This window comes from Geotrypetes seraphini, chromosome 5, assembly GCF_902459505.1.
Source record: "Geotrypetes seraphini chromosome 5, aGeoSer1.1, whole genome shotgun sequence".
NCBI lineage: Eukaryota > Metazoa > Chordata > Amphibia > Gymnophiona > Dermophiidae > Geotrypetes > Geotrypetes seraphini.
Genome location: NC_047088.1, coordinates 12,717,601 through 12,861,779, shown reverse-complemented (window position 1 = coordinate 12,861,779; position 144,179 = coordinate 12,717,601). Strand labels below are relative to the sequence as shown.

General features: G+C 44.0%; 2 protein-coding genes across 7 annotated transcripts; both read right to left on the bottom strand.

The window, feature by feature from the left end:
- Positions 1–4,086: 4,086 nt before the first annotated feature.
- On the bottom strand, positions 4,087–19,643 carry AMER1 (APC membrane recruitment protein 1). 2 transcript variants are annotated; one of them, XM_033943931.1, is made up of 2 exons: positions 19,528–19,643; positions 4,087–8,078 (listed from the first exon to the last, which is right to left on the bottom strand). In XM_033943931.1, exon 2 carries the CDS (start codon positions 7,978–7,980, stop codon positions 4,639–4,641), a length of 3,342 nt encoding a protein of 1,113 aa, XP_033799822.1. In that variant the 5' UTR covers positions 7,981–8,078; positions 19,528–19,643; the 3' UTR covers positions 4,087–4,638. The 2 variants fall into 2 exon arrangements, with proteins under 2 accessions (XP_033799822.1, XP_033799823.1); XM_033943932.1 differs by having other exon boundaries at positions 19,457–19,530.
- A 17,003-nt stretch (positions 19,644–36,646) lies between these two features.
- Positions 36,647–142,479, bottom strand: MTMR8 (myotubularin related protein 8). Of its 5 annotated transcripts, XM_033944627.1 has the most exons (15): positions 142,332–142,479; positions 122,579–122,701; positions 108,863–109,025; positions 102,062–102,219; positions 99,354–99,482; positions 88,578–88,712; positions 87,106–87,238; positions 81,889–81,998; positions 81,573–81,698; positions 75,126–75,175; positions 74,284–74,484; positions 71,575–71,709; positions 62,072–62,198; positions 41,068–41,908; positions 36,647–39,173 (listed from the first exon to the last, which is right to left on the bottom strand). In XM_033944627.1, the coding sequence occupies exons 1-15, from the start codon at positions 142,353–142,355 to the stop codon at positions 39,040–39,042; spliced, it is 2,589 nt and encodes an 862-aa protein (XP_033800518.1). In that variant the 5' UTR covers positions 142,356–142,479; the 3' UTR covers positions 36,647–39,039. The 5 variants fall into 5 exon arrangements, with proteins under 5 accessions (XP_033800518.1, XP_033800519.1, XP_033800522.1 ...); XM_033944628.1 differs by lacking the exon at positions 99,354–99,482; XM_033944629.1 differs by lacking the exons at positions 36,647–39,173; positions 41,068–41,908 and adding an exon at positions 57,973–59,668.
- Between the last annotated feature and the right edge of the window lie 1,700 nt (positions 142,480–144,179).

The window sequence follows — 144,179 nt, the reverse complement described above, 5'->3', positions numbered from 1 at the left end:
CCCCAATGTGCATTACTGCATTTATTGACGTGCATTATTATAGTTCTCCCTGGAAATTGAGCTAATAACATGCATTAGCGTGCACTAGTGCACCTAGCACTGGAATCTATTAATTAATAATGCATGTTAATGTGCTGTAACCCACTAGCTAATAACATGTATTAACATGCTCTAGTGCACTTATGTTGGGCCCATTAGCTAATGAAGTGTGATAGCATGCACTAGTGCAATAATCACTGAGTTCTATTAACTGATAGCATGCATTAGTGTTCCTTATCGCTGGAACCTATAAACTAAGACCACGTTAACATGCACCAGTGCATTTATCACCAGGCCCTATTAATGTGCTCTTTATCATTAATGTGCACTAGTGCATTTATCGCTGGGCCCTATTAACTAACAGCATACATTAGCGCGCTTATCACTGGAATTTACTGGCTAACAATATGCGCTAACATGCATCAATGTTAACTACTTCCTGCAGTAGGACCTATTTACCAATGATGTGTGTTAATATGCACATTAGTAAATCTAGTCCTTTATTGTAAAACCTCACTGAGATTCTATGTAGAACGCATCAGAAAATGCATCATGTCCCAACCCGCTGAAGCTCCCAACCGTGGCTGTGTGATCAAGGTCAGAAACCAGGCTGCAGCTCCCATGGAATTAACCATCCCTCCTCCAACCGATTCACTATTTGGGAACACTCGCCAAGAAAGGCAGTTGCTTTATTTTATTCTTAAAATCATACCTGGAACCTCAGTGTTAAAGCCCCTCCTGTATAAACATTAGAGAATGACACGGGGACAAATGTGTCCTTGTCCCTGCAAGAACTCAATTTCCCTGTCCTGTCCCCGTGAGCTTTGTCACTGTCCCGGGTCCCTACTCCATTCCTGTAAGCTCTGCCTTAACTGCACAAGCCTCGAACACTTATGATTTTAAATTGTTTGAGGCTTGTTCAGATGAGGATGGAGCTTAGGCATTGGTGGAATGAGGCATTATGACATCACAATCTGAGCTCTAGAATGTTGCTACTTAGGATTTTAAAGTGTTGGAGGCTTGTGCAGATGAGGATAGAGCTTAGGCATTGGTGGAATGAGGCATTATGACATCACAATCTGGGCTCTAGAATGTTGCTACTTAGGATTTGAAAGTCTGAGGCTTGTGCAGATGAGGACGGAGCTTAGACATTAGTGGAATGAGGTATTATGACATCACAATCTGAGCTCTAGAATGTTGCTACTTAGGATTTTAAAGTGTTGGAGGCTTGTGCAGATGAGGAGAGCTTAGGCATTGGTGGAATGAGGCATTATGACATCACAATCTGAGCTCTAGAATGTTGCTACTTAGGATTTGAAAGTGTCTGAGGATTGTCACATGAGGACGGAGCTTGCAGGCATGGAGAGGAACCGGAAAAGAGCTCGCAGGGACAGGATAGGGAAAAATTTGTCCCCATGTCATTCGCTAATAAACATCTCATTTTACCCTAGTGCATCAGTCTTCCGGCAGGACAGCTGCGGGTGGTGGATGGAAGAAGGGGAGGATGACAGTTCACACACACTGCAGAGAGGCAGCGATAGCAACTTTAAATAGCACCATAAAAAAATAAAAATAAAAAACAACAGTTGTATACATAGTCCATAAATATAAAACTATAAAAAATAAGATCTCTTTTATAGAAACAGCAAAAGAAAAAAAATCCCTCCGATACAAACACACTTGAAAATCAGTCCCAAATTCAGTTTTTATAGCAATCCATAGTTATATACGGTAATTTCTAATTTGAGCAGCAAATCTGTTTTATGTCTGTTTCCAGAATAACAGAAAACAAAAAATGAAGACAGCTGAATAAAACTCTTATAAAACGTAGATGTTGGCTGCTACGGTGCATTTTCTGCCTCTTTAAAAACTGTGTTGAAACGATGCTTTTCTTTAGGCAATCAGCATATCCAAGCATGTTATTCCATTTTATTCTCCTTCTTATAAGGATGACACTAAGACATTTATCTCTGCTACAACTAAAATTCTGCAGCTGAGAGTGGTACAGTCATATTACAGAGCGACCAGAAATCAGATCCCTCTGTATTACATATTCCACCCAAGGAACAGAGTAAAGGCCTTACATGCCACACCATTACTAAGACAGCAATAAAGCTTTTCATTATGGGGTTTGTAGCAGCCAGAGTAAATCCTCTGAGCCCCATCTGTCAAAACTGGGTGACTGCGTGACTAGGAAGGAGGGGAGGGACTGCTAAGGCAACTGGCAAAATTCTAGCATAGCCAATGCAGACATGCCTCCCACTATATATAAGCAAAAGTTATTCCAATGCAACAAATCTCTGTAAAAAGAGGGCTTGCCTTTCCTACAGGACCATAACAAGATGCTTCAAGGTATTCTGGGAAAACTATGGCTTGGTTTTCCTACTGAACTTCAAAACTGGACTGCCAACGGCAAGGGTGATTTTCTAAAAACCTTAAGGGCACTGTATACCCGCTTTCAACTGAACTGAAACATTAATGCACTTCAAAATATCACCAACAAATTTTGGTCCACTGCGCCAGTCGATACTCGCCATCCATATAATGGACTTTAAGAGGAAAAATTCAACCCACCAGGATATGCAAAATTATTGTGATACGCATCAACTATTTTGATCCCTTAAAGGTCAAAACAGAAACTTCGCTTTGTACAGCTAGAAAAATCTTGCAAAAAGCATTAGGTAAGACTGGCGTGCCAGGGTTCAAGTTCTAGCCCCGGATCATATGCTGCCATATAGGTGGTACTAACCTGTACCTTCAGCTTAATGTACTAACACTGCAAATAAAGGCACAGAAAGACGTCTTTGGGGACCATGTTGCAAGCAGAAAACTTGGAAAAACAATTCTGTGCTGAAGTTAGTTTAGAATTTTGCTGTGTTTCATGCGTTCCTCTTGCCCAAGGGAGGGGGAGAAAAAATGTTCAAAGGCCTAATTTAGGCTGCTTTACAATCTGTATTCAGAATCAAAGAATACACGGTTTCGTATCATTAAAGCTTCCTTTTGAAGAAAAAAGGAACGCCATTGGCACATCTGCACAGCTATCAGTTAAAGCAGCTATGTTTGAACCCGAATCCCACACACCACAGTAAGCTCACAGGGCAGAGTTCTAAAGTTGGCATCAAAGTGCACCCAAAAGCCTGAACGTGGCTTCCTTTTTCTCCTTAGTGTAGACTAGAGCACTGATTCCCAACCCTGCCCTGGAGGACCACTAGGCCAATCTGGTTTTCAGGCTAGCCCTAATGAATATGCATGAGAGAAATTTGCATATAATGGGCTATCCTGAAAACCCGATTGATCTGGTGGTCCTCCAGGACAGGGTTGGGAACCACTGGACTAGAGGCCATGGCAGGCCCATACAAAGACTAATATGAAAACCAGAACAGGAACCAGCACATACGTCTTTTCTCAAACACATCTTAACCTGCAAATGATAAGCACTTCCTATCATTATCCCAAGCGTCTAAAAATGGTCATCAAATTGTATTTTTATATTCCTACCAAGATACATTTAAACTGGGGGGAAAAGCAGGCCCCAGAAGGGTGTGATCCCACTTCTCTGCCCCTCATGTCACTTTCCTTTCCCGTGCTCCATTTTCATTTCTGTCCCCTCCAAACTGACTTCTCCGTAACCTCTCTTCCATCACCCCTACCCCCACCCAACACCACCCCTTCGGTTCTAATCTTCCTTCCCCTTAGTAAATTATGTTATAGATTTTAGAGACCGCTCTTTGACATTGAAAAAATTGAACACAGGTAGCGAGTACTCCAGCAGGAAAGCAGCATCATAAGAAAGGGTAGTAGATGCATGGAGACAAAGACGGTGTCTGAATTCAAGAAAGCGTGGTTCAGGTACGTGGGATCTCTTAGGGAGAGGAGGAGATGGTGGATGCTGTGAATGAGCCATTTGGCCTTTATCTACCATCATGTTTCTATAATCAGAAAGTTCTATGACATCACAATGCAAGGGTTAAGAGTCTTAGCCAATAGGGAGAGGAGGAGATAGTGGATGCTGTGGATGGGCCATTTGGCCTTTATCTACCATCATGTTTCTATAATCAGAAAGTTCTATGACATCACAATGCAAGGGTTAAGAGTCTTAGCCAATAGGAAGAGGAGGAGATAGTGGACGCTGCGGATGGGCCATTTGGCCTTTATCTGCCATCTGTTCCTATATAAGATGCTAGATTTCTGTGACCCCCTATTTCTGACATCTCCTTAATTTCGGGGCTTTCCTTCCCATTTACTTACATTCCTACTACAGAAGTACATAGAGAAAAAAAAGTTCTCCAAAAGCTCTTAAGAGCTAGCATACATTGTCTTAAGTTAAAAAGATGTTGCTTCATTTCATTCCTTAGATCGCTACATTGAAGCTTGAACTGGATGTGGGGAGAAAAAAATCGGCCACTGATAATCTAAGTTTCAGATCTTATGAACAGGATTCAATTATGGCTAAATGCATCATTCGTACAAGAGTTAGTCAATTTTGGGGCTTGTTAGCATTCCTTTAGCTACATCCCCCTTCACAACTTAGAGCATTACACTCCCCAAAGCTGTTGGGCCACCTTCCTGGTAAGTTATTTCTGTGATCAAGTCATCTTTTCAGTATAGTTTTGTGAGAGCTTTCAAAGTGTCTGCATAATTTGCTGAGTGCTTTAAGGTTTCTGCATTATTTGCATTACACTGGAGCATTCCTTGAGCAACACCTATAGGCTTAAACTTCATTGAGGCTTCAGATGACTGAGAGAAACAATGTGCATGGGGCAAATTGACTCCTTTCTTTTCATCCAAAGGTAAGACAAGAGCAAGCTTTTTTTCTCCATAATGCCTATGAGTCTCCGACACCTCTTGAGACTTCCTACCATTAGTCTGAAGAGGTAAGTGGGATGGTCTTACCACTTGTCTAGGGCTCAGAGTTATTAGGTTGTCAGTTCTTGTACCTTGAGGTCTCCAGTCGAAATCATGCCTGTCGTATGTTGGTGTTGAAGACACAAGTAATGTATCTATTTCAGGCTGTACAGATCTAGGCAAATCCTTTTCTAAAACTGCAGCCCCAACATCCGAAACAATCCCTCTCCGTCCTTTCATATTTCCTGGAGGAATGTCTGAACGGTAGTAGCAAGAACCCGTCTGATCTGCTTCAGTTCTGTCGGAATAAAATGGTGGAACAGTTTCCTTGCGACCATTAAACCCGCGCCCCATGGAATCTTTTTTCTCCTCTTCTTTAGCAGGAAGTTCACAAGGCTTAAGGCCACTCTTCGACACGTACGTGTTGGCAAGTTCAAGTTCCAAGCTTTCCGTATCAAGGGACCTGCTTCGTCGATTGAGAGATAATGGTGATGGCATAGAAGGATTCAAGTGAATTAGGCTTAAGTGCCGGGGGAGACTAGCAACACCCCAGGTGAAGCTCTGGAAAGAATTCTGGGCTCCCATGGGAAACATCTGACCATCACAATCAGCCACAGACTCCTTTTGCACATAGCTATTGTCAAAGGACTCAAAGGATGCAGTAACTTCTGCATCTGCGTTCATATCCATCTGCTGGTCACACTCGGCTTCGTTTTCAACATCAACAATATCAAAAGTGACCATCGTTGGGAGAGCTTGGAGATTCTGTGCAAATGAAGAACCTGAATCTGAACCGCCAAGGCTTTCAGAGAGACTGGAGAACAGAGTCCCATTGCTGGTAAAGTCTACTAATGCTTGGGAGAAGCTAATAACCTGCTCGCATTCACCTGCCATCTTATTTTCCCCACTTCCTACTAAATCTGAACACTCATTCTTCCTACAGTTGTCATGGTCATCTAAATTTCTAAAGTTTGAGTACTTTGCGGTATTTGTTGGCCCAATGCCTCCATGTTCTTGTGTTGCTAGCCCTGTTCCATTCAAATCGGAATCAAAAGTAGAATTTGTTGTTTTGGGATTAAGGTATGTCCCTTGTGCTTTTTGGCTACAGCTTACTCCACTAAATTTTTCCAAACAGTGAACTGATTGGCAGTTTCGCCTACTGGGATTTTCAGGATCAGAAACTGACAACTCAACATCTCCACCAGTTCTATTTGAATTTTGTGAGACAACTTGTTTATTGTCAGGGTAAATCTGCTGTTTCACAACTGTGTTGGCTGATCTGTTCTTACACGCGACGCTTTGCTTCTGCCTGGCGCATTCTTGACTTGGATGTTCTAATCTTGTTAAAACGGATCCTTGTTTTAAATCCCAATATAAGAGCTGTTTTTGAATTGCTGCCAGTCTCTCTTCTTCTGTCTCCATTACTCCTGATTTATTACCACTAATCTGAATTAAATTCTTATCAAAAGAAAGGCCAAAATCTAAACACTGCTCAAAAAGCTCCGTATAAGGTGTTTTGCTATCAAAAAATACCTCCCCAATAGTATGAGGGCTTAGATTATCATCTGGCTCATAGAATTCATAAAGTGCATCACCACTGTAGCTATCTCTTGGAAGACGCTCCTTCATGTCATGGCCTACTTCATCTTCTGGCCCTGGGGTAGTAGAGTCATAATAGCCTTCATCGCTATTTGGGACAGATTCTTGCTGATCACTTTGTGGTGTTAAGTCAACGGTGACCGATACAGTTCCTTCAGCATAAGAGTATGTCATATCCTTACTCAAACTAGGCGACACAGGTTGATTAGAAACAGCTTGGACTTCACCATGATCATTCATTGCTTGCAAAGATTCCCTTTCATAGGTTATATCTGCCTCCGTTGCGCTCTCCCATAGCTGCTGAAGATACTCTTCTTCAATCTCATCAGGAGTCGCCATGTCTTCTCCACCACCTTGATAAGTGACGAGACAGGAACTCCTCTTTGTATTTTCCCTACTTCTTTCCACAGAGCTAGTGCTCTCAGTAATACAGTCAATATCCTGATCAGCAATGATGTCGCCACACCCAGTGAAGGAATCGAAACTTTTAAGCGAGGCCACATCACTAAATACCAGACTGATGTGATCTGCAGAATGAACAGAGGGGAGATCACCGTCAATCTCATCTGTGTTTTCGACACTGGCAATGCCGCTGTGTTCAGAATCCGCACAAATAAGTTCTCCAGCAATTGGCCTTCCAATTTCGCTTACATCTGAAGCTAATTCGTCTGCTTCTCTACACATTTCATTAGTTGCCTGGGACTTTAACATTTCTGCAACGTCACCCCATGTGGCATGGTCATCTCCTTTTCCATTTAAAGTGTCGGCACCCGTTGCGACTATACAAGTATTTACTAGATTCCTTTTAATGCCATCTTCTGAAACTTCAGACACTATCTCAGGCTCTTTAATGACTTGTTCAGCATTTGCCACAACTGCCACAAATTCACATGGCTCCACTTTCTCGGAATCAAGATTTTTATTTTTTTTATGACGCCGAATGCTACTCAACAGTCCCTTTAGCCCTTTCTTTGGTCTAGGGAAGGATAATGACTTGTCTTCATTATGCTTCTTGTCAAAGCCTTCTGAACTCCCCAAAGGCAAGGTCTCATTACTGCTGAAATCAAGCTTGCTTCCAGTATCAATGGCCACGTGAGCACTCTTAGAGCTCGGCAGAACTTTTGCTACAGCTGTTTCCCGCTGAAGAGACCCAGTTTCGCCAGAGGTTGAGTTAGCCCTCTCTTTCCTACCCTCATATACAACATCAATGATGCCATCGTGTGTCTTGCTCTTGCTAATGCCCTTTTTTGAAGCTCCCTTCCCAGGACCTTTACTCCTTCCACCGAAGAAGCTTGGAAGTGTGCAAATGCTTCTCCTTCCTCCAAAAAACTTAAATGGAGTTTTCTTCAGTTTCCCAAGTATCTGCGGTTCCGGTAAGGTGGTAGAAACATCGTGCTCAGGTGGCCTCTCTGCTGCGTCACTCTTCCCATCAGATTCTTTGCAGACAACAGATGAAAGCTTTCTTCTGTCCGTCTCCTTCAGGCTGCCAGATTCCATGACAATCACTAAAGGTTCAGGTGTGGTTAACTGGAAGCCAAAACAAAAGTCGTGGACAAGTCTTCTTTAGCATAAGTAGATGAGAGCAACATTATTATCTAAAGGCAAGAAAAAAAAAATCAAGGCTGTTAATATTTTTTAACACCTCTAAGACATTTCTACATGAATATCATATATACTTGAATATAAACCCAACCAAGTATAAACCAAGATATTATTTTACCCCCTTTTTGTAGGGGAAAAGCGGTAGCGCGAATATAAACCTCTCCTATATCCCCCCAGGCATTCCTACCCACCCACCCTCCTTCCTGGTAGTGTCCCTCCTCCGCCCAAAAGACACGGGCAGTTCCCCCATTGTCAGCCCCCTACCAACTCAGAAATTTCCTTGCCATAAACATGACCCTCCCTCCCTTTTCACCCCACCCCAAAGAGGCATGGCCCACTCCCCCCCAAGATCCAGCAGTGGGACCCCCAGCTCTACTGTGCTTTCCCAGTGGTCTAGCGGGACTCCTGCCCATGCTCTCTCAGCACTGAAAATGGTTGGAAGTCTGCTGTTTGGTGTTTACACAGAAGACTCTCATAAGTGTTGCCATACTAGACAGACCAAAGGTCCATCAAACCCAATATCCTGTTTTTCAATGGTGCCGATCCAGGTCCAAGTTCCTGGCAAGAAACCAAGTAAACATGGATCTTATGCTGCGCATCCTACCAATAAGCATTGAATTTCTCCAAATCCACCTTAATAATAAACTTAAGAAACTGTCCAAACCATTTTTAAACCCTGCTAAGCTTACAATGAATTCCAGAGTTTTGCACATTGCATGAAGAAAGTTTCTCCAATTTGTTTTAAATGAACTACTTAGTAGTTCATTGCATGCCCCCTAGTCCTTGTATTTTTGGAACGTAAACAAATGATTTGAGTCTACCAGTTTCACTCCACTCAGTATTTTATAGACTTCTATCGTATCTCCTCTTAGCTATCTCTTCCCCAAGATGAAGAGCCCTAGCCTTTTTAGCTTTTCCTCATAGGAAAGTTATCATTTTAACTGATCTTCTCTGTACAGGGACCGGTGCTATTTGTATAAGTAAAAAATGCACTCTCCGCCTTTCATTCTTTCCCTGCTGCCTGTTAGAAGTTAGAGAGTGGTGTGCGAGATTATGATGGACTGAATTATTTAAAACTTAGAAAAACATTAAAGGGCCCTACTTCTCATCTTTTTTTTAGCATAAGCAACAGCTTGGAGGGTTAGTGCCCAAGGAAAGGATCTGGGTGTCATTGTAGACAATATGATGAAACGTTCCGCCCAGTGTGTGGCGGCGGCCAAAAAAGCAAACAGGATGCTAGGAATTATTAAAAAAGGGAAGGTTAACAAGACTAAGAATGTCATAATGCCCCTGCATCGTTCCTTGGTGCGACCTCACCTGGAGTATTGCATTCAATTCTGGTCTCCTTATCTCAAGAAAGATAAAGTGGCGCTAGAAAAGGTTCAAAGAAGAGCGACCAAGATGGTAAAGGAACTCCTCTCGCATGAGGAAAGACTAAAACGGTTAGGGCTCTTCAGCTTGGAAAAGAGACGGCTGAGGGGAGATAGGATTGAAGTCTACAAAATCCTGAGTGGAGTAGAACGGGTGCAAGTGGATCAATTTTTCACTCCGTCAAAAATTACAAAGACTAGGGGACACTCGATGAAGTTACAGGGAAATACTTTTAAAACCAATAGGAGGACATTTTTTTCACTCAGAGAATAGTTAAGCTCTAGAACGCATTGCCAGAGGATGTGGTAAGAGCAGATAGCGTAGCTGGTTTTAATAAAGGTTTGGACAAGTTCCTGGAGGAAAAGTCTATAGTCTTGTTATTGAGAAAGACATGGGGGAAGCCACTGCTTGCCCTGGATTGTTAGCATGGAATGTTGCTACTCTTTAGGATTCTAGAATCTTGTTACTCTCTGGGATTCTAAACGAGCGAGATTTTGCAATACAAGTACGTATAGTATTTTGTATTAAAGTTCTTGGGTTGTGGAACGAATCGTCTGAGTTTCCATTATTTCCGATGGGGAAATTCGCTTTGATATACGAGTGCTTTTGATTACAAGCATGCTTCTGGAACAAATTATGCTCGCAAACCAAGGTTTTACTGTATAGATTTTCTGAAGTTACAGAGACTACCATGAGTACTATGTGTGGTGCAATGGTTAAAGCTACAGTCTCAGCACCCTGAGGTTGTGGGTTCAAACCCCCACTGCTCCTTATGACCCCGGGCAAGTCACTTAATCCCCTATTGCCCCAGGTACATTAGATAGAGTGTGAGCCCACCAGGACAGGGAAAAATGCTGAGTAGCTAAATGTAAACCACTTGGTATATATATAAATAAATAAATAAGAATTATCCAGAATTAAGATAATATGATGTAAAGCGGGTGCCTGTTCGTCAGATTCAAAATACTACCATTAAGATAACCCTCTTTTCCTTGTGTTTGCAAATAGTTCTGTATTTATGGCCGGCACGTTTTAAGATGTAAAAGGACTCTCTCCAGATTGCAGAAGGCGTTTGTTTGAAAATTGCTCCTGTTACGGGGCTGGCTTGGCCCTCTGCAATGAAATTCTTAGTTCAGTGATCTAAAATAGCTTTTTGCAGCTGGAATGGTTTAGAGAAATGGTTGCTGTATTTGATGCTTATTGGAAGCTAAAACTGTTCTCAGCGCTGCCCGTCGATAAATATACAATAGTTTCATTACTGAAACCAACTTGTAGCCTTCGAGATAGGTGGTTTGTAAAGTGGATAAGCAAAACAGTGGCGCAGAATGGGAGGAAGGCGTTTCTTCCTTATCTGCTACTGTCTAGTGTTATGTTAGCCTGGATGGTGATATGAAGGGATAACATTAACAGGTTCCTCTGTTTCAGCTGACAAGCCGCATTAAGCAGTGTGATCGAGTGCTTTTTAAGTAGGTTCTTCTAGCAGGGCCTCGAGATGGCTAGAAATGGGAATACAGAAAATTCTGTATTGGATTTTACGGTTCAGACCAAAAAAGAAGTGGTTATGAAGTCGCATTGGCTGCAAAGAGTCACTAACTCTGGCCATAATGCATCCTGCTGCCATCTCCATCTATCGGGGTAGAAACGAACATATATTGCCCAGGTTTTAAGGTAAAAGTTGAGGCCTGGCTATTTGTGCAGGTTTTTAACTGGGTTCTTTTCAGGGGAGGGGGGATATCCTGGGGATAAGGGGGTTTTTTAGGGCCTGTTTTACAAAGCCAAGCTAGCGGCTGCTGTGCAGTAACGGCCCCAAAGCCCATAGAGATTTAAAGGGCCCTTAGTGTTATGCATATATGTTTATTTCTTTTCTGGAATCCATTTTGGGCTTTCAAGGGGAAACTACAGCTACAGTTAACTTTTTTTTTGTTAAAAATTGCGGTACAATATACTCCCGCAAATTCGCGGTTCGCAGACTCTGTCGTTCGAGGTATTTTCTGACCGTCTCTTCCGGTCAGAAAATACCGACTAAACAATGGAAAAGCTCTCTACGCTCAGCCAGCCTTCCCTTCCCCAACCCGCGGTCTTCCCTGGCCGCGCGCCTCCCGTGCCCCCACCCTCAACATGTTGAGCAGAAAAAAAATCACCACCACCAATCTCCGGAAGACACCGCCGACTAAGACAACCAGGGTACCTTTGCTGGGGCTGGTCTCGGGGAAGCCTCGAGGGTCAGCACTCAGCAGCATGCTCAAGGCTTGGAGAGCAGCCCCCGAAGGAGCGAAAAGCGACGCAGGTGCAAACGAGCCGGCCCCCGAGAACAGAATGGGGTCCTGCACTCTCCTTAGCCAGGCAGCGGAGAGCCTTGGGAAACCGGGGGTCATAATCTATTCCTTTCAGCAGAGATTACAGTACTCTTCCGATATTCGCGGTTTTTCAAGATTCGTGGTCACTCCGCGAACGTAACTCCTGCGAATTTCGGGGGAGTACTATATATCAAATAAAATAAGTCAAAGCGGTTTAGAAAAAATAAAAACAATGGGCAATAGTTAAAAATCAATTAAAAAAAATAAACAAAAACCTGTGGTTGTCAGTATTATATACTAATATCCCCAAAAATACCCACGTGGGACAAACAAAATAGCAATGTGATAAATTTTATTTTTTTTTTTACTAAACTCAAATTAAATTTTCTTAAACGGAACAAAGAGCCTCAGAATATTGAGCTGATTTACCCACTTCGGGGTTAGTTTTGGAAGCAACGCTCAAAAGCTACATTCACCTCATCGGCTCAAGTTCCACCCTATCACCTCAATGTACTCTCGCTTTAAAAATACTTCATACTTTATTTAATTTATTTAATAATATCTATTTTCTTTTGATGCTTCTTTAAAAATGAAGAAAAAAAAGAAATCTCAGTTCCCCCATATATTATAGAGCAGTGGTTTCAAACTCGCGGCCCGCCAGGTCCTATTTGGAGGCCCTCGGTATGTTTTTCATAATCACAAAAGGAAAATAAAACCGTTTCTTGATCATATGTCTCTTTAGCTATAAATGGCAATATTATTATTAAGACTTGGCCAAAAGGAAAGATTTATAAACCATAAAGAGTTTCACCTCATTTCTTTAATAAGACATTAACTCTTTTTTCTGAGGCCTTTCAAGTACCGACAAATCCAAAATGTGGCCCTGCAAAGAGTTTGAGACCACTGCCAAAGGTCCGTCAAGCCCAGTATCCTGTTTCCAACAGTGGCCAACCCAGGTCCCAAGAGTAGCAACATTCCGGAGTTGAGATTGTGATGTCATAATGCCTCATTCCACCAATGCCTAAGAGCCAACCTCAGCAGTGATGTCACTGGCTTGATTATTTCTATACTTGGCTCAGATAAGAGCACAAGAGCTGCCATAGTGGGACAGACCAAAGGTCAGTGTTCTCAAACTTGCGGCCCACCAGGTCTATTTTGAGGCCCTCGGTCTGTTTATCATAATCACAAAAGGAAAATAAAACCGTTTCTTGATCATACGTCTCTTTAGCTATAAATGACAATATTATTATTAAGACTTGGCCAAAAGGAAAGATTTATAAACTATAAAGAGTTTTACCTCATGCAAAATTGTCATTTCTGTAATAAGACATTAACTAGTTTTTCTGAGGCCCTCCAAGTACCGACAAAGCCCAAATGTGGCCCTGCAAAGGGTTGGAGTTGGAGACCACTGGCATAGAGGGACTTTTCAGGTGGTGTCTAACTCACAGACTGCTTTGCACAGAATTGGGGCCACTTTCCATAAACTTTTCCACTTTCCTTGCAATAATTCCATTTTGTAATCATAAAAGGCTGCTCTTCTCTTTTAGCCGTTTCGCTTCCTTTCATGCTTATTTTTAACTGCTGCCAGAATCGGTAGATCGAGTACAATATTTCACTGCCTCTAAATCCCCGACGCAGCGGGAGCATACTTAGCCCCGCGAAACGCAGGTCTGCGTCGGCATGAGTACGTCAGGGAATTCCCCACATGCTGTTTTTGGTGTGATTTTGCTGGCAGTGGCCATCTTAGATTTTAAACAATTTTTGTTTTTTTTCTAAAAGCTTCCATTTGCCTGAAAACTCCTTGATTTTCCTCAAAATTAAACAGGGGTGGATCCCTCAGGCCTTCCTAGCCCTATATCATGCCAGGTTTTCCCTGAGGAGCGTCCATGTCTCACATGCAACAGAACATGCGGAGGAGGGGTGGAAGCCTTGGACTCGGGCTCCTCCAGGGCTGGGGATCCACTGGAGGCGCATTCCCAAGGGAAGAGACCCTTTCCAGAGCCCTTCTAAGGTGCATTGGTCAAGCGCAGAAATGCATTGGCCGTGGAGCCCAGGAGGACCAGTAGGTCCTCGAGACCCCCCCGTCCAAGGCTTCAGCCTAGATTTTATGAGCCTCATGTGGCATGCCTAGTTGAACAGCCAAGGGTTCTCAGTGTCTGCATTCAGCATGACGGAGGTGATGGCGCAGGGGATCTCCCCACAGTAAGCGCCTTGACCGGATGAGGACACAGAGCTTGACCGGGAGATTCAGTCTTACAAAGGCTGGGAGGATGGAAAGTCCAATTCCTGGCCACTATTGCCCCAGGAGGCAGTTTCTTTGGCAGAGTCTGGTTCGCTGCATGAGAGCAACGGTCAAGAAGTGGTAGTGGCCCCACTTTGCGCCTCTGGGCACTATTTCTATCTCGCTGAGAGAGCCTCCAGCCCTTTGTCTCGGTGCTCCGTTATGAGCATCTCAGTTGCTCCGACTGCGTTCTTTCCCTGGCATCCGGATATGACAAAGCTGGTCACGGATCACTGGGAGTCACCAGAAGGGTCATTGCAAGTGGCTAGGAGTATGACTGAGCTCTACCCGATGGTGCCGGATTTCCAGCAGCTGTTTGGTTCAGCCGAAGGTGAACTTGCTGGTGGTTGAGGTCACCCAGCGAACCTCCTTACCTAGTGAAGCTAGCAGCTGTTGATCAAACAATGGTAAGCGTTGCACCAAGAGAGAAGCGACTTGAGGAGGAACATAACCATGCAATGTTTTAAAAAGAACAAATCGCTTCAGTTTAACCCAGGCAGACAAGGGACATCGGTGGAAAGCAAAATAAAGGATCCTGATGGATAACCAACAATAAATAGAAAATGCCACCAGAAAAGTCTTGAAAGTCCATCACACATAAAGGTCACCTATTTCTACACAAACAAATTCTGCAATGTAAGGACTCTATTTTAGATTTCAATTCGTGGAATACAGATCTAACTTTAACTACTAATTACCAGTCTTAGATGGTTTCTAGAGTAGAGATGTTGCCAGCTAGGCTAAGAGCCTCTGATAGAAATGCACAACTTTCTGGCAATGCATCCCATGTCTGCATCTGGTAGACGTGTTCTTCCCATTGCCACCTCCCCACATGTACAAATAAACCCATGTGAAAATAAACTGTCTCCCCAGTTACATAGTGGCCAGCAGCTGTTCCTTGGGTTCGAGTGCAACAAAAGTGCTCCAAGGCCTCCACAGCTTGCAGAAGCAACAACAGTAGTGACTTTCCCTTCTGCATCAGGGAAAAACCTGACAACTTCCAGCAAAGAGAGCTAGTCCCCCTTCTCCTAAACAAACAATATTTTCTGCCCATGTGTGAGAGAGAGAGAGAGAGAGAGAAAGAAAGAGAGAAAGAGAGAGAAAGAAAGAGAAAGAGAGAAAAAAAGAAAAAGAGAGAGAAAAAAAGAGAAAAAGAGAATGAGAGAAAGAGAGAGAATGAAAGAGAGAAAGAGAGAGAAAGAAAGAACAAGAGAGAAATAGAGAAAGAGAAAGAAATAGAGAAAGAGAGAACGAGAGAGAGAGAGAAAGAGAAAAAGAGAAAGTGAGAGAGAGAAAGAGAAAGTGAGAGAGAGAGAGAGAAAGAGAGAACGAGATAGAGAGAACGAAAGAGAAAAAGAGAGATAAAAAGAGAGAGAAAGAAAGAGAAAAAGGGTGAGATAAGTCTGCCATAGTGTTGGAAGCACTATGCAGGTGAACCAACACACCATATGCAGCACTACGCATTACAGATACATGGCATGAAGGGGGGAAGGGGAAGGGGAGGGGACTTGATTTATACATAGCACCTTTCTGTGGTTACAATCAAAGCAATTTACGTATTAAATACAGGTCAAAATCTAATTCAGGATACAGTACACATTGTGAGATGGCACCGAAATACTTGATTGATTGTATTTCCTTCTATATACCATCTCGAAGTTTCTCAGTCGATTCTGGGGATTTGAATGTCCTTACTTTAAAGCAAATGAGATTGCATTTGACCAGAGCCGGCTCTTTTTCTTGTGTCTTGAATACTTTTAAGAAACTATTGAAACAGAAGCGCACAGCCAACAGTCCGGAGACACAACACGACTACAGCACTGCACAGTCGAAGGCTCTCATCCACCAAGTGTTGCAGATACATGAAATGACTACATGGCCACACACAGTAGGGGGTTCACATGGGGGCCACGGCCCAACCCAACATGACCCTATGAGGTTTGCAAACAGTAGAAACACAACACTACAAAATACACACAGACGGGGATCTCACCCACTAGTATAGAAACACAACTGTACGGATGCACAACGTGATTCTTTCCACAGTAAGAGGCTCTGGTTGTCACACAGATACACAACATGATCGCACACCCCATGCACACAAACACACTTGCACAGGATGAGGCTCTCTCTTTAATCACACACACACCCCATACACAAACACATTAGAAATACACAACCTGACACACATATGCGCACCCCATGCAGATAAACACAACATCAGAAACACACAACCTGACTGCACGCTTGCACAGGATGAGCCTCTCTCTTTAATCACACACACACCCCATACACAAACACATCAGAATTACACAACCTGACACACATATGCGCACCCCATGCAGATAAACACAACATCAGAAACACACAACCTGACTGCACGCTTGCACAGGATGAGGCTCTCTCTTTAATCACACACACATCTCATTCACACAAACACACCAGAAATACACAACCTGATTGCACGTTTGCACAGTATGAGGCGCTCTCTTTCTGCCACACACACAACAGATACACAACATGATCACACACTTGCACAGGATGAGCCTCTCTCTTTAATCACACACACACCCCATACACAAACACATCAGAATTACACAACCTGACACACATATGCGCACCCCATGCAGATAAACACAACATCAGAAACACACAACCTGACTGCACGCTTGCACAGGATGAGCCTCTCTCTTTAATCACACACACATCTCATGCACACAAACACACCAGAATTACACAACCTGACACACATATGCGCACCCCATGCAGATAAACACAACATCAGAAACACACAACCTGACTGCACGCTTGCACAGGATGAGCCTCTCTCTTTAATCACACACACATCTCATGCACACAAACACACCAGAATTACACAACCTGACACACATATGCGCACCCCATGCAGATAAACACAACATCAGAAACACACAACCTGACTGCACGCTTGCACAGGATGAGCCTCTCTCTTTAATCACACACACACCCCATACACAAACACATCAGAATTACACAACCTGACACACATATGCGCACCCCATGCAGATAAACACAACATCAGAAACACACAACCTGACTGCACGCTTGCACAGGATGAGGCTCTCTCTTTAATCACACACACATCTCATGCACACAAACACACCAGAAATACACAACCTGATTGCACGTTTGCACAGTATGAGGCGCTCTCTTTCTGCCACACACACAACAGATACACAACATGATCACACACTTGCACAGGATGAGGCTCTCTCTTTAATCACACACACACCCCATACACAAACACATCAGAATTACACAACCTGACACACATATGCGCACCCCATGCAGATAAACACAACATCAGAAACACACAACCTGACTGCACGCTTGCACAGGATGAGGCTCTCTCTTTAATCACACACACATCTCATTCACACAAACACACCAGAAATACACAACCTGATTGCACGTTTGCACAGTATGAGGCGCTCTCTTTCTGCCACACACACAACAGATACACAACATGATCACACACTTGCACAGGATGAGGCTCTCTCTTTAATCACACACACACCCCATACACAAACACATCAGAATTACACAACCTGACACACATATGCGCACCCCATGCAGATAAACACAACATCAGAAACACACAACCTGACTGCACGCTTGCACAGGATGAGCCTCTCTCTTTAATCACACACACACCCCATACACAAACACATCAGAATTACACAACCTGACACACATATGCGCACCCCATGCAGATAAACACAACATCAGAAACACACAACCTGACTGCACGCTTGCACAGGATGAGGCTCTCTCTTTAATCACACACACATCTCATGCACACAAACACACCAGAAATACACAACCTGATTGCACGTTTGCACAGTATGAGGCGCTCTCTTTCTGCCACACACACAACAGATACACAACATGATCACACACTTGCACAGGATGAGGCTCTCTCTTTAATCACACACACACCCCATACACAAACACATCAGAATTACACAACCTGACACACATATGCGCACCCCATGCAGATAAACACAACATCAGAAACACACAACCTGACTGCACGCTTGCACAGGATGAGGCTCTCTCTTTAATCACACACACATCTCATTCACACAAACACACCAGAAATACACAACCTGATTGCACGTTTGCACAGTATGAGGCGCTCTCTTTCTGCCACACACACAACAGATACACAACATGATCACACACTTGCACAGGATGAGCCTCTCTCTTTAATCACACACACACCCCATACACAAACACATCAGAATTACACAACCTGACACACATATGCGCACCCCATGCAGATAAACACAACATCAGAAACACACAACCTGACTGCACGCTTGCACAGGATGAGGCTCTCTCTTTAATCACACACACATCTCATTCACACAAACACACCAGAAATACACAACCTGATTGCACGTTTGCACAGTATGAGGCGCTCTCTTTCTGCCACACACACAACAGATACACAACATGATCACACACTTGCACAGGATGAGGCTCTCTCTTTAATCACACACACACCCCATACACAAACACATCAGAATTACACAACCTGACACACATATGCGCACCCCATGCAGATAAACACAACATCAGAAACACACAACCTGACTGCACGCTTGCACAGGATGAGGCTCTCTCTTTAATCACACACACATCTCATTCACACAAACACACCAGAAATACACAACCTGATTGCACGTTTGCACAGTATGAGGCGCTCTCTTTCTGCCACACACACAACAGATACACAACATGATCACACACTTGCACAGGATGAGCCTCTCTCTTTAATCACACACACACCCCATACACAAACACATCAGAATTACACAACCTGACACACATATGCGCACCCCATGCAGATAAACACAACATCAGAAACACACAACCTGACTGCACGCTTGCACAGGATGAGGCTCTCTCTTTAATCACACACACATCTCATTCACACAAACACACCAGAAATACACAACCTGATTGCACGTTTGCACAGTATGAGGCGCTCTCTTTCTGCCACACACACAACAGATACACAAAATGATCACACACTTGCACAGGATGAGGCTCTCTCTTTAATCACACACACACCCCATACACAAACACATTAGAAATACACAACCTGACACACATATGCGCACCCCATGCAGATAAACACAACATCAGAAACACACAACCTGACTGCATGCTTGCACAGGATGAGCCTCTCTCTTTAATCACACACACATCTCATTCACACAAACACACCAGAAATACACAACCTGATTGCACGTTTGCACAGTATGAGGCGCTCTCTTTCTGCCACACACACAACAGATACACAACATGATCACACACTTGCACAGGATGAGCCTCTCTCTTTAATCACACACACATCTCATGCACACAAACACACCAGAAATGCACAGGATGAGTCTGTCCGTCTGTCTCCCTCCACCCAGCAGCCGGTCCCCGGGCCTCGCTCACCTCCCGAGCCGGCAGCGGCCAAGTTTCCACCTCTCGGCTCCCCTCCCGCTCCGAGCGACACCGCGGCCAGCCAATCGCAGCACGCGAGGAGAAGGCGGGAGGGGAGGGCCCCCGGAAATGACGACAGAGGCGGGGGGCTGCGTCGTCAAGGAGCCCGGGGGCGGTGCGAAGGGGACGTCACGGATCTGCCGCGAAGTCGGGGCCGGCCTTCCAAATGCCCGAACCACGTGACCAGGCTAGAGATAGAGGTTAAGTGCCAGAAAGGAACGAACTAGGACGTGGCTCAGAGGGTCCCATTTGATTCATGTAAGCCAGGGGTGTCAAAGGCCCTCCTTGAGGGCCGCAATCCAGTCGGGTTTTCAGGATTTCCCCAACGAATATGCATTGAAAGCAGTGCATGCACATAGATCTCATGCATATTCATTGGGGAAATCCTGAAAACCCCACTGGATTGCGGCCGTCAGAGACCAGAGTTGCCCACCCCTGGTCTAGGTTAGCATCCGGTCACCAATCAATTGCTATATCACAGGGGTGTCAAAGTCCCTCCTTAAGGGCCGCAATCCCGTCAGGTTTTCAGGATTTCCCCAACGAATATACATTGAAAGCAGGGCATGCAAATAGTTCTCATGCATATTCGTTGGGGAAATCCTGAAAACCCGACGGGATTGCAGCCCTCCAGGAGGGACTTTGACACCCCTGATGTAAGAAGTGAGTAGCAGAAAGGAGCAACATTGGTGTGAGAGGAAGGAGGAGGATGGCGAAGTCCAAGAGCAGAAAAAGGCAGGATTGACATTTCAGGAAAAGATCCGGCAGCTTCGCCTTTAACGAACAGAGGAAACCCGCTCTGATGATGTTTCTTAAAATTGGATTAAACGCTTAACATAAACTTCCAAACAAAAACAGACTCCAGACTTCAAATTGTTCAGAAAAGAAATAAAAAAAACAAGAAATCCTTGAAGACAAACTAACATTGCAAAACTCGTCCCAATTCTCTGAAGCAACCCGCTCTACTCATCAATTCCTCTGGAAATGGCCAGATAACTCCTTTTGTAATCCGCCTTGAACCACAAGGTAATGGCGGAATAGAAATCACTAATGTAACTTGTTGGGGTGGGGGGAGGGGGAAAACAAAAAGGATAGAAGGGGGAAAATGACAATTCTTAAAAAATAAACCCCCAAACAGAGGATGTTTCAGCCACAGAGGCCTACCTCAGGAGTCTGAATACATAAAAACTGATAAGAAGAAAAGACAATTATAGATGCAATAAATGTAAAAAAAAACAAAACAGTACCTCCCTCCACCCCACCCCCCATTTTACAAAAGGGCAGAAGAAGTTTTTTGTGCTAGCCGGCCTGCTGCATGCTCTGCGCTGTTCCAATGCTCATAGACCATTCGACTCTTTCTTTTCCGCGCTTTTGTAAAATAGGTCTAAACAACGTACTAAAATCTACCAAAACATTGAGAGACGTATGGCTTCTGGCCAGTTAAATCTTCTGCTGGAATTCGGCTGCATTTGACCAAATAGTGGAAACGAATATCTCCTCCAACCGTCTTAAGCTGAAACCGGCTACGTTGTGCAAGGTCTGAGCCAGAATCAGGATAGAGTCGGCGCTTTTCTGGTTAAGTGCTAACCTAACTGCATAAGGTAACCAGACAAATCAGACTGCATAAAACAGTCCTATCATTACCCGGTTAAAAGAGCTTAATATTGACCGCTAACCTAAGTTCCAGCTGTTTGCACATATCTGGATATTCATTGTCAGTGTTCAGATATAATCCAGCAATGAATATCAAGCATCACTGAAATTAGCAGAAGCTTCTCAACATATAAATGCACTTTAAACTGGCCCATCTGCATCTTACCATGCTGGAAATACACCTTTACTATTGTGTGCAGAATAGAGTTGCAAGGGGGCCGAAATCCCACCCATCCCCGCCAGGATCCTCTCCGTCCCCACCCGTCCCTGCCAGGATCCTCTCCGTCCCCGCCAGGATCCTCTCCGTCCCCACCCGTTCCCGTCAGGATCCTCTCCGTCCCCACCCGTCCCCATCAGGATCCTCTCCGTCCCTACCTGTCCCCGTCAGGATCCTCTCCATCCCCACACGTCCCCACCAGGATTCTCTCCATCCCCATCAGGATCCTCTCCGTCCCCACCCATCCCCGCAAGGAATTACCTCCATCCCCGCCCGTCCCCATAAAAAGCAGCAATTACTTCTGACAGGATCATCAATTCCACAGTTTCTTTTGTGTTTGCACTGCTGTTTTCCTTGTGGAATCTCCTTGGTGGAACCCTTTTTTTGTTTTCTGTTCAGGAAATTAACTTATAAACCCCCTCTTTTACTAAGGCTGACGTGTCCATTATATTATATGGATGAACCCTGCTTCCAAAGCCTTCCATCCCCGTGGGAGTCCCGTTGGCTAGAAGGGGGTCACCATGGGAGTCCCGTGGGCCAGAGGGGGGTCCCCATGGGAGTCCCGTGGGTTAGGGGGGATTCCCGCAGGGGACCCGCGGGATTCCCACGATCCCCGTTCCCATGCAGACCTATAGTGCAGAACTGAAGCTAAAAAAAAAAAATTGCTCACCACTGCAGCAGGATATTTAACTCTCAGAACCTAGCTAATAAAATTCCAGATTTGCAAGCCTTCATTGCCAAGGCAGATTTAGACACTGTTACTTTAATTGTTGTGCCCCATAACATTTGTGTTCTGGGACAGTTCCTGGGATCACTAGTTGTAGGGAAGTGAATTCATTTGGGGATGAATGCTGAAAGAACACCATCTTGCAGTAAAAAGTGGTTTTAGCATATCCATACACAGGTCAAGACCACACACTAAGGCCATTTTTACTACTGGGGTAAAATGGCCAATTTTCTGTTTTAATGGCCACATGCTAGTTTTCCCATTCTGTTGCATCTCATCCGGATTCCATACGCTAGGTGTTCAATCCCAACCCGCTATCCTGGAGTTGCAGAAATCCAGCACTTTTCTGAGCACATACTCCTCCCCCTTAGGCTGAGAGCTGGAGCCATATCCCAGTTTCCATTTCTGCAAGCAATCCGTGCAGAAGTCTTTTGAATTGCTCTGCGTCTTTTTTAGCTTAAAATTAATCTTTTTCGGTGGCTTCAGTACCTTGAGACCCCTTTCCTATGGTCCCTTGTTAGAGGAAATAATCTCCATATAATAAATGTAACCCACTTTGGAAGTTTGACAGAAAGGCGATATATCAAATCCATGATCCTTTATCCTGATGTGAATCTCCATGCAGAATTGCCCCTTCTAAATTAAAATGCAGCCCACAAAATAATATATCCTTAATTTCCTAGGAATGAAATCAATCTCTTAAACCCATATATTTAGAAAAGAAAGAAAAAAAGGCAAATCCCAGATCAAATTAGCTGGCTTCAGGAGACACTCATTCATTCCCCCAAATGAAAAAAAGGGCTTACAAAAGATTGACTCAATCAAATTATTAAGCAATGACCCCCATCTGCAAAATCAGGTTACACCTTAAGTAGATTTGTCGGGGCTGGTAATATATGCACATTTTACTGACTGCAAGAACATGCATCCATCAGACTGAGCAGAGCATTAATTGTACTCAGCTAGTGTACAACTGTGACGAAATGTGTAATGATCTGCCCTCTGGTGGTAACTGGGAAATATGGCAGTGGAGAAATGATTGGAGCCTCAGCTACTTGCCAGTGGGAGGCACTCCTTGATGCTTGATGGAGGTGCTTCTCTTATACCAAGGAACCACTGCTTCTGCCCCCACTGACGCAACTTCCTGTTTCTACTTGAGTGCAGTGTGGTAGAGGAACCATGCTGAGGAAGCTGCGAGGAGCACAAGAGAATCATTGCCAAGCTGGCATCCCCCTTTACATTTTAAAAGGTGAGGGCCGACCAGCCACCATATTGTGTATCCAAGACTGACTGAAAAAATATTTTTTCAGAATAACTTTAAACCGTTGAAAGTTCTCTTCTAATCGTTGATAAGAAGGAAGCTGATTCCACAAGGATAGTACAGAAAAGCTTAAGTCCTGATTGACTCTTATCTAGCTCTTTTTAAAGAAGGAATAACTAATCTGGAATCCTGTGGTGACCTCAAGGTCCTAACGGGTGCCGTATTTTTCACTCCATAAGACGCACCTGACCATAAGACACACCCTAGATTTAGAGGAGGAAAGCAAGAAAAAAAACATTTTGAACCAAATTCTCCTTGCCAGGCTCTGTACCTTGTCCCCCTCTCTGGTGGTCTAGGGGTAGGCTGGGGCAGAGCACAGAGCAGGCAGGCCTAGTGGTAGGCAGGCCTAGTGACAGACAAGCAGGCAGGCCCCACACCCCACCCAGTACCTTAAATCATTTCCCCATACCCCCATGTGCCTCCCAGTACCTTAAATCATCCCCCATCCCCCCATATATTTGAATCATCCCCCCTTACAACCATGTGCTGGAGCTGGGGCTGAAAATAGGGGACATGTGAGGGAAGGAGGCTTTACTAGCACCCGTTAATGTAACGGGCTTAAACACTAGTCTAATATAATAAAACGCTAGGCCGCGCATGCGCACTCCCATCGCGTGCGTCCGTTTTCCGTGCGGCTGTCGGCCCGTGCTGTTTTTTGCTCTGCCCTGCTCCTTGCCTGAAGTCCTATCTCCTCCCCGAGGCGGATGTTGGATGCGGCGGCTGTCAGCTCTGCTGTTCTTCCCTCTGCCCTGCTCCTTGCCTTACTATGCTGCTCCTTGCTGTTTTTCAGTCTGGCCTGCTCCCTGCCGTATTGTATTTTTTAGTTGAAAGACGCGGCGGTGGCTCCTCTCACGATCCCCGCCTGCGTCGGACTTCCGACGCAGGTGGGGATCGTGAGAGGAGCCACCGCCGCGTCTTTCAAATAAAAAAATACAATATGGCAAGGCGGGCAGGGAGTAGGCCAGAGCAAAGCTCCAACTTGAACTGCCAGTTGGCCGGCTCCCTTACCAAAGTTATTTTTTCACTTTAAAGGTGCCGCCGCGGCTCCTGTCACCAGGGAGTCGGCCAGATCACCACGGCAGCCACTCCCCCCCTCTCTCTTGGCCTACTGGGAGCAGGCGAGTGAAGCCTGGTACTTCCGGGTAGCTAAGGGGCGGAGCGTGGCGCGTGCTCAGGGTCCGCGTGGAGAAGCCGGTGCTAGAGCCGCTCGCGCACATTAGCGTTGGCTAACACAACCCGAGTAAGGGAGGTCAAGAGGGGAATCAGTTTGGGCGGAGGATCGCTCAGAGTTGGGACCAGCGGCACCCCCGATTTCCCGAACCCCCCTTCCCCCAAGCAACAACAAAAACTCCTCCCGATGCCTGCGGCTGTGACCCCCCACCCCAAGTAAACTCCCCTGGTGCAAGATCGGATGCCCGGAAAAGGGGGGAGGGGGAGATCACTCCCAACCGTCCAAGGATCTTTTGTAATGGAGTTATGGCTGGTGGTCAGCAGCAGCTGCCACCGCAAAAGCTGACAATGGGGATGTGTAAGAGAAGGGGGCAGAAAAGGGGATATGTGTGAGAAGGAGGCTGCAAAGGGACATACTGTATAAAGGGGGCTGGGCCTGGAGGCTGAAAGGGAAAAGATGTGAGAAGGGAGCTGGGGGGGCTAAAAAGGGGTTTGGAGCTGGGGCTGTAAAAAGGGGACATGTGAGGGAAAGAGGCTTTAAAGGGGGGCTCTTGGGTAAAGTGACCTAATGTAGGAGGCTGTTAAAAGAAGACAGTTCGGAGAAGAGCGTTGGAGCTTGGGACTGCAAAAGGTGAGTTGTGAGAGAAGGGGCTGAAAAGGAATACAGGTGTGATAAGGAGACTGGGCTTAGACACAGGGGAGGTAAAAGGAAGGGATAATGGATGGGGAGCAGGCAAGGGGTGGTTGTGGACAGCCAAGGAAACCCCCCCCCCCAAAAAAAAAAACACAGAAAGCGGCTAAGGAGAGAGAAAAAGAAATAAAGACAGACACACACACACACATATATTCTAGCACCCGTTAATGTAACGGGCTATAAGACTAGTTAAATAATATTGTGATGACTCAACACAATTGTGTTTCGGCCCTAAAAGGCCTGCCTCAAGAGTCTGATTAAATTAACTGAGGAGAGAGATAGTTGAGGGTGCAGAATCATATAATGCTTTTCTTCTAGTCTTTAAAAAGACTCTTTATCTATTTGCCTGATGTCAAAAGAGAGACGGTTAAAGTGACTGTAATAATTCACTTCCCAGCTTTATAACCCGCACAAAGTGGTTGAAAGCTAAGCTGTGGTCCTCTTGGAAGAACAAAACTGGTGCCAGTTCGTTGGGGAGAGCTGTCATCAGTGACGGGGTGCTTTTTTTTTTTTTTAAAGGGACAGATATTGTGCATGTGTGACACGCACAGCATCTGTGCCCATTAAAAAAAAAAAGGTTTCCTGCCCCACAGTTGAGTGGCAGAAGGCTGCTTTTAGGGGCTTCCCTCGCCAGCTCTGTGTATGTGTGAGAGTTGCTCTCACAGCGGTCATTGGATGGCAGAGTTGGGAATTTTGACAAATATCCACGTGAATCATTTGCATGCAGACGTTTTAGTGCATCAATAGCTCTTTCTGAATCGGCCAAAAAAAATCGGATCGGTGCAGAGCCACATGGTCTTACCGATTCTCTTAGTGCATCTAGGCCTGGATCTAGCCCAGTAGCCCATCTTCACGGTGGCCAGTCCAGGTCCCAAGTACCTGGCAAAACCCCAAATAGTAGCAACCTTTAGGGGATCAGAAAATAAAATGATTGGAGAGCAATACTGAGAGGCTGATGTTTTTAAGACCTGATGGCAACTGTTTGGGAGACAGATCTCAGCTTATCTAATGTCGCTCTTTGGATCACATCAGTCATTGCTCCACATCAGGGTTATTAATAGAACTCGTTAGCTTTTCCGACATGCTGGAAATACCTCTGCCAGACACAACGGCAGCTCACGATCACACTTCCATCGACTAAAATAGACACCCTGGGACAAGGTGGCTAGAAAGGTGTCAGAAACAGAAGGCGCAGGAGAGGATAGCGTTATCATTCCCAAAAGCTGCTTTTGGCTCTTTGGGACAAGTTGATATCTAACTGCAGCTGAGATACGGTTCTTGTTGGAGGTGCAAACGTCAAAAGTGATGAAAAGTGTGCTGTGGAACTGAAAGCTTTGCATTAGAGAACAGGGAATGCAGAGCAAGTGAGAAGGATTTAAAAAGCAACAGCTCCCAAGACACATCCAAAAATCTCAGAATTTTTTTTCTCATAGTTTTGAACAGCTGCTGTGTGAGTGATCGAGGTAATGTATTAGGTTCCGATGTAACAAATGGTGCTAATCCCAGCGCAGGGGTTTATTTTGGAATTAGCGCTGATTATTTTGTGTGCTATGGTTACAAAATTAAAATGCATTACATTTCAGTGCTAAAGTGCAAATAAAGCGCTGTGCTAATCGCAGTGGAAGTCAGTGAGTTTGTTAAATCATCATGGGACCCCCAAGCCTGGCATCGTCAAGCCCCAGGTCCTATTGAACTCTTTGGCCCAGGTAACATAGAAACATAGAAACATAGAAATAGACGGCAGATAAGGGCCAAGGCCCATCCAGTCTGCCCACCCTAATGTCCCTCCCCTACCATTGCCCTGTGAATAGATCCCTCCTCTTCCTTTGCCCTGTGAATAGATCCCACGTGACAATCCCATTTGGCCTTAAAATCAGGCACGCTGCTGGCCTCGATCACATGCATTGGAAGACTATTCCAGCGATCAACCACCCTTTCTGTGAAAAAGAATTTCCTGGTGTCAGCCCGTAGTTTCCCTCCCCTAATTTTCCACGGATGCCCTCTTGTTGTCGTGGGACCCTTGAAGAGGAAGATATCTTCCTCCGTCTCTATGCGGCCCGAGAGATACTTGAACGTCTCGATCATGTCCCCCCTCTCTCTGCGCTCCTCGAGTGAGTATAGCTGCAATTTGTTTAACCGTTCCTCGTATGGGAGATCCTTGAGTCCTGAGACCATCCGAGTGGCCATTCTCTGAACCGACTCCAGTCTCAGCACATCCTTGCGATAATGCGGTCTCCAGAATTGCACACAGTATTCCAGGTGGGGCCTCACCATGGATCTATACAATGGCATAATGACTTCCGGCTTTCGGCTGACGAAGCCTCTGCGTATGCAACCTATGACTTGTCTTGCTTTGGATGAAGCTTGCTCCACTTGATTGGCAGCCTTCATGTCCTCACTGACGATCACCCCAAGCCATAACATTCCAGGCCAGAAAGCTCAGCCAAAGGGAGGACCTTGGACCATACAGTGACCAAAGAACCAGCGAGACTTGCGCGGTCCGGGGAAGGGTCCTCCCAGACTCCTGTTGCCATTTTCAGAAAGGCAGTTTGGAGGTTGCTGGTTCTTCGAGAGTGGGGGGGTGGGGGGAGCTGATTTATGACTTGGTCTGAGGGTCTGCCCATGGCAAGGGACCCTGCAAGTGGAGCCTTTCGTGGAAGCTGCCCGGGTGGGGCGGGTGTCCCGGGGCAGGTAGTCTCTGAACCAGAAAACCTGGCTATTTATAACAGATATAAAGTTCACAGAGTTTATTTTCATTTCAGTGCTCTGGTTAACCCTTTCAGGACCAAGGGACATATTTGTCCCATACCTTTAAAATCCTACAAATTTTGATTGGGATAGTCTACAGTTCTAAATTTGATATGTACGGATTCCATAGGATACTGCCTTTATGTAAACAAACTGGTTCCGACATTCATTCATTAGCGTCGTTGCCAGATTGACGAGAAGATTCACTTGCCACACTGTCCATAAGCCAGAAGTGTGAGTTTTTAAAAAAAAAATAATGATATTTCACAAAAAAAATCAATTTTTTGGCATCTGCAAGCCCTTTTTACCATAAAAATGTCGTCAAAACCACAAAAATTGGCCTATGATCCTTATGGTCCTGAAAGGGTTAAAATGGAAGTCAAGTTTGATTCCAAAGTTTGCTTTGTTTTTATCCTATTACTTCTGCTTTATCAGATGGAGTTTATTCCCTTTCTTTATTGTTCTGTTTGAATTCCAAAAGCTCCTGTGCCACTTTTTGCATGTAATTACATACATTATTGTATGGGAAGTAAAGCTCGGCAGGAAAAGAATGAGCTTAGAAGTGTAAATGTTGATATTTAATGCAGCTTTATTACCAGTACATGTTAAACATTGACTTAAATTGCCACTAATATTTTCTGTAAACAGACTTCTGGCAAATGACTTGTGACCGAGGCCCGTCCTGAATGATAAGTTTCTTTGTAGGCTGCACAGTTATTCTGGTGCCTCTCTACTAGGGTTACCCTACGGCTCCAGAAAAAGGAAGACGGATTGAGACATCTGAGTTTTACTTCCATTGAAAGCAATAGAAATAAGGAGGACAGATAGAGGCATCTGGGTTTTTATTAAAACGTTTGTATTGTGGAATCAACGTTAAGAACATAAGAATAGCCTTAACTGGGTCAGATCAATGGTCCATCAAGCCCAGTAGCCCATTCTCACGGTGGCCAATCCAGGTCACTAGTACCTGGCCAAAACCCAAGATGTAGCAATATTCCATTCTACCGATACAGGGCAAGCAGGGCAAATGTCTTTCTCAATAACAGACTATGGACTTTTCCTCCAGGAACTTGTCCAAACCTTTCTTAAAACCAGCCACGCTATCCGCTCTTACTACATCCTCTGGCAATGCATTCCTGAGCTTAACTATTCTCTGAGTAAAAAAAAAATTTCCTCCTATTGGTTTTTAAAAGTATTTCCCTGTAACTTCATCGAGTGTCCCCTAGTCTTTGTCATTTTTGATGGAGCGAAAAATCGATCCACTTGTACCCGTTCTACTCCACTCAGGATTTTGTAGACTTCAATCCTATCTCCCCTCAGCTGTCTCTTTTCCAAGTTGAAGAGCCCTAATCTTTTTAGTCTTTCCTCATACGAGAGGAGTTCCATCCCCTTTACCATCTTGGTTGCTCTTCTTTGAACTTTTTCTAGCGCCACTATATCTTTCTTGAGATGAGGAGACCAGAATTGAATGCAATAATCCATATGAGGTCGCACCATGGAGCGATACAGGGGCATTATGACATTCTTAGTCTTGTTAACTATCCCTTTTTTAATAATTCCCAGCATCCTGTTTGCTTTTTTGGCCACCGCCACACATGGGGCGGATTTCATCATATTGTCTACAATGATGCCCAGATCCTTTTCTTGGGAGTTAACTCTCAAGGTGGACCCTAGCAACTGTGATTCAGGTTATTCTTCCCAATGGGCATCACTTTGCATTTGTCCACATTAAATTTCATCTGCCCAGTCTTCCAATTTCCTAAGGTCCGCCTGCGTTTTAAGAACTTTGAACAGTTTAGTGTCATCTGCAAATTTAATCACCTCACTCGTCATTCCAATTTGCAGATCATTTATAAATAAGTTAAAATGTATAAATAAGTCCCAATACGGACCCCTGTGGCACTCCACTGTTTACTCTCCTCCACTGAGAAAAATTACCCTTTAACCCTACCCTCTGTTTTCTATCCAATAACCAATTCCTAATCCACAGCTGAACTTTGCCACCTATCCCATGATTCTGCTTGCACCGGCGTTGGCTTTCCCTCTGATGTCACTTCCTGGCCCCGCCAACAGGAAGTCATTTCATAGTGGAGCCTGGCCGGCACGAGCAGCAGGCCAGAGAAGTTGCTCCAGCAAACATTTAAAGAGGAATGGGGGTGTGAGTATGGCAGGGGGGGACAGAGAGATGCCGGCACCCCTACCAAGGTAGCGCACAGGGTTGTCTGCCCACCCACACCCACACACCACTGTGGGTAACACTGTGAGCTCTTTTATATAGTTAATGAGTGGATTTGATAATTAGATGATTATTATATGTGGGGTGGATGCTAGAGATCTGATGGTATAATTAGTATAATAATAATTGTTGCACAGTGAGATGTTTTTAAGTTTGTAATTTGTTGTAATGAGCTGTTTTTAGAATTGTAAAATGCTACAACAGTTCGGCTTTTAGTGGTATATTAAATATTAAAATCAAATCAGATCAATGGAAGTAAAACCCAGATGTCTCAATCCGTCCTCCTTTTTCTGGAGCCATAAAGGCCATTAGTCCAATAAAAGGGATCCGTTTTTATTTGTTAAAGTAAGTATCGAGGTGGAAAGCATAAGCAGGAGATTGGCATTTGATGGTTGTAGCAGGAACATAAGAACATAAGAAGTTGCCTCCACTGGGTCAGACCAGAGGTCCATCCCGCCCAGCGGTCCGCTCCCGCGGCGGCCCATCAGGTCTGCGACCTGTGAAGTGGTTTCTGACCACTTCTATAACCTACCTCAAGTTCTATCTATACCCCTCTATCCCCTTATCCTCCAGGAACCTATCCAAACCTACCTTGAATCCCTGTACAGAGTTCTGGCTTATCACCTCCTCCGGAAGCTTGTTCCATGTGTCCACCACCCTCTGGGTAAAAAAGAACTTCCTAGCATTTGTTCTAAACCTGTCCCTTTTCAACTTCTCCGAGTGACCCCTAGTGCTTGTGGCTCCCCACAGTTTGAAGAATCTGTCCTTGTTCACTTTCTCTATGCCCTTTAGGATTTTGAAGGTTTCTATAAGGCCAGTTCAACAACTTTGTCTCTCACACTCTTGATTCGCAACCCAGAGGATGCCTGTTGTGTTACGTTCTTTCTGTCAACAGGTTCAAATTTCTGGTCATCCAAGGACTCAGTTGGGGGCTTGGAAGGGGCAGCTAAAGGGAGATGGGTTTGGATCACAGGGGATGGGGGAGACTGCAGGAAGGGGGCCCAAAAGTTTTAATTTTTTGTTATCTCCCAAGATGACAAAAAGGGGGTGGGGTAACTCCCTTACAAAATGTAAATTTCACTAAATGATACAGGAAATGACCCAAAATGAAAGTTCTCTGGCTGCCTATCCCTAGCGTATGTACAGTATCAGGCTCATTTTCAAAAGACAGCATAAACTGGCCCTTGGACGTGTTACTAAACAAAACGTCCAAGTGGGCATTTTCAACACTGACTTTCTGAACATCTGTTATTCCTCCCTCCCATCTACCGATCCCCCCAGCCCCCTTCCACAGAGAGCCACTGTCTTCCAAGTCCCACACCCCTCCTCCCAACATCCCACGACACTCCCTTACCTTAATGGGCACTCCCTGACATCATCTGACCCCCCCCAAGATCCCCGACACCCACCACCTTAATGGGCATCTTTCTGAAATCGTCTGACACCCCCATACCTTATGATGAAAGATCGGCAGGAGGGAAGCCCACTTCCTCCTGCTGATAGGGCCACCTCTTCAGAATGATGGGCCTTCCCCTCCCAATGCATCTTGGGATGCTGTGGGAGGGGCCAAGGCCCTGATTAGCTCAAAATAGAAGGATTGCTCTTCTGCACCCCCCACATCTTTCAACCTGAAACAAATGTTTTTCAATTTGAGGAATGAGAGTAAAACTGTGGTCATGATTGCAAATGTGTGTAAAAATATCTGGGTATCATCCCTCCAGGATAAGTAGGAGCTGCGAGACTGTGAAATGCAAAATGACTTGACTCTTCAAAGGTGATGTCCTTCCTGAACCCCCCCCTTCTCTCATCCTCCCCCCCCTACATTACATAGCACAGGTAAGTGCAGGGAAAAGGAATTGGGCAGGGGAGGCAGTGCCAGGAAGGGGCATTCCTCGGGTTGCATGCAAGACCAAATACAAGGGTGATTCATAAGTCATGACAACTTTTTCTTTTCTCACATAAACGCGCCTACACTGGAAATCTAATATTGTATATACTACTGAAAGTCATGTTTCTACCAGATGAATGTGTGCAGCAGCCTCTGGTAGGGGAGAAGCAAAAATCATGACATTTAAAATCATTGTATATTTGATGTAATATGATGTAGGGAAGAGGTTGAAGAGAGAATGTTTTTCTTCTATTATGAGTCTGTATGTGGATGATTATGTATGTTTTATTGTAATTTGCATAGGCATTAAGCAGAGAAGAAATTTTTAAAATAAATAAAACTAAACATTGTTTTATTAACAACCAAGTAATAATTATTAGCTGTTTCACTAAACCAAGCACAGTCAGCTTGAGAGGGAGCATGTTTAACATGACTATTTATTTTTTTCATCAAAATGGGACATCCATTAATTGTCAGTCCCGCTCCCAATTTCTTCCATTCATTTTTCATGTACACATAATATCTTATTAATTCATAATGGTAACCATAAAATAAAAATAAAAAACCCCACAAAGCACACTATACGCAGAGAAAATGTGAATTATTGATATTTGGGGGTGTTTCAAAGATGTCAAGGCAGATGACTTTAAAATATGCAATGTCACCTCAGTAACTATAGAAAAATAGACAGATATAGTACAAAATATAGACGGCAGATATAAATTCTCAAAACTGACACATTTTGATCATTAAATTGAAAATAAAATCATTTTTCCTACCTTTGCTGTCTGGTGATTTCATGAGTCTCTGGTTGCGTTTCCTTCTGACCGTGCATCCTTTCTTTCTGCACTCAGGCCCAACAATTATCCCTTTCTATTCCCTCCCTCCTTCCTTCCTATGCCCTTAGTGCCCCCAGTGCCTCCTTCCTATGCCTTTAGTGCCCCTTCCTATGTCCTTAGTGCCCCCAGATCCAGTGTCAGTTCTCCTTTGTACCTTTGTTCCAGGTCGCCCTCTCTCTCCCTCCTCTATTATGATCTTGCCTCTCTCTGCTCTTCCTCAGGGTACTGAAAGAACTAAAGGAGGAAATAGCGGAACTACTACAGCAGGTTTGTAACCTATCCCTGAAAACAGGCGTGATCCCGGAAGATTGGAAGATAGCTAATGTTACGCCCATCTTCAAAAAAGGATCAAGAGGTGACCCAGGGAACTACAGACCGGTAAGTCTGACTTCGGTTCCGGGGAAGATGGTGGAAGCGCTGATAAAAGACAGCATCGATGAGCATTTAGAAAGAAATAAACTGATGAAAACAAGCCAACATGGCTTCTGCAAGGGAAGATCATGCCTAACGAACTTATTGCACTTCGAAGGAATTAACAAACAAATGGACAAAGGGAACCCCATAGACATCGTATACTTAGACTTCCAAAAAGCCTTTGACAAGGTACCCCATGAACGCCTACTACGGAAACTGAAGAACCATGGGGTGGAAGGAGACTGATCAAGTTTATTAGGATTTTATATACCGCCTATCAAGGTTATCTAATCGGTTTTACAATCAGGTACTCAAGCATTTTCCCTATCTCTCCCGGTGGGCTCACAATCTATTTAACGTACATAGATGGATCAAAAATTGGTTGGTGGGTAGAAAGCAAAGGGTGGGAGTGAAGGGCCACTATTCATTCTGGAGGAGGGTCACGAGTGGTGTTCCGCAGGGGTCGGTATTCGGACTGCTGCTGTTCAATGTATTTATAAATGATCTAGAAACAGGGACAAAGTGCGAAGTAATAAAATTTGCAGACGACACCAAACTCTTTACTGGAGTTGGGACCAAAGAGGACTGTGAGGATTTACAAAGGGACCTGAACAAACTAGAAGAGTGGGTGACGAAATGGCAGATGAAGTTTAATGTGGAGAAATGTAAAGTCTTGCATATAGGTAAAGGAAATCTGAATTACAGCTGTACGATGGGAGGGCTGGTAATGAGTGAAAGTACCCTAGAAAAGGACTTGGGGGTGATGGTGGACAGGAAATGAAGCCGTCGGCACAGTGCGCAGCGGCCTCTAAGAAGGCGAATAGAATGCTAGGTATTATCAAGAAAGGTATTTCAACCAGAATGAAAGAAGTTATCCTGCCGTTGTATCGGGCGATGATGCACCTGCATCTGGAGTACTGCGTCCAGTATTGGTCGCCATACCTTAAGAAGGATATGGCGATACTCAAGAGGGTTCAGAAAAGAGCGACACGATTGATAAAAGGTATGGAAAACCTCTCATATGCTGAAAAATTAGAGAAACTAGAGCTTTTTTCCCTGGAAAAGCGGAAGCTTAGAGGGGACATGATAGAGACTTACAAGATCATGAAGGGCATAGAGAAAGTGGAGAGGGACAGGTTCTTCAAACTTTTGAAAACTACAAGAACGAGACGGCATTTGGAAAAATTAAGAGGGGACAGATTCAGAACCAATGCTAGGAAGTTCTTCTTCACCCAAAGGGTGGTGGACACCTGGAATGCGCTTCCAGAGGGTGTGATAGGTCAGAGTACGATATTGGGGTTCAAGAAGGGATTGGATGATTTCCTGAAGGAAAAGGGGATAGAAGGGTATAGATAGAGGATTACTATACAGGTCCTGGACCTGATGGGCTGCCGCGTGAGCGGACTGCTGGGCACGATGGACCTCTGGTCTGACCCAGCAGAGGCACTGCTTATGTTCTTCCCCTCTATCTGCACCTCCCATAGTCCTGCATCTGCCTCCTGTCTTTCCCCTTTGGTCCAGGCCTTTCTCTCTCTAGTCTTTCTTCTGCTTACAACCCCCTGCCGTGAGTGAGGAGGAGCTGAAGAATCCCTGGAACATTCTCAGATAAGACAAATCCGTAACTACGCATTTTCGGGGAATTAGTTTGCAATATTAGTCTTTGAAACTGAGGTAACTAAGATCCAGAATGTGTATCCCTGTTGTCTCTCTTTAGCAGCAATTCATAATTTGTGCTAACTGGCTTATAATATGGCAAAATAAATTGCTGATACTAGATATTGTGACCGGGCGTGACCAGGCTCAAGGCACTGACCGATGCTGACCCAGCACACAAACACTGACCGAGCAGAGTCAACATTGGAGTAGGTGGCTACATAATACAAAAGATAAGTCACTGTTTCCAAACTTGAATTCCAACAAGATTTATTAATTCAGGATTTTCACTTCAAAACAGTTCAAGGAAAAACAGCTGTTAATATTCAGTTCCGTATTTCCCTTTTGGATTTAGCAGCACCGTCACAATCAGTTTTCGTTCCCAACAGGAGCAAAAATTCAAAACCGCTTCAGCAACAGTATTAATAGACATTCTTTCAAAACCCCCTTAAGGCCTCCCTTAAGACCAGTGGTCTCAAACTCAAACCTTTGCAGGGCCACATTTTGGATTTGTTGGTACTTGGAGGGCCTCAGAAAAAATAGTTAATGTCTTATTACAGAAATGATAACTTTGCATGAGGTAAAATCTTTATAGTTTATAAATCTTTCCTTTTGGCTAAGTCTTAATAATAATATAATGTATAGCTAAAGAGACATATGATCAAGAAACTGTTTTATTTTACTTTTGTGATTATGAAAAACATACTGAGGGCCTCAAAATAGTATCTAGCGGGCCGCATGTGGCCCCCGGGCCGCGAGTTTGAGACCACTGCTTAAGACAAACTCCCCTGCTTGGCCTTCTTAGGCTGAACTAAATGCTCCGTCAGGTAAGGCGAATACTTCTCGCAGCATTTAATTATTTTTAAAGTTCACTTTCAATTGCAGTACACAACCTGATATGCCTCCTTGAGCTTTTCTAATATGGCCAAGCTCAAAGGCATAAGGGACCAAACTCTGCACAGTGGCCAGCCCATTCTCACGGTGGCCTATCCAGGTAGCTTTTCTCTGCTTCTGATTGCGGTGGCATGTTTTCGTATTCCAGAGATGCCGAGTCTCACTCATTAGGAGTCTGTCACACTCATTTCAAGGCTCGCTTATTCTCCCACTCATTAGCATCTCTGGGCCAGAGCACAGATCCAGACCTCTTATTGCTTTAGTTTAAAAAATGTATAACTGGTCTTATCTACAATTCTAGGTGCTTCATCAAGATTACATATATAATTTTGGGATGTAGCAAAATGAAAATGAACAATAGATATGAAAACCAGGCTCATAAAACAATTAAACTCCATTTAATCTAATGTGAAAACAGACCAATTTGAGATGATATTTAAAAAATAAAAAAGAGCCCTTAAGACATTTGCTTGACATTGCTTTTACGAGACAAGGGAGGTGATGCAATGTGGTCACTTATGTCTGGAATCTATATTTTACTTCCTGATTTTCTCTGCTAATAATCCTCCTTTTCTTTGTTTGTTTTCCTTTCAAATTGTGACGTTCTTTTCTTTCTTCTACGATAGTCTGTGAACCACCTTGATGCCACTGTATGAAGGTGGAATAATAAATGTTCAAATCCTATGCTTCTCCTTGTGGCCCTGGGCAAGTCACTCAATCCTTCAGTACCTCAGGTACCTTAGATTGTGAGTCCACTGGGACAGATAGGGAAAATGCTTGAGTACCTCAGTGTAAACCGCTTAGTTAATTAACCTTGATAGGCAGTATATCAATACCTAACACCCCACCCCTCCTTTTGCTAAGATGTGGTAGAAGTTTCTACCATAGCCCGGAGCACTAAATGACTTCAACGCTCATAGAATTCCTATGAGCGTCGGAGCAGCACTCTGGGCTATGGTAGAAACCTCTATCACGGCCTCGTAAAAGGGGCCCCCAAATAAATAATACACCCATTACCAAACACCATCATAATAAACCAGGATTGTGCACTCTTCTTTACCTATAACACTGGATAGGCCTGCTGGGGGGGGGGGGAAAGTATCTTTTATTGTTCATGAAATAATGCAAGGTGAGTTTACAGTCTCTGAATCAACAGGCCAAGAAATCCAGAGTACTGGACCTGCAATTCCAAAGACAAGAGCGCAGGTTTGGGCTAGTCCAGTGGTCTCCAACTCAAACTCTTTGCAGGGCCACATTTTAGATTTGTAGGTACTTGGAGGGCCTCAGAAAAAAATAGTTAATGTCTTATTAAAGAAATGACAATTTTGCATGAGGTAAAACTCTTTACAGTTTATGAACCAAACCAACACCCCGTCAAGGATTGCTAATGCACTGTTTAATGGACTTTGTCAAAAATCTTGTTTGTTCAGAGACATTGAATTGGCCTTTGTTCTTTGTGTGGTCACGAGGGCTAGGTGTTTTGGGGGCCTATGTCCTTGGTTAGCAACATTCTATGCACACTGGCCTAAAACTGGTCTGATACCATAGTCCATTCTACCTATGCCTTGTCCATTAGCTCTTCAGCCATTGCTCAGTTGTATCTGATTGGTCCCAAGGGAATTTATGCAATCAGCTCCTCCCATCATCCAATCAGAGAACTATTTTATATATGAAACAATGCCTGACATATAATCATGGACTTTTGCTGGAGAAAAGGGATCAGGGGGCTGCGGGAAGCTAAGCCAGGCTATGCCTTCCTACAAAGACATGTGGGACCAGAGAGAGGCTCTTAAGCTTAAGGTTCCTAAGCTACGCCAAATTTGTTAACCTGCTATCTTCCTCTGGTGCAGGAGAGGGAACCACACCAGATAATTTGTAGATTGAAAGGACCACAGGTAAAAAGAGTAAACTGGGAGCTAATCTCACAATTTTTGTTTCCCTTGAAGTTATGTTAAGTGACTGAAAGAAGCAGAGTTTGTTTAGAGACCAGGGATTTCCATTCTTCCGGAGGAGACTGCATCAAGGGTAGGCACCTCTCCCAAAAGTAGGGTTACCATATTTTGTGCAATAAAATCCCAGATGTATGGCCCCCTCCCCATTCTGCTACAACCCAACCCATTCTACCCTAAGCCCCACCCCAAAACCATGTCTGGGGGGCCTCCAGGGATGCGCTGATGCGTGTGATGTCATCTGTGCATGCTCAGAGGCCCTCCAGACACTGCTAGAGCTTTGCAAAACCCAGACAACTGCTGGGTCTGTTCTCAGAGGGGTCGCCCTCTTTGTCAGATTCTAGATCTCATACCATACAAATTTCAACAAGGATTCATTGTAGTTTACAATAAGATTCCTAGACACACATTTTAGTTACAGTAGGAGACCTAAACTATAAATGACTGAGGCTCTGGATTTGCTGTATTCATACCCCACCAGGTCACATGAAGCAGCAGCAGGATTCGAGCCCTGGTTTCTCCGGTTCTCAGCTCACAGCTCATGCACTCCACATTTGTAAGGTCTGAATTCTGCATGGATTGCACCAGCCTCTCCTGATCTTTTGGCCAAATAATTCAACTACATCAATCTAATCTAATCTAGGATTTATGGGTCACACTATGCCTAAGTAGCTTCAAGGCAACTTACAGTACAATTTAAGGAAGTACAATTTAGTACAGTATAAGGATGCTATAGAAGATACTAAATGATTTAATTCTGGAACATAGTTCAGTATGGGCTGTGATTTTTTTTTTTTCCTACGTAGTGTCTATTTCCTAACCCTGTGGCCCTGAAATAATTGTGTCTCCCATCTGAAGCAACCCAGGGGCTGAAGCTCCCCAATGTGCACCTTTACAGTAGCAGAGGACTTTCTCAAACAAATTGGAAACTGCAGCCAGAGGTACAGCTATAGTATAATTAGTTGCCCAGAAGGGTTTGATCCAGTTGATAGCATACTGCACTGAAGTTCCTCTGAAGCTTGCTTGCTTGTGACCTGAAGCCAGTTGGTCGCTGGAGTGAGCCCTCAGGTCTGATATTTCAAGTAATTGATCAGGAGAAGTGGAACCTTCAGCTCGTCAATGCTCTGAACTTGGTTTCCGGGTTTCAGGAACTTTCTGATGGCCAGTCGGGTCTGAGATAACAAAGACCTGGGATAAACTGCAAGAGGGAACAATTCGATCAAGTGAACAGCTTATCCCCTTCTGTCTTAGCTGAGATTATATTCCTGCACCCTCCTGACTTCACATGCAACTTTCTTAAAAATAATCCCCTTGTTTGCTAACTCCAGTTACTCTGTCTTCTCTTCAGTTTTCCACATTTGCTTACACCAGCGTATCACAAACTGTGTGCCTCCTGAGATTTCAGGTGTGCCGCGACACACTGGCGAGGAGGAGAGTCATCCACGCTGGCACGTCCTGTAGGAAGTCAGCTGGCGCAGATGACTCTCCTCCTGGCCTGTGTCTCTCCTCCTCTCCCCCTGCACCTCCTGGATCCCTCTACGGCCAGATGGGCCTCCGCACATACGCGTGATGTCATCACATCGACGTCTATGCACTTTTGGGTGCCATCTGGCCAGGGCACTGGATTTAGTGTGCCGCCAGCCAGAAAGTTTGCGAGACACTGCCTTATACCCTATGCTGTCTAGTTCAATGTTTTTGCATTTTTGTAATGTAGCCGTACTATGCACTGTTATTTGAAAATATTTTTACTGCTTTAAATGTCTATCAGTCTGTGTATGACTTATTCTTCTTTTACACCCCTTTGAATGAATGCCTTTAAAAAGGCAATAAATAAATCTTCTCGTCATCTATATCTCTGGCTTTTAGCAGCAAAGGAACACGGAAAAACTGTTTTCTCATACTGTCTGAGGCTCACACCAACAAGGACACTGAACACTGAGCTTGCAACCAGACAGGAACCCTCTCATGTCATGTCCCGAGGGCCCTTGGACTTTTCCCCTTTACTTCAGCTGGCCTCTGGGCAGTCGCATCTCTAGACAGAAGTTTTTCCTAAGGTAAACAGCATAAAATCTGTTTTTCTCCTTGGGATCTTGCCAGGCACTTGTGACCTGAGTTGGCCGCTGTAAGAAACAGTGGCGTAGCAAGGGTAGGAGGCACCTCTGTTAAAAAATCAAGTTACACAACCACCGAGGTAATCTCCACCGAGGGCTATACACTTAGTCCAGCGAGTTTCCAGTTTGTTTTGTAAACTACTTATTAAAAAAAAAAAAAAACCTAGAAACTCGCTGGATTAAGTGTATAGCCCTCGATGCATTTTTTTTTCCCCCCAAACTCTTCAAACCTCCCTCATATATGAGTTTATATATACAAAATACAATATTTTATCTATTTTAAATTGAAATTCACAGAGGGGGAAGTTATCAACATGGGCTACCATCAAGATGGAATTCAACGAACCCCAATTTATATCTAGATTATTAATACCACACAGTACTCAACGCCCACTTCGTTCATCTGGCCAAAATCTCCTCTCAGTTCCTTCTTTGAAAATTATAGGAATAAGAAGATCGGACATGTTCTCTGTGATGGGCCCTCAATGGTGGAACGCTCTGCCACAATATATTAGAAACGAAAAAGATGTCACAATATTCAAAAAAATCTTTAAAATCTTATCTGTTTAAAGATGCTTTTAATATTTAAATTTCTTAAGTGAGGTTTCAAATTGTGCTATAGTTTAACCACCCCTCACCCTCTTGTTTTTTTCCATCTTTCTATCAAAATTGAAAATTGTAACTTTTGCTTTTTCCCTCCCGACTCATGTTTGTATTTTATGAAAGTGTATTGTTAAAATGTTAGTTTCTTTGTATTATACTCTATTTTGATTTTGTTCATCGCTTAGTAATTTTAATAAGCGATTCATCAAACATATTAATAAACTTGAAACACCTGAAACTCAAGTTGTGCTGGTTTAGCAATGGGTCCCATTTCATGCAAGGAGACCTTGTACTAAAATACCATGACTTGTGGCTAAATAACTCATCTTAACGGTAGCCCACATTTGCAGACTCATAATCTACAGCATCTGAAATTACCTCTCTCTCTCATCAGTAGTTCCATGGCCTCATGGTTCGGAAAGCTCGTATCTCCCAGGTTAACTAAATACACATTGGCTCCAAATTCAAGCAGCAGTGTAACGAACTGAGTCTTGCAACCATGCTTGAGACACACTTCCAGGACAGTCTTGGGCTGCCGGATTCTCACTAGAAGCCTGCCGTCGGTGCAGTTGTAATTAGGGTCAGCGCCATACAAAAGCAGCATTCGGAAACATTCCAAGTGACCATACACAGCAGACAAGTACAAAGGACCCGTGCATCCTGAGTTATTAGAAACCCAGTCTGGCACCTTGGACCTCACGTTGACTTCAGCTCCATGCTTTAACAGCTCTCTTAAAATGTTCTCATTACCCTCTCTAGCAGCTGTCAGCACAGGGGAGCAGTTATTGTAGATGCTCCCATTGGGATTAGCACCGGCTTTCAGAAGAGCCTTAACACAATCTAGGTGCCCGGCGCTAACAGCGGTGAACAACGGAGTCTGAGCCTTTACATCTAGGCTGTCCACATCTGCTCCATGGACCAAGAGGACTTCTACGCACTGCAAGTGACCTCGTGTTGCTGCATGACGAAGAGGGGTTCCAGGGACACCCCAACCACTTCTGCTGTCAATGAAGACTTTGTATCTCTCTTGAGATAACAGTAGAGTCAGGACATTGGCATCATTGTTGGACACTGCTTGACAGAGCTCCTGCCTTTCGCCGTTCTCTTGTTCATCCTCTCTGGGCTGGAGCATGGAGAAGATCTTTCTAATATCCACTAAACTCATTTTGTTTTGTGTGGTAAGTACCATTTTCATCTGGAATTTTGTGCTACTTTCAACCTGCAGAGAAAACAGAGACTGTTATGTGAACTAATGCTCACGACTGGTCATGTGAAAACATGTATGTTTTAGTATTTGCTTGCATAACGTATGTTAATGGGCAAATTTCCTCTTTGACCTGGAGACTTGGAGAAAATTAGCCAGCTTTACCAAAGCACGGTCTGTCTGTTGGTCTGTGCCAAAGGCAGGACAAAGCAGGGAAGGTCTACGCTGGCTTCCATTCCCAGTACCAGACATTAAAGGAGCATCCTTTCAAGGTTGAAACCTGTTTCGTTGTAGTGTTTTACCATCTTAAGTACAACATAAAAGTTCTTAGAATGACATCCTACATGTTGATTGCTGATTAAGGAGATGGGATGACTCTCATATGAGGAACAGCTAAAGAGGCTGGGACTCTTCAGCTTGGAGAAAGGACAACTGAGGGGGAGATATGAGAGGTCTTCAAAATCCCGAGTAATGACAAACAGGTATCACATAAATTAATTGCTAAAAAGTACAAAGACTAGAGTACGTTCCATAAAGTCGCATAGGAATACATTTTGAACAAATCATTTTGGGATTCTACCAGGTACTTGTGACCTGGATTGACCACTGTTGGAAACAGGATACCGGGCTAGATGGACCATTGGTCTGAGCCAATATATCTAGGCTTATGTTCTTTTTTTTCGGTAGAGGAAGAAGGTTACGAGAATTTGTAAAACATAACTATATTCAGGGTCTGATTAACTTAGATGTTTTTCTTATTCTGTGTCTGTGAGAAAGATCTTGATAAATCAGGTCCTACATTTACTGGTTTGTTATATCTCAGGGGTGTCAAAGTCCCTCCTCGAGGGCCGCAATCCAGTCGGGTTTTCAGGATTTCCCCAATGAATATGCATGAGGTCTATTTGCATGCACTGCTTTCATTGGATGCTAATAGATCTCCTGCATATTCACTGGGGAAATCCTGAAAACCCGACTGGATTGCGGCCCTCGAGGAGGGACTTTGACACCCCTGTTATATCTGGACCACAGACTGACCACTAATACAGACAAGATCTATAATCAGTATGAAACAATCCATTAATTCTTCATTCAAAAGCCTGTGAAATGGACACTAACAAGTGCAAAATGTAGGTTAACCCTTTCAGGACCATAAGGATCGTAGGCCAATTTTTGTGGTTTTGACGACATTTTTATGGTAAAAAGGGCTTGCAGATGCCAAAAAATTGATTTTTTTTGTGAAATATCATTATTTTTTTTAAAAAAAATCAAACTTCTGGCTTATGGACAGTGTGGCAAGTGAATCTTCTCGTCAATCTGGCAACGACGCTAATGAATGAATGTCGGAACCAGTTTGTTTACATAAAGGCAGTATCATATGGAATCCGTACATATCAAATTTAGAACTGTAGACTATCCCAATCAAAATTTATAGGATTTTAAAGTTATGGGACAAATATGTCCCTTGGTCCTGAAAGGGTTAACACGGAAAAAGTTTGGAAGCCCTGGACAGCTATGCTGAGAGAATGCATGGTATTTAGACCTACACCCTACAGTTTCCCTTACAGAAGTTAGGATCATAATATTGTTAGATGTAAAAAAAAAAGCTCCATAGCTGGAATAAAACACCACTATACATAGTAAATAATGTGTAATTTACAAGGTTGATGTTTCAGTAAATAAACCCCCCTCTCGTGTTCCTTAATTGTCTGGTCCAAACCTTTCCATAAAGTTTATACTCACCATCTGCATTAATCAGGAAGCCAACAGTTTGGGAGATAATGCCACTGCTTTGCTGTCTTACCTCTGTGAGCTGGCTGATGACTTCACTCGCCCAGGGAGGTGAAACCCCTCCATAGGTACTGTTTATTTTCTCCTCTTTCTGAGTCTGGGGTCTTGCAGGGAGCCAAGGTTTATCTCTGGTGGACAGAAGTGTAATCCTAGGCTGGGAGAAACAAACCCACTTCAGGGCTAATTTTAGCCACCTACTTTTATCTCACCATTTCCATTCTAGGAAAGCCCAGGCAGGGAGGGAAGACAGGTGCTCAAGCTCGGAAAGAGGGAGGGAAGGCGAGGGGAATGCAGAAGGCAAAACTGGGGGTTTGATCTGGAGGAATGTGAGGAGAGGAAGAACAGAGGGGTTCGCATGGGTAAATTAAATGGCAGGCTGGGCTGTCAGAACTAGGGCCATAATGAAGGGGAATGATGACATTATGCAAGTCTCTCTCTTGTTGCTCTGGTGTGAGTTCCAGGGATAGCTTAACCTTCAGAGGGGCTGAGGCTCTGGATCAGGATGGTGTCAAACTCCCCAGCCTCTGACAGATGCAGGTACAGCAACTGGACTGGGTCACAGAGACTGCCTGGGAGAGCCCAGTGTTCACCTCACGACCAACCTTGCCCCCTCCCCCCTCCTGCATGCTGTATCTCAGCCAGAGTCCAGCCTGGATGCAAAAACCACTTTGGGACTGCTCCACCTCCTACAGCATGCAAGAAATGAGTTCCCCCCAGAATCCCCTCCTTCAAGAGGGCCTCAAACCCCTGGTGGTCCAATGGACCTGATGCCCATAGCTCCTCAGACCCTACTATTTCTCTTCCTCCTCACCCCTCATATCACCCTGACATCCCCCCCCCCCGCCTTCCCCCAGAACTCCAACTCAGCCCAGAGGTTCAAAGGATAAAAGTGAACCCCACTCGCTCTTGTCCTGACTGCTGCCTTCTTTTACATGGCACCGTCCATCCTTAGCAGCAGTCTTACCGTTCTGTCATGAAGGAGTTCAAGGGCTTTATCTCTTATATAGCAATTTAAGGAGAGAATGACATGGGGACAAATTTTTTCCCGTCCCTGCGGGAACTCATTTTCCCATCCTGTCCCTGTCCCATTCCTGCAAGCTCCGTCCTCATCTGCACAAGCCTCAAACACTTTAAAATCATAAGTGTTCAAGGCTTGTGTGTTTAAGACAGAGCTTACAGAAATGGGACGGGGAAAAATTTGTCCCCCTGTCATTCTCCAGTTGTGAGCTCTAGCCCAACCTGATCCTTGTGACTGGGCAAGTCCCCTAACCTTTCATTGTCCCAGGTAGATTGTACAGGACAGATAGGGAAAATACAATGAATAGTACAGGCACTCAGTGGTATACCAAGGGCAGGGCGGGGGAGGGGGGGGGAGGCGGACCACCCTGGGTGCACGCCCTAAGGAGGTGCACAGCCGGCCAGGTCCGGAACCTCCTGGGACCTGCACTTCAATGCGGCTATCTGTCCACCCCTGTGGCCAACAAAAAAGCAAAGAAGCTGGCAGGAGCGGCGAAAGCATCCTTTAAGGAACACCCTCCCGATCTGGCTCTTCTCGCCACCGGACAGTGTTCTCAGCCATTGGTCAACCTTGCCTGGGTGCTGTGACCCAGGCAAGGTCGACCAATGACTGAGAACACTGTCCACTGGCGTCACGAAGGGGGCGGGATAGGGCCAGATCGGGAGGGTGTTCCTTAAAGGACACATTCGCCTCTCCCGCTGGCTTCTTAGCCTTTTTCAAACTGTAGCAGTGGTGTACCGAGGGCAGGAGTGTGTGTCAAAAAATGATGGGCCCGGCGGGGGGGGGGGGTGTCAAAAAATGATGGGCCCCGGGTGTCACATACCCTAGGTACGCCGCTGCAGGTACTCAAGTATTGTAAACCACTTTAGGTGAATCTCTTTATGCAAAAGCAGTTAAATATCCAAATAAGTAAATAACAATTGAGTGGAGATGGTATTGGCACTGAAAGCGTTGTTGAAGGCATGATACCACCTTCTTTTACAGGAAGAAACAAATGTAGCACCTAATGCCATGACTGGGCTGTGGGCATTGGGGGAGGGGGAGCTCAGATGGAAATGATAAGGAGCAGGACTTGGCTCCTGTGTGAGACTAGAAATTGTGGGGTGCAGTGGTTAAAAGCTACAGCCTCAGCACCCTCAAACCCACACTTCTCCTTGCAACTCTGGGTAAGTCACTTAAACCCCTCATTGCCCCCTGTAAGTCCCCCAGGACAGACAGGGAAAAATGATCGAGTACCTGAACAAGTTTATGTAAACCATTCTGAGCTCCTCTGGGAGAACAGTATAGAAAATTGAATAAATAAATGATTACCTAAAATTTGAGAGTGAACTTGAAGGTGGTGATGGGCCCCGACTTGGAAGAGTTTATCATTCTGAGACTAGAAATTGTGGGGTGCAGTGGTTAAAGCTACAGCTTCAGCAGCCTGGCGTTGTGGGTTCAAACCCACGCTGCTCCTTGTGACCCTGGCCAGGTCACTTAATCCCCCCGTTGCCCCAGGGACATTAGGTAGATTGTGAGCCCGCTGGGACAGACAGGGGAAAATGCTTCAGTACCTGAATAAACTCATGTAAACCATTCTGAGCTCCCCTGGGAGAACAGAATAGAAAACAGAATAAATAAATTATGGTATACTCTCCCTGGCCAGGTGCAGCTTTGTACATCTTTTCTTCAGTTGACAAAAAGTTGGTTTTTTTTTAAAGTACTTGTTTACACAAGTGCTGATGTCTACTTGATGATTATTCTGGAGGAACAGAGGTAATTACTGTATGCAACTCAATAACTGAAGATTTTTAAGAATGTCGTGTCTCATTGTGGATGCCAATATGATGTATTTTGGGTTTTTTTTTATTATTGTAAACCAGTTACCTCCTGTTTTACTAAGGTGCACTATGCATTTTAGCATGCGCTGCTAGTGCGACCATAGACTAATGTGTACACGCTAATTTTGTGTGTGGTTAGCGCGTGCTAAAATGCTTAGCGCACCTCAGTAAAAGGAGCCCTTAGTTGTAGGAGGGTTATAAATTTAAAAAAAAAATAAAGTTCTCTCTTAGCACTTTGCAGTATTTCTTGACATTGCTGTTTTCCGTCATCACCTTTCACACACTTCTGATGCAATATATGAAGTCTTCCAGCCCTTTAAGCTGTGTTTGGTCTTGGCCAAATGCTTCCCTAAAACATTCCTCCAAAAAAAAAAAAGAGCATTCCACATGGGGGAGGGGGAAATTCATCCTCCGTCATGCAGTCTAGTGCTTCTTTTTTTAAACACTGGCAATACAGAATTTACACTTGAGCAGCTGAAGAATGTGACAAGCCCCTAAAGAAGGGATGCTGTCTGGTCATGGCCAGGCCCGATTCAAGCCTTCAGTTGCTCTGATCCACTTTAGTATAAACTCACTACATTGCAGAGATGGTGTCTTTCCAGGGCCACACATATTAAAGAAAACAAACCGAGCAGCTTCGGGTAACTCCAAAATCAACACCATGAAGCCTGAGCTCCAGGGCTGCAACTAGTCACAAATCAGACTTGCTATCTCCTCCTCCTTTTCTTCCACCCTAAGGGGCAACACCCTCTTTCTCTGCTCCCTTTGCCCACAATTACCCTTCAACCTGCTTCTTTGGCTTGTGGGCAAATCTCATGAAATAGAAGTATCTGAAGCAGGGATCCTGAAGCTCCAAATACTCTTCCATTGAGAGCCACATCCTCATATATGAGCTTTCAATGTGCTTTGGAACATGTCTTGATTAGGGTTCAAGACTAGTTGTACCCAATGTGCTTTATCCCATGCATAACTTACAGAATCTGCCTTGAATTGCACTTGTAGACTAATTAAATATGGACATTTATAAACTATATAACTAAGATCATCCAATTTTTACCTGGAGGATCAACTCTTGAAAGCATGTAAAGCAAGCGACATTTCAAATATGGTTTATTCCATTTCTTGTGCATCTAGCAAGACTGATTTTCCTTCTAATTCCACATTTTAACCGAGTGCAAGAATCTTAACATTCAGGTTAAGAGACAGTCACACACACGTTTACTTTAAAAAATGAGTTTATTCTCCTCCCCACCCTTTAGCAATAGAAAATCAAATCGGAGCATGAACATACAGCATCAAGACTTGAAACAAGTTTAGCAAAAATAGCGCAGGAAGAATCTTACATTGTACAAATATAATGACAACAGCGTCACACTGACACATGACAAATGTACGAGAAAATCAAATGAAATAAGTGTGCTTTGGTTATACCCAACAACACAACCAATCTTCCAACATAGTACACAAACATACAAAAAATCAACACCAAGATTCTTTTGCTCATGTAACATCGACTTATGGAAAAAAAATGCTTCTGATCTTGTGCTGTTAAATACAAACAGATCCAGTGGCTGAACAATCAGCAGAAGGAAATCTCGTCAGTGTTATCAGAGTTAAAAAAAAAAAAAAAAAAAAGTGTACGTAACGTCATGGTGGGTACACTATAATTAAGCAAAAGTATAAATTATTCCCTTTAACCTATGTTGCTTTGAAAGGTTTCACAGAAGCTCAGAATAACAGTCACCTCCAACTGTCTCGGTGGAGTTGAAAGCCAACATTTTGACAGCTACCACAATCAAGGCTAGGGAACTGCAGCACCAAAATAATTTAGCAAGGGAGGAGTGACGTCCAGACCATTCGCCTGTTATCATCTGTGTACTAGAGCAGGGGAGGACAGCCAGTCCTCAAGGTTTCCACAATGAATATGCAGGAGATTGATTTGCATGTGCCGCTTCCACTCTTTGCAAATTGATCTCATGCAAAATTCATTTTCTAAGTTTTTAAAATCGGACTGTGGTTGCCCATCCTCGCACTAGATGAGCCATTCTTTCACCAGTAGGAATCCCCTGCCCTTTCTGTGGTTACAGTCAAAGTGGTTTACATGTTTTGTACCTGGGGCAATGGAGTGTAGAGGTCTGCACGGGAACGGGGATCATGGAAATCCCACAGGGGTCCCACGGGAATCCTCCCCCAACCCACGGGGACCCCCCTCTGGCCCACGGGACTCCCACGGGGACCCCCCCTCTGGCCAGTGGACTCCCACGGGAATGGAAGGCTTTGGAAGCAGGGTTCGTCCATAGAATATAATGGACATGTCAGCCTTAGTAAAAGAGGGGATTTATAAGTTAATTACCTGAACAGAAAACAGAAAAAGGGTTCCACCAAAGAGATTCCACAAGGAAAACAGCAAAAGAAACTGTGGAATTGATGATCCTGTCAGAAGTAATTGCTGCTTTTTATGGGGACGGGCAGGGATGCAGGTAATTCCTTGCAGGAACAGGTGGGGAAGGAGAGGATCCTGGCGGGGACGGGCGAGGATGGGTGAGATTTCTGTCCCCGTGCAACTCTCTAATGGAGTGTTAAGTATCTTACCCAGTGACCCAAAATAAATGAAAAAGGAACTGAACTCGGTTCTTAGGCTGATGCATTAACCACTAGGTTACGCCTCCATTATTGAGAAACACACTAACTCCCATTTTTACTAAGGTACGTTAATCGAATTAGCGCACACTAAATGCTAATGCGTCCATTGACTAACATGCACGCGTTAGCGTGCACTAAAAATCAGTTAGCGCACCTTAGTAAAAGAGGACTTAAGTGTACCCACAGCGGTTAACAATCGAAAAGCCTAATTTTGCAGGTGCACCCAAACAACTTTAAAAATATACTCCAGAATAGAGTTTGCCATCTGCGTCACACAGTGTTATCTAGCCACACTGGAAACACCGCCGCACTTTAAGTGGAATACACTCTCACCCCCCACCCCCAGCTCTGCAGACTGAGGGCAGCCAGAACATAATCCTTGGAAAATGCAGGACTAAAAGAATCATTTTATTAAGAATAATTTACCATCTAATTTACAGAAATAGGGCAATAAAGTTTTGTCTTCTTAAAGGGATACTGTCATGTAACCATTGATTAGTCAATCCAGTCAGCTGTTTGCTATTTCCCCAAGTCACATTATTTTCATTCCTTTTGTTTTTGCACATACAATTGGGGGAAGAGGGGAAAAAGAAACCAAGGCATGCAGTTCATGAGTGTTTTTTCACCTGTACATCATATATTATATAAAATTAGAAAGCCCCGCACTATTATCACTCCCTCCCACCCCTTCACTTCTTTGGTAACAAGAGGCGTTAGAACTTGATTGGAAGACAGCAATGCCTGGGCCATACTGCTGCAGAAGTAGCAGTTTCACTGCCAAGGACACTTGTGGTACCTTCCTTAGCAAATCTTTTTGACTCATGCACTTCATGAACTATTTGCATATAAACTACTACACATAATGTACAAAATGTTTTGCCCACTGAGGAAATAAAAATAAAAAGGGTTTTTATAAACAACTTTTCCTTTAAAAACTCAAATCTTATGCAATACAAATCTGCAGTCCTCATTGTGGCCACAAGATGGCACTCTTGTTCTAGTCAAGCCTAATGTAACCTTAGGCAGCGTGTCTCAAGAGCTTGATTCTCCAGCTTCTATCACATCTGGCTCTTGAAAGATTAGCTGGTAGGATTTACTAGGGCCTACCAGCAGAAGAACTGGCCAGCAGAAGATAAAAATGGCAAAAATGTACAGCGGTGACTGCATAAGGGGGGAACGGTGAGGAAGGCGAAGATGACGTGAGCCACATGTACACACACATCCTGTAGAGCTCAGGAAGGTGATGCAAGGGAAGACAAGATACCTGGCAAAGTTACCCAGCTCCAAGCTATCTAGCAATATGAATACTGAGACTGTCTGCCCTCAGCACCTTGCCTTTCCCCTCTAAAATGTCTCATCAAAATTTCCAGCGTCTCTCCCCACTGGGCAATGGAGGGGGCCTCCCATGAGTGATCTGAATTGTGCTAAGTGGCCCTCCATGTGAAACATTCCTATTTGAAGAAATAGAAAGTCTGTTGTCATTTTGTCCTCAATATGTGCGCCTGTGTTCATATACCCAGCTTCTCTGAGGCAATAAAATGAATTAGTGGCCCAACTTACAGAAAAACAAATAGTAAGTATGAGATTGTCTCATTATATTAAAATATGGATGTGCCCTGCCCACTCAATCGGATGATGGAAAGAAGACAGGATGGGGGGGGTTCATTTTTCAAAGCACTTAGATTTACAAAGTTCCATAGGTTAGAATATAACCAAATCTCCAATCTACTGACAACAACCCCAGACTACAAGATGTTCAGAAAAGAAATAAAAACCATAGTCTTCAAGAAATCCTCGTCGAGGTAGGGAAACACCTGAAGACCATGGTTCCTGAGTGCAGCGGCCACTACAACCAGGCACTTGGTGAAGACTCTGGGTGACGAGGCCAGGCCAAAAGGAAGCACTCGGTATTGAAGATGAAGATGTCCCACCCGAAATCTGAGGTATTGACGGGAGGCCGGATGGATGGGAATATGAGTGTTGGCCTCCTTGAGATCAAGAGAACATAACCAGTCGTTCTGCTCAAGGAGGGGATACAGAGATGCTAGGGTCAGCATGTGAAACTTTTCTTTGACCAAATATTTGTTGAGCACTCTGAGATCCAGAATAGGACGCAGATTGCCCGTCTTCTTCAGAACAAGAAAGTACCGGGAGTAAAAACCCTTGTTCAGTTGGTCCACAGGGACCGGCTCGACGGCACAAAGCCAGAGCAAAGCCCGAGCTTCCTGAAGAAGAAGGGCAGTCTGGGTCAAGTTGGAAGGATACTCTCTTGGAGGAATTTGATGGAACTGAAGAGAGTATCCCTCTCTTACGATGGAAAGGACCCAGAGGTCGGTGGTAATAGCCATCCATCGATGGTAAAAGTGACGGGGACGACCTCCGATGGGAAAAAACGGGGAGGGTAGAACGATGGAAGTTATGCTCCCTACGAGACAGTCAAAAAGGCTGGGGAGCCTTGGGAACAGCAGAAGGTTGAGGCTTTTGTTGGGGCTTCTGCTGGTGCTGCCTCTTCACAGGCGGACGGATGGCGGGGGCTTGCTTCGGCGGGTAGCGCCTCTGATAGATCATAGTAAATTTTTTTTTTTTTTTTAAAACAAGAAAACACAACGTGAGCCAACGATAATGAGCTAAAAAAAACTCAAAACCGCGGGCACAGAAGGCACAAGTGAAGGAACTTCACGCAGAGAATCGAAGACAGACTTCTCAGCTCCACGGAAGAGAAAGAACTGAGGAGACGCACACGGTGTATCGGGCGGGAAGGCACTCGTGCATGCGCGGTGCGGGCGACTGGAAACTTCTAAAGTTTCTACAAGCAAGTATGCTTGTGAGACGTCCGCATCGGGGCTCTGTTGGATGATGTCACCCACTAGTGAGAATACCTGCCTGCTTGTCCTGGGATAAAAAGTCTTATCATCACCAATATCTTTCCTCTTCCTGATCTATTTGTTACCTTCACTAGACATGACCAATGACCCTCTTTTGTAACACACCTATTATAAATCTTTTGTAATTCGCCTTGAACCACAAGGTAATGGCGAAATAGAAATCTCTAATGTAATGTAATGTAATAATGGAACTTTGTAAGTCTAAGTGCTTTGAAACTTTGCCTCTGTTGATCTTATTTGTGCGTTTTGCTTGCAAGCCATACTGAACTGCAGATATAACATTTAAAAAAAAAAAAAGATCTGAACTGCAGGTGAATCAAAGCAGGGCTCAATCTGACAGCAAACACATCAAGACACACATCTGATATTAATGCTGTTTTCCTGTCAATATAGATTCCTGAGATGATTCAAAGCTTGTTGAACTGGTGGATGCTTATTCTTTGCTGTCAGGACATTGTTTGCCTGACGCTGGGCCTTGTTTTTCCTTCTAACCTTGCCTGTCTGTTCTATTTAATAGCCGACGTTTTGTTTCCTTAAAATTAGTCTTTAAACCACTTTATGTTCATTTAATGGCTGGTATAACAAATACTGAAATAAACAAACATGACAAACTGAAGAAGGGCTGAATCTGACAGCAATAGCAGGAACACAAACAGAACAATGTCGAGTAAAGCAGAGAAGCAAATTCGGTTCAAGGAAGTGCATTGGGGATGTTTCCTTAGATACAAATTAATATTCAAACACTCTCACATTCACTGAAGGATCTATCGTGCAGGTTATGTGTTCTAGGTGCCTTGAAAACATCAGTTTAAGAAAATGAAAATTAATATTTATAAAAAAATTTTAAAAAAGTAACAGTCTACATGAAACCAATGATTTTAAAACATGAAACGTGCAAAGTTTGATATGTTTCAGATTAAACAGTCCCGAGTTCCTTAATTGATGGCGGTATATTTTTTGCACCGCTAACTGCATCAGGGAAAGGTTTAATTCCTTCAAACAGCACCTTCAAGCAAAAACCTTCACAGTCTTGTTACATTCCACGCACACCGAGGAGGCTTCAAAATTATTTACAAGTGAAAAGAATCTTCCTGTGTTAATTAACAGTTAGAAAATGTTCCTCTCTCAAAGCAGCTAAAGGTTTGTGCATTTAACATGGTCGGGGAGAGGTTGATTCTACAAAGGAGGGCTTATACCAGGGATCTCAAAGTCCCTCCTTGAGGGCCGCAATCCAGTCGAGTTTTCAGGATTTCCCCAATGAATACGCATTGAAAGCAGTGCATGCACATAGATCTCATGCATATTCATTGGGGAAATCCTGAAAACCCAACTGGATTGCGGCCCTCAAGGAGGGACTTTGAGACCCCTGGCTTATACTGTACCTCTGTGGAACATGTTCTATAAAGCAAAGCAGGTGCTACATGTAAAAGCTCTGGCCATGTGAATATCCACCTTGAAAGCATGCTCCATCATATTTAAGTGCTCTTTTACATTTAAAATGCTGGCATTCTAATTATTTACACACATTTTTACATAGTACACGATAGAAGATAAAAGACCAGCATTGCATATCTAGTCCGCCCAGTAAGGTGGATCGAGGTTTAACGGCAGTTTGAAGAGTGAAAATAATTTTCACTTTTGATTCTATGCATTTGCTAACTAGGGATCCTCTTTTGAATCCCATGTGTTTATCCTGACCACTTCTAACAGACACACATTCTAAGCTTCCACCACCTTTTCTGTGCAAAAACAATGGGTTTGGTTTTAAATTTTCCTTCTTTTGGCTTTAATGTGCTCTGGTTTCACATTTTGTTAGTTAATACCTTTCCAATATTTAAATGTCTGCATCCTATTTCCCCATTCTCTTCTCATATGTCTTCTAGCACACACTCCATAGCTTTTTGCCTGAATTCTTGTGAACTGCTACAAATCTTTATATACTCTCTACGAGATACCTGGAGTATGAATTCAGTTTTGGAGGCTGTGAGGCTTCGCCACCAACATGTACAGGGGAATAATGACCTCCTTCTCCCTAGGCACACATGTACCCTGGCTTCTCGCATTGTTTCTCATCTTGACACTCTCAGACCCAAGGGGGGAGGGCAGCTCCATAAGTGGATGACTCCTTATAGATGCCCCAATATCACACAGTGACAGCCTATTCCGTTATAGATGACTAGTGCAATTCAGCATCAGCATTGCCTAAAGCGAAGCAAGCTCCTTGTAGAATTACCCTCCTGGAAGACATTTTGAAATCTTCATCTATACTTCTGCAAAAATCTACTACTACTTATCCATTTCTATAGCTCGACTAGGCATATGCAGCATATGCAAGTATTCTTTCTGTCCCTAGCAGGCTCATAATATAAAGGGCTTTTTGTAGCTGGGGCAATGGAGGCTTAAGTGACTTGCCCAAAGAAAATGCAAGACCCACTGCAAGCTTCAAAGCAAATGTGTAAATCTGTTCATTTAGTCTGGCCCCAACTTTGCTACTCCTTCCAATTGATTTCCCAATCGAATGCACATATTCCATGCTGAACTGATGATTTTTCATGGGAACTGGCTTTGTTGTACTGGGCTGAGAAGCAGAAAACTGAAGATTCGACAGTGCATTTTCTTGTAAGAATACTAAAGCTTGATCTACTTTTCCTGCAGATTTTCATCGAGCTTAATTCTGCGCCTGCTTTATCATTTCATGCTACTCACCTGATCGCATTACCCATGAGGGAGCCTGCCCAAAATGCTGCTGCCATCTCTGGAGGATGCCAGTCATTGACTACAACAGCTTGCTATGAGGCTAAAAGTCCAATTTTGCATGGATAAGTCCTTGAGTATGTACAAGGACATGGAGAAACAAGTAATTTGCAGCATGTCCACCAGGAATAACTACGTACATAGTTGAATATAAACCTAGATTTTGGGGCCCAAAAATGGGGGACTGTTTATATTCAATTCTTACTACTATTACTAATTTCTATGGCACTGCTAGACGTACACAGCACTGTACATTAAAACATCCCATACAGAATCTCAAAGAATAGCAAGATTCCGGAATCCCAAAGAGTAACAAAAGATTCCAGAACCCCAAAGAGTAGCAACATTCCATGCTACCGATCCAGGGCAAGCAGTGGCTTCCCCCATGTCTTTCTCAATAACAGACTATGGACTTTTCCTCCAGGAACTTGTCCAAACCTTTCTTAAAACCAGATCTAGCCCTTAAAATTGTAAGCTACGTAAAGCAGAAAAATACTAACTGCACTAAACTTGAGGCTAGTGATCAAATTTAAAAATCTAAATCTCAGTTACAGAGTATAAAATGTAGAAAGTCGTTCAGCACAAATCTATTCCAAACTTAAAAGCCATTTTCTTTGGACTACATGATTCTATAAAGACTGCTTAAAGTTAGGCGCCAATATTTAATTGAGCAACAGGCTTAATCAGCTTTAATTGGACTTAATTGAAAGTTAGGCACCCAACTTGAAAACCTTGATTTTATAAAAACTAGGTGTCTAGCCAAAGCACCTACACTACAAGTGGGCGTGGTTAAAGGGTGTGTTTTTGAGTTAGGTGTCTCTCTGTGAATCAGGTGCTGTTAGGCTCTGATACTGGCGCCTAACTTTAGGCCCAGAAAATCCTGGCATAAATTGGAAACGCCTAAATGAGTGCTGCTTAAGCACGCTTAGGCAAAGTTAAGCACAATTCTGTGATAGGCACCAAAGTTTTAAAGGACTGGTGCCGACATCGGGGCCTAACTTTAGGTGGACTTTATCGAATCAGGCATGATCATAACATCCCTCTCTTCTTCCCTTTGAGAGTTCATACACAGATGAACAGCACAACCGGTAGCCAGACATCTTCCCCACCCCCACCTGCAAATATGTTAGGCTTTTCTGGATGAATAAGACCAAATTATTTACCTGTAGCAAGAACTTTCTATGGCTGGCAGGATACGAGCCCTCACTGCATGGGTATGTCACTGACGGAGCTTGTGCAAGAAAGTACTAGAAGCTTTTTTAGTCACTTTATCACCTTGGTCTTGTTACGCAGCTTGAGTAGAAATACAACTCCTTGGAGATGTGGCTGGGTACGTGAAGATGTCAGGTGACGTGATGAACTTCAATTAAAATTTCTGGATTTTCACACAGAAATGTTGCGTTTTTAAGGTCTGCTATTGAACCTCCCTTGGTGTTAGATTTTTCCCCTCTACCTTTTTCCATTACCAGGAAGGATTTGAAAACATATCTGATCAAAATGTTATGACATTTTTTAATGGCTTAACTAAAGGAAGGGCTGGGGATTGAAATGTTCTGGCTTTTAGTCTTTCTTCTATTGTATTTTGTTAACAATGTAAACCACTTTGAATGGGTTTTACCCATACAACTGGTATATAAATCCTTAGGATGATGATACTGACTTTCTCAACATAGGGGTTATGACCCCGTTCCTCCCTGTTGATGTAATACATTGCCCCTTGATTGTCCATTTGCATAAAGACATCTCTTGGACCTCTATAAATAGAATTTATCACAAGAAAGATAATGGTCAGGCCCCAAGCATTATAAATGCCAGCTAGAGATATCCATAACAGTATAGTCCTTTTCCACTGGGTGCACATTATGTTACTGTTTTTCTGGGACATGTAATTAAACTCTAGAATTCGTTGCCAGAGAATGTAGTAAAATCAGTTAGCTGAGCAGGGTTTAAAAAAAGGTTTGGATAATTTCCTAAAAGAGAAGTCAATAGGCCATTATTGAGATGGCTTGGGGAAATCCACTGCTTATTCCTAGGATAAGCAGAATAAAATCTGCTTTACTCCTTGGGATCCAGCTAGGTATTTGGGCCCTGGGGTGGTCACTGTTGGATACAGGATACTGGGTTTGATGGACCTTTGGTCTGTCCAAGTATGGCAACTCTTATGCTCTTATCTTGTCCAGAAAAATTGCTGCTGGGAAAACAAACAACTATTTTAAAATAAGTACCCTGACCAGGAGCCCAAAGTCTTCATTGAGGCCTATACTGGGCTAGGCAGAAAAAAGTAATATAGGAAATTTGAACATGACTAAAAATCTAAGATACTAATGAGGAACAATTGCAGGAAAGAACACGAAAAAAAAGCAACTCTGAGCAAGAAAATGTTTTAAGATAAACTCCAGTGATGCACATCCAACCAGCTCAGTGAAAGTTCAAGATTACAGTCATTCTGCACAAAAGCAACTGGAACACAAGTGTCATGAAGTGACTCAAAAGCTTTTGTAGATCCAAACCATTCTTGGAGGATGCAATGTCCTGCTTGTTCTCAAGAAAAGGCTTATATACATGGCAATTATGACCATTAAAAATAGGTAAAAAAGGAAAGAAACTGAATCAACTAGTGATGTATAAGAATACAAGAACATATGTTTCTTTAAAAAAGAAAGAAAAGTGGCAAGGAGAGGACTCTGGGTAACTGAGTTTTGAGGAGAACTGCATTTGTGACCAACCTACTGAAAACTTCCTGCAATCGGTTAAGGAGGAGAACAAATGAGGCTGGCTGTGATGAATGATCCAAAGTATTTCATCTTTGGAGGCTCAGTCATAAACGGCAGTGAGAACGGGCTAGCATATATACACAGACCTCACCAGGCCACCTCTTGCCTGGCTTTTAAGATTATTCACGGCATCCTTCCTTCCCTAATCCCACTTTCTTTTAACTCCTCGTGCCCTGACTCCACCAGGACCGCCCATAAATTAAAACTATCCTTCCCCTCCCTACATGGTATTCTCCACGCAGGTAAACTGGGAAAATCACTTCTTTTCAAAATCACAGGTCTCTGGAATGACCTTACTATCCCACTGCGGAACCTGAGCTCCATCCATTTATTCCGCAAGCAACTAAAAACCTGGCTCTTCTCTAACATGTAATTTCTTTTCCCTTACTTTTCCACTCGATTTATAAACTTATGTAAACCTTTTCCTACCCTTTCTCATTTTTAAGCTCTTGTAAACCGTGCCGAGCTCTACTTCCGTGGAGATGATGCAGTATATAAACTTAAGGTTTAGTTTAGATAATAACATTTCCCAGCTGGCTTGCAGCATTTCGTTACACCCTACACACAGCTCAAAGAACAAGACCAGAAATGGCTGCCTTTTCTCTCGTGAATGGTAGGAGCTGCAGATCTCATATCAATGTCTTTCACCTTTATTTATGGTGCAAACGGCCATTTTGGGGTCAGGAGTCATCTCGGATATTCAACTTCCACTGCCTCGTTTTCTTCACCTCCTGACCCAGAAACATTATCCCTGGAGAAAATACGAAATGTGCTCTTAAATAGCAGATATGACTAATGAGTTCAAAAGAAAGTGTTGGGCCAACCTGACTAAAGAGAGATGGGCACCCAAAACTTCTTCCCATGCGCACACTGGCACCAAACCATTCAAAGGCGGGGTTTTCAAGTCAGATTACCACTCATCCTATTTCTTATGCAAGTGGGTAAAATATGGAATAGTCCAGGTGGGTTCCCAGACCTTCTCCTTTTTTGGCAGTGCACTGTGATTGGCCCTAGAAGGCAGGGGAAGGAAATGGGCAGCAGCACTCACGAGGATACCTGGAAGCAGCAGAAGGGAATAACAGCACCTTTAGACACTGCAATCAAGGCTCTCTTTCCTCCATCCTTCTTAATGCCAGTCAGTCTATGGACTGAGGACAGTGGGGCAGGGACAATCTGCTTTAAAAGCAGCAATTACAGAGCATTGTGCAGTATTAAAAATGTATCCAGATTAAAGTGCTGATGTGAGATGCTCTCCTGGCTCCTTGATGGGACCAAAGCCTCTGCTTAGGTATGTACATAGTCGTACATTTGGGAATAAAGAGGGCAGCGGACCTCTGTGGCAGGGTACAAGAGCATTAAAAAAAACCACATTTCTACATTAAGCACTGTTAAAAAGTTGCTATCTTTTGCATGTTGCAAACCAAAAAAAAAAATAAATTTGGGGAGAAAGATTCATACTTACAGCTCCCAGTGTATATTAAAAACCTTGCCATTTCACCATTAAAGCCTGCTCAGGCAATAAGAAAAGCCATGAAGATAATACACACTGAGAATATACTGTGGCCATCTCTCAGCAGTCTCTTCTTGTCCGTACATTTTTCTCTGTGTGTGTATTCCCTTTTATCAGATCCAACACAGACAACCCTGTGTCCCTGCTGCTGAATCTGTCAGCTTTCGAATGGTTTTAAGCCTTGCACACCCGGGCTGGCCAGCCACTTGACAGCTGAGAAGCAAGCAAGCTAGCTTGGTGCTCCAGCCCGACATACATCCCTTGTCGTGAATTCTCACACCACAAACTACTGCATGGTGATGGTACCGTTAGTTTCTCCCATTTTGGTATCAGACATTGTCATGTGAAGAGCTGAGATGTCCTCAGTGGGAGTCTCAAGGTTCCTCGTGTGCCTCTTTGTTGACTTGAGATGGTTCAAGTCTTCTTTTGCGACGGTGCCATTTGGAAATGAAGCAAGAGGCTTCCCTTCAATTTGTAGCACAGGGTTTAGTATGGCTCCTGGCTTGGGCTCCAGCACACTGCTTAGACAGTTTGGCATCTGGTAAGTGGCATCTGGTGCAGATCCATCAGAGAGAAGAAGTTTCTGTATTAGATCAAAACAGTGAAGGTCAGTCTTCTCTCCACATAGTTGGGTGGAAGACAGAAGGCAGTGTTTAAAAGAAAGCTGAAATGCAGAATGGCTCCTATTAGGCCATTATAATAAAACTGTATCCTCACTGTGTACATTCATAGAGGGGGAGGAAAAGACTTCAGCTGCTCAGAGGCATATAACCGGCCTAGATGTATGCGCCTGTATAAGCTAGAGAATGACACAGGGACAAATTTTTGTCCATCCCCTGCAGGAACTCGATTTCCTCATCCCGTCCCCGTGAGTTCTGTCACTGTCCCATCCCTGTAAGCTCTGCCTTAACCACACAAGCCTCTGACACTTATGATTTTAATGTGTTTGAGGCTTGTGCAGATGAGGACGGAGCTTAGGGATTGGTGGAATGAGGCATTATGACATCACAATCTGAGCTCTAGAATGTTGCTACTTAGGATTTCAAAGTGTTTGAGGCTTGTGAAGATGAGGACGGAGCTTAGGCATTGGTGGAATGAGGCATTATGACATCACAATCTGAGCTCTAGAATGTTGCTACTTAGGATTTGAAAGTGTTCGAGGCTTGTGCAGATGAGGACGGAGCTTGCAGGAATGGGGCAGGGGCAGGAAAAGAACTCACCAGGACAGGACAGGAAAATGAGTTCATGCAGGGACGGGGAAAATTTTGCCCCTGTGTCATTCTCTAGTATAAGCCTGCCACATGCAGAACTTCACCATCAGTCATAAAAACCTCCCCCGTTCTGTAATAGCTTTTTAACTTTTGATAGAGCTCAATAACTTAATACTGTACCTCAATTTATTAACCAATTATATGCAGCGGCAACTTGGCTGAAATGGCCTTGTACTGAAAGGAACATTTGCACTCCTTCCTTAGCCTACTGTCATATTATTGTAAACATCAAAAGGATGACGCTGAAATTAAGATATTGCCATCACAGAATAATTTTTCTTTACTCAAGTATGTGCTTCAAAAGAGAGCCTCCCAGGATTTCCATCCTGCAGCAACTTGCACATCATGAATGGAGAGAGTGCTACACCTGAACTGTGCCATCTTCATCTCCTATTTTATTCTGTCCAACTGAATGGAAAATTGGAAAAACTATAAAGACTGTAAAAGGTAAAATAACTCCATGAAAATTTAACATAATGAGACCAAATTTGCAATGGAGAGAAGGCTGGTGAAAAGATATCGGGTTTGAAAATGAGCCTAATAGGGACCTTTTATTACATTAAAACCTCTCCAAAAATGTGGCCCAATGTCTTTCTATGGGATCAGTATACAGACAATTAGGAAACTGCCCTCCTCTCAGCTCCTCTCTTCCCTAGATCACAGACACACACATATTCAAAAGGACTGAAAACAATTCCAAAAGCCACAATCCACATGATTTCTCCACTTGTTAATGCACTAAAATTTTTAAATCTTTGAAAGAAAGGATCAGGACTAGCTGTTTGAACATACGGGGAAGATAACCATGAAAGGGACCATCACTAACAAGTGCACCATGGAGAGATTTGGAATACTATGCCCAAAACGTCAACCAGACCCAGCCATATTTTATAATTCAGTGCCCAATTGCATCAATATGAGCAACAGACAGGGAAAAATGATTGAGCCCTGAATAAATTAATGTAAACTGTTCTGAGCTCTCCTGGGAGAACAGTATAGAAAATTGAACAAATGAATAAATAAAATAAAGAAATAAAACATTAAATCATAAGAACATAAGAATAGCCTTACTGGGTCAGACCAAAGGTCCATCAAGCCCAGTAGCCCGTTCTCACAGTGGCCAATCCAGATCACTAGTACCTGGCCAAAACCCAAAGAGTAGCAACATTCCATGCTACTGATCCAGGGCAAGCAGACTATGGACTTTTCCTCCAGGAACTTAACTATTCTCCGAGTGAAAAAATATTTCCTCCTATTGGTTTTAAAAGTATTTCCCTGTAACTTCATTGAGTGCCCCCTAATCTGATCTAATCATCAAATACCATATGAAAGTCCCAAATCATTTGCTCCAATTTTTTGGACTAATGCCTGGCCCCTGGCACACAACTCAAAGCTTAGTAGTGAAATACATCATATTTGTGATTGCTGGCTTTGCCGATGCAATTTTAGGACATTTCATTTGAGCATTTTGCATATTATTGCTTATATAAATGCAACTGGATACTGGACAACTGTGGCTGGAACTGTGACATTTTGGGCTCATTATATTGGCTTTATTGATGTCTTTGTTGTTCTAATGGCCCCATTCATGATTAACTATACGAGAGAAATTCCTTTAAATCATTTGGTCACTTTTGTTGTCATTATTTGAAGGAGTTTCTCATTACTGGGTTACTAGATGTTCTTCTTTTCGGTGGTTTCTACCAGTAACTCACATTTTCCAGATCATTCTCGTTCACCTCCAGGATTCTCCTTTGCCTCATGCCTTCAAGGAGACGGTCAAGCACAGACTGCTTAGGATGCATCCCTCTGTCAAAGCGATTATACATTCCACACCAGAACCTCAGAGGAAACAGCAGAAAAAGCATGTAGCAACCCATGGGTGAACTCATTTTCTCCTCCTGCACCGCATCCAGAATTTTATTAACATGAAGTAACAGATACCTATATGCACACATAAAGGCATCTCTTTGTGCACGTGGACTGCAATTCACTTGTGCTCCCAGTGACAAGTGTTTACACTAGACAGAAGTGTGAACTCCGAGTATTAAGAAATAAAGCCCAGTCCTTACTATGTGCTACAGTATAATCTCGCTTATGACGGAATATCGTTTATAGCGGACAAGGTCCATTGGTCCCGGCTGTGCGCCTTTATGAACATGCAGAAAATCACTGCATATAGTGGACTCGCATATAACGGACACACAATTTGGTCCCCAGAGCCACTTTTAGCTATAGTTTACGACATAATGCTTTAGAATATCTTTTAGTGTTCTGGTTTTGCAATCATTTCGTGCCATACCAATGTTTTGCTGAGTTTTGTTATTGATGTTGCTGATATGCTTGTTAAGTGACTGTTGTTCATTGATTGTACGTTGTTTCAAGCTGACCTAAATAAAGTTTTAAAAGAATGCAACTCTGGATATAACAGACTCTGGATATAACGGGCTGTTTTTCCAGGTCCCTTGAAGTCCGTTATAACGAGATTATACTGTATTGCCAATTAGCATAGAGGTCACCTTTATTATTACACTCTTGATAGTCTAGAAAGCAAAGAAAATAAGTCCAACGGGTCTGCAGTGATGATTGAACAGCAACAAACAAAAAAAACTGCAGAAACGGTGTACAAGATGTTAAGACTTTATTGAGGTCAATAAAAACGTTATAGCCCAAAGAGTGGTTCACTTAAGTTAAAAAATACTAAATACAAGCTGAATATATAGAAAATTCACTTCACCACACAAAATATATTCAGAAAATCCCACTGTACCAGAGGTAAAAGAGAATCATTGAAGCGGCAGCTCGATTATTCAATAATTTCCCCTGATGCAGCAAGAAGTGCGAAACGGGACCTGTCGGGAATTCTATATTTTTTCTCCCAGGCAATAAAGTGACAGCAGTACTGGGAGAATAACGTGGACTGCTAAGATTTAAACCACGTCCGGAGGCTAGAGTACCTTTGAAGATACGTTTTCCTATGAACTGTTATTGAGTTTTTTAATGAGAATACTATCTAAAGAATATATTAACCTTTCATATGGAGTTTTTGCAGACCAAGGATGTTTTTTTTCCTATGTAGCTATATAGTACAGCTAACATAGTTTTTCCAGGTGACAATAATCCCTGGAAAGAACTAAGGTCTTTTCTCCGTTAAATAACAGGAAACTGTCTCGGATTACCTCTGGTATAGTGGGGTTTTCTGAATATATTTTGTGTGGTGAAGACACTTAAGTTAAAACCATGGACCCGACCTAGTCTGTGTTTCGAAAAACACTCCTTCCTCAGGGGTCCAAGATCTTGTATTAAGAAGAAAATCTTCCACAGTATGGCTGAATAAAGTCCCACTGTTGCATCTGTTTTCAGAGTGGGAACCCCTTTACAGGTCAGACATGCAGGCGACGCCTGTGAGACAGGTTTGAAGAAAATTGGTCGTGGAATTTATGGGATAATTTTCGTTGTCGTGAGAATCCAAGTTTTCATAGCCAAGGAGCTCTATAGCTAAACCTCAAGGAAATGGCAAAAGAATGAACGATGTGCATGCCTGGCAAGCGATGATGTAGCATATCTTAACCTCCCCTTATACTCGTTCACAAGGGATGAGGATGGGTAGCTGTAATTTGGGTCTCTCTCGGTCAGGATTAAGTTTTAGTTTGGGACTTGTATACTGTACACTCAAAGCAGTTTACAAACAGTATGATGCAGGAAAATGGAGAAATTAGGTTCTTACCTGCTAATTTACTTTCTTTTAGCTTCTCCAGACCAGTAGAGGTTAACTTTACGATTGGGTATATATCTAATCATGACCAGCAGGTGGAGACTGAAAACAAAACTTTGGGACAGTATATCCTAGCCCCTCCTCTCTATTTCCCTCAGTCTGCCGAATAGCCAAGCAGAACCAAGAACTGGAAAACAACAGAGAGAAAAAACAATACTCCGAAAGGAGTAACAAATAACATACCCAAAAATGCTGTTGGAAAATGCAGAGGAGAAATTCCCGAAGGAAGAAGGTCCCCACAGCTCGCCAGCTAAGCCAGCCGAGCCACAGCCGCTGTTCTTTAATTCTCCCCGGCCCTAGAAAAATACTAGAACCCGCAGCAAAAACCAAAAACTGCCCGCGCAACAGCCCCAACAACAACAACAACAGACAGGGTGGGGACCTCTACTGGTCTGGAGAAGCTAAAAGAAAGTAAATTAGCAGGTAAGAACCTAATTTCTCCTTCTTTAGCACTCTCCAGACCAGTAGAGGTTAACTTTACGATTGGGACGTACCAAAGCAGTCCCTCTCACGGGCGGGACCCCCGAAGGGCCGATACCAGAACACGCTCACCGAACACCGCGTCCCGACGCGCCTGAACATCTACCCGATAATGCCGAACAAATGAATGCAAGGAGGACCAAACCGCAGCCTTACAAATATCCACCGGAGGCACGAGCGACGACTCAGCCCAAGAAGCCGCCTGACCCCTAGTGGAATGAGCCTTGAGAAACTCCGGAACCGGCTTCTGACTCAGAAGATAAGCGGAAGCAATCATCTCCTTGATCCAACGCGCAATAGTAGCCTTAGAAGCGCCAGCCCCCCGACGAGGACCCGCCAGAAGCACAAAGAGATGATCGGAGCTCCAAAAATCCCGGGTCCGCTGCACATAAGCATGGAGGACCCGACCGACATCCAACTTGCGCAGCTGTCGTTGCTCAGAAGAACCCTCCCGACTACCCAAGACCGGGAGGACCACCGATTGATTGACATGAAAAGGAGAAACTACCTTCGGCAGAAAGGAAGGAACAGGCCGCAAAACAACCCGCTCCTTCGAAAACTCCAAGAAGGGAGCCCTACAAGAGAAAGCCTGTAGCTCAGACACCCGTCTAGCAGAAGTAATGGCCACCAAAAAGACCGACTTCAGCGTAAGGTCCTTCAACGAACAGCCATCCAACGGCTCGAAAGGAGGGCGCACTAGAACAGAGAGAACCAGATTGAGATCCCAAGAGGGAATCGAGGGCCTTATGGGAGGCCTGATCAACTTGGCCGCCCTAAGAAAGCGAATCACATCAGGAATGGCTGACTAACGCTGACCTGTCACCAGCCCCCGAAAAGCCGACAGGGCCGCCAGATGAACCCGAAGAGAAGACCAGGCCAGGCCCCTATCCAGGCCATCCTGCAAAAACTCTAGAATGTTAGGCAGAGAAGCGCGAAAGGAGACCACTCCCCGCGCTCGGCACCATTCCTCAAAAAGACGCCAAACCCGTACATAAGCCCGAGAGGTAGAAAGCCTCCGGGACCCCAAAAGTGTAGAGATCACCTTGTCGGAATATCCCTTCTTACTCAGGCGGCCCCTTTCAAGAGCCAAGCCGTAAGACAAAAGGGAGACGGGTCGAACATGGGAATGGGACCCTGCGTCAGAAGATCGCACTCGAGAGGCAGAGGAAGAGGATCCGCCACCAGATGCCTCACCAGATCCGCATACCACGGACGACGAGGCCAATCCGGAGCCACCAAGACCACCAGCCCCGGATGGCGAACAATGCGAAGCAGTACTCTGCCCACTAATGGCCAAGGAGGGAACACATACAACAGCCCCTCCGTTGGCCACGGTTGGACCAGAGCATCCAGACCCTCGGCCAGACCGTCCCTGCGACGACTGAAGAAGCGGGGTACTTTGGCGTTGCCACTTGTAGCCATCAGATCCATCAGGGGCTGCCCCCAAGCACGCACTAGCAACTGAAACGCCTCGGCGCCGAGACACCACTCTCCCGGATCCAAGAAGTGACGACTGAGGAAGTCCGCCTGAACGTTTTCTACCCCGGCAATGTGAGAGGCCGAGAGGTCCAGAAGATGCGACTCCGCCCAAACCATGAGCCGAGCCGCCTCCTGCGCCACCAGAGTGCTCTTGGTGCCCCCCTGACGATTGACATAAGCCACCGCCGTGGCATTGTCCGACAGGACTCTGACCGACTTGCCCAACAAAAGGGAGTGGAAAGCCAACAGCGCCAGCCGGACCGCCCTGGTCTCCAACACGTTGATCGACCAGGAGGCCTCCTCCGTGGACCAGGTTCCCTGAGCTGAGTGACCCAGACACTGGGCCCCCCAACCCAGGAGACTCGCATCCGTAATGAGCACCGTCCACTGCGGAAGATCCAGACCCACCCCCTGAACTAGGTGAGGTGTCCGGAGCCACCAACGCAGACTGCAGCGCGCCAAGCCTCGCAGGGGAACCGGAACATCCATCCCGTGCCTCTGGGGAGACCACCTCCGGAGCAGAGCATACTGGAGAGGACGCATGGGGGCCCGCGCCCACCTCACCACGTCCAGGGACGCCGCCATCGACCCCAGGACCTGGAGGAAATCTCGCGCCCGAGGACACCGGGACGCCAAAAGCAGGCGAATCTGAGACTGCAATTTGCTCACCCGGGCCTCTGGGAGGAAGACCTTCCCCAAGGAGGTGTCGAACAGCACCCCGAGGTACTCCAGACGCTGAGCCGGAACCAACCGACTCTTGGAAAGGTTGACCACCCAGCCCAGCGACCGGAGAAACTCCACCACCCGAGCCGTAACCCGGGAGCTTTCCTGCAACGACTTGGCCCGAATTAACCAGTCGTCCAGGTAAGGGAGTACCAGGATGCCCTCCGACCGCAAGGCTGCCGCGACGACCACCATCACCTTGGTGAACGTCCGGGGAGCCGTGGCCAGCCCAAAGGGAAGCGCACAGAACTGATAGTGCCGACCCAAGATCGCAAAGCGCAGGAAACGCTGATGAGAGGTCCGAATAGGAACATGCAAGTAGGCCTCCGTCAGATCGAGAGAAGTGAGAAACTCCCCCGGCTGAACCGCCAGAATGACCGACCGCAGCGTTTCCATACGGAAAGAGGGAACCTTGAGAGCCCTGTTGACCCCTTTCAAATCGAGGATGGGCCGAAAAGTCCCCTCCTTCTTGGGCACCACAAAGTAAATGGAGTACCTGCCCGTGCCCCACTCCGGGGGGGGCACTGGAACTACTGCCCTGAGATCTAGCAAGCGCTGAAGGGTCTGGCGAAACGCCAGCGTCTTCCCAGGAGTCTGACACGGAGAAGCGAGGAAAAAATCCGGCAGAGAGCGGGCGAACTCCAGGGCATAACCGTCCCGCACCACCTCCAGGACCCACTGATCGGACGTGATCTCGGCCCATTTGGGAAAAAAGTCGCGCAGCCGGGCCCCCACCGGAACCAAGGGGGGCGCCGGCAAGGCGTCATTGTGCAGGACGGGAAGCGGGGGAACCGGCGGAGGGATTCCCTGCCCCCCGACGGGCCCCCCGAAAGGGCTGCATGCGCTGGAAGAACCGACCCCGGGAAAACCCCGGAGACTGGAAAGAAGCAGCCCCACGCCCAGGGCGATACTTGCGAAATTCCCGCAAACGCCCCCGGGCCGCACCACCCCGAGACGCCGGGCGGGCACGGTCCTCCGGCAAACGGGGAACTTTCGAGTCCGACAGAGTCTGAATCAACTTATCCAAGTCCTCTCCAAATAAAAACGACCCCCGAAAGGGAAATTTAGTAAGCTTAGCTTTGGACGCAGCATCCGCCGCCCAAGCGCGCAGCCACAACACACGCCTTGCGGCCACGCCAAAAGCCATGGACTTAGCCGAGATCCGCACCAAGTCATACAGAGCATCCGAGAGGAATGAGGCAGCCATCTCAATCTTCGCTACCTCCTGATCCACCAGAGACCAGTCGTCAGACTCTCGATCCAAGACCCGCTCCGCCCACCGAAACACGGCGCGAGCGACCAGTCCCCCACAAATAGCCGCCTGGACCCCAAAGGCAGAGACTTGAAAATTTTGCTTAAGGATGGTCTCCAATTTGCGCTCCTCAGAGTCCCGCAAGGCAGAACCGCCCTCAACAGGCACGGTATGCCGCTTGGAAATAGCCGAGACCACCGCATCCACGACTGGCGAAGCTAACGTAGCCCGATCCCCTTCAGGAATGGGATACAGGCGAGCCATGCTGCGCGCCAGCCGAAACGGCGTCTCCGGCGTTTTCCACTGCTCAAGAATAATATCCCGAATATCCTGATGCATAGGAAAAGAGCGGGAAACGGAACGGATCCCTCGTAACAGAGGGTCCCCCACACGCGGAGTCTCCGGCGGCGCGTCCTCAAAACGCAAAGCCGAAGAAACCTGTTGAATAAGGTCAGGCAGCTCATCTCTCTGAAAAAGGCGCACCACGGACGCCTCGTCACTGGAGAACGGGAAACCCGACAACCCGCCGCCAGCTTCCGTCCCCTCCAGAGGGTCCTGGAATTCCTCAGAAGGGTCCAGGTCCTCCTCCAGACCGACACGTTCCTCCGACCACAAATCCTCGTCCCACGACACCCGCGGACGCTTGGACAAGAGAGGCGGCGGAGGGGACGTCACGTCAGACGAGAGAGGCAAAGCCGCAGGGAGCGCGGAGGAAACCCCACCCCCCGAGACCCCCTGGGCGCAACCGGGACCCCCAGCCGCCTGAAAATAGGCTTTGCATAATGAAAAGAAAAAATCAGGGGAAAAACCCCCCGAGGGTCCCAAGGGACTCCCTGCCACAGCAGGGGACCCAGCAGAAACCTGCCCCTGCTTAGCCAAAACAGGGGGAAGGTCACCTGAGGTGGAAGACAAAATGGAGGGGCCAGACAGAGAAGATGGCGGTTTTCCCGCCAAAAAAGCTCCCTCCATAGCCTGAAGCGGCTGAGAAACCTGAATAGTCTCAGCCGCTAAAGCAGGCAAGCCGGCATCAGCTGTCAAAAAATCAGCTGAGAGGGAATCCTTCGGGGAATCCCTCCGTGGGCGGTTGTGGAAGACCGGGCTTCCCCACTGCTCCAAGCCGACTCGCGAGGCACCATCGGCGGGGAGCTCTGGGCGCCTGCAGCCGCTGCCGACGGAGCTCCACCACCTCACCGACCCAAACCGCCGAGTTCAGGCCGGCCGCGAGTGCCTCGCGGCTGGACTAAAATTGTGGCCTACTCCCCCGGAGAAGGGCACAATTGCTCCATACGCGACCTAGCTATAAAAAAGTGCTGGTTACATGAAAAAATACAGTAAAATACAGTTTTCTTAAAGGGAAACAACCCTCCAGACCAGCACTACCTCAGGATTTTTTTTTTTTTTTTTTTTTTACAGAACAGACTCCACAGGCTCTCAAAGCAATATGCCTTGCTTGATTTAGGGGGCAAGGCTTACTGCTGAGGCTCCTCTAAAAAAATGTGGGGAGGTGGAGGAAGTGGGGGGAGGGACCCCGCTCGTGACCCGCCGGGTTTAACACCCCCGAGGTCGGACGAACCCCCAAACAGAGTCCGCCCAAGCTCCGTCCGGCTAAAAACAGGGACAATAAACCCCCTAAACAAATTCCAACAGCCCTACCAAGGGAGATGGGTACAGATCACTCAACACCTGCTGGAGACTGAAAGAAGACTGAGGGAAATAGAGAGGAGGGGCTAGGATATACTGTCCCAAAGTTTTGTTTTCAGTCTCCACCTGCTGGTCATGATTAGATATATACCCAATCGTAAAGTTAACCTCTACTGGTCTGGAGAGTGCTAAAGAAAAAGGGGTTCCCACTCTGAAAATTGAGGGCAGAGTGCAGAACAGATGCAACGGTGGGACTTTATCCAGCCATTCCGAGTAAGATTTTCTTCATAATACAAGATCTTGGACCTCTGAGGAAGGAGTGTTTTTTGAAGCACAGACTGTGTCTGGTCCATGGTTTTTTAATTAAGTGAACCACTCTTTGGGCTACAATGTTTTTATTGACCTCAATAAGGTCAACATCTTGTAATCGTTTCTGCAGTTTTGGGTTTTTTTTTTGGTTTGTTACTCTTGATAGTCTGCCTTTCTGTGGTAAACCAAAGCAGATTACATATTACATAGAGGTACTTTCCCTGTCCCTAATGGGCTCACAATCTTAAATTGTACCTTGGGGTAATGGAGTGTTAAGCTTCTTGCCCAGGGTCACAACTGTACCCTGTTTCCTGTTCTTAGACTAGAATAATTCACCATTAGGCTACTTCCTCCGCTACCTGGACAAACTCCATTGCCAGCTTTTCCTAAGCACACAATCTCCCTTCACCTCTTCCCTTAGGTCTACTTGCTGTAACCCAAGACAAGAACATCTCAGGGGAGGAGACATAGGCATCCTGGGACTGTCGGCCAAGTCTCTTCCCTGAAGAAGCCCTTTCTGGAAACGTCAATCGCTCCTCCTACACTTACTTGCTCCACTTCATCACTTCATCATGCTTCTATTCCTTTCTCTCCTCTCTTCTACCTTCCAAAGTATTTAGATCAATGCTGTCTTGTTAAAATGTTTATTTTATTTTTATTTTTCCTCTAACTCTACTTTTCACTTCTCTATTACCCTCCAGGTACTTTAGGTTAGATTGTGAGCCTTCGGGACAGTAAGGGAATTTTTCAAGTACCTTTCTTATTTCTAATCTTAATGTATATTTTCTGTAAACCGCTTAGAACCTAACGGATGTAGCGGTATATAAGAAATAAATTACATTACATTACATTACAAGCTAACCTATTCAAAGGAAACGCAGAAAAGAAAAGTAAGCTGATATTCAAACACAATTGTGGTCATTGGCAGCTGGTGAACATATAATTGAAAGAGTGGTGGACCATTGGAACGAGCTCCCGGAACAGGTGATCGTAGCCAGCAGCATACAAGATTTTAAGAATAAATGGGATGCCCACGTCGGATCCCTACGAGGGTAGCGTAGAGGAGGGCAGCTTGGGGAGGATTGATAGAGTTTAGCTTGGGGGGAGGGTTGTTAGAGTGGGCAGACTTGATGGGCTATGGCCCTTTTCTGCCGTCATTTTCTATGTTTAGATGAAGAGTATATTTTAGAATTAAATGGATAGTATTAGTCCATTTCAAATAAATGCTTATCAACCATCTTGTGAGAGTGTGCCAGAGTGGTTAAAGCTACTGCCTCAGCACCCTGAGGTTGTGGGTTCAAACCCATGCTGCTCCTTGAAGTCCCAACTATCTGTATAGATTGCTTTGATAATTTTCCTTCCCATTTACACTAGGCACTCATATTTATAATTAAAAGGGATACTGAAAACGGGATGAAGTGCACAATGCTGAAGATATTAAAATTATTTCAAAATTTGTATTTCACGGCATTTATCAAGTTTTAATATACTGCCTTATATGCAAGAGAATGTCAAAATATAAGTTGTATACAATTTCTCAAAAAAATGTTGAAACTTACTTAAAACTGAAAGGTAGAGTGTTAGGCTGAAGTACACCATAGGCAGAAGGCAAGAAGCCAGTATAAAGGGGATTCAGGAACTCCTCTTTTCTCTTAAGTAGGAAAGGCCACAAGGAATACGTCTTTTCAAAGACACTGTAGAAAATAATAATGTTATTTTGTATGAATCACAGAAACAGAGTCTATATTGGCAGGCAGAAACAGACTGGCTGATTTAGTCTCGGCCTGATGCAATATTTCAAACCTCACAAGTGACGTCTTTCCTATCACACCTCACAACCTGGATACTTTCTGTGCTTATCTTATGCTTTTATGAATTCTCTAGGACGCTGCAACGTGCATCCACTACCCCTTTTTTCAAGTTTAAAAAAAAAAAAAAATTCCTGATGCTACTCCCATGTTTACTCCCTTTTGTGCTACAAATTTTCCACTGAAAAAAGTTTATTTCTTATGCACTGCATTATACATAGTAACATAGTAGATTAAGGCAGATAAAGACCCGAATGGCCCATCTAGTCTGCCCAACTTGATTCAATCCAAAAATTTGTTAAGGTTTTTTTTTTTCTTCTTCTTAGCTATTTCTGGGCAAGAATCCAAAGTTCTGCCCGGTATTGTTCTTAGGTTCTAACTACTGAAGTCTCCGTCAAAGCTCACTCCAATCCATCTACTCCCTCCCAGCCATCGAAGCCTTCCCTAGTCCATCTTCCACCAAACAGTCATATACAGACACAGACCATGCAAGTCTGCCCAGTACTGGCCTTAGTTCTTCAATATTTACTATTATTTTCTGATTCTAGATCCTCTGTGTTCATCCCATGCTTTTTTGAACTCCATCACCATTTTCATCTTCGCCACCTCTCTCAGGAGTGCATTCCAGGCATCCACCACCCTCTCCGTAAAGAATAATTTCCTTACTTTGTTCTTGAGTCTACCACCCCTCAACCTCAAATTATGTCCTCTGGTTTTACCATTTTCCTTTCTCTGGAAAAGATTTTGTTCTACTTTAATACCAGTATTTGAATGTCTGAATCATATCTTCCCTGTCCCTCCTTTCCTCTAAGGCAGTGGTCAGCAAACCGCGGCTCTTTAGCCACTTGAGTGCGGCTCGCGGCTCAGCTAGCTAGAGCAGGGCTGCCCAACCTGCTTCCCTTCCTCGTAAAGAGGATGCTGAAGTGCCGGGCCGACCAACCTTCGCCACCCATCGGAGAGGAAGTTCTGGGCCAGCCAATCGCTGCGGGGAAGGGAAGTAGGGAGAGCTCAGAACTCAGCAGCGGCCTGTTTCTCAATGGCGGCAGCGGCAGACTATTCCCCAGCAGCGGTGGCTTGGGGGAGGGCAGGGAGAAAGAAATTAAGGGGGGGGGCAGGGAGACATAAAGAAAGAAGGGCGACGGGAGACAGAAAGACAGGGAGACAGACAGAAAGGGGGCATGGAGAGAGAAAGAAAGAAGGGGCAGGGTGAAAGAAAGAAAAAGTTGGGGGAAGGAATGAGGTCTGGAGGAGAGGAAGCATACAGTAGGCTGAAAGAAGGGAAGAAATATTGGATGCACAGTAAGAAGAATAAAGTGCAACCAGAGACTGATGAAATTACCAGACAACAAAGGTAGGAAAAATGATTTTATTTTCAATTTAGTAATCAAAATGTGTCCATTTTGAGAATTTATATCTGCTGTCTATATTTTGCACTATGGTTTCCTTGTACTAAACTGCAATAGCGTTTTTTAGCACAGGAAGCCTATGAGTATCGAGAGCAGTGCAGGGCATTCAGCTATCACAGTTTAGTAAAAAGGGAGGGGGTATTTTTGTATAGTTGTTACTGAGGTGACATTGCATAAAGTCATCTGCCTTGACCTCTTTGACAAACCCCCAGAATATAAATAATTAACATTTTCTCTGCGTACAGTGTGCTTTGTGTTTTTTAAAATTTTATTGTTGGTAGATCATTTTGACTTGGCCACGAAAGTAAGAGGGAGGGAGGGGAGCCGCTGAAAGACATCTAGTAAATCTTGTTGGCTTAACTGTGCAGGGAATTATTTTTGTAAAATCATGTTTTGCTATGTGACTGGCATTATTTAGACTTTAATTTCTATGAATGAATAGAATGAAAATGATATAAAATTGCTTGCTTGTTTTTATGTGCGTGCACTGAAGGGAAGTGCAGAGAGAGTGGGCTGAGGACGCTGAAGGAAAATGGGGAAGAGAGAGTGGGGAGAAGACACTGATTTATAAATTGACAATTGTACAGAATATTGTTTCAGTATAAAACTATTCGAGGCTTGTGTGGATGGAATCAGATGGTTTGAGGGGTCGGGGACCGACACAAATTTTTTCCACATGTCATTCTCTAAGTTCTGCCATGAATCGATTTTGATTACGTGCAGGCGAGCGGGGTGTCAGTCGGGTTGACGTAGCCGTCGTAGCATAAGCAGGTTATGGCTCTCAAAAGAAATCTTAATCGTTGTACTGCTGATGTTTGGCTCTTTTGACTGATGAGTTTGCCTACCACTGCTCTAAGGTATACATATGGCATACATATTGAGGGCTTCCAGTCTCTCCTCCCATCAAGTCTCCCTGCCTTAATATTTCAGAGTCCAATAATTAAACAGAACTTTTCAGGTTATGGATGAGGAAATACTATTATGGGAGTCATAAAGCAAGTTTTAAGCATTAAGACAAAGGTTTAAGGAAACTTGTGGTAGAACCTGGACTTACCCTAGATCCTCTCGCTCTTTGTGAGAGTTTCCAATGAAGTTCCCAAACTGGCAAGAGAAAACGTGATCATGGATCTCGAGCAGGAAGCGCTCATTGAACTCAAATGCACAAGGAAATTGTTCCATGAGCTGCCAGACACATTCCACAAACTGTGTGAAGACGGGGGACACCTCCTTTGGGTCACCATCCAGGTGGCCACATCTGCAGAGATATAAAACAGTTCATAATATAAATGCAGGGTAGGAAAGCTGCACTGTGCTAGCTGTGCACATCTGCCATAGAACCTGAGGTTTGCGGGCAATTGCTCTCTCCCAGGGTGCTAAAAAATGTATGCTGGAAATCCTACAAGGAAGGGCAGGACAGCTCATCTTGTGAGTCTCAGAAGACACATAGGAGGGTAAACTACTGTTTTGCCAGGTCTTACCAAACTTAATTCCCAGTTTTAGCCTGAGTAGGTTCAACTGGGAAAAACCTTAGAAAATGAGACAGTGAGATATGAAGTCAGAAAAGCTCTTGGGACTCTTGAATTCTAACCTTCATGCTGTATGATCCTTTGCTACAGCGATGCATACGTCTGGCAGCGCTATAGAAATTAGTAGTAGTCGTCTTCTTTTCCCCTAATCTCATCCTTTTTTCATATATACACAAATAAAGCAAAAAAAAACAAACCAAAACCCCTATATGAAGGGAAAGTGTAAATTATGTCTGCGAGTGCCAGTTTCATTCACTTATTGGTCAAGGTTCAACAAGAGAAGTTAATTCTGTATGCTGACTTGCTCCCTACTGGATCCATGTCCCCCTCCCTCAATCATCATAAACTCAGGACCAATTTGATGACATACCTATGTGAGAACTTGTGGCCCACCGAGATCCATTCTTTTTCAATTAAAACCTTAATGTCCATTGAGAGACAAAAACAAAACAGGATAAGTAGCATGCACTTGTGTTTCTATTTCATTTCACAACAAAGAGAAACTGGATGACTAGCCGTGATCAGTCTCAAAATGAGCTATATTTATTTCACTACTTGCTATACGACCTTTAAATAAATATAAGGAGGTTTACAGACTAATTTTAAGAAAAAGAATGCCTGATAATTGATAGAACATATAGTAAAAAATTAAAAAAGCAAAGAAAAAAAAAATCAGATCTTACCAGCTAATTATTTTTTTCCCCGTTTTGTCCCACCAGACTAGTCCAGAATCCTTGGGATGTGTCCAACCAGTGGATGGAGACAGAAATAATAGCTATGTGTGATTTGCTCCTTAATAGCACTGTATAGCCTTAGCTACTCAATATTTCAGCTGGCAAAACAAAGATTACATGTTATCCCTTTTACTTGGAGTCATACTTTATATACCCATATTGATATATTGTACTCAAATTGGAAAGGGTAACTTGCTGGAGAAAGAACTCGAAAGAAACTTGATGGTATATAACAAGAATAGTATTAGGGAAAGTAGAGTAGGGTGGACATATAGACTAGCCATTTTTCATAGGCTCAACTCTAGTTTCTCAACTGGCTTAGGATCCTATGCCATTGACCAGCCTGGGAACTGCATGGTCTGCCTGCCATTCATCCACTGGAGACGGATAAATACTAAGTAGCTAAGGCTGCACCATGCCCTTAAAGAGCAAATCACAAAGAACTCTAGTTCTGTTTCCATCCATTCGTCAACAGACAAAACCCACAAGCTCTGGACTGATCTGGTGAGGAAACAAGGTTCAAAATAGCATCAAGTTCAAGTTTATTAGTATTTAATGGATCGCTTAATCAGTTTGCTAAGTGATATACAAAATTATAAAAGAAAGTAAAATTACAAAAAGACAAACCAAATGACTAAATTCTTAGACAAGACAAACTTGAGTTGGGAGGGAAGGGGGGGGAAGTTACAACTCTTTTTAGAAGGAAGACAAAAAAGGGAGAGAACAAAAGGAAACGGGATAGTTAAAAATCTGAGAATGTTAAACGAATCTAAAATTTAAGTATTAAATGCATCTTCAAAATGATAAGATTTTAAGGATTTTTTAAAGGAGGTAAGGTCTTTTTCATTTTTAATGTATTGTGGTAATGAGTTCCACCATTGGGGGCCCATTACAGAGAACATATCGGATCTTCTCGTGCCCACTATTTTCAGAGAGGGTACAGATAAGAGATTTTGGAAGGATGATCTGAGTGGTCGTATAGTGTTATGGGGTATTAACATTCTGGCTATAAATTGAGGTTCATTATAGGTTAGGGTTTTAAATATTAACAGCATGATCTTAAAGAAAATGCGATGACTGATAGGGAGCCAGTGAGAATCGATCAATAGTGGTGTAACATGGTCATATTTCTTGGCGTTGTGGATTAATTTAATAGCTGTATTTTGGATAAGTTGGAGTCTTCTTTCCCAATAAACAAGAATCCATCATATGGTCACCTCTTGCAAGCTTTGAATCTCAGTAATCCATCTAAACATCAAAATAGAGATTTCAAATATATCAGGGTTAGCCCCCAAAAGAGCCTGGAGCTTGGCTCATTAGAGGTGTTTGCAGAAAAAGGGATTGCCTGGCAAGCTGGGTTCCTATGCTCCAAGATGGAAACCGATATTATGTCAAACACACAATAATAATAATAAAGCTTTATTTATATCCAGTCAGACCTGTTCAGTTCAAAACAATATACAATAGTGGAAAAGTACAAAGTACATGATGAACCTTTTCAGTTCTAGACAGTATACAATAGTAGATACAGAAGTGGGATTGTGGGGATAATTAACAATATAAGTAAGGAGATAGGGGGAATAGGAAAGAGACAGGTGGAAGTAGAGGGGGGGAAGGGGAAGGGAGGGGAAGAGAGGGGTGGTTTTTCAATCCCTGCTGGAACTCTCAAGATTAATAAGAGTAGCTTTGACATTTAGGACAGACACCAAAGTGCCTGGTCAGGTCACAATACTGGCATAATTTGAGGCTGAGGGGTGGGAGACTCACGAGCAATGTAAGGAAATTATTCTTTATGGAGAGGGTGGTGGATGCCTGGAATGTGCTCCCGAGGGAGGTGGTGGAGAGGAAAACGGTGATGGAGTTCAAAGAAGTGTGGGATGAACACAGAGGATCTAGAATCAGAAAATAGTAGTAAATATTAAAGAACTAAGGCCAGTACCGGGCAGACTTGAACGGTCTGTGTCTGTATATGGATATTTGGTGGAGGATGGGCTGGGGAGGGCTTCAATAGCTGGGAGAGTGTAGAAGGGCTGGAGTGAGCTTTGATGGAGACTTCAGTAGTTGGAACCTAAGAACAGTACTGGGCAGAGCTTTGGATTCTTACCCAGAAATAGATAAGAAGAAAAAAAAATTAAAATGGAATCAGGTTGGGCAGACTGGATGGACCATTCGGGTCTTTATCTGCCGTCATCTACTATGTTACTTCCAAGTGGCTTGTGAGGTGAAACCCCATAAGAGAAATGCAGAACAAAATGAGAAGATGATCAAGATGTAGTGTTCTCTTTAAAAAATATTTTAACACGTCAATAGCATCCAATAGCTGGTTTCATGCTCTGATGGGCCTCTTGATTTAGGGACAGCTAAAAACTAAGAAGAGAGTTTAAAAAGTAGGTTTTTCCTGTACTAATTTTCATTCCTTTAGTCCCATCAGACTAGTCCAAAATCTGTGGGTTATGTTCATTGACCAGCAGATGTGAAACAGAATTTTAAAAAAATGTTCTGCATGCTTCACCCTGTTAAGGGTACCACTCAGCATGCTACAGACCGAATACCTGGCAAGATCCCAAGAAGTAAAACAGATTTTATGCTGCTTATTTTAGGAATAAGCAGTGGATTTCCCCAAGTCATCTCAATAATTATATTACATTAGAGATTTCTATTCTGCCATTGCCTTGCGGTTCAAGGCGGATTACAAAAAACGTATTACAAGAAGATATCTGGTAATTTCTAGAGGAGATAAAGAGTAGGTGAGGTTGCTTTGGGGAATTGGGAAGGTATTGGGAAGTGGTATTGAGAAGTGGGAAGGAGCTAGCGGTATTAAGTTGTTTGAAGGAATTTCTTGAAGAGTAGAGTCTATTTCTTTTCTTAATGTTTTGTAGTCTGGGGGGTCATAATTAGTAGATTGGAGATTTGGTTGTTGAGTTTTGCTGCTTGTGTGGCTAAGAGGCCGTCATATAGTTTTTTTTCCATTTGACTTCTTTGATTGGAGGGCATGTGAATGGAGTGTGGGTTTTCCTATGTCTAGTTGATGTAGTTTGGATGAGGCAGTTGTTCAGGTAGGTTGGGCTGTCGCCGTTTATGGTTTTAAATAGTAGACAGTAGAATTTGATTGCTATATATAATGGCCTATGGACTTCTCTTTTTGAAATTATCCAAACCTGTTTTAAATCCTGCTAAGGGAGATAGGTTCAGAACAAATGCTAGGAAGTTCTTCTTCACGCAGAGGGTGGTGAACGCCTGGCATACGCTTCCAGAGGAGGTAGTAGAGCAGAGTACGACTTTGGGGTTCAAAAGGGGATTGGACGAGTTCATGAAGGAAAAGGGGATCCATGGGTACAATTAGAGGGTTACTATACAGTACAGAAGGCTGTAAAGTAATAGAGTAGTAGAGTAATAGATCACTACAGGTCATTGACCTGGGGGGCCACCGCGGGAGCGGACTGCTGGGCGTGATGGACCTATGGTCTGACTCAGCAGAGGCAATGCTTATGTGCTTAAGCTGATTTCACCACATTCTCCAGCAACAAACTCCAGAGTTTAATTATATGCTGACTGAAGAAATATTTTCTCTGGTTTGTTTTAAATCTACTACTTAGTAGTTTCATTGCATGCCCCCTAGTCCTAGTTCTAATATTTTTGGAAAGAGTAAACAAGTGATTCACATCTACCCTTTCCACTCCACTCAGTATTTTATAGACCTCTATCATATCTCCCCCGAGCCGTCTCTTTTCCGGGCTGGAGAGCCTTAGCCGCTTTAGCCTTTCCTACTAGCAAAGTCGTCCCATCCCTTTTCTCATTTTTGTCACCTTTCTCTATACCTTTTCTAATTGCACTATATCTTTTTTGAGATACAGTGACTAGAATTGCACACAGTATTCAAGGTGCAGCCATACCATGTAGTGATACAAGGGAATTATAACATTTTTCCATTTTGATGGAATGGAACAAAATGATTAGCTTAGTAAATTGTTGTACCAATAGCATACATCTTCAGCCCCGGGAAAATCCTAACAAGGAGATAAGAGAGAAGGGATTTGGACTCCTCTTAAGCATTCCTTAACACAGCCCTGCACAACATGCGGCCCAGCTCCGCGCTCCTGCTCTTCCCCCCTAGTCTCACCTTTAAAAGCGCTGCCACCACTTATCGAGGACCAACAAGCTAATTACGGCAGCATGCAGAGCACACCTCTGCACATGTTCCCTCTGCATTTTCAGGGGAGGGGCGGGACCACGGCAGAGGGAAAGATTAGAAAAAGATTAGAGAAATTGGGCCTCTTCTCCCTCGAACAGAGGAGACTGAGAAGGGACATGATCGAAACATTGAAGGTACTGAAGGGGACAGACTTAGTAGATAAGGACAGGTTGTTCACCCTCTCCAAGGTAGGGAGAACGAGAGGGCACTCTCTAAAGTTGAAAGGGGGTAGATTCTGTACAAACGTAAGGAAGTTCTTCTTCACCCAGAGAGTGGTGGAAAACTGAAACGCACTTCCAGAGTCTGTCATAGGGGAAAACACCCTCCAGGGATTCAAGACAAAGTTAGACAAGTTCCTGCTGAACAAGGACATATGCTAGTAGGGGTAGTCTCAGTTAGGGCGCTGGTCTTTGACCAGAGGGCCGCCGTGTGAGCAGACTGCTGGGCATGATGGACCACTGGTCTGACCCAGCAGGGCAATTCTTATGTTTTTATGTCCTCCCCAAGATCCAAGTCCTCATCCGGAGAAAACTAATCAGTCAAAAAAAGAATCCTCGTTCCAAGGCACCCATGGCCACTTGGACAATGGCTGAGGGGACTGGACAGAGGTCGCTGTAGCAGAAGAATGCCTGGAATGACAGTAGAACCTCAAACATTTTCTTTCGTTGTATATCCTTAGTTCAATGATAAGTAAATGAGTTCTGGACTCTCCTTGATCTAGTCATGTTTTTCAGGATGAAGCACTCATTCAAGTAGGTTAGAGAAAAACCATTCAGGACTTTAAATAATAGGCAATAAAACAAATAAAATTCATGCCTGTACCAGAAGCCAGTATGTGTCCAAGCTAAGGATATATGGTCATATTTTTTCATAGAGAAGAACAATCTGAAAGCTGTGTTTTGTATGGTTTGTAGCTGTTTTATTATTACAGTGGGGCAAGGCAGATATAAGATGTTGTAATAGTCTAGCAATCCCCAAACTAAAGATTGGACCAGAAGGCAGAATTGTGCCCTTTCAAAACATTTTTTAATATATCGCAAGTTTTGCATTACTGTGAAGGATTTCTGCACAACTTTGTTGATTTGTAATTGAAGCATACAAATAGAAACATGATGGCAGATAAAGGCCAAATGGCCTATCCGCAGCGCCCACTATCTCCTCCTCTCCCTATTGGCTAAGGCTCTTAACATTTGCATCTCCTCTTCCTATAGGCTAAGGCTCTTAACACCTGCATTGTGATGTCAGAGAACTTTCTGATTATAGAAATATAGAAACGTGACGGCAGATAAAGGCCAAATAGTCCATCCGCAGCATCCACTATCTCCTCCTCTCCCTATTGGCTAAGGCTCTTAACACTTGCATTGTGATGTCAGGGAACTTTCTGATTATAGAAACATGATGGCAGATAAAGGCCAAATGGCCCTTCCGCAGTGTCCACTATCTCCTTCTCTCCCTATTGGCTAAGACTCTTAACATTTGCATCTCCTCTTCCTATAGGCTAAGGCTCTTAACACTTGCATTGTGATGTCATAGAACTTTCCGATTATAAAAACATAGAAACATGATGGCAGATAAAGGCTAAATGGCCCATCCAGTCTGCCCATCTGCAGCATACACTATCTCCTCCTCTCCCTAAGAGATCCCACGCACTTGCCCCAAGCTTTCTTGAATTCAGACAGTCTTTGTCTCCACCACCTCTACTGGGAGCCTATTCCACGCATCTACCACCCTGTCGGTGAAAAAGTACTCACTTAGATTATGACAACTGACTGTAATACATAAAACCCTCCCTTGCTGGCTCACAGAGACAGGCTGTTTTCCACATAAATATGCAGATGCCCCTGGGATGTTTTATTTTATGACATGAACTCTTTGAAAGTTCATTCCTTACCATTAGCCCTTTAACAGTCCTATAATATGGATCGAGGAGAACACTTGCAACGGAGCAAACCTGTGCTGTGCGATCCCATCCGTCTGAGCAGTGGACTAACACACTGGCCTTTTCATCTTTCACTGCCTGCCAGGATAAGAAAACACAAGAAGATAGCTATGCTTTTTATTTTGCTTCTATTCTATTTTCTTGAACAGCACGACTAAAAATTTGTTAAACACATGTTCAGTTCTTGCTCACTGGCATTTCTGTCCCATTTTCTAGCTTCAACTAAAAATAGAAAAGCATGGTTGTCTTCATTAGGTCCGTGGCTCACCTTTGCTAGAAAGACTCCTGCATCCATGACAGCTTTAATATGCCTTAACCAGCCAGAGTTCTCCAAGCCTGTCAGAAAGTCACTCATGGATAGAGATTTTGTTTCACACACTAAGAGAAATGACAGCATGAAATGGAGAAAGAGTTCAGTCAAAAACATCCCATCTTATAATTACAAAGTGTTTCTGCTCGAACAGTGCATCTTCACCGCGCTAGCCCATTACAGCTTCAGTTTTTCTACCTTTGGGATCATCCTAAATCACAGAGTCCAACAATACCTCGCTGCCCCATCTCCCAATTCACAAAGCACTTGCCTTTCACGCCTAGGAAATATCAGGGACGAGACACAGCTACTTCTGATATTAAACTGAGAACAGAAGTTTTACATTTATTTTAGAACTCTTTGAAAATACGTAATCTGTTAAGACTATTCTGCCTTTTTCTCCCCCACTCAGGAGGGATGAAGTTAGAACAGGAAAAATCCAGTCTCCTCGTAATTGCACATGCTTAGCCCGGTCCTTACAATGGTCTGCAGAATCAACAGGCAGTAAAGAGGGGAGAGGGGAAAAGGGGAATGGGGACGTGCATACCGCCTTTTTGTGGCTTTGGTATTTCAAAGTAGAGAATGGGGAGTGTGTGGCACAGTGGTTAAAGCTACAGCCTCAGCACCCTGAGGTTTTAGGTTCAAACCCACGCTGCTCCTTGTGACTCTGGGCAAGTCACTTAATCCCCCCATTGCCCCAGGCATATTAGACAGATTGTGAGCCTGCCAGGACAGATAAGGAAAAAAGCTTGAGTACCTGAATAAATTTATGTAAACCGTTCTGAGCTCCCTTGGGAGAACGGTATAGAAAAAATTGAATTTTTTTTAAAAAAAGAAAAAGAATAACACGGGGATGGTTTACCACAATAAACCTTGGTCACCGCAGTAAATCCGCAGGAAGGGAGACATTTGAAAATGGTTTACCGCAAGAATGGGGACAAGTCCTTTCACCGCCCTGCAGGAGCGGTGAAAAGTCTGCTCCTATGATAAAAAAAATTGCACCCATGTCAGACACGGTATCTCCTCCCCAGTTCCTCTTGCGCCTATTTTACCTTCAGGAGCCAGCCAGCCATGCCACGATGAAGACAGAAGGAACCCAAACCCAAAGCCTGAGACCAATGTGATTTGAAGAATAAAATTACCAGACAACAAAAGGTAAAAAAAATAAATTTTATATTTTGTGATTTCAATATTTCAGATTTGAAATGTGTATCCTGCTAGAGCTGGTATTAGACATAACTGGGAACCGCAAAGCCCAGGCAGTGCTTCTTTAGCTTCCAGGTGGCTTAGGGCTCTCTCTCTGACCAGGGGGTAGTTGCCTTAGTTGCTCTCCCATAACACTATTCCTGCCATGTGTGACTGAAGTATTCTGTTAGCTTGATTTTTCTATGTAGCAGCATTCTGTAGTAATTTGGATTGTTCAGTTTTCACAATAGTGGAGGGGATATTTGTGAAAGGGAGGGGAGACAGGGGTTTTGTTGATCCTTGTTCTGTATTATTTGTGTTTATAAAATGACAATTGTACAGAATATTATCTCTTTTTATACTTTAATAAAATAAGTTCAGTGTAAAATCATAAGTATTCGAGGCTTTTGCAGATGGGATCTGACAGTTTGCAGGGCAGGGACAGGGACCAAGCTTGCGGGGTGGGGACGGGGACCAAGCTCATGGGGATGGGGCAGAGAACGGGACTGAGCTCGCAGGGACAGGGCAGAGACGGAGACTGACCTCGCGGGGACGGGGCAAGAATGGTGATAAATATTTTTCCCCATGTTATTCTCTATTTCAAAGCACTGGAGGACTAAGTGACTTGCCCAGGGACACAAGGAGCAGCACTGGGATTTGATCTCACAACCTCTGGGTGCAGAAGCAGCAGCTCTATCAGTGAGCCATACCTTCCCCCAGTTTTTCATAGCCTGCAATCTTTGTGGCACACATAGCATTACTTAGCACATTTAGACTTACTTTCTAGACTCACATTTGAAACGGAAACAATGAATAGTGCTTTCCTTTGAAAGTTCGCAGTCATGTCTGCATGCTAAAGAGTCTATATACCAACGTTCTCAAACTCAAACTCTTTGCAGGGCCACATTTTGGATTTGTAGGTACTTGGAGGGCTGCAGAAAAAATAGTTAATGTCTTATTAAAGAAATGACAATTTTGCATGAGATAAAACTCATTAGTTTATAAATCTTTCCTTAATTGCTTCTGATCATTTCAGCTATACACAGCGCAACATGCAGAAAGTGAAGTTTAGATAGTTTTTCACTTTCTGCATGTTGCACTGCTTTCAGCTGTGTATAGCTGAAATGATCAAAAGCAATTAAAGAAAGATTTATAAACTACAAAGAGTTTTTTCTCATGCAAAATTGAGATTTAGATTCTAAAGTATCAACTGCAAGAGACAAGATTTTGGTGTAGTCCTCTAGGCTTTTTTTGTCGAAGGGATAATCAATATCCGACTTGTGCCTTAAGTGTGCGGTGGTTGTGTCCGCAACCGCCTTCAGCTCTTGCCTCCTCCAGCACCGGACACAACCGCCATCTTACATCAAGCAGTCACTGCCAGATGTGCCAAATTTCACGAGAATTCACAAGATTACATACACACACACAAGCTGCATTGCTTCCAATGGTTACCTTACGTTCTGGAACGTTGCCCGCCTCACTGCTGTAACCTCACGCAAGCGTTTTCCAGCATCTGTACACAATTGTCCTCTCCACTCCACAATCACGTATAAAACGCAGGAATGCACTTGCATGAGGTTACAGCAGTGAGGTGGGCAACGTTCCTGAACAATGGTAACTATCGAGGGCTTCAAACAGTACCTGGCGGGCCGCGAGTTTGAGACCACTGCTATAGGCTATTTGTGTGAGTGGCTGAGATAAACATATCTTGCATACATCTGAAAAGCCCACATACAGAATTCTGTTTTATTCCCCTGACCTAAATGTGCCCATGGGTATGTCATGCTGTGGAGGATAGCCAGTGCTGTTAGCCTGGCAGAGGCTAATTTTCAACCCAGCTGGGGAAATGGCTTTGAAAACTGGCCTGCTAGCCTGAGTGGAATACCACTGTTCACAGGTTACAGAGATAAAATGCACACAAAGGAAAAGACATGTCAATGCTGCAAAACTCAAAAATTAAACCAAATCCGCTGGGTACTTGCATGTAATACAACTGCAGACTGAAAATTTTGCAAATATCCCTCTCCATAGCTGCAATATTTTTTATTAACCATTTATCTGTTTCATCTTACCAGCTCTGTTTTTCCCTCGTCTCTCTCTGATTCATTAAGTGCTATAAAAAATAGTTTCAGACAACCCCCCCACCCCGATTTACACTGTTGTGTAAGAAGCTCCCTTCAAAGTTCCAGTTCTGTTTGTTAGTGCTGCCCGATTCGAATCGATTCACTTTGGGTGAATCGATATGATTTGTTTTGGCAAAAAAATCGAACTTACCGATTTGTCGGTCCCCTTGCTAGAGATCTATTCGGGCTTTCCCTCTACCACCGGAGTCCTTCTATCTAATGTAACTTTCGGGTTTTGCGAAACCAGAAGTTACAGCAGAAGCAAGGACTCCAGTGGCAGAGGGAAAGCCTGAATAAGTCTCTGCGAGCAGATCGGCGGCAGCAAGGCTCTCTCCTCCTCGGGTGGAAGTATTTCTCCTCTCCTCCCCGGCCAGGAGATTCACTACCCTGCCACTACTCTGGGCATCTTCCCTCCATTCGGCCGCCCAAGTGGAAACAGGAAGTTTTCACTAAGGGCAGGCTGCAGTGGAGAGAAGACACAAGGAGTGGCGGCAGCAGTGGATCGCTAAATCACTACCGCCACTGGCAACAAGTTGCAATGTCAAAATAAAGGTAGATGGGGGATATGGACTTGGGGGAGTTGGTGGATTGGAGGAAAGATGGGGAGAAGATGGATGGGAGAGATGAACTTGGTGGAGAGGGGAAGATGGACTGTGGAGGGGGGAGATGTACTTGAGGGAGGGTGAGATGAACTTGGGGGAGATCATGAAGAGGGGAGATGGGGGAGGGATAGAAAATAATGGATCTAAAAACAGGAGAGGGAGAGAGATGGTGGACAATGGGATTTAGGGAGGGAAGTTGGACACAAGGGACGGTGTAGGGGATTTACAGATACTGGATAGGAGGGTAGTTAGAAAGAGAAAGGGAGAGCTGGTAGGGAAGGAGGGAGAGGTGCTGGATGAAAGGGTAGTTGAGAAAAGGAGAGATGTGAATCTGGGTATGGTGGGGTCCATCGCAGCAGCTAAGGGAATAGAGACAAAAAAAGGAAAGATGCCAGACCTCCAAGGGAGAGAAGGGAAACAGAAGGGGAGGACAGAGATGGATGGTTAGCACGGAGAAAGAAGAAAAAGACAAATGGGCAAGAGACCCCATCAAGCGAGTTATCAGAAGATGTTTGTCACAGAGCCTGGGACCAAAATGATTTGAATAATAACCAGACAACAAAAGGTAGAACAAATAATTTTATTTTCTGTTTTGTGATTACAATATATCAGATTTGAAATGTGTATCCTGCCAGAGCTGGTGTTAGACAGCAAGCATGAACTAGGACCTAAAAGAGAGAGGAAAAGTCTTTTTTATTTATTTGTTTAGACCACAGTGCCAGTGTGGATAGGAGAGGGCAAAGGGGGTGGAGTGTGTGAAGAGGCTATAAAATAAACCCACCAGGATGTTTCGAAAAAAACACCCAATAGCGCAGGAAAATCAAATCGAAAAATCGATTCAATAGGCTGAATCGAATCTTCCTGAATCGGGCAGCACTACTGTTTGTTGAACAGAACAGCTGCTCCGGACCTGACCAGCCTAAGAATGGGCAGGATTTCAAGCCAGGTCTTGTGTGCTGTAAAGCACAAACACATTTATTCTGATTACATCTTTTCAAAAGATCAGTGATATTATTAGTAAAGCTCTGCAGATCTATCATCATCTTACTCTTCATTCCTGTAAAAATAGTAACATTAGTTTATTATGTGCAGTGTCACCAACCCAAAGCGTTCCCAAAACTCTCCCTTCAGTTTAGAGGACACTCCTGGATCACAGCCTCTCCCCCCAACCTGCGTCCTGTACTGCTGTATTTGCACACCCCAGGTATGAGCTCCTCCACATGCTGGCTGCTGTAGCTGTGAAACCAAGCCAAGCTTCATCCTACCTTCCAGGAGTTTCTGCAGACTATTCCGCATCACATGAATGTTTTCGATACCGATGAACTGAAAGCGAATGTTGATGTAATTATCTTCATTCTCATATCCTTTGCCAGCAGCTCGATTTGCCATAGCATTTAACTGCATTTCACAAAAGAGAAAAGGTGACGCTCTAGTAGTTGGATTTGGTCCTAGAGAAAAACATGTCTGAGTAGCTCATGATAGTGAAAGCAGCAGCTAAAGAATGGATCCATGTGGTCTGGGAAGTTTCTGTTGGCTCTTTAAAAACATAACCACAGCCTACTCTGACAAATGAGAGACAGCAAACCCCGTAGCATTCTAAAACCATTAGTTGGATGCCATAGTTTGCTTTGATTCCAAAAGGGATCTATTTACTAAGTGCTGGAGTAGCCTAATGGTTCGTGCAGTGGCCTAAGAACCCGAGGAACTGGGTTTGATTTATCCAATCAATAACAAATGGAACCCAATGCATACACTAAATTCTATAAATAATTAGACACAAATCACCTCTCCAAATTTTTTTTATGGTAAATCAACTAAATAAAGATAAACAGGGGAAAAGCCTCAGATAAAGGTTCTGGACTACAGCGTCCTCACAAACCCCCCTTTAGTGCTCAATTTTTCAATGTTACTCTCTGAATCAATACAACTTCAAAGTATCTTTAGAGGCAGAAAACTTGTCTTCTTCACCCAATCTTCTATTTTAAATATGTAGTTTATAAATGCAGAGCCCCGTTGTAAGGAAACAAACTTTCCTGTGCCAACGACAGCCAGCATTTTGCTAAAAAAAATGCTGCTTCAGGCAACAAGAAATTGGCATACAAGGTTAGTGTGTTTTACGCAGAAATTACATTTTTTCCTTTTGGATTTTTTCTCTCTTTTAATATTTTTGATCAAATTTTGCACTTTCATTATCTGTTAAATTCAACATCAGGCCATTTTTTGGGGGTATATTGAAGGCTTTTTTTGTCTCTGTGTTTAACAAGTTTCCTTCTTTTTCATTGCATTATATTCTAGGGCAGTGCTTTGCAATCTTCACCTGGGTCCTGAAGCCAGTTGGGTTTCCAAGTTCATCACACTTTCAGGAGATGAAGCTGCATAATAGACAAGTTACTGTTCACAGTTCTACTGTCTGCCTTCACACTGAGTAAGCAGAATGAACTGGAACAAAAGATATAGAACCAGAGCTTGCCCTATTATAATAGGACATGTGCCAATGCCAAGAGATGCTGACGGTGTCAATGCCAGGATCTGCTGCAACCATCCATCTAAGCTGTATCTTTCCGCCCAGGTATATTCATTTCAGATTTACAATCACCTTATTTTCTGCTTTTTCCCTATGGCAGTACAGTGTCCTGTGCAATGACATCATTTAGGGAAAACAACTATCCTTACTCAAAGTAAGTTTCGGACTTGCACTGCTCACTTACAAGTATAAATCAATATCATTCAATAATACCTTTGGCCTTGTGTCAACAACATACATAAAGGGACTTCCTGGATTAGCATCGCTGATTGCCTGCAGCATCTGTTCATCCTCCACACAGCGAGCGTTGAACCCCGAGAGAGGCTGGCTACACCGACAGATAGCAGTCTGAAAAACAATACTTCATAATGGAAAGGCAGCTCATGGAAAGAACCATCTTATTGTTTCCTTCCTGGTATCTCTTCTAAGTCGTCACTTCCTATGATCTACAAGAAAGAGTCTGATATTCAGGGTAACCAAGCTAAGCAACTTAACCTGCTTCACAGACCAAATCCATAGATCTCTCTCTCATGGAGAGTCTTAAACAGCCTGAAAAACAAACCTCTTTGTGCTCCCTGAAAAACTGGAATGTTGACATCCTCATTCTAGAACAGGGCTTGGAAATGCCAGTCCTTGAGTGCTGCAAGCTGGTCAGCTTTTCAGGATAGCCACAATAGGAGCAATTCTATAACACAGGCAATAACATTTAAGAGCTCCTTACACACATAAATGCTTAAAATACTATTTTCATAGGTATGTGTGGGTGTGCAAATTCCACTTAAGTGGATAATTGCTCAATTTACAAAGATCACATGGGCCGAGCACAGACCCCCAAACAACAGTCAAGTAGCTGGTCATAAGTAGAACTTCTCTACTGTAGACTTAACATGTTAGAAGGCAAATATTAGTTGAGGATGCACATTAATGCCAAATTGTGGACTTTGATAGATTGACAGCATGATTGGAAAAAAAGTTAGTATATCTTGAGATAAGTAGATTGGAGGGTTGTGGATGCCTGGAATGCCCTTCCTATAGTGGTGGTGGAGGCAAAAACAATGACGGAGCTTAAAAATGTGTGGGACAGACACAAAGGATCTCTAAATAGAAAGAGGATCATATAGACACAAACTTGCTACAGCGAAGGAGGGCCTGCCGGCCGGACACACCAGTGGCAGCCGTTACTTCTGGGGGGTTCCCGGAGGAAGGCTGTGTGACTGAGGGCTCTCTAAAAATTCACTTTATTATCTACTTTCATTTGAGTGGTAGCAGCATTCTCCCTTTACAGGTGGTTTCTCCCTCTCATCTAGTTCCTTTTCTTGGGGCTTGGGAGACTATTTTCGTTTGAGTTTTGCTTCATCTCCCATTTTTTGTGTTTTGCTTGTATTCGGCCGGACACACAAAGCACCCAGCCAGCCAGCCATCTAAAAAAAGGTTTGGGAGGGTCTTGGTGGGCTACCTTTGGGGGGTGTCCAGCAGGAGAGACTGGGCATCCCTCCTGCCAGTGAACTTTCGGGGGGAGGGGGGGGGTCCGGCAGGAGAGATTGGGTATCTCTCCTGCTGGAGAACTATAGGGGTCACGATGGGTGCCGGGCAGGCAGGACTATGCATCCCTCCTGCCGTGATCATTCGGGGGGCAAGGGGGGGGGCACGGCGGGTGTTAGCAGGACAGATTGGGCATCTCTCCTGCTGCAATCATTGGGGGGGGGGGGGGGGGTGAGGGCCATGGTTGCATGATTCTCTAACCGGCGCTTATGGCAGATACCGGTTAGAGAATTGTGCTTTTAGGCGAAGGACTGGTCCGTCCCATGCCTAAAGGTCTTGTTTTGGGCGTTTGGGACTTGGGCGATATTTTTTTGAGAATAGGGCTTAAAGGTAGACATAGTGGCAGTCTGGGCAATTAAACACCTGAATGTGCAGGTAGGCCATTCTTGAAAACAAAACACAAAAAAAAACCAACCCCAAAACAAAACTTATTTTGGATGGTTTTTTCCCCCCAAGAATGGACATTTCCCTGCTGCCTACTTTGGGTGCTTAAAGCTTTAGGCCAAAAAGGGACTTAAACCTTTTTTTAATGCCCCTCCATATGTTTTGTGTATTATGTTGTGAGCTGCCTAAAAGTAAGACAATTTGTGGATTATAAATATAATAAAATGAAATGTGAAAGTAGATTATTTGCCCTGCCACTGAGTTTGTCCCATTATTGAGCATATTTAAGGCACATTTACAGTTCAAAGGAAACATGAGCAAGAATGGAAAGTTATGTGGGTTGATATTTAAGTGATGTGATATAAGCTTGACCTGAGTGACCCTATAATTACAAACATGGAAGAAGTCCAAAAGGAGAAGAAATATGAAACTTCTTTGTATGGATTCATAGGCCAATAATTGTAACTGAACTGCAGAGATGTGAAACTTGAAGCTTGAACCAAATAGAATAATCTTGGTGTGCAGCAATATAGTGACATCTTAAAGTTTGTCATGTTTTTACCTTAGTTTTGATTTTTACCTGCAATGTTTAAGCAGAAGATTAACCCCACACCTCTTCAGATGCTGGGGGACAGTCTTCGTTCAGGATCAACTAACGCTTTTCTATGCCACTGCAGAGGAGCTGCCTCAGCACCCTGAGGTTGTGAGTTCAATTCCCACAGCAGCTCCTTGTGACTCTTGCTCCAAGTACAAAATAAGTAAACCGCTATGACTGTAACCACACAGAGAAAGTGGCATATTAGGTACCGTCTCCTTTACTATCTGAGAGGATTCAGCTCCTGGGAGCTCAGGAAATGGAAAAACAACTTGAAACAACTTTTAGCCCGAGGAGCAGAGATGGCTTCCTGATCCTGCAGTTGCATTTTTGATACAGTATGTGCAGAGGTTTTGTGTGGTTAGGTTAAAGATTTTGTTTTATGAGTGTTTTCTTTTGGAACTTCATTTTCTACTAATTTTATTTATGATACTGCTGGTTGTTTGGAAATATGTTTAGTATTTCTGTGGTATAAAATATCAGTACTTGGATTTAAATTACATTAATGTGAGTATAACAGGTAATAAAAGTACATCTGAAATATAAAGTTTATAAAAAGAAAAAAAAATGACAGACAAAGCTGACCACTATAAACACAGAAGTCATTCAAAACAGGAGTACCCTGAACTACTCAGATTCCTCCGAACATCATGACGTCCGTTTCCTCTTGAAATTTATTAAGTCTCCTTGCTTTTGCTTCATGCTTTCCAACTGTGTTGGAATAAAGTACACTGCTTCATTAGCATTTTTGTAAGAACCTATTTTCCTGAGCTCATTTTCCAGATGTTTAATCATATTTCACGGGCATCGGTGTAACTCCAGATACAGTCAGGTTCAAAACAATGACAGCAGCTGGGCTTCAACAGCTTTCAGAAATGTTCAATATTAAATATCTTTTCAAGCATTAAAACATTTTACAAATGACTTCCCCGGCATCTGAATTATCCAAAAACATGTTAAGATCCTTTTTCCAGCACTGCTGTTTTAATTGAGTCTTGCAAGAAAGACTTGAAAAATCAACTTAATGGGCTGGCACCTGGGTAAATGAGTCAGCCCCAGCAATGACTGTGCTGCCGTAGCAGACTTGCACTGAAGTGCATACTTCAGAAGACCAAGCTTTAGTCTTTGCAACTTAGAGAACTCAAATTATTCTGTTTGTTCACTTGATAACATTTAAAAAGCCTTTGATGCAAGACGTATGTTAATGATTACATAACACACATTACAGCAGTTTCCAGAATTTAAACACGTTCATTTGTAAGTAACTCCAGAAATGGCCTCTGCTGTCCATCAGCCTAAATTGATAAGCTCAGGAGAAATGTAAGGAAATTTGTTTAGTTATTTTAACGGAAAGAGTGGTGGATGGAAAAATTATGTTCTTACCTGTTAATTTTCTTTCCCTTAGACGCAGCAGATGAATCCAGAGACCAATGGGATAGCTCACATCTACCAGCAGGCGGAGATAGAGAAACTGATTAACAGGTGGTCCTATTGGCTGGCACTCCTCCTGTCTCATCAGTATAGCTCCTTGCCCAAGCACACGTAACCAGCAATAGGCATAGCATGTAAAAAACTTCTTTCCCATAACAAATCTCAAAATGCAATAATACAGAAAACAACCTGCCATAATAACAAACTGCGAAAGTTGCAAAAGAAAAAACCGAGAGACAATATCCAGAAAGGGTGGGGCTCTGGATTCATCTGCTGCATCTAAGGGAAAGAAAATTAACAGGTAAGAACATAATTTTTCCTTCCCTAGCAACAGCAGCAGATGAATCCAGAGACCAATGGGATGTAGCAAAGCAATCCTCAATCTGGGTGGGAAGCAAACGCCGCCTCCGCAACAACCGAAGCACAAAACACCCCTACCGCATGCGCCCCCACATCCAAGCAGAAATGGGGAGAGAAAGCACGCTCGGAAGACCAATTAGCCGCGAGACAAATCTCCTCCAAGGAAAAAACCTCTGGGCCGAGTCCAAGAAGTAGCCATCGCTCCAGTGGAATGGCCAACCGCTTCCCTGCCAACAAGCAAGCATAAAGAATGTCCTCCTGGACCCATTGAGCGATGGAGGCTTCGGACGCCACCAAACGTTTGAGGCGTCCCTTGAAGAATGCAAAAAAGGAGATATAAACAACTAAAAGTAGTAAGAAACCGAGCTCACAGAGAACGCTACGTACATATCAAAAAATGCAGTGAATAAAAGCACTGCTCCCAATTTCCCCTCCCAGGAAGAAGGAAGGAAAAGCGAGCATGACATAAAAGAAAGGATGACACCCCCCTAGAAAGAAATAATGGTACCATCCAAACTGATACCCCATATTTCGGAAATCAGAAATAGGAATCCCCGTTGAACAAGGCCTGCAACATAGAAAACTGCAGAGCTGAAGCCATGGCCACAAGAAACCCCATGTTCAACGGCACAGCTCTTTAGAGTCCCAAAAGACAAGGATGAAATGAAGCCTTCGGTATACTGAGAAGAAGTACGTGAAGATTGTACTCCAAACCGGGCTTTCTAAGAGGCGCATGAATATACCGCACTCTGTTTAGGACCTGAACTACATGAAGCTGAGAAGTAAGCGAAGAGCAATATACTTAGCCCTTGTAACAAGCCAAGAATGGCACTAGAAGCTGAAGGGAATTGAACGCTAAGCCCTCGGCAATACACCTGTGCCAAAAAGGAACTCTGGAGTGGTTCAAACGTTAAGAAGCACCCAAGAAAGGAAAAACCTCCAAAAGGAAGCAGAAGCCACAGGAGAAGATGTCCGTAGCACCTGGATAAGAGAAGAAACAACCTGCTTCGCATAATCCTTACACGTCAGCCAAGATTTTTCAAAAAACTAGGTCGTAATACTAAAGTAGTACAAATATCCATGTTGAACGGACCCTAGGCGAGCAAAGCCGGAGATACCAGGAAACTTCTTAGTCCGGCTGTCGAAAAACTCATCAAATCCGCAAAGTAAGGATGGCGCCGCCAATCCAGAGATTCTACAAATACTGTGCCCGGAAAGCGCGCTCGAGGTGGCAAATCCAAGCCATCATCAGCCAGCGGAAAACACTGAAAAAGAGAAGGCAGAAGCGAGAAAGGAGCCATGCAGCTACCCCCTCTAACTCCCACTCCCTGGGCCCGCCGAAGAAGCTAGGAAGCTTAGAATTGAGAGACGAGGCCATGAGGTCTAGGTCAAGCAGATCTCACTTCCATAAAAAGAGCTAGAACGCTTGAGCCACAAATCTCAATATCCAGGATGCAGAAGATTACACTATTACTAACATGCACACTTTCCAGAGCGTACACAGCGCTGTACACTGTAACATACAAGAAATGGGCCATGCTCAGATTCCGCAGAGAGAAAGTCTATCCAAACTCTTATCCTGATCCATAAAAGGATCTGCCAACAGAAGACGAAGATGAGAGTCCACCCATTGAAGCAGAACAACTTCACCTACCAATGAGTACAACACTTACTGCCCAAGCAGTAGAGAAATACCCCCATCCTAATACTGACCAAAAGGACCCTCACAGGCAATCCGGAAGAATGATCTGAAGCTCCAGAAAGGTAGCCTGACCTTGCTCAAGAGCAGAAGAATGAACAAGTACTGAGTCGCCTCTGAAGACCAGACTCCAGGAGCTGAGGATGGAAGCCACGGAGCCTACCAACCCGACAGCCCGGGATGGTCGGTGGTCATGAGCTAGTCCAGCAAAGACCGAGGCATGCCTTGAAAAGAGAAATCGCGCTGAGCCACCAAATCATACAGAGTGATGCAGGAAGAGCATACCAAATAATTGGTGCCCTGAGATACCGGGAACCACCGGAACAAAAGCGACTGCTGTAGCGTAAGAAGGGGAAAGCAAGCCGAAGTCCCCAGTGGAGTCAGCAATATGGATCCCAGAAACTTTACAGAATCCCATACTCTTGGTCATGGTAAGCGAAGAAGAATACCAATCTGAGACCGAGACCCTACGCCCAAGTCTCCGGAAAGAAACACATGTCTCTCCTATATGAATAAAAACATCACCCCGATATACCTATAAATAGTACAGGAGAAAAGAGTGCTGTGCAAATTCAAAGATGCACGTGTAAAGAACTGAGGAAAAGATATCACCCTTTTCGTGTCAGTCAAAAGGCCCGACTGGAAGTCGTCCGAATCAAGCAGGCAGTCAAGAAGAAATTAGATGAATCGCCTGGTAGCGCCAAAACGGTACCACCGCCCACATCACCTAAAACGTTCGTGAAGCCTTGGGTAGGCAAAATGGCATGTGCCAAAACCGAAAGCACCGCTCCAAGAGAGTCAGGCAAACCAAGTGCCGATTCGGAGTCCATAGAGAAAATGTAAATATACTCCCAGGTTGTCTGCAGAAATGTGTAACCCCGAGAAACTAATTTAGCAGAATGGGATCCAGCCTGCCCAATGCCCCCTATCTCGGGCACCATGCAGTAAGTGGAACAACGTCCCTTAGTGCAGTAAGTGGAACAACGTCCCTTAGTTCCCGAAGAACTACAAGAACCGTCCTGAGGACCAGTAACACTGAAAAGGAAAACACAAAACATAGAGACTCCAAGAACGAACTGGAAAACCTGAGGAGAATGTAAAGATGCAAGCATCCTGAAAAATCTTCACAGCCCTCTGACCTGACATTATAGTGTCTTCTCCCTCATGAGAAAGCCTGAAGAGTCATTGGAAGAAGTCAAGATCCCCTCAGAATGAAGTGCAGAAGGTCAGGGAATGGCAGAATGAGACTGTAGGATCTGCAAGAAGATTCTCCTAGGAAAAATCAAGGTTCACAATGTAAAGAGGAATATACTGGAACCATGAAAACAGTACTAACCCCTTGCAACATGAGCGAAATATGTATGTCCTTTAAAGTGAATACGTACTAGACTCAATCAAGATGCTGCATTTACTGCCCCGTGGAAAACAACAGCATCCTTACAGGTATCAGACAAAGCTCACATCGTTAATGAGAGCTTCAGGGATGAGGCTAACAGCCACATAGTGCGTGATCCTCCGTGGGTTTGATAGAATAGGTAACTGGCTCCTGGTTAAAAGGAGCTGTACAGCCCTTTCTGTCTGGTCGGGGGGCCCGTCTAGCATGTGTCATGAGAAAATGGTGACAGGAGAAACCAGCGTGATAAGCATGGAAAATGAAGTCCAGGCCCCCTCAGAAATAGAGAAGAGAGTCCTGGCCGCAGGAATATGCGCAGTGTCATTATGCCCATAGAGACAGCCCGAACTTGGAAACTGCTTGTACTACCTTTAGGCATAAATATCCTGTGCCACTACTAGACACATGCAGCTCAGCACAGAGGACCAAATAAGGACAGTTACCAATAGACAAAGGCTCAATCTGCAGGGACCCCAAGAGAGACAATGAGATACCTGTGTGAAATACAGGGCACTATCTTACTGCTGATCTCACTGTGCCGTGAGTTGCCGTATGTCGCCCCAGTCTGGAGACAAACCGAGACTGGGTGACCTAGCACAGGTCAGAGTCTCTCTGGTAAACCCCTTGAGTGCTAACCCCAGAGTCCGATTAAACAAGCAGCTTCCTTCAAGGGAGTACAGCAGGAACACAGACATAGACATATAAAGCTGCCCAAGCTTGTCCCAAAGCTGGTGAAACACATACAACTTGTCTGAACCGGAAAGGAGAGAAGCCCCAGCATACCCTGACCAAAGTCAGCTGGAAACAAACTACCGGAACGCTGCAGCTCTCCCGCCATCGCCGGAGACCCATGCGCACGCCTGATTCTTGCTGACACGTGGCCGCTGCATCAACGCTCCTAGAAACCTAGTTGGATTCGAGCCCCGCAAAATTTACCCTGCCGCGGCTTGCATAGAAAGAAAATCAGACTCGGGGAATAACCAGAAGAACGGCCCACAGCGCCGGAAAAAACATATCCCATCTCATGCGCGCTGCTATAAACCGGCACCTGTACAATCAGCTGCACATGGCCGTGACAAACACTGATGAAAGAGAGCCTCAGAATAAACAGGAACACTGCTGCACTGAAACCCAACAATGAGAACAAGTACGAGCATGAAATCGCATCGCTACTGCTGCGCTGTAACCAACAAGGAAACAAAGCGCGTGCATGCAAAGGGCGGGAAGTCCCGGCTCCCTCCATGGATTTCTAGTCATAAAACTTAGCCTCAATAAAATATCCATACCTTAAATGTATGATGATCGAACCCACAGTACTAAGACTCCCAAACAGAACCTGAAGTTCAAACAACCGTAAAAGCCAGACATACTCTCAAGCTAGTTGTTAGGGCCAGTTGAAGCCAGTTTGCAGCAAAAGCATGGCAGAATGTAACAACTGTGGTCTCTTTTTTTTTTTTTTTTTTTAACAGAGAAGGGAAAGAAGAAAAAAATTGAGACCCAGTCAGACCCTCTAGCAATGGAGGGAGAGTGAGGCAGGGACAAGGGGGGGCCCAAGTATAACCTCTAAAGCCGGCACCGTTCAGCCGGACACCCCTGTCTCACTGAAGAGAAAATCTCAACAGGAGAAACAGAATGGCAGTCTCACTGAAGAGAAAATCTCAACAGGAGAAACAGAATGGCAGTCTCACTGAAGAGAAAATCTCAACAGGAGAAACAGAATGGCAGTCTCACTGAAGAGAAACCTCAACAGGAGAAACAGAATGGCAGTCTCACTGAAGAGAAACCTCAACAGGAGAAACAGAATGGCAGTCTCACTGAAGAGAAACCTCAACAGGAGAAACAGAATGGCAGTCTCACTGAAGAGAAACCTCAACAGGAGAAACAGAATGGCAGTCTCACTGAAGAGAAACCTCAACAGGAGAAACAGAATGGCAGTCTCACTGAAGAGAAACCTCAACAGGAGAAACAGAATGGCAGTCTCACTGAAGAGAAACCTCAACAGGAGAAACAGAATGGCAGTCTCACTGAAGAGAAACCTCAACAGGAGAAAATAAAGTTCCAGCCACAGCCAGAATTCAGGAGCTAGTTGAATAGCGACCTTTTCCTGCTGGGAGATAGAGAATACTGATGAGACAGGAGGAGTGCCAGCCAATAGGACCACCTGTTAATCAGTTTCTCTATCTCCGCCTGCTGGTAGATGTGAGCTATCCCATTGGTCTCTGGATTCATCTGCTGCTGTTGCTAGGGAAACAAGGTTGAGCTAAAGACTGTCTGAATTCAAGAAAACACAGGACAAACACAGCATTTAAATGAGAGGAAGACAGCAGATGGTATGGATGGCCAGACTGTGTAGGCTATATCGTCTTTTATCTGCCACCATTTTCTACATTTCTATGATCTAATAGAAACCATAGAAACATGACGGCAGATAAAGGCCAAATGGCCCATCTAGTCTGCCCTAGTCTGCCCATCCGCAGTAACTATAAAATATGTCTTTCAGTTTGTCTGATACACTTAAGAGTTCAAACTTATTTTCTTATATTTCTTCCCTTCTCTCATTTAAGATTTTTAAAATTTAAGTTACTTTTATGCCGTTTCTTACTCAGAACCTTTTAATAATCAACCCTCAATATCACTCATCAGTAATAGATGATGTGCAAGGATGCTGTTCTATATTATTACATCATTCTGAATATATGTTCTTATTCTCCACACTTAGGGATTCGCAGAACGCCACCCGGGTAGTTTAACACAGAGTGGCAACACTCCTCACTGACTCCTCCAATATCATGTGTGATTTATATTTAAATATATTTTTTACAATTATTTTCTTTTATAATTTTTACTTTTTTCAGAAAATTAACCCCACACCTCTTCACATGCTTTTTTGAAAAAAATTATTAACTATAAATTAAAGTAATTGGAAAAAATATATATTTAAATATAGATCACACAATATAGATCATACAATATTGGGGGAGTCAGTGAGGAGTGTTGTCACTTTGTGTTAAATTACCAGGGTGGCGTTCTGAGAATCCCTAAGGGCTCCTTTTACAAAGGTGCGCTAGTGGTTTTATTGCACGCACCAGATTAGTGCACGCTAGCCGAAAATCTACCGCCTGCTCAAAAGGAGGTGGTAGCGGCTAGCGCATGCGGCAATTTAGCACTCGTTAAGGCCCTGGCGCATCTTCGTAAAAGGAGCTCTAAGTGGACAATAAGAACGTATATTCAGAATGATGTGGTAATATAGAACAGTGATTGTGGTAACTGTGAGTGCTGCTATTTTTGATTGCAAGGATGCAAGCACTAGAAAAAAAACCAGCAAAAAAACATCCTCCTGCTCACTACGTGTTATTTTGTTTCAAATAAACATGTAAAAGCTGGGAGGGGCTGAAAATGTTTTAAGAGCTGCACAAGCTCTGGCTTTCCCCAGAACTGTTTTGGGAACACAGTTTCTGATAAGTGATGAAGCTGTCAGGAGTGCTGGAAAGCAAGAGGAAAGCGGAAGTCGCTGAGAGGATATGTGTTGCACGCTTCCTGTTCTGAAACAGCAAAACAAGGGGAAGAGATGCGTGTGCAACTCACATTGTTCTCTTTGTAGAAGTACGAAAGCACTGGAATCCGAGCCCTGCTTCTGAATTTGGCACTTCCACTCACGGTTGCACTGTTGGCTGCTTTAGGAATGACTATGATAGGAGGGTACGTGCTACAGACCTAAAATATACACAAGTGTATCAAGCACTACTTTTGTTTATTTTGAACTTTTCAGCTGCAACTATAACTTTAAACTGTTTCACTTACAAAAACTTACATTTTTATTAAACAGACTCAAAATGCTTATAGCCACAGTCCCTAGTTTCCCTTGACAGATTGTCAAGTCATGTGACTCATCCATATATTTACATACTAGTCTTATAGCCCGTTACATTAACAGGTGCTAGAATATATGTGTGTGTGTCTGTCTTTATTTCTATCTCTCTCTCTCTCTCCTTAGCCTGTTCTGTATTTCTGTCTTTCTTTTTCCTCGGCTGTCCACCACCACCCCTTGCCTGCTTCCCCTGTCCATTCTCCCTTCCTTTTACCTCCCCTGTGTCCACCACCACCCCTTCACTGCTCCCCTTATTTACCAAGCCTGAAACATCTGTATCCTGCTACCTGTCAACTTTTTTTTTTTTTTTCTCTCTCTCTCTCTATATATATATATACATGCAGTTCTTGCCAATTTTTCATTTGCAGGCTTGGCTTTTCCTTGTCCATCATTATACCCCCTTCCCTTGCAAAATGTTATTTTGCAGAGTCAATAGACAGTCCTACCTTCCAGGGTCACTTCTTTGCCGGCTTTCTTCAGCGCCTGACCAGTTTGAGAGCCAACTAAGTGGCTGCTGCTGGCGGGCTGGCATGTGCTCGTGGGCTCACCGTCTCGCGCAGAGGGCAAGGGAGCACGTGCTCGTTGGTTCTCACTCTTGCGCAGGTGCACGCTGGCAGGCTGGCGCACAGCCAACCGCTTGTTCGTTCGGACGAAACGCTGTGACTGCCAGTGCCTGTTTTTCTGTCTGGGTTGGAGCCGCGCGATCGGGATTTAATCTTATACCAGGGAGGCAAAAATTCAGGAAACACGTCTGCACAACCAGCGAACGCCGGGGCCTGGGTGCGGCGGGGAAGGGGGGGGGGTCTTGCCTGCCATTCCTATTTAAAACGGCCTGCTGAGGTTCGTGGCCGGCTGTAGCGAAACTCGCAGGCCGCTGTTCACATCAGTAGCATGTTCCCTCTGACGCGATCGCGTCAGAGGGAACGTGCTACCATGTGGAGAGCGGCCTGCGAGGTTCGCTACAGCCGGCCGCGAACCTCAGCAGGCTGTTTTAAATAGGAATGGCAGCGGTGACTAGAGGGAGGGGAAGAACAGGAGCGGTAGCGGTTGTTGCGGGAGGGGGGAGTCGGCGACGTGCAGGCTGCTGTGAACAGGAGCGGCAGCGGCGGCAGGACCATGAGTCCTCCTCCCGGCATCCGCTGCCAGAGCCGCTCCTGTCGCCCGATGCAGCTAACTGGCGCATACGCCTCAAGCCACGGTCAAGGCTGGGGACTCGCGCATGCGCACTCCTTCGGCCACAGACCTACAGCGCACGGAACACGCAAATAGAAGTGCGCATGCGCGGCTAGCTCTTTATTATATTGGATACTGTTATCTGCAAATTAAATGTTTTATTTATAATGATTAATTTATTTGCTTGTATCTTTTCTGTGTTCCAGTTAATCCAATTTTAGGGGAAAAGGATGTTAGTGACTGGCAATAGAAAAGGAAGGGGATAGAGAATAGTGAAGGGATTCCCAATGGGCGCCATATATAGAATTCAGGGGGAGGAATATGTACTAAAGCAGTGTTTTTCAACCTTTTTACATCTATGGACCAGCAGAAATAAAAGAATTATTCTGTGGACTGGCATCGGTCCGTAGAACAGCGGTTGAAGAACACTGGGCTAAGTCGTGGGCCAGACCCCGGCCATCTCTACCCAATCTCCATCCCAGACCCCACCCCCAAAATAGTACTAATTGCACTTTGCACGTCCCATGCCTCATCTGGAAGCCTTCCCTCTGACGTTGCAATGTCTTCCGGTTCAGACACAGGACACCCGTAGGAGCCACTGCCCGTGGCTTTGTGCACTGAATCAGTTAAGAAGAGGGAGATGGCTCGAAGATAACGCCGCATCAATCGCACCGTGGACCGGCGGTTGAAGAGCACTGTTTTGGGCCTGATGCACGTGCTGGCCTTGTGGACCAGAAGGAAATTTCTGTGGACCGGCACTGGTCCATGGACCGGTGTTTGAAGAACACTGTACTAAAAGCCTAACAGATCAAAAGGGTGCATGCAAAGCAAGTAGCACCATAAGAAGTGTGTGAGGGAGACATGAACTGTGTGAAAGAATGAATGTGTGTGCCCATCAGAGAATTTCCAGGAAAGTGCCATTGTTTATGATCAAAGAATGAGTGTCTTCATGACAGTAAGGGCCTCTTCTATCAAACTGCGCTAGCAGTTTGTAGCGCGGTGAGCCGTGCTGAATCTGATGCCCTAAGTGTGTAAAGAGACAGAGAATCCATTTCACTGCCCTTACTCATAGTTATGGACTAGTCACTTTTATAGTTTCCATTCAAAATAAGAATTCTTTTAGAAACCCTGGCCTGCACAAACTGATTATTAGTATGAGAAGTGTAATGGGAAGAGGAAGATCTGGCCTGGGGAGGGAACCGCCCTTGCAAAAGCTTAACCCATTGAAGACTAGTATTTAGCAGAAAGTTACCTCATAGCCTTTGTTAATGTCACTGATGTCCCAGTACTCATTAGGAATACCCATGCGATGAAAATCAACTCTTAAATCAATCATTTTCCATCCAATCTGTCTGTCTTCCTCATGCAATTTGGGATTATAAGAAAATGCATAAAGTTCTTCATGTTTTACTGAAAAATAAAAAGACACATAAATGAGAAGGTTAAGTCAGAAAGACACTCTGGTTTCAGAGGGCAAACATGTAATTGTGGGTGTCTCCTTTGGAATTTTCTGGCCTAGTCGGGAAATTGCCCAGAGATTAAAATTGTAGCAAAGTCTCCAAGCATGTGGAGATGGTTTCTTGGTATGTATCACAACACAATAATAAATCTGGTGAAATCTGTTCTTACCTGTCAATTTCCTTTTCTTGACTCATGCTAGCTCAGTCCAGACTGACTGGTTACACCACCCTATCAGCAGATGGAGGCAAAAACCTGACCTTTCCAATGACATTATCAATATGAGGCAGAGTGCAGCAGGGAACTTGCCACTATATAAATAAACCAAGCTGATACACAATACAGATGTTAGAACATCAACAAACAATCCATCTTCCTCCAAGGGAAACTTCGGTAAAAGCACATATAAACCTTAATTGCTGTAGCTGAAATGAATGCCACAGAGTAGTGAAACCTAAAAGCTGCTGTCTTCCTGAATGGATCCTGCACTGGTCTAGCAGAATTCAGGGAAAGGAAATGAGCAGCTAAGAACAAATTTCACCTTCCTTATCCCGCTAGACCAGTCCAGGCTGACTGCACCCAAGATTTAACCCTCCAGGCAAGTGATAAACCAGGCCTCTTACAAAGCTGCTTTACCAAAGGTGCTATCCTCTCTGACATCAACATCAATTCTTTAGTGCTTTCTGAACAAATACAGTAACTGGGTAAGAACATAATAGCCTTACTACTACTGTACCTTCACTGAGTGTCCCCTAGTTTTTGTAATTTTTGATGGGAGTGAAAAATCTATCCACTTGTATCTGTTCTACTCCACTCAGGATTTTGTAGACTTCAATCATATCTCCCCAAGCTGAAGAGCTCTAACCTTTTTAGTCTTTCCTCATACGAGAAGAGTTCCATCTCCTTTATCAGCTTAGTCGCTCTTCTTTGAACCTTTTCTTGAGCTAAGGAGACCAGAATTGAACGCAATACTCCAGATAAGGTTGCACCATAGAGCGATACAGAAGCATTGTAACATTCTTAGTCTTGCTAACTATCCCTTCTTTAAATAATTCCTAGCATCCTGTTTGCTTTTTTGGAACAGTCACTACACTCTTGCAGTGTCAGAGAGAGAAGAACCAATGGCTCAGTATTAATAGAAGTTTCATCAGCCGGAAGCCTGAAGTCATAATGCCATTGTACAGGGCCATGGTGAGACCTCATCTGGAATACTGTGTACAATTCTGGAGGCCACATTATCGTAAAGATGTGCGCAGAATTGAGTCGGTTCAGCGGAAGGCCACCAGGATGATTACAGGCCTCAAGGGTCTCTCGTACGAAGAGAGGCTGAATAAATTACAGCTCTACACTCTTGAAGAACGTAGGGAGAGGGGAGACATGATTGAGACATTTAAGTACATCACAGGACGTGTCGAGGTGGAAGATGGCATTTTCTTTCTCAAAGGACCCTCGGCCACAAGAGGACATCCGCTCAAACTCAAGGGCGGGAAATTTCATGGCGACTCCAGAAAGTATTTCTTCATGGAGAGAGTGGTGGATCATTGGAACAAGCTTCCAGTACAGGTGATCGAGGCAAGCAGCGTGCCAGAGTTATGTCTGATCCCTACGAAGGTTTAGTTAAAGAATTGGGTTATTAGGGCATAGACTAAGGGGGTGGGTCAGTAGGGTGGGCAGACTTGATGGGCTATAGCCCTTTTCTGCCGTCATCTTTCTATGTTTCTATGTTTCTATGATGTGACACGTGTATACTGTATGCACTCGTATTGCAAGATTTGGCTTGTTTAGAACAGTCACTACACTCTTGCAGTGTCAGAGAGAAGAACCATCGGCTCAGTTGTGATGATGTGACGCATGTTTAGAACAGTCACACCACCAGTGATCCATCGTGCCCAGCAGTTCGCTCATGCAGCGGTCCCCAGGTCAAAGACTTTTAGTGCTCTAAATGAGTCCAGTCTCACTTGCGTACGTTCCAGTTTAGCAGGAATTTGCCAACTTTGTCTTGAATCCCTGGAAGGTGTTTTCCCCTATAACAGACTCCAGAAGAGCATTCCAGTTTTGTACCACTCTCTGGGTGAAGAAGAACTTCCTTACGTTTGTACGGAATCTAATCCCTTTCAACTTTAGAGAGTGCCGTCTCGTTCTCCCTACCTTGGAGAGGGTGAACAATCTGTCTTTATCTGCTAAGTCTATTCCCTTCAGTATTTTGATTGTTTCGATCATGTCCCCTCACAGTCTCCTCTTATCAAGGGAGAAGAGACCCAGTTTCTCCAATCTCTCACTGTACAGCAACTCCTCCAGCCCCTTAACCATTTTAGTCACTCTTCTCTGGACCCTTTCGAGTAGTACCGTATCCTTCTTCATGTATGGCGACCAGTGCTGGACGCAGTACTCCAGGTGAGGGCGCATCATGGCCCAGTACAGCGGCATGATAACCTTCTCCGATCTGTTCGTGATCCCCTTCTTTATCATTCCTATCATTCTGTTCGCTCTTCTCGCCGCCGCCGTGCATTGCTCAGAGGCTTCATTGACTTGTCGATCAGAACTCCCAAGTCTCTTTCCTGGGAGGTCTCTCCAAGTACCACCCCAGACATCCTGTATTCATGCTTGAGATTTTTGTTACCGACATGCCTCACTTTACACTTATCCACGTTGAACCTCATTTGCCATGTCGATGCCCATTTCTCGAGCTTGATTATGTCACGTTACAGATCCTCGCAATCCCCGTGTCTTCACTACTCTGAATAACTTCGTATCATCCGCAAATTTAATCATCTCAATTGTCGTACTAATGTCCAGATCGTTTATAAAGATTTTGATATGGATTTAAACAGAATATTAAGTGTTATATATGATGTTACACTTATTGTAAGTTTAAAAAAAAAAAAATAATAATTGGGAGAAAAAAAAAAAAGATTTTGAAGAGCACGGGTCTTAGCACCGAGCCCTGCAGCACCCCACTGGTGATGCTCTTCCAGTCCGAGTATTGTCCATTTACTCCCACTATGTTTCCTATGCTCCAACCAGTTTTTAATCCACATGAGTATTTCACCCTCGATTCCATGGCTCGCAATTTTTTGAAGTAGTAGTTCATGTGGAACCTTGTCGAACGCCTTCTGAAAATCCAGATATACAATGTCAACCGGGTCACCCTTGTCTATCTGCCGGTTTATTCCCTCAAAGAAGTGCAGGAAGTTCATCAAACAAGATCTGCTTTTGCTGAAACCGTGTTGGCTGGTCCTCATCAGACCGTGTCCGTCCAGGTGATCAACGATGCGGTCCTTTACATAAGAACATAAGAAGTGCCATTTCCGGAACAGACCTTAGGTCCATCAAGTCCGGCGATCCGCACACGCGGAGGCCCCGCCAGGTGTACCCTGGCATAGTATTAGTCCCCACATCATTCTAAGCTTCTCATAAGAGATACGCATCTAGCTTCCCTTACCTATCAGACTGGTACTGAGGTCAGACTCACCGGTCTGTAGTTTCCTGGATCTCCCCTCAAACCTTTTTTGAAGATCGGCATAACATTTGCCACCTTCCAGTCTTCTGGAATCTTTCCCGATTTGATCGACAGATTGGCTATTAGTTGAAGCAGTTCAGCTATAGTCCCTTTCAGTTCCTTGATGACCCTCGGATGGATGCCATCCGGTCCCGAGGATTTATCGCTCTTAAGCCTATTGATCTGCCTGCATACCTCTTCTACACTGACCATCAACCCTGTCAGTTTCCCGTCTTCGTTTCCTGCTTATAGCCTGATGCTGTGTTCATCTCCTCTTCGATAAATACAGCATATAGCCTGATGCTGTGTATATCTCCTCTTTGGTAAATACAGACGCAAAAAATGTGCTCAGTTTGTCGGCGATTGCTTTGTCCTCCTTTAACACTCCCTTTATTCCATGTTCATTCAATGGTCCCACCACTTTCTTCGCGGGTCGTTTCCCCTTAATATATCAATGGAACGGCTTGAAGTTTTTCATCTCCTTGGCTATTTTTTCCTTGTAGTCTCTTTTGGCCCCTTTTTACTCCTTATGGCACCTGCATTGATGTTGTTTGTGCTTATTCCAGTTTTCATCCGTTCTTGACCTTTTCCATTCCTTAAACGACGTTTTCTCGTCTCTGATCGCTTCCTTCACCTCTACAGTGAGCCACACCGGTTCCTTGTTCTTTTTCCTTTTGGATCCCTTGTTGATACACGGTATATATAGAATTTGCGCCTTGGTTGCTGTGTCCTTAAAAAGGGACCAAGCTTGCTCTAGCGTTTTTACAGTGCTTATCCTCTACTTAACCTTCTTCCCCACTATGAGTCTCATCCCTTCGTAATTCCCTTTTCAGAAGTTCAGTGCCATGGCCGTCGTTCTGGACCTATGTTTCACCCCTATATCCAGGTCGAAGCGGATCATGTTGTGATTGCTGTTTCCCAGCGTCCCTTCTACTTCTACACCTTGTGCCAGTCCTCACAGTCTATTTAGAATTAAGTCCAGAATTGCATTTCCTCTTGTATTTTCTTTGACAAGTTGTTCCAGGAAGCAATCGCCAACAGCATCCAGGAACTTGGTCTCCCTAGCACAGCTGGAGGTGCCTAGGTTCCAGTCTATCCCCGGATAGTTGAAGTCACCCATGATAACTGCGTTGCCTCCCTTGCAGTTGCATTTAATCTCGTCCGTCATTTCTCCATCAATTTCTTCAGACTGCCTTGGGGGTCGGTAGTAGATGCCGATCTTCATTTCCAGTCCATTTGTTCTCGGAATTTTGACCCATAGAGACTCTAACTTATCCGTCTGTTGTGGCGTGTTCTCTTCAGTAGATTCAATTCCTTCTTTGACATATATGGCAATGCCCCCACCTTTCTGAGCCACTCTGTCTCTGCAGTATAGCTTGTATCCCGGTAGCAGTGTCCCAGATGTTCTCCTCAGTCAACCATGTTTCCGTGATGTCGATGACGTCCATGTTATCTTTTTGTGCCATAGCTTCTAATTCACCCATCTTATTCCTTAGGCTCCTTGCGTTCGTGTATATACACTTGAGTTTGCGGCCTGTTCCTTTCTTGCATTTCCTTTCCACTTGTGTCCCTTTCGATTTGTCTTGCCTGTGATCCAGTGAGTGCCTGTGATCTGGTGAGTCTTCCCTTCAGTTGTGATGTGACGCTTGTATACTGTATATTCTCGTATTGCAAAACTTGGCTTGTTTAGAACAGTCACTACACTCTTGCAGTGTCAGAGAGAGAAGAACCATCGGCTCAGTTGTGATGTGTGTATACCGTATGTACTTGTATTGCAAGACACTGCTTGTATATCAAGTTAAAAATTAATAAAATGTTTTGCTTATCTTGCAAAACACTTGCAAACCAAGTTACTTGCAATCCAAGGTTTGACCAAGTCACACCATTACTCAGAGCTACATTGGCTTCCGATAGAAAAACGAATAGAATTCAAGCTATGCTGTGCTATGCATTCAAAACACTATATGCTGATACGCCTAATATGTCATTTTTAAGTCCTGACGTGGAGCACGTTGCCGATGCGGGACCTTCAGGGCGTCTTTAAATTTCTCAGTCAGAGCCGGGACAGGAACCCTTTGTATCTCAGATAAGTTCTTTTTTGCTGAACATTATTTGGGTATCAATGCTCATTCTGATAAATTGAGAATATTTGAACTCATGAACTGATTGCAAGGGGATCGGATTTTGATACGCTTTTTTTCCCTTCTTCCCCTCTCAGCACTCACATTGAATGGGTGTTTCACTGACATTTTTGAATGCACTTTTTGCATTGAACTAGATGATATACGGAGCAGGACTTATTTAGGTTTATTAACCTGGTGCTAGTCACCCATAGGTTCTCTGCTTGGGGCCATAAAAGTAATTATTTATTAAACTTTTTGGCCCGTACTGATTTGTCCCATTAGTAATTGTTTGGTTAGTGCTATGTTTGTTCTGTGAGAGGATTTGAAGTTTGCCAAATTTTTTTATGTTTGTTTTGCTTTGTATTTATTTTTTGGCTATTTTTTGGTTTGTTTTTGGCCTTCAGACTAACAATGTACCACCCATAAGAGCAGCAGCAGATGGGCAGTGTTGGAGGCAGAGGATCACGTCTGATGCGACAATAGTGACAACATCAAATTTATACGAAAGGCCCAGCAATCTGCTTCTGTATTCTGCCACGAAAACTTGATGACGTTCATCAAGTCGCTAGGATTCAAATACAAGTTGATGGCACCTAACATTCACAGGTTGCGTAAATGCCAACATGTTGGAATTCTGAAATAGAATCTGGGTGCCCAGATGTTGTTAATAGAATTAACACTCAAGAGTGCTGCAACTTGGCACTTAATTTTTTTACTTCCCTTTTGTGACTGTCGTCCTAACACGGTAGTCTCTAGGAATTACAATGATGAAGTTTAAGGAATTACACTACTAAAGAACATTTTTAAAGCATGCAGAAAAATTGTTTGGCGAGTGACGTTTTCAGCTACTACACAATAGGCTGCAACCTTTCAAAAAGGAGCTTTTTTTCCCCCCTCGTCTTTCAATAAATTTTTTTTAAGAGCCATGCACCATCCCTTTCCCACCATCCTGAAAATTTCTTCTCTTTCTTACCTGGTTGTGAGAGTTTAAGCAGTGAGCTATACACATCATGACAATCCCTCTCTCGCATCAGAACAAAGTGGATCACACGGAAGTTCTTGCAGTGAATCAGCAGTGGACATCCAGAGGCATTCAGAGGCAGCTTTTCCACTGCAGCAATGTGATGGTGTGGTATCTACAAAATAATGGAAGCATGTCTATCTTCTGTCCAGTTGAAAAAAAGGCTTTAATCTAGGAATGAAAATACAGTGGTGCCTCACACAACGAACTTAATTCGTTCCAGGAGCAAGTTTGTTATGCGAAAAGTTCGTTGTGTGAAACGCGTTTTCCCATAAGAATACATGTAAAACAAAATAATTCGTTCTGCAGCCCTGTTTTCCCATAAGAATACATGTAAAACAAAATAATTCGTTCTGCAGCCCTACATTTCCCTCCCTCCACCTCACCTTATATGCAGAGTTTGCCAGCTTTCTTTTTCACCCAGCCGCACGCTTTCAAAAAGCTGTGCACGCGCAGCTGCTGGAGTTGATCAATGTTCTCCTCTCCTGCAACTTCCGGTTTCCGGTTGCGTCAGAGGAGAAGATTGAACAACAGAGCATGCGCGCATGTGCTGCTCTTTGAAAGTGTGTGGCTGGCCGAAAAAGAAAGCCGGAAAACTCGGCATCTAAGGTAAGGTGGAGGGAGATGATGGAACACTGCATTCAGACAGGAGGGTGCTGCTGTTCCCGGTTCACATTAGGAAGCGGCGAGAGTAGTTCCGCCCCCCCCCGGGCCCCTCGGGCGACTTCGTTGTGTGAAACGAAGTTCGTTATAGGGAACAAGACAAAAAGTTCGTTATGCGCAGCGTTCGCTGTGCGAGGCGTCCGTTATGCGAGGCACCACTGTAAACTTCTGGTCTGTGATATTTACACCTTTGCATATTTTTTCATACTGCTGCTTATAAAACTAGAAATTCAAAATGCACTAAAGAGTTTCACGGATTTTTATTATAATCAATACGTTCAATGTAAAAAAATTAAATACTGTATATTCAAAAACTAACACACACACATCCCTTTTACAAAACTGTAGCACGGTTTTTAGTACCGGCTGCAGTGGTAACAGTACCGATACTCATAGAATTCCTACGAGTGTCGGAGCTGTTACCGCCGGCACTAAAAACCGTGCTATAGTTTTGTAAAAGGGGAGGGGGTAAATTAAAAATAAGGAAACAAACCGTCTTGATTGCATAAGTTGTCATAAAAACTCAAATTAGCGCAGATTTTCAAAGCTGACAAAGCACTTAAATTAAACAGAATACCACGTCCAGTCCTACAGTTTATCCGATTCTAATATGCCTAGATGAAGTCATGCCATTTCTGTAGTATTACAAGCTCTAAACATATGGAACACAGAATTGCCTATTCCAAAGCTGATTTGGCAGTTCCGTGTTCAGTATGTTTAGACTACATTCATGACCTCTTTATCTCCCAGTCCCTCCACCCGCTTGCTCTAACTGAAACATGGATTTGCCCCGAGGACTCTACTGCAGCTGCTGCCCTCTCCCATGGTGGCTACCTCTTCTCCCATACGCCTCGCCCTACTGGTCGAGGCGGAGGTGTTGGGCTTCTCTCTCCTTCTTGCAGATTCCAACCTTCTCTCTCCCCCCCAAGATTATGGCTGATTACTTCCATGACAAGGTCCACAAGATGGCCCTTGAATTCAATACAAAGTCACATCCTTCTCCCCTACCCACCATCCACTCTCCTGAACTTCAACCTCGCACCTCCCCTTCATCCATCACCCAAACAGCTCAGGAAGCTTCTCTTATCTGGTCCCAGATGCATGTCCCTACGTCAACTACTGTTGATTTTTCTGTCTTCATTGATCTTCTCCCATGGTTTCCAGGATCACCTTTATTGCTGATGACTCCCAGATCCAGGGCTGTGGAGTCGGTAAATAAATCCTTCGACTCCGACTCCTCAGTTTCTGGCACCCATGACTCCGACTCCAGGTACCCAAAATTGTCTCTGACTCTTCGACTCCAACTCTACAGCCCTGCCCAGATCTACCTCTCTACACCTGAAATTTTACCTAAAGTCCAAGAAAAAGTCTCTGCTTGTTTGGCTGACATTGTTGCCTGGATGTTCTGCAGTCATCTGAAACTAAATATGTCCAAGACTGAGCTACTCCTCTTTCCTCTTAAACCCTCTGTTCCTCCTCCTCCTTTCTCCATCTCTGTAACTAATATTGTCATTGTTCCAGTCTCCTCTGCTCACAACCTTGGAGTTGTCTCGATTCTGACCTCTCATTTTCTAGGTACAGTGGTGCCTCACACAACGAACTTAATTGGTTCCAGGAGCAAGTTTGTTATGCGAAAAGTTCGTTATGTGAAACGCATTTTCCCATAACAATACGTTAAAAAAAATAATTCGTTCTGTAGCATAAAATATGCTAAGATGACATAAAAAAATATAAATTCTTGATAGTAGAGGGGATATATGTGAAGGGGAGGGGAGACAGGGGTTTTGTTGATCCTTGCTGTGTATTATAATCACCCCCCACATACTCCCCAGTACCTTTTTAATCATCCCCCCTCGGTACCTTTTTTAATTCCTCCCATCTTTCCCAGCCAGTGGCGTACAGGCCAGAAGCGCAGAGATCAGGAGCAATTCCTCTGCACGCCTGTGTGGGCCCATGCCGATCTCCGAATGGCTGCAGTTAGTTCTTGTGAGTCCCGCGAGAGCTGACTGCAGCCATTCAGAGATCAGCGCAGGCCCAGGCAGTAGCACAGAAGGCTTGCTCTTGATCTCTGCGCTTCTGGCTGGGAAATTTGCTAGACCACCAGTTACGAGTGAGCGGGTGAGATTAAAGTTGCAGCAGTGGTGGCTTTTTTAAAAAAATATGTGGCGGCGGGGGGAGGTTTAAAAATATGCGGTGGCAGCAGAGGCTTAAAAATATGCAGCAGCGGCGGCAGGGGGGTTTAAAATATGTAGCGCCACTGCACAGGGAGCCAGGCGGAGAGAGGGCAGTTAAGGATGCAGCTCGGGCGACTTCGTTGTGTGAAACGAAGTTCGTTGTGGGAAGCAAGACCTGAAGTTCGTTGTGCGCAGCGTTCGCTGTGCGAGGCGTCCGTTATGCGAGGCACCACTGTATATTCAACAAGCTGCTAAGATCTGTCGCTTCTATCTCTTTAATATCACCAATATTCGCCCTTTCCTCTCTGAGCACACTACCTGAACCCTTGTTCAAGTTCTCATAACCTCACGCTTAGATTACTGCAATCTACTCCTAACTGGTATCCCTCAGTGTCGCCTCTCCCTCTTGCAATCTGTGCAAAACTCTGCTGTGCAACTCATCTTCTACCAACCTCACTACGCTCTTGTCACCCCTCTCCTTAACCTTTTCCTATCGTAAAGCACAGTTACTTACCGTAACAGTTGTTATCCAGGGACAGCAGGCAGATATTCCCACATATGGGTGACGTCACCGACGGAGCCCCGCAGCGGACAGCCTCGAAAGCAAACTTGCTTGAAGATCTCGAACTTTCGAGTACTGCACCGCGCCTGCGCGCGTGCCTTCCCGCCCGAACTAGGGGGCGCATCTCCTGAGAGGAATCTCAGTTCAGATACCTAGCCAAGAAGCCAACCAGGGGAGGTGGGAGGGTTGTGGGAATATCTGCCTGCTGTCCCTGGATAACAACTGTTACGGTAAGTAACTGTGCTTTATCCCAGGACAAGCAGGCAGCATATTCCCACATATGGGTGACCTCCAAGCTAAGTAAAAAGGGATGGAGGGAAGTTGGCAATTTACGAAAAAAGATTTTGCAAAACAGATTGGCCAAAATGGCCATCCCTCCTGGATAGAGTATCCAGACAATAATGAGAGGTGAAAGTATGAACCGAGGACCAAGTGGCAGCCTTGCAGATTTCCTCAATAGGAGTTGATCGGAGGAAAGCTACAGATGCCGCCATAGCTCTAACTTTATGGCCCGTCACTCGACCTTGCAGAGGAAGACCAGCCTGAGCATAGCAAAAAGAAATGCAAGCAGCCATCCAGTTGGAGATGGTACGCTTTGATATAGGACGACCCAACCTGTTTGGATCAAAGGATATGAAAAGTTGAGGAGATGTTCTGTGAAGCTGAGTGCGTTGCAGGTAGAAAGCCAAAGCACGTTTACAGTCCAAGGTATGAAGAGCCGCCTCTCCTGGGTGAGAATGAGGCTTTGGAAAAAATACAGGCAGAACAATAGACTGATTGATATGAAATTCTGAAACAACTTTAGGCAAGAATTTAGGATGAGTACGGAGAACCACCTTGTCATGGTGAAAAACTGTGAAAGGTGGATCAGCCACTAGCGCTTGTAACTCACTGACACGACGAGCAGAAGTGAGGGCGATCAGAAACACAGCTTTCCAAGTGAGATACTTGAGATGAGCTTTGTCAAGTGGTTCAAAAGGAGATTTCATAAGTTGAGCTAAAACAACATTGAGATCCCAAACCACAGGAGGTGGTTTAAGAGGAGGATGGAGATTGAGAAGTCCTTTCATAAAACGAGAAATCATAGGATGTGCAGAAAGGGATTTTCCATCCAAAGGCTGATGAAAAGCAGCTATAGCACTAAGGTGGACTCGGATAGATGTAGTCTGAAGTCCAGATTGAGATAAATGAAGTAAATAGTCCAGAACTGATGTCAATGAAGCAGATCTGGGTGGTAAATTATGTGTAGAACACCAAGCAGAGAATCTTGTCCACTTTTGACCATAACATTGTCTAGTGGATGGTTTTCTGGAAGCAAGTAAAATATCTTGTACAGACGGAGAGAATTGAGAAAAGTCTGTTAAAGAGAAAGGTACCAAGCTGTCAAATGTAGAGACTGTAGATTGGGATGAAGCAAAGATCCTTGATTCTGCGTGAGTAGAGAAGGAAATATTGGTAGAAGTAGAGGCTCCCTGGTGCTGAGTTGAAGTAGAAGGGAGAACCAAGGTTGTCTGGGCCACCGAGGAGCTATCAGAATCATGGTGGCATGGTCTGACTTCAACTTGACTAGAGTCTTGAGAATCAGAGGAAACGGAGGAAAAGCATAAAGGAACTGATTCCTCCAGTCCAGTAGAAACGCATCCGCTTCGAGACGTTGAGGAGTAAAGATGCGGGAGCAAAATTGAGGCAGTTTGAAGTTGAGAGGTGACGCAAACAGATCTATCTGCGGAGTCCCCCAACGAGCAAAAATTTGGCGAAGAGTAGGAGAATTGAGTGTCCATTCGTGAGGTTGTAGAAGACGACTCAATTTGTCCGCCAAACAGTTGTGTTGACCCTGAATGTAAACTGCTCTGAGGAAGATGTTGTGGAGAATCGCCCACTGCCACAATTTGAGAGCCTCTTGACAGAGGGAGTGAGATCCCGTCCCTCCCTGTTTGTTGACATAATACATGGCTACTTGGTTGTCGGTACGTACAAGAATCACCATGTCGTGAAGAAGATGCTGAAAAGCTTTGAGAGCATAAAATATCGCTCTGAGTTCCAACAGATTTATAGGACACCTCCGGTCTGCTTGGGTCCAGAGCCCTTGAGTGCAAAGACCGTCCACATGGGCTCCCCATGCATACATTGACGAGTCGGTTGTGAGAACCTTCTGATGAGGAAGAGGGTAAAACAGTAAACCTCTTGAAAGATTCAAAGAGAGCATCCACCAACGGAGAGACTTTTTTAATGAAGGAGTGATGGAAATTAGTCGAGTTGGTGGATCCACTGATTGTTGCCATTGAGATGCCAGTGTCCATTGAGGAATGTGAAGATGAAGCCTGGCAAAAGGAACCACATGAACTGTAGAGGCCATGTGACCGAGCAGAACCATCATTTTCCTTGCTGGAATAGTGGAAAGTTGGAAGAATTGTTGAGAAATCTGAAGGAGTGCATCCTGACGTGGTTGAGGAAGGTATGCTCTCAGATTGATAGTGTCCAGAGTCGCTCCTATGAACTGGAGAGACTGAGAAGGAATTAGTTGAGATTTGGGAAAATTGATGTGAAATCCCAGACTTTGAAGAAAGAGAATAGTCTGTTGGGTCGCTACAATAACCCCTGAAAGAGAGGGAGCCTTGATGAGCCAGTCGTCTAGGTATGGAAATACTTGGAGACCCTGGTTGCGAAGAGCTGCAGCTACAACCACAAGGCATTTTGTGAAAACTCTGGGGGAAGAAGCCAGTCCGAAGGGGAGAACTCTGTACTGAAGATGAAGATTTCCTACTTGGAATCTGAGGTACTTGCGAAAAGCTGGATGAATGGGGATATGAGTATAGGCCTCTTTGAGATCGAGGGAGCACATCCAATCCCCTTGATCCATCAAGGAATATAGCGTTGGCAGAGTGAGCATTCGAAATTTCTCTTTGACTAGAAATTTGTTGAGAGCTCTGAGATCCAAAATCGGTCGCAAATCCCCCGTCTTTTTGGGAACTAGAAAATAACGGGAGTAGAATCCCGAGTTCCTTTGGGAGAGAGGAACTTCCTCCACTGCTCGCAGGAGAAGAAGAGCCCGAGCTTCTTGAAGAAGAAGAGGAAGATGCGACTGATTTGAAAGACACTCTCTTGGATGGCGATCTGGAGGCACCTGAAGGAGTCGAAGAGAGTATCCCTCTCTGATAATGGTAAGTACCCAGAGATCTGATGTTATGAGCTCCCATTGATGATAAAAATTGGACAGGCGACCCCCTATGGGGAGGGGAGAATTTGGAAACAGAGAAATTTGAATGCTCAAGTTGAGATTGTCAAAAAGACTGAGCAGGCTTAGTGTTAGCAGGGGTCTGTGACTTCTGTTGTCGTTGTTGTGGAGGAGGCCGACGAGCAGGAGGTCTAGAAAAAGCAGGAGTTGTTTTCTGTGGATAGCGACGTGGAGTTTGTTTAAAACCTCTAGTTGGTACAGGTTTAGGTTTTGGACGGATGAGGGAAGCAAAAGAGCGCTCATGTTCTGAAAGACGCTTTGTAGCTGCCTCAATAGAGTCATCAAATAATTCATTTCCTTGACAAGGAAGATTAGCCAATCTATCCTGGAGGTTAGGATCCATGTCCACTATCCGTAACCATGCTAATCTACGCATTGCTACTGCAAATGCCGAGACTCTAGACGAGAGTTCAAAGGCATCATAGGAAGCTTGTAGCATGAATAGTCTCAACTGAGAAAGAGTCTTAAGGATATTTTTAAATTCTGATAGACGATTGGTAGAGATATCCGGGTAAAAGGAAGACAAAATCTTTAAAAAATGATTGAAATAGGACGTAAAAATGTAATTATAATTTAAAACTCTATTTGCCATCATAGAATTCTGGTATAAACGTCGACCAAATTTATCCATGGTACGGCCTTCCCTACCAGGAGGAACTGAAGCATAAATTTTGGATGGATGTGCTTTCTTTAATGATGACTCTACCACTAGAGATTGATGAGAAAGTTGAGACTTTTCATATCCTTTAGATGGAACCGTTCTGTAACGAGACTCCAATTTAGATGGGATGGCAGTGATAGAATAAGGAGTCTCCATATTGCGAGTGAAGGTCTGCTGGAGGACAGGAGTCATAGGCAATCTGAGTGACTCTTTAGGAGGATGGGGAAGCTCCATATCCGCCAGGTACTCAGGAGTATATTTAGAGTCTGAATGAAGGTCTAGCTTAAGAGCTTGGCCCATATCAAAAATAAATTTGGCAAAAGAAACTGATTTTGGGTCAGATGATTCTTCAGGAGAGCCACTGCGAGATTTATGTTGTACTGAGTAGGATGGAGAATTTTCTCTAGAGTATGTGGAAATGTCCGATTCCATACGCATAGTAGGAGAAGAAGCTGTACTGTGAAGTGGAGTAAGAGAATGTTTCCTCTTCAGACTTCTGGATGGAGAAGTACCCGGTGTACGTGGTACCGAATGAGTCGAGGTGTGTGGAGAACTGTCTCGACGGACTGGCTTCGATGGGGTTCTGGATCGAGAAGGGCTTCGAGTGGAGGCTCGATGTCGAGATCCCTGCTTCGTCTTCGAAGAACGAGACAAAGAAGCCTCGGTATCCAACGGCGAAGACTCCCTCCGAAGCTTGGAGGCAACATGTCTCGAATGCTTCGATCGATGCTTTGGAGGAGGAGAGCCCGGAGACGACTCCGATGAAGAAATGTTTTTCGGTGTCCGGGATCGGCTTCGGGAGACTGGAAGCTCCGGTTGAGTAACAGGCTGGTCAGCCCGAGGCAAGGTCGAGGACGGGACCAGTTGAGCCACCAAAGAATTAATCTGAGTGGTGAGGATAGACTTTAACATGTCTTCCAGCATCGGCACCGAGACAGAAGATTCTGACCTCGTATGTGCAGCAGTACGCTCCGAAGAGGGCGACCTCGAAGGTGAGTATTCCCTTATCTTGGAGGTACGCTTTGAAAGTGGTCGCGCCGAGGACTCTGGTGGCTTCTTGGATACGGCACCTGAAAGGGAACTCGGAGACTTACCCCCAGTAGAAGGCTTCGTTGAAGACGTCGTCTTCGAGGCAACCGAAGTAGAAGAGGTCGAGGCCTTCGAGACCGAAACTCCAGCCGGAGTCTGGGTCGAGGCCTTCGAGACCACAGGTGTCGAGGTCGTCGGAGTCGAGGCCTTCGAGACCGGTGCAGCCGCCACGGTCGAGGCCGGCTCCGAAGATTGCTCCATACCGAAAAGTTGAAAAAATTGAGCACAACGCCGCCGAAAAGCTCGTGGAGTGAGGGTAAAGCAGCGATGACAATCTTCTGGGGAATGAGAGGAACCCAGGCACTGTAAACAGCGGCAGTGGGGATCGGTGACCGAAATCACCCGATTACACTGTCGACAACGTTTAAACCCGGTAAGAGGCCGGGACATGGAAAAAACAAAGTCCGTGTCGAACGAAGGAGCCTAGGCCTAGGCCCAAAGCTCGACGGCCGAACTTAAAAGAAAAAAAGAATATACTTTTTTTTTTTTTTTTTTTTTATTCGAAAAAGAAAAGAAGAAAGATAAAATTAACACAGCGACCGACTTTAAATTAAAAGAAACAGCCGCGGTGATGAGAAGGCAATGCTGCAGAGAAAGAAAACGTGTCTTCTTGTCTCCGCGGAAATAAACAAACTGAGGATCCTCTCAGGAGATGCGCCCCCTAGTTCGGGCGGGAAGGCACGCGCGCAGGCGCGGTGCAGTACTCGAAAGTTCGAGATCTTCAAGCAAGTTTGCTTTCGAGGCTGTCCGCTGCGGGGCTCCGTCGGTGACGTCACCCATATGTGGGAATATGCTGCCTGCTTGTCCTGGGATAATAAATTTTACATTACGCTGGTTCCAATCGTAATTATTTTAGCAAAGTTTTGTATTATTCACCGTTATCATTTAGGGCTATTATAAACATCATGTAAATAAGTCATAAGTCTGTAAATTCAAATATTTTGTGTTCCTGGCTCTTTATTAGTCCATACAGACTGTTTATCCACGATGGCAACGACATTTTTGGAATGTCCCGTCATCCGGGACACATGATAGGAAAAGGTTAAGTCACTTCACTGACTCCCTATCTGCCATCGTATATAGTTCAAGATCTTATTGCTGACCTACAAGTATGTTCATTCTGCTGCCCCTCAATATCTCTCCTCACGTCTCTCTCCTTATACACTTCCCAGAGAACTCTGTTCCTCAGATAAGCTGCTCTTAGCTGTACCCTGTGTCCTCCACTGCCAATTCCAGACTTTGTTCCTTTAATCTAGCTGCCCCCTATGCCTGGAATAAATTACCCAAGTTTGTCTGTCAAGTCCCTTCACTTGTTTAAAAGCAGACTGAAAACCCACCTTTCTGATATAGCTTTCAATCCTTAACCCTACTCCTCTGCCCTCCAACCCAGCCAGCAAATTAACCCTTCCCCTTAACTGTATCCATGACATCCTGTTTGTCTGTCTTGGCCGTCCCTGCTCAAAGAGCTTACAGTCTTCTTTGTGACTCTGTACAGTGCTGCGTGTATCTGGTAGCGCTATAGAAATAATTCATAGTAGTAGTGTGAAGAGTTTCAGTCAGAGCTGAGATTGTGATGTCATAATGCCTCATTCGACCAATAAGAATCAACCTCATCAGTGATGTCACAATGGCTTGATTGTCCTGTACTCCCCCTCTGCCCTCCAACCCAGCCAGAGATTAACCTTTCCCCTTAACTGTATCCATGACATCTTGTTTGTCTGTCTTGTCTGTTTAGAGTGTAAGCTCTTTCAAGCAGGATCTGTTTTCTTACTCTTTGTAACTCTGTGCAGCGCTGCGTGCGTCTGGTAGCGCTATAGAAATAATTAATAGTAGTAGTAGCAGCTTTGTTTCAAAATTCATTTTAATTACACAGAAATGACATGACTTCATCCAGGCACATTAGAATCGGCTAAACTATAGGAGTGGGCATGGTATTCTGTTTAATGTATGTGCCTTGGCAGCTTTGAAAATTTGAGCCAATTTGAGTTTTATTCCAAAGATATTCACTGTTAAAAAAAAAAAAAAAGTTTTTAACTATCCCCTGGGGAACTTAGGTCCATTAATATACACTAGAAACAGTTTAGCACAACCAGTTCACTTCCCTGATCAAAACATCCCTCCACAGTCAGCAGCCATAGGTTAACAAAACTGCTAATGGTAGTTACTATGATCCCGATGCACAACACTTCGACACCACAGTAAAAAATACTGTGGCGGGAATGGTTTCTGAGTGATGCTCTGCATGAATAGTATGCATATTATATGCACATTATTCGTTCAGATCAGCCCCGGTAAAAAGGGGAGAACCATGCCTGGTGCCTACTTAGAAACACAATCACTAGGCACAGCTCCTCCTCTCATCCCTCCTGTTAAAATTTAACATGTTTTCTTTTGTCTACCGCTACTGCTCTCCCTACCAGCTAAGCTGATTGTGGCAGGAGGAGCCCCTAACAGCTGAGCTGGCTGGCTTCAGGGCTTCCCCCGAGCTCAGCTGTTTGGGGCTTCCCCTGTCAGCTCATCAACTGAGCCAGCAGAGGACGGTAGTTGAAACAAGGACTGTATTTGAACTTAAGAAAGCAAGGGACAGGCACGTGGGATCTCTTAGGGCAGACATGTCAAAATCTGGCCCACCAGATGACCACAAAACCCCAGTCAAGCTGGCCCGCCGGTAGACAGGCACAAGCGCCGAGCGGCGGAACTACAGCCCACTGTCCCGACATTGCCAGTGGCAACAGGGTGAGCAACAGACCGCGACCTCCGCCTCCCAATGCAGGAGAGGTGCCGGTGTGCAAGGCTGCAACTGCCACCCTCCAAAGCACTCGGCTGTTTCAGAAGACCAGCCAAGAAGCATGGGAACATGCGCGAGGCACCTGAAGACATGAGCGCTTCACAATGGTGGGCTGAGAAGTGATCTACAAAAGCAGAGCAATCAGGCAGAGCCCACCATCGGCGCGCGGTGTTTAGAGGGCTGGCCCACATGCCACTCACGCATGCCATGGAAAGCCAGCAAGAGCCACGCCCGGGCCCCAACAAGTGATGAGAAAAGTCATCAAAGTGCCCCATGAACACTGATGCGGAGGCTAGGCTGCTCTCGCAGAGGAGCAGAAGGAAGCAAGATGGCTGCCTTGCAGGATAACATAGAAACATAGAAGATGACGGCAGATAAGGGCCATAGCCCATCAGGTCTGCCCACTCTACTGACCCACCCCCAAGTCTACTATCCTAGGGATCCCACTCCTGGTGACAGGTTCCCTTGGCTTAACCCTCTAAGGGATCCCACATGGGCATCCTATTTGCTCTTAAATTCTTGCACGTTGTTTGCCTCAATCACCTGCACCGGGAGCTCGTTCCAAGGATCAACCACTCTCTCGGTGAAGAAATATTTCCTGGTGTCGCTATGAAATTTCCCGCCCCTGAGTTTGAGCGGATGCCCTTTTGTGGCCGAGGGTCCCTTGAGAAAGAGAATCTCTTCTTCCATCTCGATACAGCCGGTAATATACTTAAAACATCTCGATCATGTCTCCTCTCTCCCTACGTTCCTCAAGTGAGTACAGCCGCAAATTTTTCAGCCTTTCCTCGTACGATAGATCCTTGAGCCCCGAGACCATCCTGGTGGCCATCCGTTGCACCGACTCTACTCTCAGCACATCTTTTCGGTAGTGTGGCCTCCAGAATTGCACACAGTATTCCAAATGAGGTCTCACCATGGTTCTGTATAGGAAGGACGACCGGGGCCGTGCCCGCCAGACCTCTGCAAGGCCGAGGGTCGCACAAGAGGCCAGAGCGCTCCCCCAATCCCTCATTCCCAAAAGTAAGGCCCAACTGTTTCTCACAAACAAAAGATCAGCTCCACAGGTGGTCCTCCCTTTCCTTTGTTCAAAAGATTTCCAGAGATACAAACTTCCCACAAACTATGTCAGTCATGCACGTTGGCTCATTCCACTTCTCTTCCATCCATCCATTTTGTCTACATCACAGAGCTGGCGCAGGGCTGGAGAGGCCGCAACCCCCACTTCTACCAAGACTAAGGGGTCCTTTTATTAAGTTGCACATTTAGCGCGCGCTAAATCGGTTAGCGTAGCTCAATAAAAGGACCCCTAAGTATCCCAATAAAAAATTTGGCTCGCGACCCAGCCCATGCCCCAGATTTCGGCCCCCTATGTAATTGAGTTTGACACCCCTGCCTTAGGGGGAGGGGGGTTGCAGGAATATGCACATTTGAGGGTGGTAGACCATAGAGGTATGGATGGGCCTTCCCTCTGTCTCTTCCTTCTTTTGCTCACTTACGCTGAAGCTTTCTTTCACTTCCATTGTTCCTCTTCCCCCAAGCTTTTTAACATTTCCCCGACTGGCATTTTCTGATGCTGCAGTTTAAGTGGACAGTTCTCTCTCAGTCAGCTGTCAACACTCCTCCTCGAGTATGTCATCATTAAAAGCTCACCAAAACTGAATTAAGACTTCACTATAACTGGTGCACATAACCCCTATCAATATATTTTAAACACCAATCCCTCCATACATGCAAAACCATTTATTATTAGGTTTTTCAAACAAACGGCCTCTTTTATAAAGCCGCGCTAGCAGCCCCGAAGCCCATAGAGAGTTAAAGGGCTTCGGGGCTGTTGCCGCACGGCTGCTGCTAGCACGGCTTTGTAAAAGAGGCTGTAAATTTATTATGCATTTTCAGACGGCTGTTCCACTTTGCCAAGCTATCAGGATCATAAGGTTCTTCCATGATAAAGGCTGATTCGAGAAGAACCTTATGGTTCTGATAGCTTGGAATAAAAAATTTAGATTGAACCACCTAATAATAAATGGTTTTGCATGTATGGGGGGGACTGGTGTTTAAATATCATTAAAAGCTCAACATGTCCATCATTAATGATGGACTTAGGTCTCAGCAGAAAGAAACATTTTTGGCTTTCAATCACAATGTTGCCAGGGTAAACAAAGAACATCAACATGGGCAGGCCAGAGGTGGAATAATTTTATCAATGCAAGGGGTCCAGGAAAAATGACCTCATGATCTAGTTTTAATATAGAAAAATGAAGGCAGAGAAAAAGACTGTCATGGTCCATCCGATCAGCCCAACAAGGCGACCACTCTGTGTAGGCCCGATCTACCTAGTCTGCGCCTATCTATGTCCTCCACTACCCCTTCCTCACTATTATAGATCCTGGCCCTGCAGTTCATGGTTTGGCAATCCCTGCTCTAGGTAACAGTTTACATCTATTTCTTATTGAAGAAATGGGGGGAAAAAAGCCCTGAATCTGTGGAGCTTACCCACGTCTCCTTTCTGACTTCGGCAGAGGTATCTACATAGATCAAATGTGTTGCAGTCAAATATAAGGTCCCAATGGCTGGCTTCTTGCTTGTATATCGGTCCAAAACCTTCACATTCTCAACCTAAAACATAAAAAGATACAGAGCTATTGGCACTTACTTTGTTACATTTTCTATTCACGCTCGAGAATAAACAGAACTGTAGTAGACTACTAAAAATGCAAAGTGCTGAAATCAAATAAAAATGTATGAAAAAAGGATCTGTTTGTTTTTTGCCTATGACTGATGTATGAAGAGGAGCTAGTGAAATAAGCTCTTTTCTTCACAACTACATAAGAGGAATTTCCTCATAGCTTCTGAGGGTTTTCTTCCCCCACCCCCTAATGCTGTTGCTTTAAAGTACCAAGATTTATAGCATTTTGCCTAGCATTCATTACTGGAGGTTAATTAGTGCAAAATTAGTGGTTTATTTACTCCAGTTCCTCCATCTTTTATTGTCTGAGAAAGACTAACATAAATTACAGGAGTAATTTTTAACTACTCACATTGCTTCAACATCTGCTGGACTTTTTTTTTTTAAACCCACAAACTGCTTCAATTTTCAATTTTCTAAGATAAACTTTAACCTTACGGAAATGATTTTTATCAAGCATTTTCCATATGTAAAGCATGTTTTATATGGAAAATGCATGTTACAGAATTGCACAGCCAAATACATGCTGACAAGATTGCTCACAGTGAAATGCACTCAATGTAGACATTATGGGGATACAGTATGGATAGAGTTGCAATGTACAGGGAGGAGGTACTGCCCCGGAAAAAGATCTAGGTTCATCGTTGAGGATACGTTGAAATCCTCAACTCAATGTGCGGTGGTGGCAGCTAAGAAAGCAAACAGAACATTAGGAATTATCAGGAAAGGAATGGAAAACAAAGATGAAAATGTTATAATGCCCTTGTATCGCTCTATGCCAGTGGTCTCAAACTCAAACCCTTTGCAGGGCCACATTTTGGATTTGTAGGTACTTGGAGGGTCTCAGAAAAAAGTTAATGTCTTATTAAAGAAATGACAATTTTGCATGAGGTAAAACTCTTTATAGTTTATAAATCTTTCCTTTTGGCTAAGTCTTAATAATAATATTGTAATTTATGGCTAAAGAGACATACGATCAAGAAACTCTTTTATTTTACTTTTGTGATTAAACATACCGAGGGCCTCAAAATAGTATCTGGTAGGCCGTATGTGGCCTCTGGGCCACGAGTTTCAAGACCACTGCTCTATGGTATGGCCGCACCTCGAATACCATATGCAGTTCTGGTCAACGTATCTCAAAAAAGATATAGTGAAATTAGAAAAGGTACAGAGAAGGGCAACAAAAATAATAAATGGGATGGGACGACTTCCCTTTGAGGAAAGGTTAAAGTGGCTAGGGCTCTTCAGCTTGGAGAAGAGACAGCTCAAGGGTGATGTGATCGAGGTCTATAAAATAATGAGTGGAGTGGAAAGGGTAGGTGTGAATCACTTGTTTACTCTTTCAAAAATACTAGTGAACGAGTACTATATGTTATTATATGCCCATGTAATTTGGTATATGAGAGAAGAAGTAGCCATCTGATTAAGCTGAGGCTGACAGAACATAAATCTTGAATTACTACTAAGAATACTCAGACTCCTATAGTGGCACATTGGCTTGAAAAGAATCATTGTATGGTGGATGTTAGATGGCGTATTATTGATTGCATTAAAATTGGTGGTAACAGTGAAAGATGGTTGAATTACAGAAAACAGCAATGGATATAAAAGTATACTTTGAATTCCGAGTCCCCTAGTGCAGTGTTCTTCAACCACCACATGGACCAGTGCTGGTCCACAGAAATTTCCTGCCGGTCCACAGGACCAACATGTGCATCGGGCCCAAAACAGTGTTCTTCAACCGCCACATGGACCAATGCCGGTTCACAGAATAATTCTCTTATTTCTGCCAGTCCATAGGTGTAAAAAGGTTGAAAAACACTGCCCTAGTGATCTTAATGCTGAGATAGAGTGGATGACGGAGATAGAGGGAGCGGAGTTCACTAATGGGAAAGAGGGTTTCTCTTGAGGTTGGTTGTGTTTTTTTCTCTCTAGAATCCCTTTTCTGCTGGTTTACAGAAGTCTCCGAGTATGCCTTTAAATTTCTTAATTGAGTTGAGTGCATCACAGCTTTTTTCTTTTGGTGGCATCATACAGCGGATGAAACGATAAAATGTTGCTCTAGCTGTGGTAAGTAATGAACAGTGTTGGGGGAAATGTCCGGTCATGTGATGCTGACATGACACTGAAGTATACTTGCTGTGTGATTGGTAAATATACATATTCTTTTTCTGAAAGGATATTTGTAATAGAGAAAGAGAGATTGTTATTTGAACTAATGAAGAGGCTTAATATACTGTATATTTAACCTGAAGTTAGCGGCTGAAGTCCACTGAATTGGGGGACTGGGAGAATGTGGCTGCCCCTCCCTTGCATGGGAAATCAACTGTCTGTCCTCGTAGAAAACATCCTCTACAGCAAAGTAGCCCAAAGACTCCCACCCCAGACACTGCCCTGACACTGCTCATCACTCACCATCGCAAAAGCAACATTTTACCATTTCATATGCCACCAAAAGAAAAAAAGTTGCGATGCACTCAACTCAATTAAGAAATTTAAAAGCACACTCAGAGACTTCTGTAACCAAGCAGAAAAGGGATTCGAGAGAGAGAGAGCGAAACAAAACAAAACCAGCCTCACACACACAGGAACCTCAGTTTGTGAGTGATGCAGTTTGCGAGTCTTTTACAAGACGAGCAAAACACTCGGCAAACTTTTGTCTCGCAAACCGAGCACCGTCCCGATAAACGAGCTCTCAGCAATGGTGGGTACCTGCCTGTGGGTGCTGCAGCGCTTTCAGCGTGGTGGCTTCCATTCCTCGGGGTCCCCGTGCGGCTGCCCTCCCACTTCGGCCGATGCCTCTGCTGTCCGTCAGCGCCTCCCGGCTTCCGATCCAAGCCAGCCGCCATCCTGTGCGGGGGCTTGGATCGGGAGCCGGGAGGCACTAGCTGGCTTGGCTCAGGAGAGGAGCGGATGTGCGCATGCTCGCACAGGATGGCGGCCAGCTTGGATCGGGAGCCGGGAGGCACTGACGGACGGTAGAGGCATCGGCCAAAGCGGGAGGGTAGCTGCACGGGGACCCCCAGGGTAGGAAGCCAACACGCTGAAAGCACTACAGCACCCACAGGCAGGTACCCACCCCTGGGCCACCATAGCAAACCTTGGTTGTGGAACAAATTGTTTGAGTTTACATTGTGGCCAATGGGGAACTTTGCTTTGATATACGAGTGCTTTGGCTTACGAGCATGCTTCTGGAACAAATTATGCTCGTAAACCAAGGTACCACTGTATATATATATATATATATATATATATATATATATATATATATATATTTTGGGTTTTTTAAAAGTGTGGGACAGGAGAAAATATGCACAGATAGAGGGTTTAGGATGGGGAAGGGACCTGGGGTAACCAAGTGTAGCCCCTAAAACTGGCACCACTCAGTCAGGACAACCTTTAGCTTTATTGAACTAGGAAACCCAGAACAGGATCCAAGAGGCAGAGAAACCAGGAACCTATGAAGATACGTCCATCTGCCTGCTGGAGATGAGAGAGTTCAATTTGGTGCTCTCTTTCTCCACCTGCTGGTAGATGGGCATAACCCACTAGTCTCTGAATTCATGTGCTGCAGATGCTAAGGAAACAGAATCTGGCATGGTTGGAAGAAATATGGGATGTGCAAAGAATGAGCTAAATTGAAAGGGGCTATAAAAAGGCTGCTGATGTTTATGTAAGGAAAAGTAAATAGAGGAAATACAGCCAAAGGAGAAGGAAACCTATATGGTTCACCAATGAAGTTGCTGCAAATATCAAGGCAAAAAAAGGCAGCATTTACAAAACACAGAAGAAAAACCGCAAAACGGCATAAATCTAAGAGTCCAAAAGAAATCAGGATGTCAAAATCAAGAATAGAAGTAAACGTGATTAAAGATAAAGAGAGATGAGCAGACATTTTTCAGGTATATTGTGGGGAGGAGGAAGATCAGAGATGGAATTAAAGGTGGAATCAAAGGTGCTAAGAGCCTCTTTGTGGAAAGTGGTGAGGGAAAAGCAGAAATGCTCAACAAATACTTCTGTCTGGTGTTCATAAAAGAATAACCTTGGAGAAGGTCTACAGATGATTGTCAAATCATACAGGTGAGGAAAGTACAGATATCACACTATATCCTCTGTGGTTCCTTGTGACCACAGGATAGTCACTTAGCCCAACATTGCCCCAGATAAACATACGACAGAGTCCACTAGGGACAGAGAAAATACCTGCATATAATATGAGCCACTTTGGTAGCATATCAAATCCATGACCCTTTTACTGCTTATAAATGTCTTGCAAAGTAGGCACATACATGCCTTCCTATAAAGTTACTTTCTTGTATAGTTAAGGGGTTTACTTCACAACTGCTTTTTTTTCTTAATATTGCTCGTTCTAGTCACTCTGCCTTCGTTCAACCCTAACAGATAGGGCCAAGACAATTGGAAGGATTTTCTCTGGCACTGCCCAAACAATACCATTGAAAATCCATGGAAAGTGGATTTATAGATTTAGAAGCAACCACTAAATGTATGGACATTTTCTCTAGGTGGTAAAATATATGGTCACTTGGGGTGTGTTAACCACTTATGCTCTAATGGTGTTAAGATAAATGCATAAGTGACTCTTTACATAATACCAACCAGATGAAGACTATGTGCATTGATACAATGATGTGTATTTTGCCAGCGAATGCCCACAGGGATGAAACATGGGTGGAGCACATAAGTACATGCACAGTTTATAAAATATTATAATCTGTGTGTGTACATGACATGTATTAGTGAAGAGGATAGGATTTGATAGACCATCTTTCTGTGGCTACAATCAAAGCGGTTTACATATTAAGAGGGTGGTTTGAAAAGTTTGGTAATAAAGCAAGTTAAACAACGTAGTCTCTATCGAGATCTATACACTTAGTCCAGCAAGCTTCCAGTTCTCTCGTATCATAGGAAAAATAGCTTACAAAAAAACTGAAACTCGCTGAACTATGTGTATAGCCCTCAATGGAGACTCCGTTGTTTACATAGAAAACAAAGAAACAAGGCAGCAGATAAAGGCCAAATGGCCCAACCAGTTTGCCCATTCACAGCAGTTATCTGTTATCTCCTATCTCCTTCCCTCCCTAAAACATCAGACATGCCTGACCCACACTTTCTTTAATTCAGACAGGTCTGTCTCCGCTACCTCTACCGGGAGACTGTTCCACCGATCTACCACCCTTTCTGTGAAAAACCATATTTCCTTAGATTACTCCTGACTTCACTTCATCCTATGCCATCTCATTCCAGAGCTTCCTTTCACATGAAAGACTCGCCTCATGTGCCTTTATACCATGTAGGTATTTCAATGTCTCTTATCTCTCTCTCTCTCAACCCCCACGTTCCTCCAAAGTATACATATTGAGATCTTTAAGTCTGTCCCCATTCACCTTATAACAAAGACCACAGACCAATTTAGTAGCCTTCCTCTGGACCGCTTATTTGTTTTTTTATCAAATTTTTCAAGCCACCCTTGTATGTATATAGGTACTTATTTTGTACCTGGGGCAATGGAGGATTAAGCCAGAGAGTCACAAGGAGCTGGCAGCGGAAATCAAACCAAGTTCTCAGGCCATTGCACAAAACACTAGGCTACTTCTCCACTCCTAGTGCAGGTGTAAAGGTCCATGCCTACTACATATCTAGTTTTCCATCAAAGAAGTGTGCCATCTAATTGAGCCTTTTCTATAGACAAGCCTTCTGACATCAGCACATGGCATGTGTTTTTACAGAATCTGTATTTGTTTCACTTTTTTTCTTTGCAGACTATGAACTATTTTGTCCATAGTGCACTACTCTGTGCTGCATCGACTCTCTGATCCTCCTGTTTTAAAAGTTAGAGGTTCAGATATGCCCTGGAGTCAGGCTGACTCCTGGTGACCACACAATTGGATCTTATCTGTCGTCATTTATTTTAATTCACCTGTAAACATTTAATGCACTATATATAGATAAAGAAAGCACCCTATAGCATTATGTTCCATCCTACTAGCTGACTGAACAAGGGGCATTTTAAATTAATGGCAGCCAAGTACACCTTTATTTTCCTAGATTGGAAAATATAAGAAGCTGCTCAAAAAAAGTTGGCTTGCTCAAGAAAAACATTAGGGAGCCAAGGGACCTGGGAATGCCGACAGCAAGTCTGAACTGAATGTAGATTATGGAGAATTAAAATGGTTTCTTACACTTCTACTTTTTCCCAAAACAGAACTCAGAGGTTCAGAAAGTGGAGCTGGAAAAACAGGATGAGAATCTCATAACCTAAGGTTCAGCTACCAACACAAAGAGCCATGGACTTCTATTACCGGTATATGTCAAAACAAATGTTATAAAGCACTGGAAGGCCAAGGATCACAGTCTCACATTTCTGTAAGGCAAATCTAGGGCTGATCCACCGACTTCATGACCCTACTGTGTGCAAGGCCACTGATTAATTTCCAAGTCTAAAGCTGCTTGAGAGTTTACTGATAATATTGTACAAGCAGCATTCAGTCTCCCTCTGGAAAAGTTCCAACCAGCTTGCAAAAGGGACATCTAGTGGCTGGCTGAGAATGCAGATGTGCCAGGTTCTGTAATGACTCATGTATGCCCTTTGCCAGAAGCTCGCAGTTGGGGTTGGGTGGGGGAAGAACCCAGCTTTATATAAAAGCTCATGACATTAACCGGTTCTGTTCGAGTTGGAATTCCAGAGGAGGAAGGAGAAACTACCAAATCAAAAAAGAGAGTCCAAAGAAATGTATAATTCTCAAGAAATACTGTATTCTGCATTCCACTTTTGTATCTGCAAGTCAAGGGATTAAACTCAGATTACAGGTTCTGCAGCTGAATTTATTTGAGCAGAAGAAAAAAAGTCTCTTGGCTTCTACTACCACATCTGATAAGAAGACTATGCACACCTTAAAGAAGGGTTTGGATAGGTTCCTGGAGGATAAAGGGATAGAGGGGTACAGATAGAACTTGAGGTAGGTTATAAAAGTAGTCAGAAACCACTTCACAGGTCGCAGACCTGATGGGCCGCCGCGGGAGCGGACCGCTGGGCGAGATGGACCTCGGTCTGACCCAGTGGAGGCAACTTCTTATGTTCTTAAAGTCTAAAGAAAAAACTGCAGATGTGATGTACAAGGTATAAAACTAATCTTTATTCCAAAAGATTCAATGTAGCATTCAAAAAAATAAAATCAAACCAAATATAAAAAAGGATCCTCAGGTGTACCTGACACGGTCCGTGTTTCGGAAAACACTCCTTCCTCAGGGGTCCGGAATGTGATGTGACTACCCAGAGAACCTGATGAAGCCTGTAAGGCGTGTGAATCCTCTGATCCGTCAGATGCAGTTTCGATGTCCGCCAGCACTTAGTGCATCTGCCGGATCAGAGGATTCACACGCCTTACAGGCTTCATTTGATTCATCGGGTTCTCTGGTCAGTCACATCACATTCCGGATCCCTGAGGAAGAAGTGGACTCACACCTGAGGATCCTTTTTTATATTTGTTTTTATTTTACTTTTTTGGAATGCTACATTGAATCTTTTGGAATAAAGATTAGTTGTACATCACATCTGTAGTTTTTCCTTTTGACTTTTACCTGCAGTTAGTTTGGATATCACCTTTTTGTTTTATAATAATAATATAATAATTTATTTTCTTGTATACGCCCAACCAGTAGTTCTGGGCGGTTCACAACAGAAAAATACCGAGACATTTCAGCACATGATATAGTTTCATAGAACACACTATCTATGTACGGTCTAAAATTATATAATAAAAGTTAATACAATTGTTTAAAACATTCAAGTACAATATTAAAAAGTATTAAAAAATTAAAGCATACTATGATAATAAGAATAGAAACAAAACACCTCATCTAAATATATCAAAATTAATATTCTTATTTGTCAAATAAATAGGTCTTTAATGATTTCCTAAATGTGAAGTAAGAATTAGATTGAACAATCATCGTACTTAGCCAAGAGTTCATCTTCCCAGCTTGATACTCCAAAGTCCTGTCTAAAAAGGTCTTAAAACGACAGGCCTTTGGAGTCAACACATTCAAGATTATACCTATCTGTTTCCAGCCACTTCCATGGTATATTTAAAAAAAACAAAAACCCAACAACACACCACTACTTTATGTTGTTAAATCAAACAACAAATGTCAAACTGGGTTGAAGCAGCAATTTTCTGAGATATAGTAGAGGTAGAAAACCAGGTATGACAAGATGGTGAGCAAAGCCAGAAGGAAGGTAGGCTGCACGATGGCATGACCAGCAAAATACTGCTCAGACCTCACTTGGAGCATTGTCCTAATTCTATAATCTTGTGCACCCATTTTCACGCTTAGAAAGCAAAACTGCACACACAGATTCCACATGTAGCTTAATTGTTAAATTAGGAGCTCATTGGAGTTTATTGGCACAAACTTGCAGCTATATGTGTAACAGCACTTAGGATTGATGTACCAGTACTTGATGCGGGAACTTTTAGTCAATAAAATGTTGTTTTGTAGTGGTCAGTGTTTCGATTAACACATCTTCCGCAGCTTGCACAATAAATTCAAACTTTGTGTTCACCTCAGTTCAACTTCACTCACACCCTTATCTAATAATACAGTTCTTACACTTTTGCAATTAGTAACATCATCGTATTTGACAATAGGACCTCTGAAGAAGATGTGTTAATCGAAACAGAGACCGTGTCAGGTCCAGGGCTGTGGAGTCGGTAGATAAATGTTCCGACTCCGACTCCTCAGTTTTTTGTACTTCAGACTCCGACTCAGATTCCAGGTACCCAAAATTTCCTCCGACTCCTCGACTCCGACTCCACAGCACTGGTTAATTTTCAGATCGTTAAAATGGAATGTCAATTTGAGAGAAATGAGCATTTTCGACACCACCTTCTTTTTGCTTTTAATCAAGGTTCTAAGGCCGCAGAAGCTGCTCGCAACATTTGTGCTGTGTATATAGTGGGTGCTATAGCTGAAAGAATCGCTGGTGATTGGTATGCCAAGTTCAAAAATGGAGTCGGTAGATAAATGTTCCGACTCAGACTCCTCAGTTTTTTGTACTTCTGACTCCGACTCCAGGTACCCGAAATTTCCTCTGACTCTGACTCCTCGACTCCGACTCCACAGCCCTGGTCAGGTCCTTGTTTCTAAACAAAGTGGACCACTACAAAACAATGTTTTATTGGCTAAAATAAAGTTCCTGCCTCAAGTACATCAATCCTGCAGTTTGTTTTGGATTTTGTTGTTTGACATTTACTGCACACTCATTAGATTCCTTTCTTTGCAACAGCACTTAGGGCCAGATTCTGTAATCAAGTAATCTGAGCAAAGTAGGATGGGTAAACAATGGGGGTTAAACACAGTCCTAGTTTTCCAGGATTTCCCCAATGAATATGCATGAGATCTAATTGCATACAATGGAGGCAGTACATATAACTAGATCTCATACATATTACTTCGTAAGGTGATGCATGTTGGTAACAAAAATCTTGTACACAAATACAGAATGTCTGGTGCAGTACTTGGAGAGACCCCCCTCAGGAAAGAGATTTGGGAGTACTGGTTGACAAGTCAATGAAGCCATCCGCCCAATGCGCAGCGGCAGCGAAAAAGGTGAACAGAATGCTTGGAATGATTAAGAAGGGGATCACGAAAAGATCGGAGAAGGTTATCATGCCTCTGTACTGGGCCATGGTGCGACCCCACCTGGAGTACTGCGTCCAGCACTGGTCACCGTACTTGAAGGAGGACATGGTACTACTCGAAAGGGCCCAGAGAAGAGTGACTAAGATGGTTAAGGGGCTGGAGGAGTTGCCATACAGCGAAAGATTAGAGAAACTGAGCCTCTTCTCCCTTGAAAAGAGGAGACTGAAAGGGGACATGATTGAAACGTTCAAGATAATGAAGGAAATAGACTTAGTAGATAAAGACAGGTTGTTCACCCTCTCCAAGGTAGAGAGAACGAGAGGGTACTCTCTAAAGTTAAAAGGGGATAGATTCCATACAAACGTAAGGAAGTTCTTCTTCACCCAGAGAGTGGTAGAAAACTGGAACGCTCTTCCGGAGGCTGTTAAAGGGGAAAACACCCTCCAGGGATTCAAGACAAAGTTATACGAGTTCCTGCTGAACTGGAGCGTACACAGGTAGGGCTGGTCTCGGTTGGGGCACAGGTCTTTGACCTAGGGGTTGCCACGGGAGCGGACTGCTGGGCATGATGGACCACTGGTCTGACCCAGCAGCAGCAATTCTTATGTTCTTATGTACTTTGGGAAATCCTGAAAACCAGACTGGCTTATGGCCCTTGAGGTCTAAGGTTGCCCGCCTGCTTGCCCCTGATCTGTCATATCTCCTCCCCCCTTCTCTACGTCTGGTAGCGTTATAGAAAATAATTAATAGTAGAAGTAGTAACCTGAAGAGCCCTTATCCCTTTAGTCTTTTCTCATAAGCATTGTTCCATCCTTCTTGTCAGGAAATGAAACCTTCATAAAGCTATGGTCTGGATTTCAAATCATTCTGCTGTTTTCACACATTTTCTATAGCTGTAAATTTCAAACCTCACTTTACTTTTGAACATTATGCAAACAATGTTATTTGAATATATTTAAAGCTGTTCATGTAAACAGGATGCTCTGTGTGTGCTAATGAATAGTTATAAATACCAGGTGACAAATAAGATCATTCAATACACTGTGAGCAACCTATTTACTTTAACTTCTAAGTAGTTAATGAAAAATAGCAAAATCTTGCTGGACCACCATACAGGAAATCTGAGTTCAGCACTAAGGGCTCCTTTTACTAAGCGGCGTTAGGGCATTAACGCATAGAATAGCGTGCGCTACAATGCCCCGCGCCCTAGACGCTAACACCAGCATTGAGCTGGCGTTAGTTTTAGCCGCGTAGCGCGGGGTTAGCACGTGCTAATCTGCTGCGTGCGCTAAAAACGCTAGCACACCTTAGTAAAAGGAGCCCTAAAACTCAGCTTTTAATTTGAGGCACATAAGGACTGCTGGACAGGCAGGGGAGAAAGTTACAATGTCATGACATCGTCTCAATCTCCTGTCCATGTCATTTGGCTTGCTTCTCCATTGGAATTCTCCTCTTCTGATATTTGCTTAGAACAGTCCTATCCTAAATTTCAAGCCCTTGTGAAGGCCCATCTTTTTATCCAGGAATTCCCAACTGGGGTCACGACCCAGGACTAGCAGATTCTCTTCTTTGCTTCAACTTATTATTTAGCCTGTCCTTTTTTTCTGTTGTCTCTTTCTCTCTTAATCTTTTCTTTGCCTTAGCTATTCTGAAGTTGTTATAGTTCCTTTCTTAGAAACATGATGGCCGATCCACTTTGATTTTATTTGAAAGGCAGTATATCAAGTTTTAAATTAAACAAACATATCTGACTGAGCTTTGGAAACTCAAATACTGTATTCTAGAGAGATTTTTAGTCTGTGACCCACACACACACGGTAGCTGTATATGAAGCCAAAGTAAAGATCCATTTTCAAATGAACTAAAGCTGAAAAGGACAGGAAGAACTAGCCAGAACTTTCCTTTTAACCTATTTCTATGCATCTTGGGGCTGCAGATTGTCTCTGGCAGTACAAATAAGTGTTTGGCTTTACATATCACTCAAGGCTTGCTCGTATTAAAATGAAACCCCTTAGGGAATTCTGCACCACTGCACAATGCAGAATTTCCACAGAATTACTCACATGAGAAGGCTAATGCAAAAAACTTGTATTGAAGAACCTTCCACTGTAACTATGACAGATTTTACCTGTAAACTGTATATTATGGATATTGGTATTAGATCCCTAGTATGTGTTGTAAAACTTGTACTGTAATGATGACAAATTGTAACCTGTTAACTGTATATTATGTATGTTAACCTGGAACCCATCCTGAGCTCTTTGGGGAGGATGGGATAGGAAACTAACTAACTTAATTAAAATATTGGCTCTTGTATCACCTCTCCCCCTCCCCCCCATGCAGCAAGGAGAGGAAGTGAACAGATGAACATCAACCCCCCCATACTCCTCCTAGGCCTGAATACTGATTTGAACCATGTGGCGTGCTGCTAGAAGGCAAGATGAGGATGTGGTCCTCCTTGTCATATGATAGGTGTTAAGTGACAGATTGTGGGAGGGATGCCAAGAAAATCCATAGAATCATCCAGGTGCATTTTTTTTTTTTTGCAAATGAATGACTAGCACTGATGTGCCCTATTCCCTTTCTTGACTCCACAGTAAGACCGCAGACCTTAACCGAGGCTACAAATGCCTGCAATTCTTTGGATTTTTCTTCTAGAATGTTTTCTAATGTCCCAGATGCTTTGTGGATGCACCCTTGGAGTAATTCTGGCAGCCTGGTCATTCCTAGAAAGATTCATCCCTGTTCCAAGTCTTCTCCATCTGGAGATGATGGCTCTCGTTGTGATTCATTGGAATTCCAGGGCATTAGGAATGGCTTTGTAACCCAGAAGAGATGACAATAAATTGTTGATCATGCCATTGTTTTTGTAGAAACTTTGTGGCAACTTCACTCTTATGGTTAGATTCAACAGGACTTTCAATCAGCTGAATCTATTTATCAATTATTTTGATCAACTGGTTGACTGAGAAACTAAGGGGACAATTGCTTTTTTATATTGTGATATGGTGGTAGATTACCTTATTTATTGAAGGAACCAAGTTACGGTATTTAAATTTACTCATTTTCCTGGTTACTGCGGATGGGCAGACTAGATTGGCCATTTGGCCTTTATCTGCCACCATATTTCTATGTAATATTTCATTTTGTTTAAAGATCAAAAACCATGCAATGTGACATATGCATGCTTTTCAAAAAAGATAACTAGATGTTATCGTTAAGATTACCAATGTAATAATTCTGATTTGTTTTATTTTTGACTACTGCCTTAGGTTGAACTGGGCATTATTTTTCTACCTGTTCTACAAGTATCAAGTCAAAGCCCAAGTAGTGCAAAGGAATAGAATGAGGAGAGCAGCAGGGTTATACTGTACTTATTCGGGTTGATCATTGCTAGAATTACTCAGCATGAAGACTAGAAACCCTACAGTACTTTAGTTGGATATGATGATTAATGAAAAACCTGCTGGATAAGCAATTACACTCAAACTAAACCATTCAAATTGTTTTGAGTTTGCCAAGGAATTGGTTTCTGCAGCAAAACCAACTTTTTTTTAATCTACTCTGACCCTGACATAAAACACATCATGGTTAACTTTTGTAGACTTTGAAAGCAAAACAGGCGTTCCATTATTAACTTCAAATAAAAGAGGCTCTTTTTTACATTTAGTTTCCTTTCAAGATGCTCTTTCTAGTCTCATATCATTGTGAGGCTTCAATTTTATGTACACTATAAAAAAGAAAAACTGTTACAAGAACATAAAGTATAGATATATAGATTATTTTGAAGGTTCTAATGACATTAGATAGATTGTGAGCTCACCAAGACAGATAGAGAAAATGTTTGAAATACCCATATGGAATCTGCTTTGAGTGTGGTTATATAACTACAAAAAGGCAGTACAGACAATCCCCAAGTTAAGAACCTCGTACTTATGAACCAGGGTTCTGCCTCTCCTTTCCTGTGCCAATGTGCGGCCTCTTCCTCACTTCCTGTCTCAATGCGACCCTCCTCCTTCCTTCAGAGTTCCAATGCGCACCTTGCATTCCTTCCCTCCTTCTGTTCTGCGTCCCATATTTGTGCCTCCCTCCCGCACATGTTTAGTTCCTCTGGCCGGCTCCCTCCTCCCAGCCACACTTCTCTTCACAAAGCTGCCAGCTGCGGCTCCTGCATGCAGCTAACTAGATACCTTCCCTCTGACATCAGAGAGAAGGCTTCCAGGTCAGCCACAGACTGCATGTAGGAACCATGGCCACGGCTTTGTGAAGAGAAGTGTGGCAGGGAAGAGGAAGCCATCCAGAGGAAGTAAACACCTGCGGGCGGGAGGGAGGCACAAATTTAGGATACAGAACAGAGGCCAGGAAGGACAACAAGGGGCACGTTGAGACAGAGGAGCAGGGTTGCATTGGCACGGGAAGGGAGCAGGGTCGTGTTGGAATACAGAAGGAAGGGAATAAGAACAAACTTGGGACATAGGATGGAAGAATGGAGGGAGCGAGGGAGGGGTGCATGAACTTGGGACATAGGATGGAAGAATGGAGGGAGGGGAGCATGAACTTGGGACATAAGATGGAAGAATGGAGGGAGTGAGGGAGGGAAGCATGAACTTGGGACATAGGATGGAAGAATGGAGGGAGCGATGGAGGGGAGCATGAACTTGGGACATAGGATGGAAGAATGGAGGGAGCAAGGGAGGGGAGCATGAACTTGGGACATAAGATGGAAGAATGGAGGGAACAAGGGAGGGGAGCATGAACTTGGGATATAGGATGAAAGAATGGAGGGAGCGAGGGAAAGAAGCTGGGGTGGGGGAAGGAATAAAAAGGGAGAATTATTGGGCATGGGTATCTGAGTGAGAGGGAAAGAGATGATGAACATGGAGAAATTAAGAAAGATGAGATTTGTTGGGCATATGGAAGGAGAGAGAAATATTGGACGTGGTGATGAGACAGGCATGAGGTACAAACACATGGGGTAGAGAGATGAGAGGGATAAATGTTGGATGTGGTGATGTAGAGGAACAGGATGGATGGAGAACAAACAAAAGTACCCTGAGGTTGTGGGTTCAAATCCAAACTGCTCCTTGTGACCCTGGACTTTACGTCGCCAATATTCAGGTTTTTTTCCCAGTAGAGAAAGATTTCAGTGAGGCAGTTTTGAGAATGCAGTCAGTTGTAGCTGCAATTAAGATGTGGATGGTCTGCAGCAGGCTTAAGTTAAGCATTTAGAAAATGAGGGCAATGTGTATTGGGAGGTCGTTTGGCCCAGATGTGCCAGTTTCTCTTGATTTGCTGGGTGAGACTGAGCCAGTAGTGTAGGAGGTGAAATACTTGGGTGTTCTTGTAGACTTGGGGCTTACATTAAAAGGGCAGGCACAGGCAGTAGTATGGAAAGTGTTCTTTCAACTTTGTCTGATGAATGGACTTAGGCCCTGTCAGTTCATCTGTTTAGTTCTACAAGCGACAGTTCTTGCGGTTCTTGACTACTGTAATTTGATACTCCTGGGGGTGCGGTGCCCTCCAGGTAGCCCAAACGGATCTTTGCCCCCCCTTGAACCCCTCCGAGTCATTATTCAAATCATGTGAATAATTTCCTCGGAGGGCTTCAATAGTTTAATAATTTATAAGGTGGCGTGGCTTAAGTTTTCGCCCGTGCACTTTTTGCATTAGTGGTGGCAGGGCTTAAGTTTTCGCCCGTGCACTTTTTGCATTAGTGGCGGGGCTTATCTGGAAAAGACCCGCCCAAACTTCGGTGGTCAGAACGTTGTTTATGCTGGGAAGACGTGAGTATGTGACAGAGTGCTATGTGAGCTTGTATTGGTTGAGGATGATGGATAGGGTTCACTTTAAGCTAATGCTAAATGTGTTTGCACAATCTGGCACTCTAACATCTCATCGAGAGCATTCTGCCATGGGTTCCACCACGTCCCCTCTGATCGGCAGAACAATTGGAGTTACAAATTCCATCGGTCAGGCAGCTGAAACTGACAGTGTCTAGAGACAGTATATTCCATTGTATAGGGCCTAAAGAATGGAATAAGATTCCCGAGTATATTTAACGGCAGCAGAATATACAAAACTTTAAAAAGGTGTTGAAGCAGAATCTTTTCTGCCAGATGAAAGATAAGGTTATTAATAATAAGGAGATGAAAATAAAGTGCAGGTCACCTCTGTATTTTATGGTTTGTATTTCTTATATAATGGGAGTTTTGCATAGTGATTTTGTATTATGGGGGTATGTATTGTCGATGGTGGATGTAATGTTATTGTTTTGTATGTACGTTTGTAACCCGCCCTGGGTAAGGGTGGGATATAAATGAATAAACAAACAAACAGTACTTTATTTTGAGGACCGTTTCTTTAATGTTTTTATAGACTGTGTATTATTGTACAGGATCCAAGTTACATACAAATTCAACTTAAGAATGGCTTTAAAAACTAAACTTGTTCTTAACCCGGAGACTGCCTGTATACCAGTCACAATCCTTTTCCCTAATGACCAACACAGACATACGGAAGAGGAAAAGTCTACAGTTAACTGAACAAAGGAGCAGTGACAACCCAGAGAGGAAATCTAACACCACAGGAGATCCATAAATGATAGCTTTTTAACAATCCAAATGGAGAACAAGGACTACATTGAATATGAAATGACAACCCAACAAGGTCACTTTAACCTAAACAGCCTGCCTCATCAAGTCAAAACTAAACATACAAGGTCTGACAATTAAGTTTGTGAACTCATCCTAGAAAAGTGCTACATACCTCACTGCTGAATATCACTACGGTCACCTCAGAAGTACACCCCTTGAGAAGCTATGCACCGACGCCAGCGCCTAGTCCACCCTTCAAAGCAATTTTGGAACTCTTTCTGGAATGCCAACCAGAGCGGTCATTATATTACCCTTGATGTCATTAAAATGTCTTCCTTTTAATATTTCCTTTATCTTCGGTTAAAGAAAAAAAAGTCATTGGGTGCCAGATCAGGTTAGCAGGGAGGGTGTTCCAATACAGGTGTTTATTATCTGGCTAAAAACTCCCTCACAGACAGTGCTGTATGAGCTGGTGCATTGTGGTGATTGATGCAAGAGCCATGGAGTTGTTGGCGAAAAGTTTGGGTCGTTTTCTTCTAACTTTTTCACGCAGCCTTTTCAGCATTTACAAATAGTAACTTGGTTAACTGTTTGTCCAGTTGGAACAAATTCATAATGAACAATCTCTCTGATATCAAAAAAAGGTTAGCAACATCATTTTGACTCTTGATTTGGACTGGCAGAACTTTTTTGATGGTGGGGAATTGGCCGACTTCCATTGTGCACTTTGACGCTCTGTTTCAGGGTCGTATTGGTACACCCATGTTTCATCACCAGTGATAACATGGTCCAAAACATTGTCTTGCCTCTCCAAAAGGTCTTCGCAAACTTTGACTTACCTTTGCTTTTGTTCAATGGTGAGTTCCTTTGGGACCATTTTTGCACACACCTTATGTCATGATAAGATTTTCAGTTAAGATTTTCCTGTTTCTCTAACAATGTTTACTTTGTCTGCTATGCTTCTCACAGTCAACTGGATGACTATTTTGGTGCACAATTCAACAAATTTTTACAATGTTTTCATCAGTTCTGCTCGTTACTGGCCGCCCTGACCTTTCTTCATCAGTGAAGCTTTCTCTCCGCTCAGAAAAACATTTAATCCATTTGTACACTGCTGTTTTCTTCATGGTATTATCCCCATAAACTTGGACTAACATGTCCCTGATTTCACTGCCACTCTTGCCAAGTTTAGCAAAAAATGTAATGTTTGTTCATTGCTGTAATTCAAATGCCAACTTTCTCACGACAGCGCATGTCGACACGCAACAATAATGAAAGTCGTCACTCAGCAAGTCGCCGGCACCACACGTCGACACACAATAATGAACGTCGTCATTCAGCAAGCCGCTAGCACCACACGTCGACACACAACAATAATGAACGTCGTCATTCAGCAAGCCGCCAGCACCACACGTCGACACGCAACAATAATGAACGTCACTCAGCAAGCCACCACCACACGTTGACAAGAACACAGCTGTGAGACACTGATATACCAAGATTATGAAACTTTACCAAGTTGTTTGTACAGTTCTGCCAAACGAGGCGAGTTTGCAAACTTAATTGTCAAACCTCGTATGAATTGTTACAAAACAAACAAAAAACAACCTAACCCACACTGAATTCATATATGGTTATCACCTATATGCACACACACAAAATAAAATTTCAGGAATGAAAGATTATAACAAAAACCTCTACCATAGAGCCCAAAAAATGTTGTAACTAATGTATTTTATCATTACTTATTTTTTAATATCAAAAGATATATGACAATTAAAATTAGGATACAACCTGATGCGATATCACATCCTTATTCCACTTTTAGATTTATAAAAAGCCACCCTCTTTTTGGCATCAGAGTCCTCCTCTCTGAGTTGTCACTACTCCGTTGTTTGCTTGACCCATACAGATGTTATTGAACACTATAGTTTACTACCAAAAGAAAAAGGAGCAGAGGCATCACTAAGGGCTCCTTTTACTAAGGTGTGCTAGCGTTTTTAGTGCATGCAGATTAGTGCGCGCTATGCAACTAGAACTAACGCAGCTCAATGCTGGCGTTAGCATCTAGCACGCACTATTCCATGCGTTAATGCCCTACTACAGCTTAGTAAAAGGCGTCCAAAGAGCAAAACCCTAAAAGCACCTTCAGAAGAATAAAACTACTCAAATGCTCAAAAAAGGTGTATAGCTGGGTTGGACCAATGCTGGGAGAAAAGGACAAGTGCACAAGGTGCCAAACTTTTTAGGGCAGAAAAATGACTTAAATGAAACTAGGAAGAGTAGAGTTCTTCTATTATCTGGCTGGCTGACGTCTATGGATTAAAAAATATCTCCACAAGTTCTATCAATAAACAGTTAATAAATATAAAAATATTAATATACTTTTAAGGTGCACATTTTTTCCTCACTTCGTTTGTAGTGCCCCCTTCCTGACGCCGCCGTTGCGAAACTCGAGTCGAAGGGAGGCCATTTCTACAAGAACACGGGGTTTAATAAGAGCATTTAAGAATGTATTGAAGAGATCATAGCGTTGTGTTGTGGTTTTGATCTGCCTTCGCTTCACTTTACATACATCAGATAAGTGATTTTTGATATACTATATATATATTCGTATATTTATGTTACTTATTGAAATGGAAGGCAGAATGAGGGACACTTCTGTGCAATGATGGTCCCTCAATACAACCAGCGCATGTACGTTCATTGGTACAACTGCACTTTTTGGTTGGTGTCTGAGCACTTTAAAAGCACTTTATATTAATATTTTTATATTTATTAACTTTTTATTTATAGAACTTGTGGAGATATTTTTTTAATTCTCATAGATCTAACACAAGTAATTTTGCACAATTACTCCTTATACTATTTGGAGTGACTTCTATGGATGAAATGTTGTGGATTTGTTCATGTAGAATTATCATGGAGAAGGTTACACTTTATTGTGATTTATTAACTATACCTTTCTAAGGTTACAAGTTTGTCAACAGCATAACCAAGAGTGACTTCCGTTTCCCGAGTCTGAGGAGGCGAAGTTCGCTATTTCCTTAGGTTGGCATCAATGACTACCTGAGCGTCTAAGAACGGACTTCCTCTGTGACGAAATGATGAAGAAAGCCCGCCCGCTACGTGACCACAATGGTTCCAGAACGTCAGGCAGGCTCGCGCATCCGCATCCTTCCCGCGCAAGCCGCGAGACCCAAACTCCCAGCCGCCCCCTCGCCAGCAGCGGCCAGGCCCGGCCGCGCGCTCCCCCTTCTCCCTCCCCCCTCGAGCTTGTTAGGGCTCAGCAGCAGCGTCCTACCTTGGGCGTAGAGATGTGCTCCATTCTCACCGTCCCTCCTCGCTGCGCCCGAGCGGCCACTCAGCGCCCAAAGCCCGTTCCGCGCGCCACGCCTGCCATGCTCGCTCTGCGGCCGGCGCGCCCACTGAGCCCAGCATCGCGAGATCGGGCAGCGGTAACCATGGAGACCGCTGTCGTTTCCTGCCGGGGCGGAGCCGCCTCGTCGATTGGTTGGGGGGAGGGGCCTGCAAGGAGCTCGCGCCGTACCCAGGTGACCTGGCGGCGGAAAGGGGTGGGGCCTGATGCTATTGCGCCCTCGCTGGAGCGGTGCCTCCGGGCGGAGGGGGCGCGGCATGCTGGCACGTCGCGTTAGAATGGGGCGGAGTCTGGTGGCGTGGCGTGGCGTGGAAAGGGCGGGGCCTCCCTGCCTCGCGGATAAAGTGGTGTGGTTGCTTGGGAGTTCTTTTAGTCTACTTTAAAGGTGATCTAGAGAATCTGTTTAATTCATTTATTATAATGTTATAATAATATTAAAACAAGGGGGGGTCGGAAATTGAGGGAATATATTGAGAGATGTAATAGGTAATTTGAAAGATTTATTTTGAAGGAATGATAAACATTTATTAAAAGTTTAATATGGTAAATTTAAATGTAATGACTATTTTACTGTATTATATTATGTATTTATTGCATTTCTTCAATAAAATGTTATAAATTAAAGGTGATATAGAAATTAAACAAGGAAAATGGGAGACCCTTTTTTATAACATAACTTTATTCTTCTATACCGCCATCATCAAACAATTTCTAGGCGGTTTACACAAAAGAAGGCTGGACAGGCAAATAATTAAAATATAACAAGTTTCTTAAATATGTTCAATGACAAATTTTTTTAACAGTAATATCCACATTTAGGAAATGAATTTATCAAACAATGCTGACTTTTAATTACTTTTTGAAATGCACCATAAGACAGCAGAGCTCCCCCAATACAATTACCCCACCAGGACTGCTTACTTGCTTGAAATGCAAGAGTCCTATCCAAAAAAGGATTAACTTTATGGAGAACATTTCTTTTTCAGATCAGTTTCATTTACATATATATTCACCTATTTTTAAAGGGCTAATACAAATATTTTTAGGTTCAAAATCCTCTTTTATACTGTCTCTAGAGAATCGCTTCCCCCCACCCCCTTTTGCAGAACCGTAGCGTGGTTTTTAGCACTGGCCATGGCAGTAACAGCTCCAACGCTCATAGGAATTCCCCCCCCCCCCTTTTTTTTTTTTTTTTTAACAAAACTGCGCTAGTGTATTTATCGCTGTTTGCAGCGGTAACAGCTCTTAACACTTGTAGAATTCCTATGAGCGTCAGAGCTGTTACTGCCGCAGCTGGCGCTACAGTTTTGTAAAAGGGAGGGAGGGGGTATATGTTTTATTAGTGTGTTTTGTGCATTATTTATGCAGTTTTATGTATGATCACTTTTTATGCACATTTTTAATGTAATGTTATTGTGTTATGTATTATGTTTAGACCCCTGAGGCAAGCATATTCACTGAAACGTGGCCCATGTCGGGTCCCACAGTCAGTAGGACCTTCTAGAAACGTACAGTGCATAAGACCCCAGGCAGAGCTGGAAGCTTTCTGAATGGTGGATTCACATTATTTTGTGTGTGACATCATCAGAGGGTTTTAAGTTCCTGCCTTGGGCGGGAGATTGGCTTTAGGTTATCTCCACCAATAGATCAGATTCCTACCAGCACGGAGGATCTTAAACAACAGGAGATGTACAAATACTTTACCGACTTATCAAAAGAGACTTTAGAAGGTTGTTATATTTGTTAGCAAAAGTATGGTTAAAGAAGCTCCTC

What these genes read in the sequence shown, in the direction of transcription:
- MTMR8 (XM_033944627.1), bottom strand. Translation starts at nt 142,355, where the DNA reads ATGGAGCACATCTCTACGCCCAAG. An exon ending in TTGTTGACACAAGGCCAAAG is followed by an intron (nt 87,239 to 88,577) that starts GTATTATTGAAT and finishes TGTGAAATGCAG; the next exon opens with TTAAATGCTATGGCAAATCG. An exon ending in GGCCACAAGTTCTCACATAG is followed by an intron (nt 74,485 to 75,125) that starts GTATGTCATCAA and finishes ATATCTCTGCAG; the next exon opens with ATGTGGCCACCTGGATGGTG.
- AMER1 (XM_033943931.1), bottom strand. Translation starts at nt 7,980, where the DNA reads ATGGAATCTGGCAGCCTGAAGGAGACGGACAGAAGAAAGCTTTCATCT.